This window comes from Eublepharis macularius, chromosome 5 (assembly GCF_028583425.1).
Source record: "Eublepharis macularius isolate TG4126 chromosome 5, MPM_Emac_v1.0, whole genome shotgun sequence".
NCBI lineage: Eukaryota > Metazoa > Chordata > Lepidosauria > Squamata > Eublepharidae > Eublepharis > Eublepharis macularius.
The window spans coordinates 94,320,326-94,464,504 of record NC_072794.1 but is presented as its reverse complement, the minus strand read 5'-3'; the positions used below and the strand labels follow the sequence as shown (position 1 = coordinate 94,464,504).

General features: G+C 43.4%; 2 protein-coding genes across 2 annotated transcripts; one reads left to right on the top strand and one right to left on the bottom strand.

Moving 5' to 3' along the window:
- Window positions 1-46,480: 46,480 nt before the first annotated feature.
- Window positions 46,481-90,268, top strand: LOC129330367 (cytochrome P450 4B1-like). Its single transcript, XM_054980397.1, has 9 exons — window positions 46,481-46,719; window positions 64,195-64,346; window positions 70,486-70,592; window positions 75,044-75,234; window positions 76,624-76,757; window positions 82,138-82,202; window positions 83,227-83,309; window positions 86,708-86,857; window positions 90,112-90,268. The coding sequence occupies exons 1-9, from the start codon at window positions 46,481-46,483 to the stop codon at window positions 90,260-90,262; spliced, it is 1,272 nt and encodes a 423-aa protein (XP_054836372.1). The 3' UTR covers window positions 90,263-90,268.
- Window positions 90,269-95,844: 5,576 nt separating this feature from the next.
- Window positions 95,845-124,343, bottom strand: LOC129329760 (cytochrome P450 4A4-like). Its single transcript, XM_054979358.1, has 12 exons — window positions 124,030-124,343; window positions 121,137-121,278; window positions 118,109-118,153; window positions 113,455-113,582; window positions 112,689-112,819; window positions 112,439-112,593; window positions 107,010-107,116; window positions 106,382-106,572; window positions 105,579-105,712; window positions 102,685-102,749; window positions 101,858-101,940; window positions 95,845-96,153 (listed from the first exon to the last, which is right to left on the bottom strand). The coding sequence occupies exons 1-12, from the start codon at window positions 124,213-124,215 to the stop codon at window positions 95,982-95,984; spliced, it is 1,539 nt and encodes a 512-aa protein (XP_054835333.1). The 5' UTR covers window positions 124,216-124,343; the 3' UTR covers window positions 95,845-95,981.
- Window positions 124,344-144,179: the final 19,836 nt, after the last annotated feature.

The window sequence follows — 144,179 nt, the reverse complement described above, 5'->3', positions numbered from 1 at the left end:
TTCCCGCAAAGGCAAGAAGGTGGCCGATGTCAGCTGCTGCTGCTGCTGTCTCGTTTCCGTCTCCCCCTCTCAGGAACCACTCTGACCCATCCAACCAATGTCTCCTGTCTTGTCCATCCCCTACTTTCTACAATGGCAGGACAGTGGATCAGGTCAGCCCCTGCTTCACAAGGGACTATCCTGTTACTGCTCCCTCCTTGGTTACACAGGTAAGTTGCAATCGCGCAGCCAATTGTATTGTATAGGGATACAGTCGGTTGAAAACGTGGCAGCTCCCCTGTCAATGGGACTGACGGGACCCCTTTCAGCTGGGTGGGAATGTGTCCCGCAACTCCCGTCCTTTCCATCAAGGCAGGAAGGTGGGTTCTGTTGGCTGCCACCGTATTACTCCTCAGTGGGACCCTCAGGTGAGGACCCACTGCGCCTGCTGGGGGATCATCCCCCTCCCCTCGTCATGATGACATGTCCTCTCCCACCCACTCTGCGAATACCAGCGTGCTCCTCTTTGGCTTGGAGGTTGGGGGGGGGATCTTCCCACTTACCCCCTACATGACAGGTCCTCTCCCTCCCATCCTTTCCAGCAAGGCAGGAAGGTGTGTACTGTTGGCTGCCGCTACTGCACTGTTCCTCAGTGGAACCCTCGGGAATACTAGTGTGCTCCTCTTTGGCCTGGAGGTTGGGGGGGGGATCTTCCCACTTACCCCCTACATGACAGGTCCTCTCCCATCCTTTCCAGCAAGGCAGGAAGGCGTGTACTGTTGGCTGCCGTCACCGCCGCACTGTTCCTCAATGGGACCCTTGGGTGAGGACCCGTGGATGTTGGGGGATCTTCCCACTCCCCTCCTCATGATGACATGTCCTCTCCCACCCACTCTGGGAATACTAGCATGCTCCTCTTTGGCCTGGAGGTTGGGGGGGATCTTCCCACTTACCCCCCACATGACAGGTCCTCTCCCTCCCATTCTTTCTGGCAAGGCAGGAAGGTATGTACTGTTGGCTGCCGCTACCGCACTGTTCCTCAGTGGAACCCTCGTGTGAGGACCTGCAGATGCTGAGGGATCTTCCCCCTCCCCCTCCTCATAATGATATGTCCTCTCCCACCCACTCTGGGAATACTAGCGTGCTCCTCTTTGGCCTGGAGGTTGGGGGGGATCTTCCCACTTACCCCCTACATGACAGGTCCTCTCCCTCCCATCCTTTCCAGCAAGGCAGGAAGGCGTGTACTGTTGGCTGCCGCCACCGCCGCACTGTTCCTCAATGGGACCCTTGGGTGAGGACCTGCGGATGCTGAGGGATCTTCCCCCTCCCCCTCCTCATGATGACATGTTCTCTCCCACCCACTCTGGGAATATTAGCATGCTCCTCTTTGGCCTGGAGATTGGGGGGGGATCTTCCCACTTACCCCCCACATGACAGGTCCTCTCCCTCCCATTCTTTCTGGCAAGACAGGAAGGTGTGTACTGTTGGCTGCTGCCACCACACTGTTCCTCAGTGGGACCCTTGGGTGAGGACCCGCAGTTGCAGAGGGATCTTCCCCTTCCCCCTCCTCATGATGACATGTCCTCTCCCTCCCATCCTTTCTGGCAAGGCAGGAAGGTGTGTACTGTTGGCTGTCGCCACTGCACTGTTCCTCAGTGGGACCCCGAGGTGAGGACCCACAGTTGCTGTGGGATCAGGCCCCTGTACGAATGTCATGTCCTCTCCCACCCACGCCGGGAATACCAGCACGCTCCTTTTTGGCCTGGTGGGTGGGCACATGGGGGGTGCCGCTGGTGAGCATGCAGACCCCCTGCCCCCTGAAGGGCGGCAGCTCACCACTGTCTCCCCGTGCCCGCCAGGCCCAGTGGCCGCCGTCAACACCCACCTTCTGTACACTGGGCCAACGTCAACTGTTGGCTCTAATTGTGTCGAGTGGGAGTTTCCTGGGGGCCTTGGATTGGAGAGAGTATAACTCCAAGATCCCTTTTGCAATCTTGTCCAAACTTGGGTGATGGCTGTAGGAGAGCCTGCAAAAGACTCCCCGATAATATGGGCTCTGCAAGTGCCACGGGGGCCGTTCTGCACCCAATGAACTGCGAACCGGTTTGGTAACAGGAAATGTTTGTTGCGGTTCACGATCTCGTGATCGTCGGTGGCACTGAAGCACAAATCACTGGATCATTAAAGTTTTTTGGTTCGCACCCATGTCTACTCACTACGTCTTCTAGATCAGTATTCTTCATGGTCAGAGATTTTTCTTTATGCTTGTCTTCTGGTGATTTCTCTTTTTTCCTTTTCATTCAAATCTGGGTTAGGGTTAAGGCTTTAGGCTTTAGGGTTAACACCAGCAACCTGTCCAGTCTCCCACTTTTTCTAGTAAAAAAGGGAGGAGAAAGAGAACCATCCTTCCTCTACCTCCCTTCTTGTGAAAGAAAAACCAACCTCTAGCCCTCCTTTTCTGAGTACTTTTATGCGCAGTGCAAGGACAGGCTGGTGGTCAGCGGAGTCCTGGGTTGCTGCAAAGCAGATTAGGGTAAAGAGGATTCGCCCACCCCTCATTGTGGAAATGAAACTACAGGGCACAGAGAAACATGGCATAACAGCAGGACTCAAAAGATAATAATTTATTGGTTTTGTACCTATCGTAAAGAGGCACTTTTTTTTTTTACTTCACTCCACTGCACTGTGCTGGTTGGCAATGGAACACTTTCCTGCTTGTGCTCCTTGTTGGTGTGCCATGACAGCACTGCTTTGTTAGTAAGTTTCCTGCCATTTTGTGGGCCTGCCAACACTCACCTACTTTGGGAGTCCATTGTTGTGTGAGTTTTCATGTGCTTGAGTAGAAACTCATTGGATCAAAGGGTTTTTGGATAATGTGGGTTTTGGTTAAGTGCAAATAGAGTATCGTTTCCCTAGCTCCCCACCTTGGAATGAACTGAGTGTACATGCATGTGTAGCTCAGCACTGGCCTTGACACATGCCTTCCCCAAGCATTCTTCAGGGTTAATAAACACAGAATCTCACTCTCAAATTTTGTGGGCCAAGGGTTTAGAGATAAGACTGCATTCTGTGTGATTTTGGTACCATTGTATGCCAAAACAGCTGCCCCAGAACCTCGTTTCCCCACCCCTCTTAAAAAAACAGAGTGCGTTTGCACATGCTCAGTCAACAAGCATGCAATGGGCCAAAAGTAATGAAACTGAAAAAAACTAAATGGATCAGTTTTGAGTTGGCACCTGCCAACCCAGAACAAACCAGTAATGAAATGGAATTATTCCAGAAACTGAAATGGAAACTTTCTTGGTGCACAGTGAAGTACAATAGCATAGTGTAACAACAATGGAGGAAAACATCTCAACAACCAAATATAAGAAAAACAGAGGGGAAAATAGAAGATCTGAATGTTGAACAGTTTTAAATTTTGTTTTCAGAATCCAGCTTGGGGAGAAACTTTAAAGAAAGCATATTTTGTCACTTGTGAACTTTAAGACAATGTATTAAATTGTCAAGTCTGGAATATGTACATGTCAAAACTCTATTTCAAATTACTCTACAGGTGAGATAAACTATGCATATCTTATGCATATGGAGGTGTTTTCCCACTAATACTGATACACACCCAGTCTTTAAGTAGATGATTAACTTTTCTGTTCTCCCCCATAAATGGTATTAAGCTAATGGTATTATTGGCAGATACACACTAAGTATCTGCCAATAATGCTCTAGGAATCTGTGGGTGGAGGATGGCAATGAGTGAAACCAAAGCATGCTTATTCATATCAAGTAGGAGGAAAATCCTAGTGTCTCTATGTTTATTAAAAGAAACAGTAGTTCTGTGCGGTTGTTTCAGTTTGGGAAACTCTGCTGCAGCTTGCATTTTCATTATCCCTTAATCCTGCTCTGAGTTGTGCTTCACCACCCTGGACATGGAACAGGTAGCATCACCCAAGTTTGGGGGACAAGGAGTAATAGATAAACTACAATATGTCAGAGTCAGTAGTACTTGAGTGAATGTGCAATCAGTATGTACGTATGAATAAGAATTGGCTTTCCATGCATGCACCTACAGTCCAAAGGTTGCCCCTTTAGTAGATAACAATAGATACCAAACATAGCATTTTTTTTTAAAGTTCAGAAGCTGACAGTCAAACAGTGATGAAATATGAACATTTTTCATATTAATTTTTCATTGTCAGATACTCTTCTAATACCAAAGTTCTGTGTACAGATCTACAGCTATCCTTTTTGAGACTATTGTGATGCCTCTTCTACAGTACATTTTGTGTATACTATTGCAAATATTCAAACACTGTTTGAATCTCTGACCTACATTTAACAAAAACAAACTCTTCAATAAGAGTTACCCAAGTCCATCTTGTGACAAGTAAAAAGGGGAGGATCCTGTACCTGGGGAGTGACTCTGTACAAAGATTATTATGCCTGTTTAACTTTGATCTGGCACTTTAAAAGGCATGTTGAGCAATCCCTGAGAAGAGGGAGAGATTTCAGTGCATATTCTGAACACTGGAGCAATTAAGCATGCAGGGGATGATGTGGAACCTAAATCCCTTGTGGTCTTGGTTACCTGGAAATTCCTGTCAGCTATTTCATCTGACTTGTGCCTTTCTTCTCATATATGTGGCTCTAAAAGCCATCCGGCTATATAAGACAAGACAAAAACTGATCAAGGCAGTAAGGAATTTCTCTGGACCTCCCACTCATTGGCTGTATGGCCATGCCAAGATGGTAAGGAATCTGCCTTTCTGAACAAAGTCTTTATTTTTCTTTGCAGAAGTATAGTATTGTATTGACTAAGTGAGGGAGCAAACCTAAGCTAATCTACTTAGAAGTCAGTCCCATTTTACGGGACAATTATAATAAAACCGGGCAACTTTAAGAGTAATGAGTAGGGGTGTGCAAGCCAAAAATTTTCGGCTATAGCCGAAAGTAGAAAGCCGAAAGAAGATTCTCTATCGTTAAAGCCGAAAGCCGAAACAAGAATCTCTTTCGGCTTTCAGCTTTCGGGATTCTTTCGGCATTATTTCGGCATTCTTTCGGCTTTTTTCTATGGGAAAATGCCTCCGTCTTCCAGGACGCCTGGAGGAGGCATTTTCCCACCGAATAAGCCCAAAATTGGTGGGGACCTTCCTCTAACCCTTCTCTAACAACCACCCAAGTTTCAGACAGATTGAACTTTGGGGGGCCATGTTATGGCCCCCCAAAGCAGGTTCCCCCATCCTCCCATAAGAAAGCGAAGGAGCAGCATATTGTTAGCATGCTGCTGCTCATCTTTCTTCATTATTTCCTATGGGGAAAAAATGAAGAGGCAGGCTTCCTTTGCCAGGGGTGGCATTTTGCATGCAAAATGCCCCCTTACCCTCAGGGGCCCTTCTTCCACCCCTCCTCCCACCCCCCACCAAGGCTCAGCCTGCTCCCACTTGGGGGGGCCATTTCATGGCCTCCCCAAGTAGGTGCTCTAATCTCTACCACTGACAGCTGGGGGAGGCTTGTGTTGCCAGGGGTGGCATTTTGCATGCAAAATGCCCCCCAACCCTCTGGGGCCCTTCTCCCACCCCTCCTCCCACCCCCCACCAAGGCTCAGCCTGCTCCCACTTGGGGGGGGGGCATTTCATGGCCTCCCCAAGTAGGTGCTCTGCTCTCATCTCTACCACTGACAGCTGGGGGAGACTTGTCTTGCCAGGGGTGGCATTTTGCATGCAAAATGCCCCCCAGCCCTCTGGGGCCCTTCTCCCACCCTTCCTCCCACCCCCCACCAAGGCTCAGACTGCTCCCACTTGGGGGGGCATTTCATGGCCTCCCCAAGTAGGTCCTCTCAGCCACTAAAGTCCACCCCTTACAGCCCCACACAAACCCAATTCCCCCCCAGCTGCCACACACAGACCCAAATCCCCACATTAGCCCCTCACAGACCCAAATCCACCCCCACCTGCCCCACACCCATAACCCCAGGAACAGGCTGGCAAAGGCCAGCCCTCTCCCTTTGTTCCCTATGCTGGGAACTTCTAAACTCTCTTTCCCTGGGCAATTCTGCACAGCCCAGGGGTGCCACAATGGTGGGCACACTTCTGAGTGCCAGCTGGTCCCTGTGAAAGAGCACCTGAACCACAGACACCCTCCCTCAAATTCCCCCACCACCTACAGAGATGGCTGGCCAGCCAGCCCCATTGTTCCCTATGATGGGAACCAACTGCACAACAAAGAATAAAACAAGAACAACACAAAATAAAGTTTTAAATTTTTTTTTCTCCCTTCCAAAGTACAAGTAGGCAAAGCATTATGACACATTACACCAGCAGTCCCCCACACAGAAAAATTAAAACAAAACTCACTTAACATCAGAGAATCACAAAGCATGATTCCTGTCAAAAACACTTTATTTCTTGAACAGCTTTAGGTTACACAGCAGGGGGGAACACCAAAGGGCATGGCAGCACTATCTTACACAAAAATAACACAACTCACTTAACATCAGAGAATCACAAAAGCACAATTCCTGTCAAAAACACTTTATTTCTTGAACAGCTTTAGGCTACACAGCAGGGGGGGAACACCAAAGGGCATGGAAGCAGTATCTTACACAAAAATAACACAACTCACTTCACATTAAAGAATCACCCCAAAAAATTGCTGTCAAAAGCACTTTATTTCTGTAACTGCTTTAGGTTACACAGTAGGAAGGCACCACAGAGCAGGAAAGCAGTGTACTACACAAAAATAACACAACTCCACATCAGAGAATCACACAAACACAATTGCTGTCAAAAACGGTGAAGTGGGTTGTATTATTTTTTGTAGTACATTGCTATCATGCCCTGTTGTGCCCTCCTACTGTGTAACCTAAAGCTGTTCAAGAAATAAAGTGTTTTTGCCAGGAATTGTGTTTTTGTGATTCTCTGATGTTAAGTGAGTTGTGTTATTTTTGCGTAAGATAGTGCTGCCATGCCCTTTGGTGTTCCCCCCTGCTGTGTAACCTAAAGCTGTTCAAGAAATAAAGTGTTCTTGACAGGAATTGTGCTTTGTGATTCTCTGATGTTAAGTGAGTTGTGTTATTTTTGTGTAAGATAGTGCTGCCATGCCCTTTGGTGTTCCCCCCTGCTGTGTAACCTAAAGCTGTTCAAGAAATAAAGTGTTTTTGACAGGAATCATGCTTTGTGATTCTCTGATGTTATGTGAGTTGTGTTATTTTTCTGTGTGGGGGACTGCTGGTGTAATGTGTCATAATGCTTTGCCTACTTGTACTTTGGAAGGGAGAAAAAAAAATTTAAAACTTTATTTTGTGTTGTTCTTGTTTTATTCTTTGTTGTGCAGTTGGTTCCCATCATAGGGAACAATGGGGCTGGCTGGCCAGCCATCTCTGTAGGTGGTGGGGGAATTTGAGGGAGGGTGTCTGTGGTTCAGGTGCTCTTTCACAGGGACCAGCTGGCACTCAGAAGTGTGCCCACCATTGTGGCACCCCTGGGCTGTGCAGAATTGCCCAGGGAAAGAGAGTTTAGAAGTTCCCAGCATAGGGAACAAAGGGAGAGGGCTGGCCTTTGCCAGCCTGTTCCTGGGGTTATGGGTGTGGGGCAGGTGGGGGTGGATTTGGGTCTGTGAGGGGCTAATGTGGGGATTTGGGTCTGTGTGTGGCAGCTGGGGGGGAATTGGGTTTGTGTGGGGCTGTAAGGGGTGGACTTTAGGGGCTGAGAGGACCTACTTGGGGAGGCCATGAAATGCCCCCCCCAAGTGGGAGCAGTCTGAGCCTTGGTGGGGGGTAGGAGGAAGGGTGGGAGAAGGGCCCCAGAGGGCTGGGGGGCATTTTGCATGCAAAATGCCACCCCTGGCAAGACAAGCCTTCCCCAGCTGTCAGTGGTAGAGAAAAGAGCACCTACTTGGGGAGGCCATGAAATGGCCCCCCCAAGTGGGAGCAGTCTGAGCCTGGGTGGGGGGTGGGGGGAAGGGTGGGAGAAGGGCCCCTGAGGGCTTGGGGGCATTTTGCATGCAAAATGCCACCCCTGGCAACACAAGCCTCCCCCAGCTGTCAGTGGTAGAGATTAGAGCACCTACTTGGGGAGGCCATGAAATGGCCCCCCCAAGTGGGAGCAGGCTGAGCCTTGGTGGGGGGTGGGAGGAGGGGTGGGAGAAGGGCCCCTGAGGGTGAGGGGGCATTTTGCATGCAAAATGCCACCCCTGGTAAAGGAAGCCTGCCTCTTCATTTTTTCCCCATAGGAAATAATGAAGAAGATGAGCAGCAGCATGCTAACAATATGCTGCTCCTTCGCTTTCTTATGGGAGGATGGGGGGACCTGCTTTGGGGGGCCATAACATGCCCCCCCAAAGTCCAATCTGTCTGAAACTTGGGTGGTTGTTAGAGAAGGGTTAGAGGAAGGTTTCCACCAATTTTGGGCTTATTCGGTGGGAAAATGCCTCCCCCAGACGTCCGGGAAGACGGAGGCATTTTCCCATTGAAAAGCCGAAAGAAAGCCGAAAGAATCCCGAAACGTTTCGGCTTTTTTCTTTCGGCTACCCGAAACGTTTCGGCATTCCCCGAAACGTTTCAGCATTCCCCGAAAGAAGCCGAAACACTTTTGTTTCGGCATTCTTTCGGCATTCTGAATGCCGAAACGCACATCCCTAGTAATGAGTAATTTGCTCTGTAGTTTGTTAAACGGCTTTTAAAAACAAGTATCCCATGATACGTGAATAGGTTGCTTACCTATAACTGATTTATTTGAGTGATCACCTGCGTAGTTACATTGTGGGCATTGTACCTGCGCACAGCATGATTTTAGAATCATCTATAGCTAAAAATTTTAAGCAGTAGCTTTGCAATACCAAACAGAAGCTGTTAGTATACATCCTTAGCGGATGGAGCCGTGCCTTCCTGAGCAGTTCTTCACTAGAATGAGGCAGTAGTTAAGGAGAATCACGGAACACAATCCTAACTGGAAAACAAATTGCACCATGATTATCTAACTATACTGACTGAGTCCTAAGTCAGTCATATAAATGTGTAATTCAATATTTTAAATATATACCATCAGAAAATCTGCAGGTCATTATGTGATTATTAGCATTTTGCAGCTTGTATAAAATTTGGCACACTTCTGAGGAAGAATAGATGAAACACAAGAAGCAAGCTAGCTCTGTGTCAAGCAAAAGCAAAGCCAACACAAAAGAAAAGCTGACTGAAGCTGCACCACTGCGCCGGTCTCTCTGTTTCCCAGGGCGGAGGCATTGGCTGGCCCTGCAACAAAAGGACTTACGTTCAGCAAAACTTTAGCATGACTTACGTGCAGTTAGTAACTATATACTTGGAGCACTGTGCACTTTACGAAAGGTATACTGTACTAGAACACTGTGCACTTTAAGAAATATATGCTGATAACTTTAATTTTTGATGTACCATTTGTTTATATGACTGTTAAGATTCTTTGATGGTACATTTGGTACTTGCCTGCTTGATGTTTGATGCTTTTCTGATGGTATATATTTAAAATATTGAATACTATGTTTATATGACTGACTTAGGGCTCAATCAGTGTAGTTAGATAATCATGGTGTAATTTGTTTTCTTCACTAGAATGATGCAGCAGACTATAATCCCCCTGTTGGGGGATGGGCTATTTGATGCTGAGATGAGATCAGTCTGGAGAGCCAGTCTGGTGCGGTGGTTAGACTGTTGGACTAGGATCTGGAAAATCCATGTTCAAATGCCCACTCTGCCATGAAAGCTTGTTGAGTGACCTTGGTGAGTCACAAAGTCTCAGCGTAACTTACCTCACAAGTTTGTTAGGATAATAAGGAGGAGAGTAGGATGCAAGCCGTTTTGAGTCCCCTTTGAGGAGGATGCATCTGATGAAGAGAGCTGTGGCTCTCAAAAGCTTATGCTACAATAAACTTGGTTAGTCTTAAAGGTGCTGCTGGACTCTTTACTATTTCTCCTTTTTGTGCATGTGTTTTGCATGTGTACACTCCACCATGCTCTACGATGATGTCACTTCTAGTGTAACTTGGAATAGATGGCTTTGTACCAGGACCAATTCTTCAGTAATTGTCCCCAAACAGAGCATTTCCTGAAGAATTGACCCTGGTGCAATGCCATTGCTTCTGGGTTGCACCAGAAGTGACATCATCATCAGACTGCACACCTCCCGTAGACAAATTATATTACAATTTTGTTTTTTTAGCCAATGAAAAATTGTTTTTCTCTTTTGGGGTGAGTTTAGTCCATTTACATTCCACGATATTAATTTGTATTCCATTGTGTTACTATATTAATGTTCTGGAAAAATCTGCATTTTCCTCAAATTTTTTTTCCATCTGCTCTCTTTTTTTGATGATAACTCTTAAGGCTTTATAATAAAAACTCAGTCCTTTTGGTAGTTCCCATCTATACCTGATATCCTTTCCTCTTAATTTCTGGGTCAATTCTCTATATTTTTTCCTCTCCTGGAGAATACCTTTTGGCATTTCTTTCATAATCTGAATTCTGTTTCCATCCAGTGTTAAGGGCTTTTCAAAATGCCTTTTGATAATTTCTTCTTTCATTCTCTTTGTTACTAGTTGGACAATAATATCTCTTGGTATTTTCTTACGTTGTGCATAAGCTGAATTAATTCGATATGCGAGATCCATATTTATTGATATTTCTTCTGGTTCTTTATCTAAAAATTCTGCCAGTATTTCTGTCATTTGTTCTTGTGCAGATTGTGTTTCTGATTCTTGAACGCCGTGAAATCTTAATTGCCTTTCCATTGCCTTACATTCCATCAACACCATTCTTCCTTGTATCCCTTGATTTTCCTGTTTTATATCCGTCGCAAGATCCTTAGTCTTTTGCTCAACCTCCTCCACTTTTTTATTAGTTGCTTGCAGTTCCCCTTTTATTGCATCTATATTTTTTGCCAATCCCGCTACCTCTTCCTTGATAACATCTTTTACCTCTGCCTTAATAGCCTCTTTCATATCTTTTAAGTCTTTTGAAAGCATTTCCTGCATTTTTGCAACAATTCTTTGTGATTCTCTGCCACTCTTTTCTCTAATCCTTCAATCCTTTGTCTACAAGAGACTCATATTAAAGATCAAGATATTAAATACCTAAAAAATAAACAATTAGGAAAAGAATATATAACATCATCTAAGCAAAAGAAAAAAGGAGTAGTGATTTATATTAAAGAGACTATAGATTCTAAATTAATTTTTCAAGATCAGAACGGAAGATACATGGCTGTGGAAATTAATGTAAATGCAAAAAACCCATTGATAATAGGTCTTTATGCACCTAATGGTGCAAAAGACCAATTTTATAGAGAAATAATGGACAAACTGGATCAGGACTCATATGAACAGATGATAATGGTAGGAGACTTTAATGCTGTTGTGGACTTACAGATGGACAGGAAGATCAAAGGAGGCAACAAGAAATCTGGAAAGTTGCCAAAAGTATTTTTGACATGGTCCAGCAAGAACAACTTGAGGATGTATGGAGAAAAGAAAATCCTAAAGCCAAAGACTTTACATACTACTCCGCGAGGCACTTATCATTTTCAAGAATTGATATGATCTGGACATCAAAAGAGCTGGCTTTAAATACAAAAAAAGTGGAAATTCTGCCAAGGGTGAGTTCAGATCATAATCCAATATTATGGAAAGCAACAATGGGTCGGAGAAGGTTAAGATGGAGAATCAGGACAATTTGAATTATTTGAAAGTGGAAACAAAGCATTTTTTTCAAATAAACAACAGTAATGAAGTTTCAATCCAGATGGTATGGGATACATATAAGGCAGTAATAAGAGGAAATTTAATTTTTTAAAATAATAAGGACAAGAAAAGAAAGCAACAGAAATGGCAAGAAATTCAAGAGAAATTGTACCAAAAAGAACAGGAGTTAAAGAAAAAACCCGGGAAAAAATCAATAAGACAGGAAATCAAAATACTGCAAGAGCAAGTAAAAGCCATCAGCAACAAGGAATTGGAATGGAAGTTAAAGGTATTAAAACAGAAGTCATTTGAAGGTGCAAACAAACCAGGAAAGTACCTAGCCTGGCAACTGAAGAAGAAAAAAGAGCAGAAAATTATTAGCAAGATAATTGAGGAAGGAAAGGAATTGAAGGATCATCAAGCAATTAAACGGGCCTTCTATAAATATTATGCGAAACTATTCCAAAGTAAGGCAGTGAATTTGGAAGAAATAGATCGATATTTCCAAAAAATAGACCTACCAAAAATATCAGAAGAAATGAAACAGAGACTGAATGCTTCAGTAACAGAGGAAGAGATTTTACAAGCAATAGAAGTAGCAAAGATTGGAAAAGCACCAGGTCCGGACGGGAGCACAGCTAAATTCTACAAAGTAATGAAGGAAGACCTTGTACCGATATTAAAAAATATAATGAATGATACACTTCAAGGAAAAGGACTTCCAGATACATGGAATGAAGTGAGCATTGCTTTGATCCCGAAAGAATTACTAGACTTGACAGATGTGAAAAATTACAGATCAATTTCGCTTATAAATAATGACTATAAAATAATGGCAAGAATACTAGCAGACAGACTTAAAATATGGTTAATGGACTTTATAGGAGAGGACCAGGCTGGATTCCTACCAAACAGACAACTAAAAGACAACCTGAGAGTGGTTATAAATGCCATTGAATATTTTGACAAGCAACCAGACAAAGAAGTTGGCCTTTTCTTTGCAGATTCAGAGAAGGCCTTTGACAACTTGAACTGGGACTTTATGTTCGCATTAATGGAAAAGATGGACCTAGGTAAAGAATTTATAGAAGCAGTAAAAGCAATATATAAGGAACAAAGAGCGACAATCTGTGTCAAAGACAACCTGACAGAGAAGTTTGAAATAAGAAAAGGTACAAGACAAGGATGTCCACTATCACCGTTGTTATTTGTGATGGTCCTAGAAATATTACTAAGGCAGATCAGAGAAGATGATAATATAAAAGGAATAAAAATAAAGGGATCTTCTTATAAGTTAAGAGCATTTGCAGATGATGTGATGTTTATAGCAGAAGATCCACTACAAACTTTGCCAAGATTACTTGATAAAATTAAGGAATTTGGAGATTTGGCAGGCTTTTATATAAACAAAAAGAAGTCAAAAATAATAACCAAGAATATGACCAAGAAGAAGCAACAGGAACTGAGTGAATTAACAAACTGTGAAGTGGTACACAAGACTAAATATTTGGAAATAGAGCTGACAGCTAAAAATATTGATTTATTTAAGAACAATTATGAAAAGCTCTGGATACAAATGGAGAGATATGATAAAATGGAATATATTAAACTTATCGTGGTTTGGTCGGATTGCCACAGTCAAAATGAATGTGTTGCCTAGAATTATGTTCCTAATGCAAACAATTCCAATTATAAAAGACAAAAAACAAATTGAAAAATGGCAGAAGAAGATATCGGGATTTGTGTGGGCAGGAAAGAAACCAAGAGTAAAGATGAAAGTACTTTGTGATGCTAAGGAAAGAGGTGGAATGCAGTTACCTGATCTTCGACTTTACCATGAAGTGATATGTCTAGTCTGGTTAAAAGAATGGGTGTCGTTATCCAATCATAAATTACTAACTTTGGAAGGTTATAATAAACTATTTGGATGGCATGCATATATGTGGTACGATAAGTATAAAATGGATGCAATGTTTCAGCACCACTATTTGAGAAGAAATTTACTGTTGACTTGGCTAAAGTACAAAAAATTTATAGATCAGAAGACACCACTGTAGATTATACCAGCTGAGGTGATCAACCCAAATTTAGAATACAAAGGAAGAGAATGGCTTACCCTCAAGGACCTAACAGAAGTAGCAGATAAGGAGGTGAAATTCAAACCAAATGAGGAGTTGCCATTCAAATATGGTTGGTTACAATATAGACAAATTAAAGACTTATTTGACTCAGACCAAAGAAAGACAGGTTTTAGAACCAAGAATTCAGAATATGAAGAACTATTGTTGGGAGATAATAGTAAAGCAATTTCTAAAATGTACAAATTGTTATTGAAGTGGCTTACAGAAGATGAAACAGTCAAGGTGCAAATGGTAAAGTGGGCTATAAATTGTAATAATGAAATAACGATGGAAGCATGGGAACAACTATGGAAAAATACCTAAAAATTTCAACATGTACCAGTATTAGAGAGAATGGCTATAAAATGTTATATAGATGGTATTTAACACCAAAAAAATTAGCCATGGTCAATAAACAGCTATCTAATAAGTGTTGGAAATGTAAGGAGCATGAAGGTTCTCTATTTCATATGTGGTGGACTTGTCATAAGGCTAGAGACTTTGTGCTGAGATGTCTTTGATACTTCGCTATAATCTTGCTAGAAATCCAGAAATGTTGTTACTTTGCATTTGGAAGATGTTAACAGAAATGATAAGGTATTGTTATATCACATGATAACAGCAGCTAGAATAATACATGCTCAGTACTGGAAGAGGGAAGAGATACCTGAAATTGAAGAATGGACAAGGAAATTGTTGTACATGGCTGAAACTAACAAGAAACTTGAAGGATCAAGATCCAAAAGCATTTTTGGAAGATTGGAAAAAGTTGAAAAAATATATGGAAAAGAAATGGGATGTTTAGGGACAATTATGGTCTTTTGAGGGGTTTTAATGATACTAAGTAAGATAAGATATAGTTAAGATAACTAATAACAAGATAAGAACAATTTTAGTATAGAAATAATGTGTTACTAATAACGGGGGGTTGGAGTGCTGTTGGAAGTCAACATAGAAAAGGGGGGAAGGGAGGGGGTGGGGAAATATATTCATGGGAACTGAAATGGATTATATTTGTATCTTAATTTGACTATATATTGACCCATCCAATAAAAATTTATTATAAACAGACTGCACACCTCCCCATTTCCCAGGCCTGCCTCCTCCTGACAATCAGCTGGTGATTGGTGGGCAAAGGCAGGGATTATTGGGAGATTGCACACCATCAGCAGGTACCTGGTATCCCTGCTACTCCACTAAACATGCATACTAACAACTTCTACTTGAAGTGGGCAGAACTAGTTTCTAAACTCTAAGCCCTGAATTCATGGTCTGCAAAGGTTCAAAATCCATAGTGTTCTTGTACAGAAGCAACAAAGAACTAAGATAGTTATTTTTTATTATAAAATTCTACTTTATAATTCCATATTGAAAATATTAAAGACTTGATAACAAATTAGACAATGTAATTTATTCCAATATCTGACCGTTCTGTAGGAACTTTGGTTACCCTGGTGGATGACCTGCAATTCCCCTGGACCCGTCAGTGGCTTTTGATACCTCCAATCATCATTTCTTTCGGGATTGCCTTTTGGCTCTGAGACTAGGAGGCACTGTTCTGCTGTGATTCTAGTCCTACCCTGAAGATAGGTTTCATTTATGGTGCTAGGGGACTCCTGCTCTGTCCCTTGGATTCTGGCCTGTGAGCTTCTGCAGGGTTTGATCTCATCTCCCATAGTTTTCAGCATCTATGTAAAGCTGCTGGGAAAGATTTGGGATCAGTTGTGACCAACAGGCACTTGACACTCAACTCTATCTCGCACTATCAGCAGATCTCATAGAGGCTATGGAAACAGTGAACAGGCACCTGGAGGCAGTTTTGGAATCGATGGTGAAACTGAAACTTAATCCTGACAAAACAGAGAAACTGCTGGTGGGGAGAAGATTTGACTTAGGAAATCGGTTATCTCCAGTTCTGAATGGGTTGTACTCTCCCTAAAGGTGTAGGTTCATAGCTTGGTGGTGCTCCTGGGCCAGGGCTTCCTGTTGAATAAATAGGTGGCAGTATTGGCTAGAGGTGCCTTTTCACCAGCTTCAGCAGGTGAATCAGCTACAGCCCTTCCTGGGGAGAAGAGATCTTGGCACTGTGGTGCATGCTCATTTAAACTCTAGATTAGATTACTGCAATGCACTCTATGTGGGGCTGCCCTTGAAGACTGTCCAGACACTGTAGTTGGTGCAAAATGCTGAGGCCAGAGTGCTGACTAAAGTGTATCGTAGGAACCATATCACTCAAATCTTGGTCCATCTACATTGGCTCCCAATTTTTTTCCAGGCCCAATTCAAGGGCAAAATCAACAGCTGCCCGCACATGTACTTTCTCTGTGGTAGCCCCCACCTTATGGAATGGCCTGCCTGAGGAGGTCATGAAAGCTCTCTGTCTCCTGGATTTCAGTAAACAATGCAAAATTGAATTATTGAGAATGGCTTTTACCCAGATTACAGGGATGTGTTGTAAGAAGTAGCCCAGAGAGATGCATTGGAGTTAAAGAGAATGGCCGTTTCCGTAATGAAAGCTGAGCAACATAGAGGGGAAACCCCCACGGAAACCAAACAAAACACCAATCAGTATATAAACTTTGAAAGTTCTTAAAGTGCCAGTGCAATATACAGTGCAAACTTTTAACATGAAAAGTATCAAATTCATTCAAATTACATTCATATACAGAACACAAACATTCAGATAAACTCTACAGTAGTAGTTATAAACATTCAGATAAACTCTACAGTAGTAGTAATAATAGCAGCATAGACAGAAAGTGTCCAGAAGTATGCACAGACTACAGAGGTAAACCCCTCCTAATGACGATATTCTTGCTGTCCTTTATTCCATATTCTTCCAACAGGGATATATAAGAAGCTAAGACCTTTTTCCTCCACGCTCAATCTGGGGCCGGCTGCAAATCACAGATTTCGTGCCCACTTCATCAGGAGCGTGATTTCTATCGTGAAAAAGATTATATCAATCATTCCCCTCAATATATCAACCTAACCCAATTCTCACTGTTCCCAATTCATATCCATACTCACATATCCCATCCATTATTCTTATTCACAATAAAGATTGCTAATTAGTCAACCTGGAGTCTGGCTGCTGCCTGTTCTTTAACGCGTGCATAGTCCCCTCATTAGACCTTTTTGTCTCTACTCCTTGATTGGAGACTCACAACTTAAAGGTACAGGCTTACAAAATACAAGTCAACTATGATGTGCAACTTACAGGTAACAGTTCAGTAACAGCTCATTATTCAAGCCCTTTGGTTTCACACAGTCAAATTTGAATATCCAGTAAGCCTCCCGTTGGAGAAGCCACGATTGTATTCCCTCTCGTTCACCTTTGGCAGCCACTTCTAAAATTACAATCTTAAGGCTATTAGCTTGGTGCTTTTGCTCCTTAAAGTGCTGAGTCAGTGGTGCTTCTATGACATTATTCCGAATACGTGCCATGTGCTCCAGTATCCTGACCTTGACGGGTCTGAGCGTGCAGCCGATGTAAAACAAGTTGCAGGGGCATTCCAGAGCATAAACCACTCCTTTACTCTGGCAATTGGCAAAATGGCCAAAACTATGCTTAAATCCCCTGATGGAGATCTCTTTACCCTCCACAAACAGATCACAAATCTGGCAGTGCCCGCATTTGAAATTCCCCTTAGGGAGGCGGCATAAGTTGGTCTCACTGCAAACATCAGCCCTAACTAATACATCCTTAAGATTCTTAGTTTTACGGAAGCCTACCCTTGGTTTCAATTCACAGCCTTTGATGCTCTCTATAATATTCCAATGGTGAGAGATGATCTTCCTTATCTGGTTAGCCCTGGGAGTGAAGTCCAAAGCCCAGACTATCCTATCTTCCTGTGTTTTTCTTTCTGATTCAAACAGGGATCTTCTCTCTCTCACTCTTGCTCTCTGCCAAGCATGCTCCACCACTTTCTCTGGGTAATTCCTCCTCAAAAACTGCCTACAGAGGGATCTGCCATCTCTGTCAAAATCCACTGCACAGGACGAATTCCGTTTAATCCTGAGCAGCTGCCCAAAGGGGATGTTCTCCCTTAGATGCCGGGGGTGAAAGGATTGGAAATCCAAATATGAATTTTTATCTGTCTCCTTACTGTAGGTCTTAATTTTAACCAAATGGTCCCCACTCCTGTATGTAACCACATCCAAATAGTTAATTTGTTGTTCATTATGTTGCCACGTGAACTTGACATTAGGATCCTGACTATTCAGCCACTCACAAAATTCTTCCACTCCCTCCATGTTCCTATAGATGAAATAAAGGTCATCTATGAAACGGAAATATTGGACAATATGTTCTCTATATGGGTTTGAAGGATGTAGTATAAAGTGATTCTCCCAGCTGCCCATGAATAAGTTGGCTATACTGGGTGCCACAGAGCTGCCCATCGCTACCCCTCTCAATTGAAAATAGAAATCTTTCTCAAAGCGGAAATAGTTTTTCTCAAGTACCAAGTCCAACAATTGTAACAGAAAAGCCCTAGAATGCCCATGGCCCTGCTCCCTAATCAGCGCATCCTCCACCACCATTCTAGCTGATTCATGCGGGATGATTGTGTACAAGGAGCACACATCCATGGTGAGGAATCCAGCCCCTTCTTCTAGATGCGTGCCTTCTATACGTTTAATGAAATCTCTAGTGTCCTGCAGAAGGGGACGTATATTAAGCACTGCTGGACGAAGTACAGAGTCAATCAATATTGCCAATGGCTCCAAGATGGATCCACAACCTGAAATAATTGGCCGACCAGGGGGAGGGTCCACTTTTTTGTGTATTTTGGGTAGAATATAAAATAAAGGAGTCCGGGGATTCTGTCTCTCTAACAGCAGCTGTCTCTCCCTGAAAGCCAGAGCTGTTCTGTATATGAATGTAATTTGAATGAATTTGATACTTTTCATGTTAAAAGTTTGCACTGTATATTGCACTGGCACTTTAAGAACTTTCAAAGTTTATATACTGATTGGTGTTTTGTTTGGTTTCCGTGGGGGTTTCCCCTCTATGTTGCTCAGAGAGATGCATTGGCAGGGACAGTGAGAAAGGTGGAATATAAATAAATAAATAAATAAATAATCTGCTATAGCAGCAGTATAGTTAGGAGGGTGGTAGTTAGAGCACTATACTCCCTAAATGTCCAAAGACCAAGATCTAACAATTCTGTCAACACCAATTGTTACCTTCTCACTGGCCAATTGCAGAAATGGGGGAGCAGCCTGTCAATCATTCTCCCTTTAGGCAGTTTTTAACTCTTTTCCTTCCACTCTCTGGGAGCTGCACTTAGTAAACCTTATATTTAAAAGCTCATTCCATCACATCTACCTTTCTCACTGAGATCCAAGGTGTATTACATACTGCAAGTGAATACAGTATAATCAATAGCTAGAAGATTTACAGCAAAAATACAATATGATCAGCAGTTGAGACTGTGACAGACTGCACTTCGTAAAAGCCTGGAAGTGTTGTACAAACAGCTGAAGAACTGTTAAGAGTTAATCCCTCAAAGAAACAGAGAGCTTTGAGTGATAGACTACTCCAAGGAATCTGATTGGTTAGCATGAGCTGGAACAAGGAGGGTCTGTTTTCAGCCCTAGCTAGGAGGAATGGAGTGTGAAGAGTTGGGAGATGGAGTCCTAACTGAAAGCAGTTTAACATCAACAGGAGAACTGGAGAAAAGTTGGGAAGGAAGTAGATGCAGACTCCCATTTGGGCCAAAAAAAGGGGATAGATCTTCTAAGGAGAGGAGACTTTCCCTACCCAGTCAAACAGGGAGCTGGCTCTGGAGAGTAAAGGGATCCCTGTTTGGGTGGGATTGGCAACTGACTTTGGAGACCTTAAGATTCAGTTAAAACTGAAGGACAGCACTGGAGTTTGAAGGGAAGGGGGTTGGAGTACTAGAAAGTGAGTACCAACCTTCTTAAACCCCCCAAAGAGAAAGAGATTACTAAAAGAATGTGTACTAAAAAGTCTCTAAACATATGGATTTAAGTATCTGTGAAGAGCATAAGAACTACAGTCTGTGCATGTACTGATTTTACCTCAGAGATATCTATGTTGATTTACCTCAGAAATTTTCAACCCCTGATTTTACCTAACTTTCCCTCACTAAAATAAATAAAATAGTTGGTTACTTTTGAATTTTTAAAATGTCTCTGGTGCCATTTCTGTTGTTCAAGGACAGAGAAGCGGAAAAGAGGAGGAGGGATCATCATAGGGATATTCAATGAAAACAGATAGAATAGGGTATGGTAGCCACAAATTTGAAAACCAACATAAAGCTGAAAACACATAGATGAAACCTTTCTGAATTAAAGCACAAGTAATTAACATGACATCTTTAGCAATATTGAACTATCCAGCAGAAGCATATCTGTATCAGCAGACAGTACCCAATAGCTTAGTCTACAGTCTCTGTCCTTTACCAAGGGATTTCTTTGGGCTATTTCTTATGACACAGCCCTATAATCTATGTTGAAAGCCCTCCTGAATAATTCAGTCTTGCATAGTTTGTGGAAAACCAGGAGTGTGGGAGCTTTCCTGACCTCCTCAGGCAAGCTATTCCACAAGGTATGAGTTACCACTAGACATGGGCATGAACAGAAAAAAACTGAACATGGTGTTCATTGTTCATTGCCATCCATGAACAACGAACAAGGAACATTGATGAACATGATCCTGTTCACGAACATGTTCGTTGTTCGTTGTTCATGGGGGCCAGGCTCTCCTCCAGCCATCAAGATTCCTACTGTACCACTCCCCAAAACCCTACCTGAACAGGCAGCAGGAAAGGTACCAATAATAAATAATAGCTTGGCCCCAGAGCCTGGCAGCAGCCCTGGAACCTGAAGGGGCAGATCCATACCCCACCACACACAAAGAAAATTCAAGCTCCAATGCACTCACCCTGTCTCTCTAACAGCAGCTGTCTCTCCCTGAAAGCCAGAGCTGGGAGCCCCCCTCCCCCCTGGTCTTTTCCTCTTATAAGAAATTTGGAGCTCCAGTCCACACTTGGAAGGAAGACCTGCCTATCAAACTAAATTGGGGTCAGATTGGGGTTTCCAGGGCAACAGCAGGAGTTCAGACAGAGTTCAGACAATCCCTGCCCAAGTTGCCATGGAAATTGATTGCAGGTGCCAGACTGTCTGGCTTGACGAACAGCAACGAACAGCAAGGAACGAGGCTTGCAACGACCACCTGTTTGTTTAGAATGGGGCCTCATGAACTGCTTGTTCGTGAACAGCAGATTGGGCTGTTCATGTTTTTTTTAATTTCGTATTGCTATTCTTGTCCATCTCTAGTTACCACAGAGAAAGTGCATGTGTAGGCAGTTGTTGTTTGCTTTCATCCATTTGACAACACTGATCTTAATAAAACTCTAATCCTTATAAAAGACTAATTAACTAATTACTATTTTCATACCAGATTCAACCAAATAAAATGTACCATTAATTACATTTTAAATATGTAAGATGTTTTATTGGTTTTAAAGACATTGTATTTTATATTATTCTATTAATTGGAATCCGCCCTGAGCCTGCTGGTGTGGGGAGGGCGGAATACAAATAGAATAAAATAAATAAATAAATAAATAAATAAATACATAATGTATGTATTATTAACAGGGTCATGATTTCACATAGAGTTACAGGCTTTAAAATAGGTTTCTATATATACACTTTTGTCAAGTTAATTATTCCTATATTTTATAAAGACCTTACTTTTTTGAAGAGATATTTGCAATCTACAATATTTAAAAGATATGTACCTTTAAATTATAAATGCAGTTTGAACCTGGAGAAGATGTGAAAAATCTAATAAGATGGACAGAAGAATTTCCACGATGTCACCCTTTGCACTTTGGACCTTTCTTGATATTTTTGGCCATCAACCACCCTGAATATGCCAAAATAGTATTCAGCAGAAATGGTAAGAATTCTATTACATTCTATTGATCCTAATAGGTTAGTCATATATTAACTATGCACTTCACTTGGAAATGCTTGCATTGGCACATATGCCTGCAACACCAGAGTAACATCCCTGCAACACCAGCATAATGTCAAAATTAGACCTGGGCATGAGCAGCATTGCGAACAGAAAAAAAACATGAACAGCCTAACCTGCTGTTCTCAAACAAGCTGTTCGTGAGGCCTCATCCTAAACGAACAGGTGGTCATTGCCTCATTCATTGCTTTTGGCAGCTGTTCATCAAGCCAGACTGTCTGGCACCTGCAATCAATCCTCTTGGGAACTGGAGGCAGGGAAGGATTGAACTCTGTCTGAACTCCTTCTGGCTTTCCTTCTGACTTTAACCCTTCAAAGTACTTCCAGAAGCGAGTCCAGTTTTTGCCGCTGTGAAGAGAAAATGACAGCCAACGGGGAGACCCATGGATCATGCCTTTCCCGGGGTCCAATCTCTCTGAAACTTGGGGGGGGGCGGTCTTCAGAGGACAGTGAGGACTATGTCCCCTGTAAATTTGGTGGGTGTTGGACATTGGGAAGGTCACTTTTGTAACCCCTCAAACTAGCTGCCAGCAGACACTGCTGTTTTTGCCAGGACAGGGTCCTTTAAACTATCCGCTGATAGTTTAAAGGGATCTTTAAAGGGCCAGGTAAGTGGGTTTGAGGGTAGGGGGGCTAAGTGGGGGATTTGGGGTGAGGGTGGTTCTGGCCCCCACGAACAATGAACAATGAACATGTCCGGGAACAGTTCATGTTCATCCATGTTCATTGTTCGTTGTTCGTGGATGGCAACCAACGACGAACAGGGTGTTGGCGTTTTTTTCCCCATTCGTGCCATGTCTAGTTGTTATCAGTTATATTGGGCCGGTACAGCAGTTAGTGTTAGTCTTATCTGTACTCTGTGTCAACCTAGAACCAATGCTTAATCTGTTATAATGCAAGTTTCAGAACCAGTATGTTGCCACTTAAAAAGCATGCCCTGTGATGAGGATTACAGTTAAAGAAGTGTTTTGTTTCCAGTGCCTGAAGAATCTCTGTAGCCTTGTGAAAAACCACTGGAAATATTTGAGGCAGTGTGATGAAAACTTTCCATTTGTTGAGTTACTCAAGTTGTTATAGCTTTTCTGGGCAGTAATTACAACAGGAAAACCTTTTCTAGTGGTCTTTCTGTAGTGAGCACAAGGTGTTCTGCCCCTCACAACTTGTCCATAAAAGAGAGTGGATATGAATGCCTTCTCACGGTTACCATTTAAAATGTGGAGAATTTTCCTAACAGTTTTATATAGTTGTTTAATCGTCAAGTCTTTCCTCAGTGTTTGAATAGATGTTCCAAAATGTGAAATTGTTCTCCATAATTCTTTGAGAGAGAATTTTTCAAACTGAAATACAAGCTTCTTAATTTCGTTTACTGTTTTGTCACCTTTTCCTTACCAATTGCAGAAACAAATATTACAATCTGGTGCCATTCAGAAAAGATATTACATGTGAATTGTCTATTCTCTTAATGAACTTTATTTCCTCAGACTTACATTATACATGTCTTAATAGTATAATTTAAGCACAGTTACAAATAGTTACTAAGTTAGAAACTCTAAAAAAAATTTCTTTACTAAACATACATCACCTTATACTAATAAAATTTTTATCTTCTTTGTTGCGCTGCTCAGATCCTAAAAGTCTTATCAATTACAACTACTTAGTTCCATGGATTGGTATGTATGTTTCACTTTTCATTCTCAGGTTCCTGTTAATGGATTTCCATTTTAAAGATACCATATTTGTATTCTCAAATATAATTGCATCTTTGCATAGCTCTATACACATAGAATGGTAAATGGTATTACCCAAGTGTAATAAGACATTGTTAAAGTAAAGGCAGCACATGATAAAACAATTTTGATCAAGCTCTGATCCCTCGAGGGTGTGTACATGTATGCTCATGCCTAAATTCTGAAGATATATGCTAGAGGACATAGAACAATGTCTTTCTCTCCTAGCTGTACCTTGACATCTGACTAGGACTTTATGATGATGTATTCTCAGGCTTTTTCCCCCCTGGTGGCACACACCAGCATAACGGAACTTCCTTCGGTCACTGGACTTGGGCCCTCAAGGTGGCAAACATTATAAGTACCAGCACCTGCATAAATTTTGAACCACAGAAAAAGGTGTACTGTTTAATGGTCAAACATGTTCAGAACCCATTGAACTCAGGGCTTACCATCTGGCTTTTATCCCCCTGCTGTCTCTAAAAAAAAGGTTGCTGTAAAGCCAGGCAACCTCACACAAGCTGTGTGAAAATGTGTGAAAATACTTCTTTTTGAAAAAAAATTGAAAAGCACCACAAGAGACTACTAGTTCCAGCAAAGGAACAGTAGTTGGGAGGAGGTGCTTAACCCTTTCCTCTCCTGTTGTTAGGTTAGATAAAATGATCTCCTTACCATCTTCCTCTCAGCTGGAGAAAGAGAGAAAAGCATGATAAGGAAATAATTTTGTCTAGACTTAAAACAGGAGAGGAGTTACGTAGAGGTGTGCATTAAGAAATTCCTGAGCAAAAATATACACAAAAACCACTGTTTTGGGGTCATTACTGTGATTTTTCCAGAATGGTAACACATCTAGGATGATTGATAATTATGAAACCCCCCTCCCTATATTTCATAGTTTCATGCTTACTGTCAGCAATGCAGCAGGAATCTTGTTTTTCTTTGATTCTACTGATTTCCCAGGCAGTAACTCAACCAGCTCAAGATAGGTGCAGGGCCTAGCAGGGTTCTGGTTCTTGCTCACTCATTCTACTGCCCTCTCTTCTTTGTCGGATGGAGCCCCCTTTCCCTCTGCAAATAGGATGACTGAGGGCATCTGGTTGAGGGGACTGTTGAATTGGACTTTTGGTCCAATTCACTTGGGGAGGAGAATCTTTAGTAGACAGGCAGCCCTAAGTCCCCTGTAATTTGGGTGTCTATTAAAAACTAGACATGGGCACGAACAGCATTACAAACGGAAAAAAACCACGAACAGGCCGCACAGCTGCTCGCGAATGGGCTGTTCGTGATGCATCATTCCAGCCGAACAGGCAGTCGGCACAAGCCTGGTTCGTTGCGCTCGGCTGCCGTTTGGGAAGCTAGACACTCAGGCGCCTTCAATCAATTGCCTCAGCAACGGAGGGGGGGAAGTGCCTGAACTCTGTCTGCACTCCCTCTGTCACCCCGAACACCCCAATCAAAGCCCAACTTAGCTAGATGGGCAGGTCTTCCTTCCAAGCGTGGAGCTGCAAATCGTTTACAATTGGTAACGTAGGAGCAGACATCAGGGGGTTGTTCTGTGGCCATGGGAACTCCAATCTCATCCCTGCAAACCCTGTTAGGTAGTTCTGACTGCCAGCCACAGGCCTCCTGTGTTTCTCAATCAGTCCTCAGCTTATAAAAGGGCACTGCGCTCTCAATTCTGGTTTCACTTTCAGCAAGCAGTGGAGTGGGACAGACCTCTTAATAGCCTTTTCGGAGAGAGGGAGGAAGAGTGCATTGGAGCTGGGCTTTTTTCCATGTGTGGTGGGTGGGATAGGGAGCTATCCCCTCTGGTTCCAGGGCTGCTGCCAGGCCCTGTGGCCAAGCTCAGTGGGCACCTTGGCTGAGGGCTGACCCTGATTATTAGTGCCTGATCTGATCAGATCTCTGGGAGTGTTGGGCTAGGGCTCTACCCCCTCCCTCCAGGTCCAAGGCTGCTGCCAGGCCCTGGGGCTAAGCTCAGTGGGCACCTCAGCTGAGGGCTGACCCTGATTATTAGTGCCTGATCTGATCAGATCTCTGGGAGTGTTGGGCTAGGGCTCTACCCCCTCCCTCCAGTTCCAGGGCTGCTGCTAGACCCTGGGGCCAAGCTCAGTGGGCACCTTGGCTGAGGGCTCACCCTGATTATTACTGCCTGATCTGATCAGGTATCTGTGAGTGCTGGGCTAGGGCTCTACCCCCTCCCTCTGGTTCCAGGGCTGCTTCCAGGCTCTGGGACCAAACTCAGTGGGCATCTCGGCTGAGGGCTCACATTATTATCACTTCCTGATCTGGTCAGGTCTCTGGGAGTGCTGCTGGGCTAGGGCTCTACCCCCTCTCTCTGGTTCCAGGGCTGCTGCCAGGCCCTGGGGCCAAGCTCAGTGGGCATCTCGGCTGAGGGCTCACAGTGTTCTCTCCTTTTCTGTCCTCCTTAATTCTAGTTTGGTGGCACAATGAGTCTTCCTGTTGTGTTGGCCACCAAGGGTGGTCAAGGGGTGAAGTGCGAAGGCAGTCCTCCCAATTTACTTGTGGAAAGCAGTAGTGGGTGTGGCTCAGGGGCAGCAGAGAGTCCTCCTGCTCCCCCAAATTCACCTGTGGGGGCTGTGGAGGAGGCCAAAGAGGTCTTTCCGCTGGGGGGAGAGGATCTCTCTCAACATTTTAAGGAGGGGGTGGGTGACGGATCCCTGGAGAAATGGTTTGTGTTTTATGAAAGATCTCTCCTGTCCCCATTCCAAACTCTTGGTGGTGTCCCCACCTGCTGTCAGCCAATTTCAATGGCTTCCCTGTGCAGTCTGACAAAGTAGTTGGAAGTGTTGTCCAGTATTTTGGTGTCCTGGAATAAGATACTGTGCCCTGTTTGAGTTAGGCTATGTTCAGCCACGGCTGATTTTTCAGGTTGTCCAAGTCTGCAGTGTCTTTCATGTTCTTTTATTCTTGTCTGGATGCTACGCTTTGTGGTCCCGATGTAAACTTGTCCACAGCTGCAGGGTATACGGTATACTCCTGCAGAGGTGAGGGGGTTTCTACTGTCTTTTGCTGATCGTATTTTTCGGGTGGATCTGAATACTGCTTGAGGGTTATGCTTTTTCATAAGCTTTCCCATCTGATCAGTAATTCCTTTGATATATGGCAAAAACACTTTTCCTGTAGGAGACTGTTTTTCCTTGGCTGTTTGATTCATCCTGGGTTTGATTGCTCTTCGGATTTCATTTCTGGAGTAGCCATTTGCCTGAAGTGTGTGGTTTAGATGATTAATTTCCTCATTGAGAAAGTGCGGCTCACATATCCGTCTTGCACGATCCACTAATGTTTTCATTATGCCTCTTTTCTGTCGGGGGTGGTGATTGGAGTTTTTGTGTAATTCACAAGCATAAGCAAAACTTCAACAGGATTTCTGAAATTCACAAGCATAAGCAAAACTTCAACAGGAAAGAAGAAACCTTAAGAATGAACAGAGCATGGTTTCCAGTTCTGAAAAACACCAGGCTAACAAAACACTCTACACCCGACAATAGCCCTGCAGAGAAGATTAGCACATCAAGCACCAATCCATATGCAAAAGAACCTCCTCAGGATACAGTGAAGCCTCCCACCATTAGCATTCCACACCCTAGGAAACCCTTACAGGATGACTCAGTTCAACCCCACCCCTCCTGAGTAGATACAAATGACCTGCCAACATCTTTTCCACACTGTGACACTGAGAGATCTCTGTCTTTTGGTGCTACACCTCTGAAGATGCCAGCTACAGTTGCTGGCGAAACGTCAGGAACTACAATGCCAAGACCATGGCAATACAGCCCGGAAAACCCACAACAACTATCGTTCTCTGGCCGTGAAAGCCTTCGACAATACAATAATAGCATACTTTGTAAACTGCTCTGAGTGGGCGTTAAGTCATCCTGGAAGGGCATATAGCTATACCCTGGGAGCGAAGTGGACTGCAGTTTAGTGAGAGTGCTCATGGAAAATATGGGCAGTCAAGCAGTCTGCGTGGAAGTCTGTATCTATGTGAGTCAGAGTAAAGCAAGTGAAGTGCTGCAAGAAGTCTATGTGTTTTCTTTGTGAATGAAATCAGCCTCTGTAGCATGTGAACTTCTGGGAACTCAGAGAATTCCATGTTCTTCTCTTTTGTAGATATTCTTAGCCTAAGTGGCAACTATGGGGAAATTAGTTTTTGTTACTTTATCTGTGAAGAAATATTTAGAGATCTGTACCTATTTTGAAACCACCATGTTCATAAGCCATTCCGAAACCAGTACATTTATAAAATGCTCTGAAACTGTCATGAGTATATAATTTTAAATAAAATATTTATGGTTAAGTAACATTCCTGTTAAAGCCAGAATAAAGGGATCCTTTGTTTACTTCATAGCCAACTCCATGTGCAGACTGTTCTTTCATAGGACTAGCTATAAGTCAAACTGAAAGAGAACTAAGGTGGCAGTGAATATCTAATAGAACACTAAGAAAATCAGGGGGCAGCAATATATAGGTCACATAAAGGGGGCAAAATGCCACAGTCATTTACTTAGAAGCAGGAAAATGACAAGAAAGTAGACAGGGTTTTTGAAAATGCTTGTGTCTGCTCAGTGTTTTGCTGCTAGGCTACTGCTTGTCTGCCATTTCCTACTTATAGGAATTGTGCCTGCACTGAGAGGCACCTACTTTGGGGCTCTGTAAATTCAACCTCTTTATTCAATCTTCTTGAAACTTAACAGGACTTCAGATCAGGTCTTTAAACTGCGTTCTGGCAAAGTTTGTGCCATTATGTCTATAAACAGCGCCTCCAGACTCTTGTATACATTCGCCATTGAAAACAATGACCACCAGGGCTCATTTTGAGGGGGAATGTGCAGGAACACAGTTCCGGTAGTTCTCCAAAGAGGTCACATGCCAGGTGGCCCTGCGCACCTGATTTTTGGCTGTTTTGGGCCCATTTTGGCCTGGATTGGGCCCAAAATGGCCAAGATTGGGCCTAAAACAGCCAGGATTGGTCCCAAAACGGCCAAGATCGGACCTCTTATGGGTGGTGGATCACTCTCCCGCTCAGCAGTGGCCCAATTCTGACCATTTTGGGCCCCTTTTCAGCCATTTTCAGCCCCTTTTTGCCATTTTGGGCCCAATTTTGGCCCTGAATGGCCAGGATTGGGTCCAAAACAGCCAGGATAGGTGATGTCAGGGGGTGTGGCATATGCAAATCAGTTATGATAATGACACACTTCTGGCAATGGCAAAGGGGCATGGCATATGCTAATGAGTTATGCTAATGAGTTCCTGCAGCTCTTTTTCTACAAAATGACCCCTGATGACCACAAAGATTTTAATCCTGAATTGGTATTGTCCTACCTGAAAATCAGCAGTCATGGCAATAGTACCCCCACCCCACCCCACTGAATCCCAGATCCAAAATTATAATGATATTTTAATCAGAGCATAGCCCTAGAGTTAAGCATCTCTTCCCACTTACTATTTCTGTGCTGAACTGGTAATCTGTGATTGCTTTTCAATTTTTGAGCTCCCACAATGAAGGGGGAGGAAGGGAAAAGATTGCATTGCCCCTCATTTTTTCCCTCTCAATCAGTCTCCATTGCTGCTTTTCAGGGGGAAATCATTGAGAGGTTGTCTTTATGCCTCCCATAGTACTGAATTACTATGAATTACTATGCCTCCCATAGTACTGAATTACTACTACAGCCCTGAGAACTGAATATTATTGTCATGAGAGTACTTTGAAACTCATGCAGGATCATGCAAGTTATTTTGATTATATTAGGAATCAACTGTGTTTGATCTTTGAACCCACAAATTATTGTTAATATCTGAACAGCTAAATCCGTCTGACTCTGTTGTTATAGGTTCATCCTCTTAGACTGTGACATACTTGTGAATTTTTCATATGGATGTTAACTGTATATTTTTATTGACTTGTGTTTAATTTTTTTTAACTCATAGGAAAGGGACTGCTAATCCTGAATGGGCAGAAGTGGCAGCAGCACCGGAAGCTGCTGACTCCAGGGTTCCATTATGGTGTCCTGAAGCCATATGTGGCTGTAATGGCAGACTCAGTCGAAGTGATGTTGGTAGGAAGCACCAGTACTTAACAAGATTTTTTGTAATGCATTAGAAACTGGACTTGTAAACAGTTTACTATTCTAGAAAACATGGATATTATCTGCACAATTATATGGGAGCTAAAGTAGTTCAAAGGGTAGTGATGAACAGAAAAATATCAGCTAGAATCAGGATTGCCAGGTTCCCTTATCCTCTCGACAGAAGGGGGGGGGGGACCCAGTGCTTACCTTTGTCTTCTTCCCAGTGTGTTTGCACATATAGCCTATGCACCAGTGTGATCATGTCACTTCCAGGAAGTGACATTGCACAGGGTGGGGAAGGGTGTGTGTGCAGGCTGACTTTGGCTCCAAACAGGCCCAATTCAGCCCATTTGGGGCCCAAATGGCCCACAGCGAAGTATGGGAGCACTCACAGGGTGGCATAATAATGTCAGTGACATCACTGTGCTGGCCCCAAGATCACGCCTGGGAGGCCTGTTCCCCACCTTTCCCCCCCACTGGCCAGGTAAGTGGTGGTAGGGAATGGTGGGAGTGGGAGATCCCTGCCCCCCGCTGGGAAAATGGGATCCCTAGCTAGAATGGTTGAAGACAAATTTATGAGGGAAGACTAAAAGTGTTTCTCCTGCTTAGGTAGGAAAAATGTAGCATAAAGGGAATATTACAGAATAACAGACCTGGAAGAGGACATTGTCTCCAACCCTTTTTCAAAGACAAGATTTTCAACTCACCACAATTATGTAATGATTCCAGATTACATTGTGTCACAATCAGAGGTAATCTGTACCACAAGAAATATCTGTAGATCAAACAATAGACGGCATTGTTCATAGTTATATAAGGAACGAATTTTTTAGGGTAAAGGTAATTCATAATACAAGAACTAATAGCTACAAATATGCAAAAATATTGCATATGCTAACAGTGTCTTTAATCAAATCTGTGGACAACTGAGTAAGAAATTGGGTGGTAGAGTTGGCCAACCAAGGTCTTGCTGGTACATTCCTCCCCTCTCAAATGAAACATTTCTGAGTCTATTGATAAAGACTACCAAAATAAGGAATGGCTTTAAAAAATTTTCATATGAAGAGCAACTAAAACATCTTGTATAGCAGTCTGTGAGGCTTGTCCGAGTACAAACTAAGATCATGTGATCTTAGGGAAAGGCTACACTTACCAATTCCTTAGCACTGTAAAATACAGATCATAAATTCTGTTGCTAGACAAAATGACAAAATGCTGCATTTCCACCATGAATCAGCATATACATGCTAAAAGTGAATATATTTGAGATGGTGTTATTCGTATTTGTAGTGCTGCTGAGAGGAAATGAGCAGGTGGCCTGGTTCTCACTCTTTTCAGTCTACACAAAGCCTCCATGATCCATTTGGGAATTGGAGTCAGTTGCAGATCATAAGTTCCCAGCAGGAGCTGAAAAATGTTTTAGAATGGGAGTATGTGGGCTAGTCTCTTGCTTCTATTTAAGCTTCTCATTTCTGTGCTCTCCATTCCTTGTGAAGAAGAACAGGAAAGGGAAAGCAGCAAATCCACTCAATTTGGTAGTTCAGTGGGGACAAGACCAATAATTTTCATTAGAGGGAGTTCCCGTTTCCGGTTGAGTGCTGCTGGGCACCTCTGGCTGTGTTCTGCTATGGAGAAGTGCAGTTTTAAACAATTTTAATTGATTTTAACTTCAAATAATTTATATATTTTGTTTTTAACTCTTCCCCCCCCCTCTGTAGTGAGGGGGGAGGGAAATTCTTTTACTGTTTTGTGAAGTGGGGGAGCAATTCAGAGACTGAGCTCTGGTGGCAGCGTCTGTTCTCTTATCTCTCCTTTTTACTATTTTCATCTTATATTACATTATATATTATTAGAAAGGAGCTAATGATGTATTAGCGGGGGAGTGTTTTGGTTCAGAGTTTGGAACCTAGGCTCCTAATCAGGACACTCCTTAGCAGTAGGTTCCCAGGTGCCCGCCAGTAGCGGGCAAACTCCTGGGGATTTGCGCCCTCATCCGCTGATTGTCCAGCAATCGGCGAGAGGGGGCAAACTCCCAGAGCTCGCCCACCACCGGCAGGCACTTCAGGAGTGCGTGCCATGCACATGCTTCCACCTGGGGTGGTGACGTCCCTTCCGTAAATGATGTCATTGCACCAGCCATGAGAGCATCCCTGCGCTCCATTTGGGGCCAATTTTGGCCCCAAATCAGCCGAATCGCAGCCGAGCAGAGTGTTGGAGTGCTCCTGTGGCCGGCGTAATGATGTCACATACAGAAGTGATGTCACTGTGCACCCAGTGTGATGACATCACTTTCAGAAATGATGTCATCATGTTGCCACCAGAGTGCACATGCGCTGTGCTGTGAAAGCTAAGTGCCAGGTCCCAACCCTCCCATCAGGAGGATAGAGGGACCTGGCAATCCTACTTAGCTGGCAGTCAGTTATTTCATGCTTCTGTTCAGAGGCTGACAAAATTAGCTGGTAGGAAACTGCCCATCTGGCTGCTAGGCTTACCTTCCTATTTTTTTCCTCCAACATTTTCCTTCCTAACTCTAAGCTAGTTACAGCTGAAATAGCCGAATGTGTTTAATTGTGAGCTTGTTTTTATCCGTCCTCCTTCTGTGACTGAGTTTAATAGTGGCTATGCTGTGCCATGATATAATTAACACCTGGAGAGCTTAATAGCTTATCAGTAACAATTAACACCTGGAATGCTTAACAGTTTATCAATAACAAAATGGAAGAATTGCAGCAGAGCGTCTCAGTATTTGAAGTCAGGGGAAAACTTTGAAGTTAAGCTCAGAGTCTTGCATAGTTAGCTCTATTTTACTAGAATTTCATTGATATTTTTATTGTCTTCTCTGGTAGGGGAGTGAATAGAGCCAGCTGGCTTTTATATCAGTTTTAATTTTATATAATCTATTGACAATTGGTACTGGTGAGTTGCTGGCAATTGATCAATAATTTTAAATAATCTTATCTGAAGTATTTTAACTTGAAGTAAATTAGAATGGGCTGTAAAAGACCGAATAGGGAGATCCCAGCTGAGATAACAATGCCAAAGCAAAGAAGAATTGAATCTGTGTTTCCTCCTCACCCTAATAGATTTTATATATTGAATTCTGACATCTCTGTCCCAGAAATCAGCAGTGAAGCTTCTAACCAAGAAAAGTAAAGCACTGATCTACAACAAGGGAAGAAGACCTTAGATTCTTTTATTAACTATACTATTGAAAACATGATGGAGAATTCACAGTCTACCTTTAAGCTTAAAACACAGGCAACTCACTCACTTGACACATATATCAAAGCTTCCAGTAAGAAGCTCCCCTCTGAACTTCAACATAAACTCTCAAGGGACACAAGTTAGCTCATGCTCAAATACCCCAGCTCAGTTAAATGATTGCTCTGTGTCAGCTGATTACAATATGCTAGCTTCTCATACATTGTTAGTAGCAGAAACTGTTCAAAATATGTTTAGTACATTAAGAGATATAAGTAAGAATTTAAACACCTTACAACAATTATATTCAAACTTGGACATGAATCCTAGTGTTTTAACCAAAAAAACTATACCAAATATTGAAACGGGTAAACCATCAAACAACTTTCAATCTACAATGGATGTGTCTTGGAATACATATTTTCTCATATAACAACTGATATTATCCTGGAGAAATAAGTGGAGAGCTAACAACCACCTAAGCTATCTCTTAGGCTTACCAACAAGATTAATAGACCTTGCTTTAACCCATTCTTTGCCCGGCTCTCCAAAACATGAAAGGGTTATCCTTACTTTTTGTTCTACCAATCTCCCCAGGCAAATCCATGATGTGAAAGGGCTTCTTGCTAAGTATGGAGTTTTCCCCACTCACGTTTTTAAATATAAGAATAAGAGACCTCTTAATTTAATCTATCCCTATGTTACATAAACTACCCCTAAGTTACATTAACTCTCAGCAGGAAAACTCAGATCAGTGTTTTATTAAAGATAATAGCCCTAATCTTCCGGGACTATGTACAATTTTGGATTTAATTGATATGGGTGGAGACTCACAAGAATTTAATCATGTTCATCTGCAGATGGAACAATATGGTTTCCCTGATATCGAAACTAGGGTTACTTAAAACTAAATTATTACAGTTGGATCAAACAACAAGAGATGAACAACTAATATTTTCATCAATAGCTGAGACTGAAGAAAACCAAAATAACAGAGCCATTTGTCTTCAGAAGATCGAATAAAAAACCCTTCGATTAATTCCCTAAAAGTACCATTCATACTCAACTTTTAGAACCGTTAGTAGCAACCCAACTTAGTCAAAAAGGGATTCCACCCATACAAATTCAGTCTGCTCCAGTAACCCCTATGCTAGACTTTCTAATGTTGCAGTTGCAAGAGAGGATTATGATTTTTTAGAACTAATCAGTTGAAGAAACCTTTGGAATTTGGACCACTGCTGAGCTGGAATGCTGCTGGGCTTTAGAGAGCCCTTCAAGATCCAGAAATTTTGCCTTACTTTCAGAAATTTGATTGTTTGTTGATCCAGGAAATATGGGCTCTAGAAGACATCTCTCTAACAGGTTTTGTTTCCTATCCTATAAGTGCTCAGAGAATGAAAAGACACCCTAGCAGCAGCACATATGTTTCTCAGAAATTCACCCAACAGAAGTTAATCTCTACTGCTCCTGATAATATTGCCATTGCTACTTAGATAACATTTAACAAAAATCTGGTAATTTTGATTAATATCTCTCTCTCCCCTCAAGTTACACTAGGAGAAACAGATGATCAGTGGGACCTACTAGAAAGCTATATACTCAATATGCAACTAAACTATCCTGGTGCAATATTTATTCCTGCTGGAGATTTTAATGTGAGGATTGGCAACAGTAGTAGTTATCAATCTGACTTATGGACTGCTAAAGCACCTAATTTATTAGATCTCTCAATCCACTGGATCTCAAAAGATCCAATCACTCAGGGATCAAGATGTCAAATTTAGTGGCTAATTTAGCTTTCATGATCTTAAATGGTAACCCCTTTGTTGATTTGGAAGGAGAGTTTACATATCGTTCAAATAAAGGGGCAAATACAATAGATTACTTCATGATCTCCAAACATAATGTAAATCTTGTAAGGAAACTCTTGACTGGGCATTTATTTGCCAGCGACCGTTACCCACTACAGCTCTCTCTCTCTTCTCAGATATCTCTCACAGGGTTGAAAGAAATAAATCCACCACTGTTATGATCTGTAAAAAATGTAATTCACAAACAACCAGAGACTGCCAGATAATACTGGGATCCGAAGAAGCCAAAGCACTACGAACTTCAATAATCCAATCAGACAATATAGTAAGCTCTGTTGGAAACTTAGAACAACAGATTGATCTTTTCTCTTCTGCTCTAGCCAAGCCTATTAGAAAAAATAGAACATCAGCAAAAACCTTTGGTATGATTGTGATTGTCCACAACGTAAACTAGAGTTTTAAAAAGTTTATACTGCATTGAGGAAGTATGGAACTTTAGAAAGAAGGCTTTTCCTTCTTTTGAAACATTGTTATAAGAACCTAATTAAGGGAAAAAAGAGCCAACATACCAAAGCAGGTCACTCTAAATTGTTCAAACTATTTAAAGAGAAAAATGAGGGAGTCATTTGGCAAGAACTTAGATCTTTTCAGAGAGGTAACAACTTAACATCTGATATCTCACTGTCCACCTGGGAAAATTACTTTGAAGATAACTTTAAAGACACTATGAGAGGCCCCACTTCTTTCAATATTGATATCACACAGTTACCTGAGTGGTCCCCCGTGACCCCAAGAGAAGTTCTAGCCATAATTAAATAATTGAAGACTGGAATGGGTATGATTGTCTAGCTGTAATGAAACAATTGAAGACTGGAAAGGGTACAATTTTCTTCCAGTTGAACTCCTCAAGTTAGATCCAGCATGGTGGGCAGAACTATTAGCCCCCTTATTCACAAAAATTAATCAAACTGAAGTAATTCCTGAAAACCGGAAATTGGCATTAATTACTCCTATATATAAGAAGGGGACAAGATTGTATCCTTCCAATTATAGGCCAATCAGTTTACTTTCTGTATTGAACAAAATGTATGCAGCCTTCTTAGCTATTGTTAAAAGACTGGGTGGAGGAACATAATATAATTTGGCAAGAGCAGTTTGCCCCCCAGTCGACATAAAAGGCAGAGACCATGTTTGGGTATAACAAGGGCCACTTTATTAACTAAACAATAACACAACCTGTCATTGCGGCAAGGGATCTAACTGTGGTACAGGTCAAGCCCTGGGGTCCACCTGGACCTCCACCTTGACCTGTCTGGATGAGCCCCTGCTGCCCCAGGGGTGTTCCATCCACCAGATGGCTGGGATGCGGTGGCCAGGCTAGTGGTTCCCCTGGCAAGCTCCATCCCCCACAACCATGGAGCCTGGGGGTGGCCTTGCCCAGGTTCCCCACCTGGCAGTCTGCCCTTGCAGCTGGCAGCTGTACAGCCTCACCAACCACTCCTGGCAGACCCCAATTCCCACCTAATGGGAATATGCCAAGGGGGTCACCAGCCCGCTCTTTTTGATCCTATCCTCCCAGTGGCCAACTATGTACAGCACCACCACACCAATTAACAAAAAACTTCCCTTGCACACAGTGCAAGGTAGGCGAAAAACAACCCACCCACAGGGCTAATCAGGGTGAGAAGAAAAAAATCCTACCTGTCCCCACAAATGGCAACCGGCGAATCCTGCACTGCAATAGGGAGAGGTGGGTGGGCCGAGGGCAACGCAGCAACTGAGATGCCAGGGGGTGGAGTAGGCAAAAATGCCCTGTCTCTCTGCCCCCCGGCCCATCCCCGGATGCCCTGGGAGAGGAAGGGTGCTTTTCCTCTCCACAGTGGCAAACCCGGCCCCCAGCCTTAGCAGCCAAGCCTGCTGGCTGGTAGGGCCGTACTGGTTTTCAAAAAGGCTGCAATTGCATACAACACTGTGCGATTCTATCGACTCTTGTTAGTAAATGCATTAAAACCAATGGAGAATATATATATATGCAGCCTTTGTAGATCTCCAAACAGCATTTGATTTAGTACTGCACACACGTTTATAGGAAAAGTTAAACTCCACCTTTATTCCTAAGTGGCTATAGGCCCTGATTAAGAATTTATGTACTGGGAATGTTCTACAGCTGAAAATCCCCAATATGAACACATCACTGAGATTAATAAAAATCGAAAAAGGCATATAACAAGGGTGTGTTTTAGCGCCACACTTATTTAATTTATACATAAATAACTTCTCCCCAAATCTGCAAAATAATACTTACATACCAGTTTTAACAAATCAACCATTATCAATGCTTTTATAAGCCGCTGACTTAGTTCTTCTCAGTCAAACTCCAACTGGCCTGAAGAAACTTGTAAACGATTTTTGTACCTTCTGTGCCTAAAAGTAGCTGACAATAAATTTTGCCAAAACAAAGATCTTGAGATTTTCTAAGTCAAGATGCTTGAAGGAACATCCCTGGTAAAATTTTGGAGAAATTATCAAAGAAGTTATACAGTTCAAATATCTCGGTGTGATGTTTAATTATGATGACCTGGAACTCCCATATAAAATCTGTCATAGGGAAGACCCAAATGACATTAACTATTCTTAAGACATTTTTTTACACCAAAGGAGGTCAATTTATCCTGCTCATGTTAATGCTATATAAAGTTATCATTCTTCCCAAGTTGCTTTATGCCATCCCAATTTGGGTCAATGGACTGCTGGACCCACTTGATAAGCTCCTGCAAACCTTCTTTCATAAGAGTCTTTATCTTTCTCCCAGTGTACCTTCAGTTGTGGTGCGGCTAGAACTCGCACTCCCTCAAATTTCAACATTAGCATGGTACCATGCTATTAAGTTCAGATTGTCACTCCATGAATCTAAAGCTTTACCGTCTCTACTCCAACTAGTAATAGCTGATTCTTGGTTCAAAAAACTTGGGTTAGCCCAATTGACTCAAAGCTTGCTTTATTAAATCCAAGCTTGATTCATAGGGTTTCACTAAAAAAATCCTTGCAAGATGTAAGAAACTGATTATTTTGGCACATGGACCAAGGCTGCTATGACCAGAGGCACACTCCCAAATACAAGCTCCACACCAGACAGTCCAACAGAACTAAACTGATGCCCCCCCCCAAAAAACTCCAGTGCCCCCTGGGCGGGCTGACCTGCCACTCTCCATTGTTCCCAATGACGAGAATTTTCACACGTTCTTTCCCCAGGGGCACATATGCACAGGGCAAGGATTCCACAGGATGCAAACTCGTCCCTGGGGGAAACCCAGAACAACCAAACTGATGCCTACCCAAACCCCAGTAACCCCTGAGCAGTCAAATCAGCCACTCTCCATTGTTCTCTATGAGGACCCATGTTGAACCAGAGAATCACCCAAAACAAACTGAAGCAACAGAACCAATGTCATTCACAGCAGCCAGGCATTGGTTTCAGCCAGTGAGGGGACACCACAAAACAGAGCCAAGTAGTACACAGCCACAACCACTAGGCAATGGCAAACAAGTACAGTTATATAAGATGGATCCCACCTAGAAATGGGCACGAACCGCATTACGAACGTCAAAAATCCACGAAAATGGCAATCGCGCAATCCTGTGGTTTGTGATTGTCCACAGCCAACAAACCAGCATTCGGAAGAAGCCTGGTTCGGTGCATTCAGCCGTGGTTCCGGAAGCCAGACAGTTAGGCGCCAGCAATCAATTCCCCTGGAAACGGAGCCGGGGGAATGCCTGAACTCTGTATGCGCTCCTTCTGTTGCCCTGGAAACCCAAATGGAAGCCCAGCTTTCCTTGATCGGCAGTTCTTCCTTCCAACCATGGAGCTGCAAAGCGGTTACAAATTGGGAGAAGACACCCAGGGGAGGGAGGGGGAAGGGGGTGTTCTGCAGCCATGGGCACTCCAATCTCATCCCTGTAAACCCTGATAGGCAGCTCTGACGACCAAACACAGACCTCCTGCGTTGCTCAATGGGACCTCAGTTTATAAAAAGCCGTGGGCTCCCAGGCTGGGTTTCACTTTTAGCGAGCAGTGGAATGGGACACAGCTCTTGCTTGCCACTTGCTAGCCTTTGGGGAGAGAGACTGAGAGTATAATCGAGCTTGGATTTGGGGGATAGGGATCTATCTCCTCTGGTTCCAGGGCTGCTGCCAGGCCCTGGGGCCAAGCTTAGTGGGCATCTCGGCTGAAGGCTCACAGTATCACTGCCTGATCTAGTGGTGTGCTGCTGGGCTAGGGCTCTAGCCTCAGCCTCTGGATCCAGGGCTGCCAGGCCCTGGGCCCAAGCTCAGTGGGTACCTCGGTTGAGGGCTCACATTAGTGCCTAATTTGTTCAGGTCTGTGGGAGTGGAGGGCTAGGGCTCTAGTCCCTCCCTCCCTCTGGTGCCAGGGCTGCTGCCAGGCCCTAGGGCCATGCTCAGGGGGCACCTCAGCTGAGGGCTCACACAGTGTTATTAGTGCCTGATCTGGTCAGGTCTGTGGGAGTGGTGGGCTAGGGCTCTAGTCCCTCCCTCCCTCTGGTGCTAGGGCTGCTGCCTGGCTCTGGGGCCAAGCCCATTGGGCACCGTGGCGAAAGGCTCACAGTATTATTTCCAGTGCCTGATCTGGTGGTCAGGCATTTTGGTATGCTGGGCTAGGGCTCTAGCCTCAGCCTCTGTTTCCAGGGCTGCTGCCAGGGCCTGGGGCCAAGCTCAGTGGGCACTTCAGCTGAGGGTTCACATTGATTATTATTAATCAGTGCCTGATCGGGTCAGGTCTGTGGGAGTGGTGGGCTAGGGCTCTAGTCCCTCCCTCCCTCTGGTGCCAGCGCTGCTGCCAAGCCCTGGGGCCAAGCTCAGTGGGCACCTCAGTGGAGGGCACACAGAGTCATCTCCTTTCCTGTCCTCCTTAATTCTAGTTTGGTGGCACAATGAGTCTTCCTCTTGTGTTGGCCGCCAAGGGTGGTTTTGGTGTGAAGTGCAATGGCAGTCCTCCTGGTTCAGTTGTGGAAAGCAGTATTGGGTGTGGCTCGGGGGCCACAGAGAGTCCTCTTCCTCCCCCCATTTCACCTGTGTGGGCTGTGGAGGAGGCCAAAGAGGTCTTTCCGCTTGGGGGAGAGAATCTGTCGGAGACCCACCCCTGTCGGGCACTCTGCCTGCAGATGATTCCTCCTCCTCTAAGGAGGGACTGGAAGAGCCGGTACAGGGTGCACCCCCCACCCCCAAAGCCCCAGATGGCAATCACCAGCCCGGCCCCTCAGCGCAGGATAGCGGAGCTGAGGGGGCGCGTGGAGAGGAGACAGAACCAGCACCTCCGAAGACCAAGACCAGCGAGCCGGCAGCAAGGCGAAAGGCTCACGCATGCAAGGCGCTGTGGGAGCAGAGGCAGAGCATGCGACTCCAGGCACAGCGGCGGGCGGGGCTGTCTGCTGAAGACGAAGCACAGCAATCAGGCGAAGGCGAGGAACCTGGCCCTCTGACGCCACCCTGACCTTCTAAGCAACTTTGCTCATGCTCCGTGCGCCTGGCAGCTCACCTTGTGTCCTGCCTTGTTCAAAGGATTTCCTGCGTCCCGACCTCGGCTCCTTCCTCAGCTTCTTGACCTCAGCTCAGCTCATCGACTCCTCTCCCCCGCCCCCACCGTGACTCTGACGGACAGCTTTCCTGGATCCTTGACCTCGACTCGGCTTATTGACTCTTCTCCACCTGGGACTCTGACAGACAGCTTCCCTGGCTCGAGACCTTGAGAGCTCTGGACTCGTGCTCGCAGCCCAGAGCTCAGGTCAGCCCTCACCTCGCCGGGCGCCCTTGCCCTGACTGTGACATGTTGCTCCCACCCCAGCAGCTACTGGCAGCATGGACACAGCCACAGCTGCTGCACTCGTCGCTCAAAACCAGACGCTGCAGCAGACGGTAACCCAACTGAGCAACGCTGTGGCCCAGCTTCAGCAACAGCTCCAGCAGCAAGCTCAGGCAATGCCGCCCCCGGCCACACCCAAGTGCCCAGTGAGCCCGCCCGAGAAGTTTTCTGGAAATGTGGAAGAGTTTCCTGTTTTCCTAGCCCAGTGCTAGCTGTACATCAGCCTGCGCCCACGAGACTTTCCTGATGACAAGACCAAGGTGGGCTTCATCCTGAGTCTTTTGAAAGGCCAGGTGGCCAAATGGTCTACGCCCCTGCTCCTGGAACTGTTGCCGCTGCTGCAAGACTACACCAGGTCTGTGGAGCGGCTCCAGCAAGCCTTTGCCAACCCCATCAAGGGCGCATCCTTTGCCAACCGGCGCATCCGACGGCTCTGCCAGGGATGGGGGACTGTGGCAGCCTACGCGACAGAATTCCAGCTATTGGCTCAGGACCTTGCGTGGAACAAGGCGGCGCTGCAGGACCAGTTCATGGAGGGCTTGTCTGATGAGGTTGCAGACGAGCTGGCCTGAACAGAACGCCCCAGTTCCCTTCAAAACCTTGTGGTGCTGGTGGATGGCCAAGAGGAATATGAGGTAGGAATATGAGAATCTGACGCTGCCCTGACCTTATAAGCAGAACGCTTGGCAGACCCCAGCATGGGAGCAACTTTGCTCACGCTCCGTGCGCCTGGCGGCTCACCTCGTGTCCTGCCTTGTTCAAAGGATTTCCTGCGTCCTGACCTCGGCTCCTTCCTCAGCTTCTTGACCTCGGCTCGGCTCATCGACTCCTCTCCCCCGCCCCCACCACGACTCTAACGGACAGCTTTCCTGGCTCCTTGACCTTGGCTCGGCTTATTGACTCTTCTCCACCCGCGACTCTGACAGACAGTTTCCCCGGCTCAAGACCTTGAGAGCTCTGGACTCCTGCTCGCAGCCCAGAGCTCAGTTCAGCCCTCACCTTGCCAGGCGCCCTTGCCCTGACCGTGACAGAATCCCTCTCAACATTTTGAGGAGGGGTGGGTGGGCGATGGATGCCTGGAGGAATGGTATGTGTGTTATGAAAGATCCCTTCCATCCCCATCCCAAACTCTCGGTGGTGTCCCCACCTGCAGTCCACCCCTCACCCCATTGTCCATGTCCATCCCGCAGAGCAGTCTGTAACCGTTCATCCTCCTTCCCCTGGGACAGTTAGCAATTGATGTTTCAATGCCTCCGTATGAAGGCACTTCCGACCCCTTCCTGATTACCTCAGTGTGGTGCAGTGCTGTGCCTGTGATGTCCTGGTGCGCAGGGCCAAAAACCCAAAGCACCTGTCTTCAGCGGCCCTGACGCAGCACCTGAAGAAGCACCACCCGAGCTTGTCTCCCACCTCACCCAGTGAAACATCCATTGTGGGGAGAAAGGGGGCAAACAGCTGTTCTGAACAGGCATCAGTGGGAGGGTCACTTTGCACTGAGGGTGACACTGGTGGGAGCAGAGCGCTCCAGTAGGCCGCGCTCATGGAGGTGGTCCCCTTGGGGTCTGGGACAGTGCCAGTTAGAACCTCAAGGCTGATGGCTCAGGAGGCGGCTGCTGCCACACTGTTCCTCAGTGGGACCCTCGGGTGAGCACCCACAGTGGCTGGGGGATCATGCCCCCAGTCCAAATGTCATATCCTCTACCTCCCACGCCGGAAATACCAGCGTGCTCCTCTTTGGCCTGGCGGTTGCGGGGGGATGGGTACTGTCGGCTGCCACCGTATTACTCCTCAGTATTACTCCTCAGTGGGACCCTTGTGTGAGGACCCTCGGCTGCTGGGGGATCTTCCCCCTCCCCCTCCTCATGTGAGACAGAACAACCCCCCACATGACATGTCCTCTCCCTCCCATCATTTCCGGAAAGGCATGAAGGTGGGTGATGCTGATGGCAGCCTCCTTTGGGCACTTGCGCAGCAGGTCAGGAACTGTTGTACATATAGTTAAGCTGCACGGTGCCCCTATACATCACAAACACTGAGCCCTCTGAGCAGGGGGGAATGGGTCCTTCGACTCATGTCCATCCTGCAAAAGCAGGAAGGTGGCCGATGTCAGCGGCTGCTGCTGCTGTCATGTTTCCATCTCCCTCTCTCAGGAACCACTCTGACCCATCCAAGCGATGTCTCCTGTCCTGCCCATCCCCTACTTTCTGCAAAGGCAAGACGGCGGGTCATGTCATCCCCTGTTTCACGGGGGACTATCCTGTTACTGCTCCCTCCTTGGTTACACAGCTCAGTTGCGATCGTACAGCTGATTGTATTGTATAGGGATACAGTCGGTTGACAACGTAGCGTCTTCCCTGTCAACGGGACTGATGGGACCCCTTTCAGCTTGGTGGGAATGTGTCCTGAAAATCCCAAACTTTCTGTCAAGGCAGGAAGGTGGGTACTGTCGGCTGCCACCATATTACTCCTCAGTGGGACCCTTGGGTGAGGACCTGAGGCTGCTGGGGGATCTTCCCCCTCTCCCTCCTCATGTCAGACAGAACAAGACAGAGAGACAGATAGAAAGATGTATTGAAAAACAAAAACAAAACCATTAGAAAAAGATGGACACACAAGCCTACAGATGGATGATGATAGAGAAAGGAATGTAGAAAACAATATAGTTATAGAAAGAGAAAAAAAGACAGCTAGAGATTGGAAGAAATAATAAAGGGCAGATATATGTAGAAAGAGATAGATTCAAATAAACAGTGGTGGAATCACATAGGAAGAGAGAGAGAGAGATAGAAAGTTGCAAATAGACAGTGAGAGGGAGAAACAGAGAAACAGATAGAACGGTGCACACAGATATCAACCATTGTAGAAGTTGAAATAGATTGAGAATGCATCAAGGAGATATAAAATCAAACAGAACATGCCACATTCATGGAGAAAAGGGTTGAAAATCAAAAACAGAGAAAGAGACAAACAGTCCAGAATGTGTCAGTATAATGAAAAATACACTAGAATGTATGCACATATATTAGAGAATGTCTATTAACAGTGAGAGAATGGTATATGGTTGGAGAACTGTATGTAGAGACAGATAGAGATTGAAATAGAAAGAGAGGGGATATCATCTGCCCTCCGCGCTGGCAATACCAGCGCGCTCCTCTTTGGCCTGGCGGGATCTTCCCACTTACCCTCACATGACAGGTCCTCTTCCTCCCATCCTTTCCGGCAAGGCAGGAAGGTGGGTACTGTTGGCTGCTGCAGCTGCACTGTTCCTCAGTGGGAGCCTTGGGTGAGGACCCGCGGATGCTGGGGGATCAGGCCCCCATCCGAATGTCATGTCCTCTCCCTCCCATGCCAGGAATACCAGCGCGCTCCTCTTTGGACTGGCGGTTGCGGGGGGATCTTCCCCATCCCCCTCCTCATGATGACATGTCCTCTCCCTCCCATCCTTTCTGGCAAGGCAGGAAGGTGGGTACTGTTGGCTGCCACCGCTGCACTGTTCCTCAGTGGGACCCTCGGGTGAGGACCTGCAGTTGCTGAGGGATCTTCCCCCTCCCCCTCCTCATGATGACATGTCCTCTCCCTTCTATCCTTTCCAGGAAGGCAGGAAGGTGGGTACTGTTGGCTGCTGTCAAAATTTTCCTTAGTGGGACCCTGAGGTGAGGACCCACAGTTGCTGGGGGATCAGGCCCCCGTCAGAATGTCATGTCCTCTCCCACCCATGCCAGGAATACCAGCATGCTCCTCCTTGGCCTGGCGGGTGGGCACATGCGGGGTGCCGCCGGCAAGCAGCCAGACCCCGTGACCTGAGGGGAGGCAGCTCGTCGCCGCCTCCCCGTGCCCGCCAGGCCCGGTGGCTGCCTTCATCACCCATGTTCCTGCCCTCGCTGGGAATACCAGCGCACTCCTCTTTGGCCTGACGGGCGGGCACATGGGGACCTGGCAGGCATGGGGAGGTGGCAGCGAGCCACCTCCCCTCAGGGAGGTGGTGGTTGCCGCAGGTACCCACCTTTCTACATCGCAGGGAATACCAGCACACTCCTTTTTAGCCTGGCGGGCAGGCACATGGGGGGTGCCACCGGCAAGCAGCCAAACCCCACACCCCCTGAGGGTAGGTGGCTCACCGCCGCCTCCCTGTACCCACCAGGCCCGGCGGCCACTGCCAATACCCACCTTCCTACATCGCTGGGAATACCAGCATGCTCCTTTTTGGCCTGGTGGGTGGGCACATGGGGGGGTGCCACCGGCGAGCAGCCAGACCCCTGGCCCCCTGAGGGGAGGTGGCTTGCCGCATCCTCCCCATGCCCTCCAGTCCCTGTGGCCGCCACCACTACCCATCTTCCTACATCGCTGGGAGTACCAGCTCGCTCCTTTTTGGCATGGTGGGCGGGGACATGGGGGGTGCCGCCGGCAAGCGGCCAGACCCCCCACCCCCTGAGGGGAGGTGGCTCGTTGCCGCCTCCCCGTGCCTGCCAGGCCTGGCAGCTGCCGCCAGTACCCACCTTCCTACTTTGCTGGGAATACCAGCGCTTCTTTTTGGCCTGGCAGGCAGGCACATGGGGGTGCCACCAGCGAGCGGCCAGACTCTCACCCCCTGAGGGGAAGTGGCTTGTCGCTGCCTCCCCATGCCCACAAGGCCCAGTGGGTGCCGTCAGCACCCACCTTCTGTACACTGGGCCAACATCAACCGGTGGCTCTAATTGTACCGAGTGGGATACAAAAAGTTTAACCACCCAAAGCATCTAGCCAAAAATGAGAGTTTGTTTCAAAACATACCTATTATTCTCAAAAACCCTGTTTTTTGTGAGTCTAAACCTGGTGATGGGCATATCTCTTTTTAAAATGTCCTATTTAGTTATGTGACACTACACTAGCAAGTAGCTTAATTCTTCTTCAGAAATCAAGCTATCCCTGAGCCAGAATCTACAGGTAGGCCTATGACAAAAAAACCTACTTCTAACGTGCCTGGCCTAGCTCCAAGGGAGCCAGAGGTGAGCAGGGAAAACCTAGCTAAATGTCATCAATGGATGGCCTATTTATCTATAGAATTTGAGCAGAACCTGAACTCTTCTTAATTACTATGAAAACCTATTAAGGGGGGCCTCTGATCCCTAGAAACTACCAGTTTTGCTTTACAAGACCTACAGTTAGCCTTTCTTACAAACACTTTTTAAAAGATCACACTTCACAACCCTCACATGATACCCAAAAAGTACACCCATACACCACTCAGCAACTTAAACTAAACTGAACCAAGCACCCCAGCAAACACTACCCCCGAAGAACAATTTTGAACCAATAATAATTGACCACAAAACCAAACATATGGCAACAGAAAGCAGAACCCAGCAAAAAACATCAAGCAAAGAACTTGGAACTCTAGAGAAAGAGCATCCTAAGCCCCAGTAACAGGGGGAAATTCCTTCCCACCCCCCAAAGAACAACCAGAAAAAACAGGGGTGAATTTAATAAAATTAACTGGAACTATAACACTAAACAAGGAATCACCTACACCAGAATAACAGAACCCTCCTCCTAGAGGAACAAATGGCAAAATGCACTGTAACAAACTTCAAACCAAAGCTGTCCCCCTACTAAAGGTCAACTAAAGCACCCCCCCCTACATAGCACACCCAGTTTTTACAATGCAAAGTAATAAACAACTCCCCTCACAACCTGATCTCTCTCAGACACCAGGCCAACCCCTTCCCCCCAAAGAAAGAAAAACCCACTGAGTCTACAGCTTTCAAACCAGGCAGCAGCAGAAGTTCTCCAGGTGCAGAAGTCCTCTAGGTGTAAGTCTCAGAAGGCAGTAGCAGGAAGGAATCCACTGGGCAGCAGAATTAGGGTTGCTAGGTCCCTCACATCCCCCAGCAGGAGACTGGAATCCTGGCACCCACCCTACCTCTTTTTTCTTTTTTCAACTTCTCTCTTGCGTGCAAAGCGCACGCGTGCCTCGGCATGCGTGATGACGTCACTTACATAAGTGACATCATCACGCATATGCGTGATGACGGCACTTCTGGGACTGGCATCGCCACACACACAGGAGAAAGGGTGCTTGTGTCCCCTTTCTCCTGGCTGCCACCGCTGCAGCTTGCTTGCAGTGGCAGCAGCAGCAACTGCGAGAGCGGCTTGCTGCCGCTGCGCTGGCAAAAGCAGCCTGCAGTGGTGAGAGCAAGCAGCAGTGGCAGCGGGAGGTGTTGGTGCTGGTGATAATGAGCTGCTCTCACTGCTGCTGCTGCTGCTGCTGCCACCGCCACTTGCTCTCGCTGCTGCAAGCCATTTTTGTCAGTGCTGCGGCTCCTGCACCGTGAGAGCAAGCGGTGGCGGCGTAAGTGGGCAACACTGGCAGCAGCAGCAGCATCAAGAGTGGCCTGCTTTCGACTTCCGGTTTGGGATCCATGGAGGTCTAACGCAGCTCTAAGTGCAGAGCTGACCGGGCTGCCGTTTCAGCGGCCGGAGGGGCACAAATAGCCCCCGGCCACCTGCTCTCAGACGGAGAACAGGCAAAGAACGCTCAAAGACCTCAGGGCGCGTTGATCTCGGGCGAGGGGGGGTTCTGCGCTAAGGATTCTCTCTCGACCCTTGAGGTCCCACCCTTTGACAGGTCGGCATAGATCTCTGCGGCAGACCCGGGGCCAGTGCGGTTGGCATAAGACCTTCGTGCCCAAGCTTCAACAGGGGGAAAACAAACGGAAAGAGAACTTAAGATTGAAGCAGTGATTACAACCCAGAAAGACGTTTGAAAAGGTAAAGACCACTATCTCCTGAATTGGGATGGACTGTTAAAAGTAACGAAGTTTTAAAAGGACTTTTTAAACTGCAACAGACTTACTATAAGGAGGGGGAAACCCGGCAAGAAATAGATTCCAAAAAGGACTAAGTAAAAAGAAGTAATTTCAGAAAAGAGACATTTGTTTATCATACCTGTGGTTGAGAATCGATAGCAGGCTGTGGGAAAACTTCTACCATCGCGAGAGCTGCAGCGGAGAGTCGGGAAACAGGAAGTACGTAATAGTGATAGAGTCGCCAGAAGGAGACGGCCCCTACTGGAAGACAGGAAGAAGGGCATCGCCATTTTTGAACAGGGAAGGGCTTTGGCTTCAGCAAGGGCGGAAGTAGGAAGTAGGAAGTAGGAAGTAGGAAGTAGGAAGTAGGAAGTAGGAAGTAGGAAGTAGATTGCAAAAGGGTACAGAGAAACCATAGAGAAAAGACGCCCGACATTTTGGATTTTCGAAGCGATTTTTGTTCATTTAAAGGACCGGGACTTTTAAATTAGTTAAAAGGACTACCAATTTGGACGCCACGGAGCTAAGAAAACGTGCAGACTCGTGGGAGCGAGGTAAATCAAGCCCCACGATGTCGAAGAAAGAGTGGCAAGCAGCCATAGAGAACTTGGACAAAAAATTTTGTGAAATGCTAAAGGAGCTTAAAGAAACAAAATTGGAGTTGGTGAAAGAAGTCAAAGATGTCAAAGAGACAGTTAAAAATGAGCTGGCAGAAGTAAAAAAGGGAATGGAGACGATACAAACCGACTTGCAGGCAGCGCAGCAAAAAGTTAACGATGTGGAGAAGGCGATGGACAATCTTACAGAGACGCAGCAAACGAATATGAGAGTAATGAGGGGAAAAATGGCAGTTGCGGAGAGTAAATACATGGAGAAGCAGCTGAGGTTTCGAGGTTTGTCGGAAGTAGAAGGAAAGACAGCACAAGAACAGGTGACTGAAGTGTTAGCTGAATACCTGGAAAAGGAGGAGGAGGAGGTTGTGGCTTTCCTGGATGTGGTGTACCGAATAAATTCCAGATTTGCGACCCAGAGAAAGGTACCAAGGGATGTGATAGTGCAATTTACGACAAGGAATGTAAGGGAAATGATAGTGACTAAGCAATTTCAAGATCCATTGATAGTTGATGGCAAGACAATTATCATCATGAAGGAGTTACCCAGATCGGTGCTCTTGGACCGGAAAAAATACAAAGTGTTAGTCCAGACTTTGAAAGACATGAAAGTAAGATATAGATGGGAATTACCGGAAGGGATATCTTTTGAATTTGGAGGGGTAAGAAAGCGCATCAGATCTGAATTGGAAATGAAAAGGTTTATGATGGACAATGAAAAAGACTTACCAACAACAAGGCCTTGAATATGGGGTGCAAAGTTTTATCGTGGAATGTAAATGGACTTAACTCACCTAATAAGCGAAAAAGTATTTTCCACTGGCTATTAAAACAGAAATGTGATATAGTTTGCTTACAAGAGACTCATATTAGAAATCAGGATGTAAAATACCTTAAAGTAAGTAAATTGGGCATTGAATTTGTAGCGGCCTCAAAAAAGAAAAAAAGGGGAGTGGTATTATATATAAAAGAAGAGCTGCAACCAAAGGTGATAATTAGAGACGGGGAAGCCAGATTTATAGCAGTGGAATGTATTTGGAACTTAAAGAAAGTGTTGGTGATTGGAATATATGCGCCTAATGGAGCTAAAGAGTGCTTTTTTGAGGATTTAAAGAAGCAACTAGATGAACTTTCATATGATCAGATAATACTTGCAGGAGACTTCAATGGAGTTACGAATTTGGAACAGGACAAGAAATCAGCCACTACACAAAAGAAAAGAGGACTATTACCAAAGACTTTTTTTGGATTAATGCAACAGGAAGCGTTGGAAGATGTGTGGAGAACGCAGAATCCCACAAGCAGACAGTATACCTTTTTCTCTGCAAGACATTCTACCTTATCGCGTATTGATATGATCTGGGCCTCAAAGGACTTAGTACTTTGGACTAAGGAAGTAGAAATAATGCCCATGGTAGGCTCAGATCATAACCCAATTATGTGGAAATTTGGAAAAAGAACTAAGAGAAAAGGATGGAGAATAAATGAGGATTTGTTGCAAGAGGGAGAAAATATGGAAATGTTGAGAAGGGAGACTAAATTCTTCATACAGTACAACATGAATCAAGAAGTACCAACCAACAAGGTATGGGACACGTACAAAGCAGTAATCAGAGGTGTATTAATGGACTTAAATGGAAGACTTCGAAGGAAAAAAGAGGAGAAGAGACAGGAGATTATGGAAAAAATAAAAGCCAAAGAAATCCAGCTGAAGAAAAGACCAGGGAAAAAGAAAATATATCAGGATATTAAAATCCTTCAGGAGCAGTTGATGGCCATGAATAATAAAGAACTGGAATGGAATCTTAAAAGACTGAATCAAAAGTCGTTTGAAGGGGCGAATAAACCTGGGAAATTTTTGGCATGGCAATTGAAGAAAAGAAAGGAGAAAAAGATAATAAATAAAATATGTGATGACACTTGGAACAGGTCGCTATTAGCAGAGCCTTTTATAAATTTTACGCTAAATTGTATGATAAGAAAGAAGTGAATAAAGATGCGATAGCTGCATATCTGGAGAAAATGAAGCTTCCAGTAATGTCCGAGGAGTGGAGAGTTAAACTAAACAGCGAAGTAACAGAAGAAGAGATAAGGAAGGCAATACAGTCAACAAACTTGGGAAAAGCGCCAGGGCCTGATGGACTTACAGCTAAGTTTTACAAGGCAATGGCCAATGAACTGGTACCGTTTTTAAAAGAGGTGATCAATGGTGTTTTGAGGGACCAAAGGATCCCAGATACCTGGAGTGAAGCAAATATATCATTGATCCCCAAAGAAGGACAGGACTTGACCAATGTCAAAAACTACAGACCTATCTCTTTACTCAATAATGACTACAAGATTTTTGCAAAGATCTTGGCGGAGAGAATAAAGGGATGGCTAGCCGAAGTTATTGGAGAAGAACAAGCAGGCTTTTTACCAAATAGACAAATTAGAGACAACCTAAGGACAGTTATAAACGCTATAGAATACTATGACAGGCGATGTGATAAGGAGGTTGGTTTCTTCTTTGTAGACGCTGAAAAAGCATTTGACAATTTGAACTGGGACTTTATGTTTGCCACCATGGAACAGCTACAAATGGGGGAAAGGTTCATAAGAGCAGTGAAAGGTTCATAAGAGCAGTGAGAGACCAGAGTGCAGCAATTGTGGTGAATGACGAGCTGACTAAAAAATTGATTATTGGAAAGGGTACAAGACAAGGTTGCCCGCTATCCCCATTGTTGTTTATTTTGGTTCTTGAAATTTTGATGATGCAGATTCGAGAAGATAATGCAATCCGTGGTATAAAGATAAAAGACTTTTTTTCAGTGGGAACACGGTGGAACGGAGTTCCGGCACCTTTTGAAAATGGTCACATGCCCAGTGGCCCTGCCCGCTGATCTCCAGAGAGAGGGGAGTTTAGATTGCCCTCTGTGCCAGTGGTGCGGAGGGCAATCTAAACTCCCCTCTGTCTGGGACTTCCGGCTTGGGATCCATGAGGACTTCCAGCTTGGGATTCATGAAGGTCTAATGCAGTTCAGGGAGCTGAGCTGTCCGTGCCGCTGTTTGTAGGGGCTGGAGGGGTGCAAATTGCCCATAGCCCCCTGTTCTCAGGTGGAGAACAAGCAAGTATGCTCAAGACCTCAAGAGTGCATTGATCTCGGGTGTGAGGGGGGGTCTATGCAACGATCCCCCACCCACCCTGTTATGCCAATATAGATTAAAATCATATGCCAATAATCAATACTGAACAATACTAGGCCTAGCTTCTATACTCTCTAGATGAACTTTTAAACTTTGCATGAACTTTCAGTGTATTTTTTCTATGTGTAAGGTAATTCAACAGGTGTGCTTTCATCCTTTGACAATTAATTAAAATAGTGGACTCTACCGAGATTGATGTTCCTCTATCAGAGATTCAACCAATGGTGATCGCCCAACTTAACTTTTCTTGACACTTGTTAGAGATTTATAGTTTTCTTTTGCAGTTCTGACTATGACATAATTTTTTAACTAATTGGAAGGCTGTACTATGAAATTATGAATATTCAGTGAAGTGTCAAACCAATCAATATTTGTTTGTGCTATCATGTGAATAGACCCTAAATATTTGCATATGATTAGGTATATAATTGCAAACACAGAAAGAATAAGCAGGGTACTGATGGAAGAGATCTCTTGGGAGAATCTAGGTGAGAACCTATTTCTACCTACGTATTTCATAGAAACTTTGAGCAATGTTAAACTTAGGATTTATTGAAAAATGTTAGTGAACTTATTTCTTATTGCCTTTCTATGTTCTGTTGTTATAGGATTCATATTAATAGCCATTTATATTTTGATTGCTTGCTTCATTAAAAAACTAGGGTGTATTTTCAATAAAGTGAAATAAACTCTAGATTGGTGTCTGTGTGTTTGATGGGGAGTTGCAAAGCAATATTGAACCCTATATAAATAAATGTACTGATAAACAGCTGGTTCAAAGAACTTATCTGTTTGACAGGTCTAAAGACTAACTGCTTTCGGCTTCCCCGGAGAGAGATCCATCTTTCTCCTGGCAAGTTGAAACTTGGTTTCAGACACAGGCAACTGTCCCGTTACAACCCTTGAGGTCCCATTCGAAGACAGGCAGCCAAGATCTCTGCAGCAGCTTTGGAGTCATTTTCTGACATAAGACCCTCATGCCCAAGCTTCAGCAAAACAAAGAAGTACTTTGAATCGATTGGATAATTGAAGCAGTTATTACAACCCAAGAGAAACGTCTAAGAAGGTAAAGATTGCTATCTCTCAGTACGGGACAGATTACAATAAAAAATAAAGTGATAAAGAGAATTAGAAAGCTGCTGGAGACTTAATAAATAATTGCTAAGAAGTGACTTTTTAAAGAGAAGTTAGAGCGGAAAAATGAATATTGTTTACATACCTGTGGCTTGGAGGAGATAGTGGACTGTGAGAAAGTTTCAGTATCGCGAGAGCTGCTGTGCAACGGAGAGGAACAGGAAGTGTGTCACAACCATAAAGAGACGGGCAAGAAGCGGCTTGTAACCAATGGAAGTGGAATATCGCCATTTTGAAGAAGGGCAGAGTTTTGACTTCAAGGAAAAAGGAAGTAGGACATCTTGGACAAGGGTAAGGGCAGCTGCCTCAAATAAGATCAGAGAAAAGACGCCCGGCATTTTGGATTTAGTAAACACTAACTTTTGGAAAAACAATTTAAATTTGGACTTTTAAAAAATAAAAGAAGAGAACAAATTTGCGCCACGGAGTTAAGGAAAAGAGCGGACTCGTGGGAGCGAAGTAAAGCTGGCCCCACGATGTCGAAAAAGGACTGGCAGACGGCACTGGAGAATTTAGATAGAAAAGTTACAGAGGGAAATAAAGAGATGGAGAAAAAAGTCATGGAAGGAAATAAAGAGCTTAAAGATATGATGCAAGAGATGGCAAAAAATTTGAAGGACTTTAAAGAGGCATTTAAATCGGAGTTGGCAGAGCTATCTAAAAATATGGACCAAGTCCAAAAAGACCTACAAGTCACACAGCAGAGAGTTAATGCAGTAGAAAACGCGGCTGACACTTTGGCAGATGTGCACAGAATGGAGATGAGAGGAGTGAAGAGAAGAATGGCCATAGCTGAATGTAAACAAATGGAAAAACAACTCAGATTTCATGGAATCCCGGAAGTTTTGGAAAAATCAACCCAAGAGCATATTACAGAATTTTGGGCAGGTTACCTGGACAAAGAGGAAGTGGAAATAGCAGCTCTTCTGGATGTGGCATACAGGATTAATTCAAAATTTGCGGCTCAAAAGAACCTACCAAGAGATATGATTGTGCAATTTACAACTAGAAGCATCAGAGAGTCAATCGTGAGTAAACAATTTCAAGATCCATTAGAAGTCAACGGGAAAGCGGTGAGAATTATGAAAGAGCTGCCCAGATCAGTGTTGCTGGAGAGGAAAAAGTACAGAGAGCTGGTCCAGATGTTAAAAGACTTGAAAATTAGATATAGATGGAAAATACCTGAAGGGCTGGCTTTCGAATTTGGTGGAACTAGGAGGAATATCAGATCTGGTCAGGAGATGGAAACGTTTATTAAAGACAATGAAAAAGACTTACCAAAGAGTGCTAAAATTTGATCATGGAGTGTAAAATTATATCTTGGAATGTAAATGGATTAAATACACCTTCTAAACGCAAGACTATATTCCACTGGCTTTTAAAACAAAAATGTAATATAGTGTGTTTGCAAGAGACACATATTAAAAAGCAGGATGTAAAATATTTAAAACTTGCAAAACTTGGAAACGAATTTGCAGTAGCTTCCAAAAAGAAGAAGAGGGGAGTTGTATTGTATATAAATGAAGAGTTGCAGCCTAAATTAGTTTTATGTGATACAGAAGCCAGGTATATAGCAGTGGAAATAATGTGGAATTTAAAGAAGACCTTGGTGATTGGAATTCATGCGCCTAACGGTGCAAAAAATTTTTTTTTCAAGGATTTACAGAAACAGACGAACCGACCTATGATCAAATAATTCTGGCAGGTGACTTCAATGGAGTTACAAACTTGGAAGAAGAAATCTAAAAGTGCACATAAAAAAGAGGACTTTTGCCAAAATCTTTTTTTGCGATTAAAGAACAAGAAAGTCTGGAGGATGTATGGAGGAGACAAAATCCCAAAAGTAGACAATATACACTTTATTCAGTAAGACACTTTACATTATCAAAAATTGACATGATCTGGGCCTCCAAGGAACTGGCGTTATGGACTAAGGATGTGGAGATAATGCCCAAGGTAGGCTCAGATCACAATCCAGTTATGTGGAAATTTGGGAAAAATACTAAAAGAAGAGGATGGAGGATAAATGAGGATTTGCTGCAGATAGAAGATAATATGGTGTTGCTACGAAGAGAGACCAAGTTCTTTATACAATATAACATGAATAAGGATGTGCCAACTTACAAGGTATGGGACACATACAAAGCTGTGACAAGAGGAATATTAATGGACTTAAATGCAAGAGACAGAAGGAGAAAGGAAGAAAAGAGACATGCAATTATGGAAAAAATTAAAGCCAAAGAAATACAACTTAAGAAAAGACCAGGGATGAAGAAAATATACCAGGATATAAAAATTCTGCAAGAACAACTGACGGCAATGAATAATAAAGAATTGGAGTGGAATTTGAAAAAAATGAATCAAAAACTAATTGAGGGTGCAAACAAACCTGGGAAATATCTAGCTTGGCAATTAAAAAAGAAAAAAGAGAAAAAAACTATAATTAAAATCCGAGAAGAGGATAAAATACTGTTGGATCAATCAGCTATTAGTAAAGCTTTTTAAAAATTCTATGCAAAATTGTACCAAAAAAAGGAGGTGAACAGAGATTCAATAGCGGAATATTTGGAGAAAACGAAGCTTCCAATGATGTCAGAGGAATGGAAAGAAAAGTGACAGAGAAGTGACAGAGGAAGAAATAAAAGAAGCTATACAATCAACTAAATTAGGGAAAGCACCAGGTCCGGATGGAATAACGGCAAAGTTCTATAAAATGATGGCTAATGAACTGGCACCTTTTTTAAGAGAGGTAATGAATGAAATCCTGCAAGGCCAAAGGATTCCTGACTCATGGAACGAAGCCAACATAACGTTGATTCCAAAAGATGGACAAGATCTGACTAATGTTAAAAATTATCGGCCAATTTCGTTGTTGAATAATGACTACAAAATATTCGCAAAAATTTTGTCGAAGAGGTTAAAGGGATGGCTGTTGGAATTTATTGCAGAAGAACAGGCTGGATTTTTACCCAATAGACAAATTAAGGATAATCTAAGGACAGTAATAAACGCTATTGAATACTATGACAAGCATTGTGATAGGGAAGTTGGTTTCTTCTTCGTGGACGCGGAAAAAGCATTTGACAATCTGAATTGGGACTTTATGTTTGCCACTATGGAAAAGCTGCAAATGGGAGAAAACTTCATACAAGCAGTTAAAGGAATTTATAAAGACCAGTGTGCAGCGATTGTAGTGAATGATGATTTGACCAAAAAACTGAAAATAAGCAAAGGTACAAGACAGGGCTGCCCTTTGTCTCCATTGTTGTTTATTCTGATTTTGGAAATATTGTTGATTCAAATACGAGAGGACGATACAATTCGAGGCATAAAAATAAAGGAATTTTCCTACAAAGTCAGAGCATTTGCGGATGATGTAATGGTAATAGTAGAAGATCCAATAGACAACATGCCAAAAATAATAGATAAAATAAAGGAATTTGGAGACTTGGCTGGATTTTATGTGAATAAAAAGAAGTCGAAGATATTGTGTAAGAATATGACAAAGTAAAAACAGCAAGAACTAATGGAGATAACGGATTGTGAGGTAACCAATAAAGTGAAGTATCTAGGTATTGAGCTGACCACGAAAAATATAGATTTATTTTAAAATAATTATAAGAAACTATGGCTACAAATAGAAAGAGATTTGATAAAATGGAATAAATTAAACTTGTCATGGTTGGGAAGAATAGCAGCAATCAAGATGAATGTGTTACCACATGTGATGTTTTTGTTGCAAACAATCCCAATTATCCGAGACTTCAAACAATTTGACAAATGGCAAAGGAAAATCTCAGACTTTGTGTGGGCAGGCAAGAAACCCCGTGTGAAAATGAAAGTATTACAAGATTCAAAAGAAAGAGGTGGACTGCAACTGCCAAATATAAGATTATACTACGAAGCAATATGTTTGGTATGGTTAAAAGATTGGATAATGCTAAAAGACCGTAAATTGCTAGCTTTGGAGGGACATAAAAAACTGTTTGGATGGCATGCATATCTGTGGTTTGACAAAGTAAAAGCGGACTCTATGTTTTTGCATCATTATATTAGAAGAAGCCTTTTCACAATCTGGAAGAAATACTATACGGAAGATGGTATCCCCTCATGGGTGGTACCATACAAAGTAATAGATCCGAGAGCTGTTTATAATGAACAACAATGTTTAACCTATAAAGAGATAACAATAATGGAACATAAAAGGTTAAAAATAAAAACGCAAGAAGAGGTATCTCCTCATTATGGATGGTTTCAATATAGGCAAATCAGAGATCTTTACAACTCGGACTGTTCAAAAGGAGGAATAAGATTGGAAAAGTCGGAATTAGAAGAAGTGATTTTACAAGAAGGTAAAAAAGAAATCTCAAAAATTTATAAAATACTTCTAAAATGGCACACGGAAGATGAAACAGTTAAAGTCCAGATGGTGAAACGGGCAATAAATTTTCATAAAGAAATAACAATGGAAGCTTGGGAGCATTTGTGGAAAAATACACTGAAGATTTCAACTTGTACAAATATTAAAGAGAATGTATATAAAATGATGTACAGGTGGTATCTAACACCAAAGAAAATTGCGTGAGGAAATACTAATATGTCAGACAGATGCTGGAAATGTAAAAAGCATGAAGGATCATTATATCATATGTGGTGGACGTGTGAGGTAGCTAAGCAATACTGGGGAGATATAATTGAAGTAATTAATGAGGTTTTGCAAACCCAAATAAATAAGAACCCAGAATTGCTGCTACTGAACTTGGGAATGGAAGATGTTCCAATGCAGTACAGAACATTGTTATTTTATATGACTACAGCAGCAAGACTTTTATATGCACAGAAATGGAAAGTACAAGAAATACCAACTACAGAAGATTGGATTTACAAATTGCTGTACATGGCTGAGATGGATAAAATGACAAGAAAACTCAAAGACCTTGATCCAGGAGAATATATTGCAGATTGGGGGAAATTGAAACAATATCTAGAAAAAAATGGGATGTGAAAGGAGGACTGTGGCAGTTTGAGAACTATTAATTTGTGATTTCTTAAATAGAAGAGAGAAGTAACTTTACCATTAATGGGAAAATTTAGCTATTAACTAACCTAAGCTAGTATTACCATTAAGAGACTTTATCAAAAATATACAGTTTAAACAGTGTTGTAGAGAATGGATATATTAGTGGACTGGATAGAGTATATATAAGAGAATTTGAATATGCTTAGAGTAAGAGATATAATACATATATGATTTAGAAGAATTTAATGGAAAATAAGTTAAGTAACAAGATAGGTTAAGGGTTGGAAAGCTGTTGGAAGTCTACAAGGAGGGGGGAGGGAAAGGGTGGGAGTTGAAATAAATTAGGTATGATGGGGAGTTGTATGTAATAACTATGTACTCACTAGGGGTGTGCAGTTCGGGTTTTGGAAAACCCGAAAAAACCCGAATCAACCCGAATCAACCCGAATCAACCCGAATCGATTTGGGTTTTCCGAATCGCCATAACCCGAATCGATTCGGGTTGATTCGGGTTAGCTTTTTCAATGGGAGAAAGCCTCCCCCAGGCTTCTCTGAAGCCTGGGGGAGGCATTTTCCCACTGAATCAACCCAAAATTGGTGGGGGCCTTCCTCTAACTCCCCTCTAACAACCCCCAAGGTTCAGAATGATTGGACTTTGGGGGGCCATGTTATGGCCCCCCAAACCAGGTCCCCCTATCCTCGCCTTAAAAAGGGCATAGCAAGTGGGAGCAGGCTGAGCCTTGGTGGGGTGTGGGAGGAAAGGTGGGAGAAGGGCCCCTGAGGGTTGGGGGGCATTTTGCATGCGAAATGCCACCCCTGGCAAAGGAAGCCTGCCTCTTCATTTTTTCATGAGCAGCAGCAACCTAAAGCTATGTCCTTTTTTAAGGCGAGGATAGGGGGACCAGGTTTGGGGGGCCATAACATGGCCCCCCAAAGTCCAATCGTTCTGAACCTTGGGGGGTTGTTAGAGGGGAGTTAGAGGAAGGCCCCCACCAATTTTGGGTTGATTCAGTGGGAAAATGCCCCTGGGGAGGCTTTTTCCCATTGAAAAAGCTAACCCGAATCAACCCGAATCAACCTGAGTCAACCCGAATTGGAAAACCCGAATCGGCTGGGCGATTCGGGTTTCTGCTAAACCCGAATCGGCTTCTCGATTCGGGTTTACCAGATTCGGAAAACACAAACCAGGGTGCCTTTGCACACCCCTAGTACTCACCAATAATTTTTTTAAATAAATAAATAAATAAACTCCCCTCTGTCTGGAGATCAGGGGGCGGGGTCATCAGCCATGTGACCATTTTCTCCAAGGGTGATTTAAACTTTAAAAACCTCCCCCCTTGTTCCAGCTGACCCAAAGTGACGTCATTGTGTGGTTCTGAGTTCCACCGCTGAGTTCCACCACCTCTTTTGCCAGAAAAAAAGCCCTGCTCATACCTATATCTCACATTAGAAGAATGAATAACCTCAAACAATATCCTTGGGTGGGAACAAATTAGCTTCAGGAATGGCTTTGCACCTTAAGATCATTGTTTGATCTTAGCCCATTTAGTTGAAAAATATACTTCCCCCCTAAGAGGTAGACTGTATGCCAGATTTATAGATCTTAAGAGAGCTTTTGATACTATATTCAGGAGAAGATGGTAGGGAAAACTGGAATGTACTTCAATTGATAAAAGATTGCTTTGGCTAATAAAAAAAACCTCTACTCCTCTTGTATGGCTCAAGGCCGCTGTGGAGAAAAGGGAGAACTTATGGAGTGTTTTTGCCTTGATAAAGAAGTGAAGCAAGGCTGCCTCTTAGCACCTCTACTTTTTAATTTGTATTTGAATGGCCTAGCAACTGCCCTTTCTTCTGCAGAATTCCACTCTCCAGATTTATCTTCAAAGGCATTATTTCTACTCCTTTATGCAGATGATGCTGTCCTCATGTCCCACACTCAGGTTGGACTGACAAGACTCCTAAATCACTTTTCAAATGACTGTAAACATGAAGAACTTATGATTAACTATTCAAAATCAAAGGTTAGGGTCTTCTCTAAAGCCAAGAAAATTACCACCTTGGTCTGTAGAATTGGCAGTGTCCAATTAGAACAAGTCTCCAAATTCCCATACCTGGGTGTGGTTATTGTGAGGGGGGAGATATATATACATGTGAATATCTCTGTGAATCCTCAGTATGGGGCATATCCCATCACTCACTTGGTGAAGAATATACCACCTTTCCACACATATGACTGTGTGTAGAAGAGTACACAGTGAAGTCCAGTGAGAAGAAATATAATTTAAGTTTGTTTAGTTAAAGAAGAACTTCATTTAAAAACTATTTACAATAATATAAACAACAAACTGAGAGAAACGTTCATCTGTCTTGTACAGGAGAGAGAGAGAGTTCCTGTGTATAACTGACGCAGAACGGAATCTTCACTCACAGCAGGGAGAGGCTAGCTCAGGAGCTACAGATAAACAAACTATACAAAGTATCAAGCCCTTCACTCTGCCAGCACCCTGTACATTCAAATTAGGCCACAGCGTTTTATTCCTACAGTTATCGATCCCCATCTTAACTGGCAATCCCATTTTAAATTTGCAATAAATAAAATCAAACCTTCTGTGTCAGCAATTGAACTCTTCTCTAAGAGAGGCAAATATATCCCAGGAGGCTTGCATGCATTCAATATATAAATCATTCCACAACTCTTTTATGGAGCTTCAATATGGATTCTTCAAGAAAATGAAAATCTAGATCAACCACTTGCCACTTTCTGCGACATATTAGAGAAACCCCAAACTGTATAGCTGGGATGCTTTAAGATTAGAATTGAGCCAGAGCTCTATTGAAACCAAAGTTTGGCTGCATGCCTTCAAACATAGGCTAAATGTCTTTTTCTCCACAAAGGACAGTCTGCTTTATGAGCTAAATCAAGATCAATTCTACTCCCATTGGATGCAAGAAATATATAAGAAACTATACAGTCTTGGCCTAGAAAAGGATGATATACTAATACTAGGGAAAAGGGAATCTTTATTAGTGATCAAGAAATGCATAAAAGTCCTAGATTACTCTAGCTCAGTTATACAAGCTTGGAGAGTATGTTTCACCCAGTTCTTTGGTATCTTTCCACCTCCAACCATTCCAGCCTACATTAAATACCTAACAGTTCCTTGGTACTGTAGAGCATTCATGCTTGCAAGCCTAAACGGTTATCCCTTAGCAGTCACATATGGGAGATACTGTAATTTGCCTTATTCAGATAGACCCTGCCAATGTGATTTGAAAAAGGTTGACTCCCTGTCCCATAGGATACTGGAATTCCCCTCAGTATAACTTTTATCACGAATTATGAATTGTCCCTATTTTAATTAAATTACCTTCTACAGTTTTAAAAAATAATATAGTTCCCTACTACACTGGCTGTGGCCAAGTATCTCTCCACCATATTTTCCTTAAATCTGTTTCACATACAAAATTAGTTAAAGAAAGTCTGGTATAATATTCTTACAGGGACCACATCATAGAAAATAATGAACTTATGTTAATGCATTGGGAGGACTATGTGTCTCTTACAGAGCTAAACATTCAAGTGTATGGCTATAAGAGCAAATTTTGAAACTGAAAGTATAGTTATTGACATAGATGAAATATATGTTCTTTAGCCAAATGTAGGAATAATGGGGAACTATATAAATATCATAAATATAAGAACAATATCATATATCTAATGCTGAACCTACACCTCAGGGCCAGGTACAGACTGAGGAGTTATTTGTAAAAATCTGGGTCTAGGTATACCAGGTGCCTCAGGGGCCTGGGGGGCAGAGGCAGTGGGAAACACCTCCCAAGTGAGCATGAAGCATGAGCGCCTACACTCCCCCATCATGCTGGAAAATGATGAGGGAGCTACATGTCACACTGAAGCCAAATTAATTAAAAATCGGCCATTTGATATTGTTTTTAATGACTAGGGTTTCAGCACGACCTGCAGCTCCTCCATCACACTGGAAAATGATGTTATTTTCTAGCACAACAGGGGAGTGCAGGTATGTGTGTCTGTGCTCTTCTTCCCCTTGTGCCTTTCCCCCCACTGGCCAGGTGAATGGGGCTGGGGGGAGCAGGGGAAAACTTACCTGGGTCAGCCCCTAGGTTGACACAGAAATCCCCCAAAGGAATTTTTTTTTAATCTTCAAAACTCTAAAAATGTTTATTTACTGAGGAAAAAACTGAGCTCTCACAATGCTATAAGATTTCAGGTTCAATTTTAACAGTTGTTAGTAACCTAACAAGAAGCAGGCTTGCCTTGACCTACAATCATATTCAAAGTATAGTCCTGCTTGACATGAGTTAAAATGTATCATGGATATGATTCTTAATTCTGATTGAGCTCATTTCTTGAGACCTGTCCAGACTTGTTATCTGCTCCAGATGCAAGTCTGAAACCATTATGGTGGGAGGATGGGACAGCAAAGGCTAAAGCATTCTGTCCAGTTAGCTTAACTGAACCCAATTTCATTTCTCAGGAGGGAGCTGATACATTGGTCTTTCGGTATGATACAGCTGAAGAATATCACCCTCTTATGTCATTGCCAAGCTCTGGTTAGTCAGCCAAATCACCCCCGTATTGCTGGGGAATATGGAATAAAAATTGGCAAGTTTAGTTATGCCTCTGTCCTGAGTTCGGAGTCCAGCCTGGATTGCTGGGCTTTGCCATCTAGATTTACAACTATGTCCTGCATTGTACAGGCTGGCCAGGTCTGGGCTCCACTGGAATAAGGCTGCAGCCTTGGTTGGCGAGACTTGGGAGCTTAGGGCCAAGCTACAAGTGACAAATGACACTTGAAAGGCAAGTGGATCAATTGGAGTGCAAGTGGAGGGCAAGTGAACAGGGAGAAATACACTTGCCATTCAAGTGTCATTTATCACTTGTAGTTTGGCCCTTAGACTTGAGACTGGGGCTGAAAGTCAGGAGCCTGGGGCACACAGCTTGTGCCTAGTGGACAGTTGATCCAGTTATGCAGCCTTCTCAAGCCTCAGCCTAAATAGGCTGAGAGTTAATCTGACTCGGCTGCATTTGCTGACAGGTGTTGAGGCTGCTGAGAATGAGCTATACCGTGGATAGGATCCTGCAAAGCAGTGCTACTCTGAGATCTAGTCTGGATCCAGGCTGAGATTGCATGCTGCCAATCTAACAATTTTCTTTGTGTAGCCGCTGCCTGGACATTCTGCAGATGCAATTCTTGTGGACTGGGAGCAGGACTTGAGGGACTGTGAGTCTTGGTTTGCATCCTGCCTGGCAGATTCCTAGTGGTTATCTCAGAGGCAGGTGGCAAGGGCTCACTTGCAGGTTCTGGCAGGGTGGCCCCTGGTGCTGCTGGAGCATGGGCAGCAGGTGCCGTTGCAGCATCAGGCCCTCCCTGATCCCACTGGTCCTCCTGGTTCCCTGGTTGTGGCTCCTCAGTAGAGTTGCCAGGTCCCCTGGGGATGAGGAGATCATTGGGGGTAAAAGTGGGGGAACTCATCGTACACAAGCTTGACAACACTCTGGAGCCTTCATTGACATACCAAGTCATCCCCAGCACAACAATGAAGGCTCTGGAGCTTGCAGGAATGTGCTCTGGAGCTTCCATTTCCATTCCCCGCACATTTTCCCCACACACACCAGTCAGGTAAGAGTGGCAGAGGCTGGGAGTGGGGGGATCTTGTCCTCTGACCGGGAGACCTGGAGACCCTACTCCTCAGGCTCTTCCTCTGAACCCTCTGAGTTGGTAGCAGCTATTTACTTCAGGTATAGAGTGGCCCATTGTGAAGGTCCTCTTGCCCTGTGATTGCTTTGAGTTCTTGACAATAAACAATTAACTCAGCTGGAATCGCTGGAAGATGCTAGTATCCAGGTGGTACAAGTGATAGGGAAAGGGAGGAAGTAGTGGGTGGGTAGAAGAGCCTCTTTTTTGTTTTCAATCCCCTCCCTTTATTGTTTTATAGCTTAATGTTTTCCTACAAACCTGTGCATTCCCTCTAGTTTGTAGAAAGATATCCCTCCTCTGTTCATGGCTCCAGTCTTTGGATTTAACAATCCATATCTAGGATCATGTCCAAAACTAGAAATAATGATTAAACCTTTAAAAAAAGGTTTGTGAAAGACCCCATTATATTGGGGAAAGACATGAATAAAATTTTAATTTCTAATGTTGATAGATACAATGGAAGTCATGGGAAAATATTTTACCTAACAATTTAAGGAAAGGTATAAGGATTTTGGAATAAGTAGATTTCTGAGAAATTAATAATTGCATCAAGCATGACTGCAACTTTTATTCTGTTCCTAATCACTTATGCTTCAGATCTGACTTGTTACTGATTTCTCAAGGTTTGACAAAAATATAATGGAAATGAGAACAGAATCTGCTGTAATGCCAACCATAGTCCAATTACATTGATCGTGAAATATGGGGAATATAAAATAGAAATTGAGTTAGTTTATGTTGGAGGATGGGTCTTTTCTGTGTGGAGCATACTTAGTAGAAAGGAACCATTGGATCTAATTCACTGATTGCAGAATCACTTATTAGTCTATATATTGCCATTACTTTTAGACATTTAATTGTCCCTGTAGATATTCAAAGGCTAGTGTATTTCCATATCAGACATTACTTTAAAATTATTAATTGTGGCTGACATATAACAATTTCCTAAGTGGTTTGAAATGACCAGATTTGCATCCAATTGTTCTTTTTCATTTGCAGAGCCTTTTTATTTACACAAAGGCACTAGAACAAGATCCTTAAAATGATGAGGAACATGCCTCATTTCACAAATTCCTCAGTGGCTAGGCTGTTTCATTGCATTTCATACCACAAAAATGTTGTGGTATGAAACTTTCAAGCTTTCATGGCAAAAACGAGCTGAGCTTCCTAATCTATCCATCTTTATTTTTTAAAGGGATAATCCTTATATTAAAACCGTCTATGATCTCAGCTTCCTCAGTGTTGAGAGACTGAAGATACCTCTATACCAGAATGATTTCTTTTACCAGCTAAGTTCTCAAGGACATCAGTTCCATAAAGCCTGTAGATTAGCTCATCTCCACACAGGTATGTTCCATCGGTCTTTCCCTATATCACATTGATTAAGAATTTTGCCAGACTATTGGTCTAGGAATCTTGAACATATTTAATTTATTACAAAACACTCAGTATGCATACTGGGTCGTTGTTCAAAATGTGTTGGGTTAGCTGTTTAACAACAAGAAACTCTGAACTTTATCTTTGGCAAGCACTTTTTTAGCCATTTAAATTATTATTTTTTAAAAAAAAACTGATGGCGCAATATGTGAAGCTGGGTAAATCTGGACTATTTTCCAACCAATATATCCAGTTCTCAATATAGCAAAATGGTGGATACTTAAATACAGAGATTAGAGTAATGATCAGACAAGACAGATCTTTCTACAAAACCCGACGTTTGCAGAAAAATCTTAAGTAAAAACCCCTTGGGGTGCTTAATCCACCCCCAAATAATAGAATCAGTGCTTGTAGCATTAAGAAATGAATGCCTTCAGTGGCCTTTGCTAGGCAACCACAACAGTATTACCAGCATTCAAGCATTGGTTTCTGTAAGTAAAAGGCAGGGCCCTTTCCAGGGGGATGAGATAGGGCCCTTTCTAGGGCTGTTTTGTCCACTAAGGGAAGATGCATCAGGACCAAGCCTACCAGCAACCACCAGGTGACTTGCTATCATGTGACTTCCATGACTCACCCAGGCCAGGCTGCTTGCTACTGTTAAGCAGAAGCCACCCCACAAAAGAGGAAACCTGGACATGACATCAGATCTCTCTAGGAATCTCTGGAAACTCTAAATGCCATCATTGATGGTGCCCTCATGTTCCTGCCTCCCCTGTCTCCCATGCTTGGCAACCCTATGTAGTGATGAGAGTTTCAGACTAGGATCTGGGAGACCCAGCTTCAAATTCTCACTCTGCCATGGAAATGCATGTGGTGACCTTGGGCCTAACACATACTTTCAGCCTAACCTACCTCACAGATTTGTGAGGATTGTTATTGGAGGAGAGGAAAAATATGTGAGCTGCTTTGAATCCCCATTGTGGAGAAAGGCAGGGTACAAATGAAGTGATTAAATAATAAATATTGCTGAAAATAGGAGACAATAAAAGGTACCAACCTTTAAGTGTTGGGAAACGAAAAGGAAGCAGGGAAAGGTGAGGCTAAGGGAGCTTCCACAAGGAGGAAAATTGTGTAGATAAGATAGCATAAATATCTAGACCAATATTGAATAAATATAAGTATACATAAAGTCACAGTCACAAGGGGTCTTCAAAACTAACTGGTAAGTATTTTTTTATATAAATTTTTATTTTTTACTACAAGATAAAGGGTACAGAATATAGGGGATGGGGAAAAGAAGTCCCCCCCCCAAAAAAAAACTAACTGGTAAGTATTCATCTACAATCCTTATCACTGTTCCTTTAAGAAGTGAAGATGGAGAGAAGGTAAGTAAATTTAACATCTGGAAGGCAAATATCTGCAAAAATAGAAAATAGAGGGGGAAAACCATCAATAAACCTTCTTGGACGTATGTATTTATTGTATTGCATTATACAGGATACAGGACTGTATTTATAGTATTGCATAGCATAAATTATATGATTGGCACTTTAAGCACAATTGCACTTTGATGTTACATTAGATTTAAATTAGTTTGTGTGTATGTTACATTCTTCATATCCCCAGGCAGTTTGCTCCTCTTTTCCAGAAGTCCTTTACTAGAGCTATGGATAAAGTGGATATCAGTTCTCAAACTCTTAAGCATGGTAGTCAACCATATTGGGTTTCTTCAGAGATGCATTTGAAGCCTAATCTCTGGGCTCAATTTTTTTTCGAAGTACAAAAGGCTTTCTTGTCATAAAATCATCACACTTCCTGAGTCTAAATTACTTTTATGCCTCTTCTGAATAGCTAAGCTCTTATGAGCCACAATACTCTCTTTTCCTTTATCATGGTGAGAGTTCATGTTCCATTAGAAAGGTGGGACACTAAAAAAACGAGCCAGCCTTCCACAAAAAAGGGGGGGCAACAATCCATTAGTGAAGCATAGCCCCTTTCTCACTTTGTTGGATTGCCCAGAAGAACTTTCTGGGCCAATGGAGTTCCATGTGATTTAAATGTGATGAAGTCCAGTTCTTGTCATCCGGTCCATAATTTTTATTCATCTCTTATTCCAAGTGCCCCCATGACTGGCCTGAGGATGACCTGTTAATGCATTGTTTCCGCAGGCTATTCCCCATTCTCTCACTTTAAGCATTCATAGTTTCTGCAACCCCAAAACTGACCATCAAGTGAATTGCCTCCTCTAATTTTGAGGTATAGTGCCTCACCTAGTTCAGCCCTATAGAGTCAATACTTGAATAAAATGTTCTAACTCAGTATTCTCCAACAGGGAGAATAACAGGGAGTCATCCAGAATCAGGCCTGACCAGAGTCATCCAGATTCTGGATGATTCTGGTCAGGCCTGATTTAGATAAAGGAATGCACTTAAGAAGCCCTGAGTGTCTAGTTAGTTTTGCCATATCAAATAATTTAACTCCTGGCCAGAGCTACACTGCAGACAACGTTTTAGGATCGTTACTGGGGGTAGTGCACAAGTAATACAATTATGGAATCAGTGCTTCCTTTTTAAGCCTTTATTATTACAGTATACCTACTTAATATTCTTAATAACAACTCAACCAACAGAAAATCATTACCATCCATTATAACAAATACAAAGACTATTAAGGAGAACAATTACTTGAGTCCAAAAAGTATCTTGCCCAAAGATAAGAAGGTCACAGACAAGGAGCTCCCTCTAAGAAGAAGCTCTCTATCAGTTTAGCTTGTCATATTTATAGAGTTTCAAAATTTTCTCTTAACAATAGCTGCTTCAAAGAATCAAATTCTTGGCTAACATTATCTTGTGGTTTCTCATAATCCAAAGCCCCTATCTACTTCAGTGACTGATACATTACCTTGTTGTACACACACAAAATGGGCCTAATATTAAAATTCACTAGAGACAGAGCCATGGAGCTACTGCTGTCACCCTTGCACATGTCATCTTTGTATGTTGGAAGAAACTTTGCCCCAAAGGGGTTTCTGTCCCTGCCACCAGAGGCATTGGCTGAGATGTCACAAAACTCAGTAGCATTTCTATTTTGAACTTTGCATCCCTGGTAAGCCAGTAAAAGAAATCAATCAGGGAGCTAGCAAAACTGTGGCAAATCCATAGTATGGAAAGTGATGCTAACAATACAACTATTGGTTTCCCTCATAGGATTGCCCTTTCAATGCCTTTTAAGGTTTGGGGGTGGGAGGTTTACATAACCCTGGTGAATTGCTCAAATTCTCTACACCTATATGGGATTCTGCCACTTGGAGCAGGGTATTCACCCTTTAAATGGGCTCAAAGAGTACAGCCCTACTCTCAGGCCAAAGCCTGATGGGTTCCTGAGGCTCCCTCCATTATTATACAGATGTAGAAAAGAGGGCCTACCTAATCACTGGCAATCTGTAAGAAAGCTTTCTGGCCTCCTAACAGAACTCTCACAAGTTCCTTCTCAGTGCTTCCTTCATATTGAGCTTCCAAAGGGCATTACCCAGCCAGGATCCCTCTGTTGAGCCTCATCTCTTTGACTCAACACTCTTGTGGACATACATGGCATTTACTCATGTATGAACTGTATGTTCATAGTAGGGTTGCCAGTCCTTTAAGTCTCCTGGTGGGAGACTGGGATGCTGGCACTTACCCTGCGCTGGCTTCTGTGTTCTCTTTTGCATGCATGCTGCATGTGTGTACGTGCTCCCAGGCATGTGTGATGATGTCACTTCCGAGAACTGATGTCATCACACGGGTCAAAGGGCGACCCAGGAGCGCAAGCGCTGTCTCCAGAGGGCTGAATCACTCCCCCTCCATGGGCCTGATTCGGCCCTAAATGGGCCATTGTGGGGTGCCAGAGTGCACCATGGCAGGGTGTGGGGGCACACTGCACTGCCTGGGGGTGCGCCGGTGCCACCGTGGGGCACAGTGGGGGTGCGCCCCCACTGGCCAGGTAAGTGGGGGTGGGGAGGAGGAGGTGGAAACAGGGGATCCCCCGTCCTTAGCAGGGGAATGGCAAGCCTAGTTCATAGGGTCTCTGAGTGTCAGGGTCAGGTGGGGTCACGTGCACCGGCTGGGTTGGGGTGGCCGTCCTGGCCTCCTCCAAGCGGGTCCGCCTCCTTCCCTGCCATCAGCCGCCTGGTTGGCTGCACTACCCGGGCCTGTGGCAGGCGAGGGCTCCTCCCCAAGAGGCCTCAGAATTAGGATAGGCACTGGGCCTGGCCACCCTGGCCACCCTGGGACAGCTGTCTCTTCACCACAGATACAGGCTATTCCCCTCGTCACAACACTCCTCTTCGGACTGGGTTCTGGAGCCCTCTTTTATACCTCCCCCTATTCCCAGTTCCACCCCCGCTCCCAGGACCCTGCCCCAATGGCCAGGCCCACCACCTGGAGCAAGTGGGGCCAAAGGCCAGGGCTCCACCCCACCCTATGCTGCAGTCCCTGGCTGTGCTTCCCTCCACCTGGCTGCCTCCCTCTCTCCTGTGCGCTCGTCCGTGCTGCCCTCCCCCTGGCCCAATCGCCGCCTGCCTCCAGCGCAGTGGGGGCAGGCCTGGACATGGGCTCGGCGCGTGGCTAGCACGGCCTCGGACGGTGTCGGCTGGGCCTGCCACATCTCGGGGTGCCCGGAGGCCATGCCGCACTGCTGCACCTGCTCCGCTGCGCTGCAGCCCGTCTGGGAGCCGCTGCCACAGCTCTGGCAGCCGGGCGTGCCGGGCAGAGCCCACCCTGACCCCAGGCCCTGTCGCCGCCATGGCCGTCTCCGCCGCCTCTGCCGCCGCCACAGCTGTCTCCACCGCCGCAGCCACTGCGGCCGCCACCGCAGCCTCTGCGGCCGCCACCGTCTCCTCGGCTGCCCTTGGCCTGGCCTTGCTGAGGTGAGGAGGGCCAGGGGGAGGCCCTAGGTGGCTGCTTGTCTGGGGGCCACGGGCAGGTGCTGGACACTGAGCAATTAAGAATCCTGCAAAAGGCAGGGCCCTTTGTGATACATACAGAGTGTACAATTTGTATGTGCTCTTTCTACACCATGATGAATACACATGGGATTTGTAGAAAAGGCCATCACATAGCCTGTACACAGTTTGAAATGTCTGTTCCCTTTGGAATTCTAATGTTATACCTTCTTGGTCCTGGCCTTCTTGGTCCTGGCCACAGCCTGGTGGAACTCTCTGTCTAACGAGACCAGGGCCCGGCAGGATCTGTTATCCTTTCTTTGGGCCTACAAGACAGAGCTGTTCCGCCAGGCATATGGGCGGTGCTAGGCAGAGCCCCCTGGCCAGTAGATTGCAGAATATGCCCTCCCTACTAGCAATACCTCCATCTAGCAAACAGTCCCCAGTATGATGCTCTAGAGATGGGTGAAGGTCGGTCAGTTGGTTGCTGTGCCATTATGATTATGTATATATATATGTATTTTTAACTGTGTAGCTTTGACTGTTTTATGGTTTTAACTGGTATCAATTATTTAATGTGTTTTAATTGTATATGGTTGTAATCTGCCTGGAGCCTGCTGGTGTGGGGAGGGTGAAATATAAATCGAATAAATAAATAAATACCTAGAAGCCCTTCCAATGTGTGGGATCTGTTTTTCACATCTCCTATTCTTTTTATCTCTACATTTAACTTTCCAAAAGTATTGCATTGAATTCTGGCTCCTCCCAGACTCCCTTATGTTTTTTCCCCTTTATAACTTGAAACTTTGTTATTAATAAGTACTAATGCCAGTTATTTTCATTCTACTTGATAGTAGTTCCTTCTCCTCTCTATTTTGTTCTTATTTTACATGGATCTCAGGGCCAAGCTACAAGTGACAAATGACACTTGAACAGCAAGTGGATTGAGTGGGGGGCAAGGGAACAGGGAGAAATACACTTGCTGTTCAAGTGTCATTCGTCACTTGTAGCTTGGCCCTCAGTTAGGATTGTGTCAAAGGTTTTAAAGCAGGAATGATGGATATTCCAAAGATATATTCCATGCTTAAACTGACTAAAAGAATTATGTCCTCTGCCCTCAAAGTTAGCAAAAAGAATACATTTCTGCATGTTTCTTATGCCCTTTTCTCCTTCCTACCTAAAATATAGATAGTGTCATTAGAGAGAGAAAGGAGTTCCTCAAGAATGAGCAAGAACTTGAGAAGATCCTGAAGAAGAGGCGCCTGGACTTTTTAGACATCCTTCTTTGTGCCAAGGTCAGTGTTGCTAAAATCATTTCACAGTAGAACTTGGTCCTGTGTATAGGCATGCATGTAAGTGCATAACTGAGCTGACCTTGCATGATTCCCATCACCAATGCAATCCTAAGCAGCATTATACCCGTCTAAGGCCACTGAAGTTGCACACTGCAACTTCTTTGGATACCAGTATATTTTGGTATTGATCTTAAATGGCTTAGGACAAGGGTATTTGTGAGATGGCATCTGCTCATGTAAGCCAGCCCATGATCTTCCATTAGGTATTGGTGCCATTCTCTGTGTCCCCAGGCATGGGACTGGTGAGCAAAAAGGACAAGATTTTGTCAGCTGTGGTCCTCACTCTTTGACTTATAGAGATCCACCATTTGAAAGTGGTTGGCTGATATGGCTGATGGTCCTGGAGAGCTGAACTCGAAACCCTCTGTCAGAGTTATCCAACCCAGTTCTTATTTCCTTCAATCAGGCAGCAGCACTCTCAAGCACCAGAGGGGCCTAATTTGTATTAGAATCATGGCATTCATGGAAGTTCCATTTTCCTAACTGAAACAGCTCCTTGGGGGCATTATTTGCCCCATTGGGGACTTCATGTGCAGCCTATCAGACTTAACTCATTATGTCTACTTAAGTGTGTCTACTCAGGCCCTTAGAGACAGCAATAGAAAGTAGTTGCTTGCTATTTTTCCACAACACATGCGTGCACGCGCACATGCGTGCGTGCCAAAGGCTTCATCTGTCTGTCTTCTATTTTATTCCAAAAATAACCCTGTGAGGTAGGCTAAACTAAGAGATAGTGATTCGCTTAAGATCACATAAGCATTATGGTTCAAAGGGTCTTTAGATCTTTCATTCTACATACGACATTATAACATACTAGGAACACAGCACAGCCAACAGTAGATCTCCTGCCTTAGCAGTAGCCCTCTAGCACTAGCTCAGCCTTCTTCTTCTAGGACTTGATATTGAAAGTGAACCTGGGCTAACTGTTCAGCTAACTGTCTCTTCTCCAATTCAACTTGGCTTTACCAGTTTGGATTTCAGTACAGGTTCTTTAAATATTGGTGGATTTTTTTTAAATGGAGCAATGTCAAGCATTTAATTTTAATGTTTTTTTACTGATGAATTTTACATCCCAGCTCCTCTTACTGCAGGATATGCATGTACCACCTGCACCCCTGTAATTTGCAGCTCTGGCCATTACAGTCTCTAAAGAGTATATTACAAATTTCATTTGATATTGTATAAAAACTTGGTATGGTATAAACATTCAGTTCTGTATAAAAAAACAAACTGACCTAGTTCTTTGAACAAGCTGAAATGGATCCAAAGGAGGGCAATAAAGATGGTGAGGGGTCTGGAAATCAAGTCTTATGAGGAAAGACCAGTATGTTCAGCTGGAGACGAGATGACTGAGAGGTGATACATTAGTCATTTTCAAGTATTTTAAGGCCTGTTACATAGAGGATGGAGCAGAGTTGTTTTCTGTTGCTCCAGACAATTGGACCAGAAACAATGAGTTAAAATTAAAGCAAAAGAACATTCAGCTAAACATTAGGAAGAACTTCCTGACAGTTGGAGTGGTTTCTCAGTGGAAAAGGCTCCCCCAGGAGGTAGCGGGCTTTACTTCTTTGGAGGTATTTAAGAAGAGACAGCTGACAGCTATGATGATTATGACTCAATATGAATGTTCACAGATTGGGAGATGGAAGGCATGAAGGGATGAGTCAGTGCGAGGCTCTTATGGCCCCTTCTTACATGCCCAGGTAATGCCAATCACCATTTTGGGGTCAGGAAGGAATTTTCCTCCAGGCTATATTGGCCAGGTATCCTGGAGATTTTTTGCCTTCCTCTGGGTATAGAGCAGGAGTTACTGGGGGAGGTGAGGGGGAAGTGTGTGTTATATGCCATCAAGTCACCTCCAACCTATGGCGACCCTATGAAGGAAAGAACTGCAAAACATCCTATCATTAACAGACATGCTCAGATCCTGCAAACTGGAGGATGTGGCTTCTTTCATTGAGTCAAGCCATCTCATTTTAGGTCTTCCTCTTTTCCTACTGCCTTCCACTTTTCCTAGCATTATTGCCTTTTCCAGAGAATCTTGTCTTCTCATGATGTGACCAAAGTACGATAGGCTTAGTTTTGTCATTTTAGCTTCTAGGGAAGATTCAGGCTTGATTTAATCTAGTACCCACTTATTTGTCTTTTTGGCTGTCTATGGTATCCACAAAACTCTCCTTCAGCACTACATTTCAAATGGATCAATTTTCTTCCTGTCAGCTTTCTTCACTGTCCAACTTTCACATCCATGCATAGTAATAGGGAATACCATAGTTCGGATTATCTTGATCTTGGTTTCCAGAGAGCCATCTTTATCTTTAAGGATCTTATCTAGCTCCCTCAAAGCTGCTCTTCCAAGTCTCAATCTTCCTCAGTCTTCTTCATTGCAGTCTCCCTTTTGGTTGATGATTGAGCCAAGGAATAGAAAATCTTGAACAATTGAAATTTCCTCATTGTCATCCTTAAAATTGTGTAATTCCTCAGTAGTCATTACTTTTGTCTTCTTGATGTTCAGCTGTAATCCTGCTTTGGTGCTTTCTCTTTTAACCTTCATCAGTAGTCATTTCAAGTTTTCACAATTTCCTGCCAATAATATGGTATAATCTGCATATCTCAAATTGTTAATGTTCCTCCCACCGATTTTCACTCCATTTTCTTTTAGATCTAATCCAGTTTTCCTTATGATATACTCTGCATAGGGTGATAATATGCATCCTTGTCTGACAGCTTTGCCAACTGGAAACCATTCTGTTTCTCCATATTCTGTTCTGACAGTAGCCTCTTGTCCAGAGTACAGGTTCTGCATCAAAACAATCAGATATTGTGGCACCCCCATTTCTTTAAGACTCTCCATAGCTTTTTATGATCCACAGAGTCATATGCTTTGCAGTAATCTATAATACACAGGCTGATTGTCTTCTGAAATTCCCTGGTATGTTTCATTAGCCGTCGTAAATTTGCAATGTGTTCTCTGGTGCCTCTTCCTTTTCTGAATCCAGCTTGAACATCTGGCATTTCTCATTCCATATATAGTAAGAGTCTTTGCTGTAGAATTTTCAGCATCACTTTGCTTGCATGGGAAATTAATGTGATAGTCCGATAGTTAGGGGTGTGCAAAAAAAAATTACGGGTTTCCCACTTCAGAAATTCCAAAGTGGGAAAAAGTTCAAAAGCAAGCCGCTTCAGAAATCGCTTATTGAGCTGCTTCAGTATGCTCTGTGAAGATTCCGAGCACACTGACAAACTTCCCACCCTGCCGCTTATTTCACTCGATGGGAGGGGGAGGACGATAACCCCTCCTCCCTCCCCCATCGGGTGAAATAAGCAGCAGGGCAGGAAGTTTACTCCGTGCTGCTTGCTTCAGCTGATGGGCAGGGGAACTTCCCCCCTGGCCAGCCAGCTGAAGCAAGTCGCACCACATTGCAAAGCACCTCATTTTGTGCTACTTGCAAGCTGCGCAGAAAGGGGCACTTTAACATTTAACCCCCCTCGGCTTGCTCCTCCGCAGGTCAGCCAGAGCAAGCCAAGGGGGGTTGCAAAACATTCCTTTCTGTGCAGCTTGAAAGCCATGTGGAAAGGGGCACTTTAACTTTTAATCCCCCTCAGCTTGCTCTAGCTGACTGGTGGGGACACCTCCACTGGTCAGCTGGTGCAAGCCGGGTGGAAAGGGGTGCTTTCAAACTTTCCACCCGTAGCTTTTTTTCTCCCATAGGACGGGGAGGAGGGAATCCTCCTCCCCCTCCCATCGGAGGGAAAAAAGTGGCGGGGTGGGAAGTTTGAAAGCAAGCACTTTTCTGGCTGTTTGCAATGCAAACAGCCAGAAAAGTGCTGTGGAGTAGCTAATGCCACTTTGTCCAAAGCTTCCCGAAGTGATACAAATCACTTTGGGAAGCTTTGCTTCGGGATTCCTGAATCAGCTCAGTAATGCTGGGGTCGATTCGGGAATCCCGAATCTTTACAGATCGGCTCAATTCGGGTTAAAACCCTGAATCGGAAACCCAAAGTGCACATCCCTACCGATAGTTGCTGCACTCTTTGCCACCCCCTTTTTTGGAATTGGAAAGTAGACTGAGTGTTACCAGTCCGTGGATCATTTTATTGTTTTCCATATTTGTTGACAGATTCTTGTTAATGTTCTGATGGACTCCATTTCTGTAGCTTGAAATATCTCTATTGGTATTCAATCTATTTCTGGTGCTTTGTTTCTCCCAATTGCATTGAATCCAGCTTTTACTTCACTTTCTAGGATTTCTGGTTCTTCATCAAAGGATTCTTTGACAAATATATATGTCATCCTTCCATCTCTTTTGTATAGTTCTTTGGATTGGATTAGATGACCCTTGGGCTCCCTTCCAGCTCTCTGTTTCTGTGTTTCTTTTTTGTGTTATTAGGATGAAAAGGGAAATCTGATGTCTGATGAAGACCTACGTGCTGAGGTGGACACTTTCATGTTTGAGGGTCACGATACTACTGCCAGTGGGATCTCCTGGCTGTTCTACTGCATGGCTCAAAACCCTAAACATCAACAAAGATGCAGGGAGGAGATAAAGGAGCGCCTTGGACAGGGAAAGACTATCCAATGGTGCATTTTAATTTTCAGTGATTAACTATAATTTTGTGCTTTCTTGCATACTGAGATATGCTACTCTAAATTATATTGGATACAAGTGGGGGACCTGTGGGGGGGATCTCATTTTGTCCTCCCCCACCATGTCCTCTTTTCCTTCCCTGACTGCCCCCATAGCCTCTTTCATTTTCCTGCTTCCCTCTCTCCTTCCCACTTCCCCTTTGTTTGCCCTTACCCTGTCTTCAGCTATTCCATCCCCCCGCCAGCCCTATGGCTCAGTTGCATGGTGGGGAACCTACACAGACTTGTGGGGAAGGGTACTTCACTTTCCCCTATATCCCCTTGCCTGCATTATTTCTTTTCCCCCTCCTCCTGGCAGCCCCCATATTCTCACCTTTCCCTTCTTCCTTCTCTTTTTCAAACCCACTAAATAACTTACCTTTTATCTGCTTCCCATCTTCACCTGTATTTATTAATTTGCTTTATTTATATACTGTCTTTCTTCACAATGGGAAGCTGAGAGTGTGTGACTGACTCAAAGTCATCCAGTGAGCTTCCACAGTATAGTGGTGATTTGAACCTGGGTCTTCCAGACCCTACTATGAAACTATAACCACTATACTACACTGGCTTTTTTGGAGGGCTTGCTGCTGACCACTAGCAAGCAGCTGAGCCTGGGTGAGTCATGAAAGTCATATGTTATCAAGTCACCTGGGTGGTTGTTGCTGGCCCTGCTCCTGATGAGTCCTCCCCCAAAGGCTAAAACAGCCCTGGAAAGGGCCCTGTCCCCATCCTCCCCAGTCTTTTATTGACAGAAATCAAGCCAGAAATACTGGATAAATTGCTAGTGAGGACAACTGATTAAAGCTACAGCTGCTCCTTTTATCATTTTTTTAAAAACAGTTTTTATTTTTTATTTTTAGATTTCAGATTTTTCGCAAACCTGGGGGATTTTTCAGACGTGTAGGAAGATCTGTTTTGTCCGTTCATGGCTCCAGTCTCTGGATTTAAGTATCCACAGATCAGGCCCACTTGGCTACTAGTATATAAGATGATTATGATGACAATGATGACAACAATAATGATGGTGGCAATACAATTCAGAGATTTCTAGGCAAAAAAGATGACCCAAATGCATGCAGACTGTATGTTAGTCCTATATATTGTTGCTAAAATAATGGAAGACACAGTAATTGGATGAAATTTCTTTTGGCATCCTCACTTAAATATTTGGAAGCTTTCCAATTTTATAAAGTAACTGATAAATTCTTCACTGAATTCAGATAGTTGGGTTCATTTTCGACCTCAAATTTTCTTGGTCAGTCTTCTGAATTTCAGCTGTTTGGGAACTTGTGAAACAATCAGCTTGATTGTTGACATTTCTTTTCTCCAATGACTGTGCAGGGATGACCTGGGGAAGATGACATACACTACCATGTGTATTAAAGAGAGTCTTCGGCTATACCCTCCAGTTCCTTTAATATCTCGAATATTGAACTCACCAATAACATTTGATGATGGACGCACCTTACCATCAGGTCTTTCCCTCCTCTCTTTCTTTATTTTAATTCTCCCATTTTGAATAATGCACATAAAGGGGATGTTTGCTAGGGTTAGCAACCTCATGGTGGGACTAGGAATTCTACCAAAAATTTAACTGATCCCCATACTGCAGAAATCAATTCATTTGGAGGAAATGGCAGCTTCAGACTTAGTTATCCCTACTAAATTCCCTCTCCTCCTCAAACTATGCCCTCTTTAGGTGCCACCCTAAATCTCTGGGAATTTTCCAAGTCAGAGTTGGCAACCAGAATATTTCTGCAAGCATTGCACAGGTAGCAACATAAATTAGGGGGAATCTTTCAAAATATGTGGAGGGGAGGAAGCTGTGGGGTCTAAGATACATCAGCAAGTTAGTTTCCTTGATTTGTTTATTATTTTCCAAAAGGAGCAGGGGGAAAGAGACATGCACTCATATGCATAATTATATAGCATGATCAAATCACAAAAGATGTATCAGAAATGCATAACATTAAAGTCTAAACAAAGATCAGTTAATGAAAAAGGACAATTCAGAAACGTCCAATTTGTTAAGCAAAATTACTGGTTTAGTTCACCCAAATCACTTCGTTTTTTGTCCCATAAAATAAAGGGAAAAAAATTATTAAATCATATCACAAAAATAATTGACACTGAAGGTATAAAACATTCCACAATGAAAGGAATATTAAAAACTTTTGAAAATTATTACACACAACTTTATTCACTCAAATCTCCGAATCAGGAAAGTATACATAAATGTTTACAATCATGCAAAAATTTTAAAAAATTAAACAACAACCATAAACATTTATTAGATAATCCAATCACACAACAAGAAGTATTGGAGACGATTAAATCATTACAAAATAATAAAACACCAGGCCCTGACGGATACCCTGCTGAGTACTACAAAACATTTGCAAAACAATTAAGCAAACCTTTGACAGACGTATGTAATATAATTTTAGAACAGGGCATAATGCCACCAACTTGATCAAACGCAATTATAACAGTAATTCCGAAACAAAATAAAGATAACACCAAGACAAATTCATATAGACCCATATCGCTTTTGAATCAGGACTATAAGATTTTTACCACAATCATCTCTAAGAGAATCAACTCCTTTATTTCACAATACATGCACCCTGACCAGTCAGGCTTCATTCCAAATAGGGATCTGATGAATAACATATACAAAACTCTAAATCTGATTTCTTATTGTCAAACAAACAAACTGAAGTCGGGCTTTTTATCCCTTGACATAGAAAAGGCCTTTGACTCAATTGGAATTCAATACCTTAAATCAACATTACAACAGATGAATTTTGGCCCCAAATTTTTAAGACTAATTGATGCTATATATTCCTACCCATCAGCCTATGTTAAAATTAATGATGCTGTTTCTAAACAAATTCCTATCCAAAGAGGTACGAGGCAAGGATGCCCATTGTCCCCAATTTTATTTGCCATCTCCATTGAGCCATTAGCATAAAAAATTAGAGAGACTAGTGAGATCAGAGGTATAGCAACAACTCTAAACAATTTTAAACTAAGCCTATTTGCTGATGACTTATTTATTTAGTAGATCCTATTAAATCATTAAACCCCCTTCAAAAATTTTTAGAAGACTTTAGCCAAATTTCAGGACTAACGGTCAACTATTCCAAATCAAAGTTTCTACCTGTTTTCATGCAACCTAATACAGCTAATTGGATTTAAAAGAATTGCTACTACCAATGGGCATCAGACCAGATAACTTATTTGGGCATTAGCATTCCCACTAATCGAAAAAACTTGCTGAAGTTTAATCATAACATTGCTTTTGATAAAATCAAAATAAATTTAGATAAATGGAATAAACTGAACCTTACTTGGTTCGAAAGATATAATATAATTAAAACTTTTGTACTACCTAAATTGCTAGGGGTTTTGTGTGCAATTCCTTTATTGATTCCTCAAAAAGTAATAAAAAATTGGCAGAGCTTATTAAATAAATTTCTATGGAATGGGAAAAAATCCAGAATAGCATTTCAGACTCTTAGATTAAAACACTCAAACGGGGGATTTAATTATCCAGATCTGAACATCTATCAAATCTCAATTAGACTACTGAACATCTTACAAATTTTGAAATTCACAATTTCTTCAGATTGAACTAGATCTATACACCCCGACAAAGGCTTATCATTAATTCAAAGCTTAATTTGGAATGGTAAAGAAAACAATTTGACAGGAAGTATAAATAACCCATTTTTTACTGACATGCTGACAAACTGGAATCATCACAAGAAAAAGATTCTACCTAACATACCGAGATATTCATCTTTCTTGGGCCAAAATTGGTGTCTGCCAGGTCAATCTATAATCTTTGCAAAAATGTGGCAACAAAAAGACATAACCCGGCTTATAGATATCCCTTCAAACAAAGGCATACTAAGCAAGTCAGAAATAGAGCATAAACTGCAGCATAAAGTACAATGGTTTACATACTTTCAATTAGCCCATATGATGAACCACATTAAGGTTTCACAAATAATTAACACACCTTTGATGGACTTTGAAGCTATCTTAAAACAAGAAAACATGAGTCAGAAAGGACTAATATCTAAACTGTACAATGTGCTTTTAAATACATTTGAACTCAAACTGTTAAAATATCAACAGAATTGGCAATTAGACTGTATTTCAGAAATATCCACAGCTCAATGGAAAGCAATCTGGACTTCCAATTTATTACAATCTAACATTATTTCTTTCAAAATCCAATCTTATAAAATTCTCCACCGCTGTTATTTAACCCCCCCAAAACTCTCCTAATTTCTCCAAAGCGTTCCGAACTCTGCTGGAAAGGCTGTGGTGAAGTGGGTTCTTTTGCACACTGTTGGTGGGCTTGCCCATATATTGAGAAATTCTGGAAGGAAATCCTAAAGAATATTCAAGAAATTACTGGATACTCTATCCCTTTCGACCCAAAACTAATTTTTTTGAACCAATGGGAAATTGTAAATATCCCAAATATAAGGAAGGAGATAATCTGTAATCTTTTAATGGCAGCTAAATCATTATTGGCATCCAGCTGGAAATCTCCTAAAGTCCCCTCTATTGAAAATTGGCTAATTAAGCTATGGGATTTTTATATTCAAGATAAGGTCTCAGAAATTATTCATCAATCACAGCTCTGTCCGAAAGAAACTAATTTCGCAGCTAAATGGTTTCCATTTTTTGAATTTTTAATTGTTAATGATATACACCCTCCTAAACATCTATCATTTCTTCGATTACCCTAAACTAATGTTAAGTTTTTCTAGTTTTAAAGGTTATATAACTTTTCGTTAACACTTATAATATGTCAAAACTCTGATATTTATGAGAGGCATTTTGTATATATACTTGTTAATTTGTTCTATGTTGTTACAGTGTTATAGTATTATTGTTGTTCAGTTAATTAAATTAAATAAAAAATTTAAAAAAGAAAAAAAGGACAGATCAAACACCCACCCCCTCGCCCATCCAGCCCCTATTTCCAATGAGGACCAGGCTGGTGGCCGCAGCTTGGTGCACCTGCAAATCCCTGCCGCTACAGTGGGAAACAGGTTCCCCCTCCCTGAAAAGTGGGACCAGAAAGCCTGCAGCACTTGTGAGCAGCCCCCAGGATTTGGAGGGGCAGGTGGGGGGGGGGCGAGTTCTACAATGAGTGACAGGAATGCCCATTGGAAACCACATGAGAGGCCAGAAGAGAATGCAGAGCGCCCACAGACTTGTGGCGGTGCCATTTGAACCATCTCTGCATCACAGTGCTGAACTTGTAATAACAGTCAATGAGGGGAGGGGGGGGCAGGATTTCTCTCCAGAAAATGGCACATAAGGAATGAGTTAAGCTCCCTTTCTCAGCCCTGATTCATATTGGACCTCCCAACCCTCTATCCTGTGGTTACATTTTGAATCTTCACAGTCATGTGTGTCTTGGCCCTAAACTTTTTAAATTCTGATTTTTAAAAATCAGAAACCTCTAATTTTGTTCTGTATTTTTAGTCCAGAAATGTCTTTTAAGTAAGAGAAATTTCTTTCAGTCTTCTAGAAACAAAGATGAAATTGGCTCCTAGCTATCAATAACACTCCTGTAGTTAAAGTGGTTGTATTTATTGTCGTATACACTATCACTCCACTCTGAAAAGCATGAAGCCAGAGGAAGAGGCATTTCTGTTGAAGGAATTTGGAACTCTTCTTAGGGCAGAAGAAGGCTTCAAACTTGATCAAACAGGGTGGTAGGATGCAAGTATCTGTACGACATTATAGAACTTTAATTCCTTTTTTCTTTTCCCCTCCCATCATAATTTACAACTAATTAACTAAGGCCAACATAATCTAAACACATTTTAAATAGTAGTATCAAATAATTTTGTCTGGTTCAGTTTTGACTGTGGACATTGCAGGTATGTTTTTTAAAAAAACTGGAACTAATTTCATATTCTCCCAGTCATTAGTGAGATGTTGATGTTGAGGTACCATGTAACTAATGGCTACATGATGGTGTCAGTGAGAGCAAGGAATGCATGTTGTCTTTACTCAAAATGGAAGAAGGGAAAACTCAGTCCCATTGCCAAGGCAACCAGGTCAATTTTCCATGTTGTGCTTGCACTTTCCTTGCTAGGAATCCCATTCCCCTGGTTGGGGCGAGGGATCCCCCGCTCCCACCTTTCACCCCTTGCCACCACTTACCTGGCCGGCAGGAGGGAAAGGTGGGGAACAGGCCTCCAGGGCATGCTCCCAGGGCTGGCACGATGAAGTCACTGATGTCACTGCACTGCCCCGAGAGCATGCACGTGCTTCACAGTGGACTGACTTGGGCCTCAAACTGACTGAATTGGGACCTGAATCAGCCCATGCAACACGCACATGTGCTCCCCACCTTTGCGCAATAACATCACTTCCAGGAAGTGACATCATCATGCTGGCATGAGAATACATGCAGCATGCCCCTCCCTCCCACTAGGAGAGTAAGAGGACCTGGCAACACTATTCCTTGCCCATCAACACTTTGCAGAAAGACCTTCACCCTGATTCTCCTCAAGTTATACATATTTGTACATGATTTATTGAGGTAGAAATGGAATAGATACTATCCAAATGGTCATTCCCATATATTTTTTTTTAAATTCTTGTTCCCCTTCCCCAAACCACTGTGATGACTAAGCTATGGCAGACTCATGTAAACTTGCTGGTAAAAAGACATGGTTGCTGAAAGATGTATTTATTCATTCTACTTCCTAGAAATCCTAATTATACAGCATTCTCAAGATGTGTAATAAAACTATGGCATTCTACCTATTTATACATATTTATGATAATAAATATTGTTCCTTTTTTATTCAGGTTCCCTAGTTGGATTGAATATACCTGGCCTCCACAGAAACCCTGAAGCATGGAACCATCCTGATGTAATAATTCATATAAAATAAATAGGTTCATGAAAGAAATGGAAATTTAAAATGGAACTGCCAAGACTGAGGATACTGGAGAACATTGGCAACACTTTTAAGAATTATAGATATCATAGAGTATATTACAGATTCAGTAACAGAATATTTAGGTTAACTATTAAAAAGAATTGCTCATATACTAGAGATTAAATTCACACTAAAAAAATAATCAATTAGAGCTAACCTAGTTATTTCACACACACATATGTAACTTTCTCTTAAGCAGACTGCAAACTTGAATGAAACCAAAGAAGGAAGAGTGGTCTTAAAACAGTCACTCTCTCTCTCAGCCTAACCTAATTCAGAAGATAAATAGTTCTAAGGAGAAATGTGTACCACCATAAGTTCCTTGGAAGAAGTGTGGGATAAAAACGTAATATAAATTAGTGTTTTTTTCTCAACCTCTCATGCTGTGTTTCTAGTCTACTGTCTGAAGGAATATTTTATTTATTCTTTAGTGTATATCATCCTTTAGATGAATTTTCAAGCCAATAATTCTATACCATATGAAAGGCTGTGGGTAAAATATAGGTCTTTGAAACATCTTATAATGGGAATTCCAACTTGCTTCATTAAATTTCATATAAAGCTTACATTTCTAAGGAAGCAACAAAAGTTGGATATCATGACTTTGACAAGGGGTAAATAAAACTGATGTTGTGACCCAAAGGCCTCTTCATACAACTTTTGGATTGCTGCAGAAAAACACAGAAAATATTGCTGGGCCTAGTCCGTAGACCAGCATCTATATCACATTCAGGATCCAGCATTCAGTATTAGCAGCCTGTGCTTGCAAGTGTAGCATTTGGGTTGGAGGAAAAAGTAGAGTGCAAAAGTTGAAATTTGGATGTGGTGATGGACACATATGATGAGTTGACCACAGTCTGTGAACTGACACATGCAGGGTTTTCCAATGACTACCATGCTCCTAGGAGTCACATGATGGCCATGTCATTGCAGATGTTCACATTTTCTCTTTCAGGTCTTTGAACCCCTGAGGTTTTCCCCAGAAAACTCATCTGGTCGCCATCCATTTGCTTTCCTGCCTTTTTCTGCTGGTCCAAGGTGATAATATTTGTTTACACATGAACCTGTTTTTTTACTCCTTAGATTATTTACAAGGTCACAATTTTTTTGCCATAGACTGGCAATTGTGGATCACATCCAAATTGTCACATTCTCACACCTCTCTCCAGCCATGGTTGTTTCAAATGTGTTTTACACAAAAATACTTTGTGTGAATAACAACATTCCAATTATCTGCCACTGAATTAATATAGGAAGTCATTGTGGATAATCAGGGACTTTCCCCCATGCTTTGATTTTCACCATAGCATGAAGAAGTAATGTAAACAATATAAAGTTGATAAATATGCAGAGTTGAGTTGAATTTTCAATTCAACTAATCACTCCTAAAGGATGTGCCTATGGATCAGTTCACACAGGAGAATGACCTTCATTCAAGCACTCTTAATTGCTCCTAAGTACAGGGGATATTATGGTGGAAAGTATTATACGAACAGGCATTCCAGCTGAGAATTCTATGATTACAATGGTTCAAAAAGATGCCACTAGAATTAATGGATGTTGCAGAGAGGTATGTTCATGGAATTGTTTCATTCAATGAAGTTCTTACACACTATCTCTATACTTGAGGAAAAGAGGTGTGCCATGGTTGTAAGTGAACCAGTCTTAACAAATTAAATTCACTTTCACTTTAGATAGCCCTGAGGTCAAGTGGTTGACAGATTGTAATGTTCCTAAATTGTCATCCTTGTTATCCTTGTGTACAGTCGTGTGCTTTGCTTCTGTTGCAGTAAGAAAGCATTCCTCCTCTGAAGAGAAATTAAAAAATGTTAATCTGTCCTTTTCCTGTCAAAAAGCTATAGTGGCTACAGATATCTTTCAAGAGTTTAAAAGAACAGATGTACCCAAATGAACTCATGAAGGGATGTTACAGCTAGAGATGGGCACGATCCGCATTACGAACATAAAAAACCCATGAAAATGGCGAGCGCGCGATAGTGACCCGGCGGATCATGATTAGACGATCATGGATACGATCTGAATTACGATTTTTAAAAAAACCCGATTTTGGCATTTGCGCCATCATGACTTAGCTAATCGGTTCCGTCTATGGCAACCGATCCAGCAGTTGGGGGTTTGCTTGTTCGGGACTTGATCGGATATATCGGTTTCTGTTCGGAATTGCAGACACTCTGGTGCCAGTAATTTATTCCCGGGGCAACGGAGCCAGGGGGATGAGCTGTGTTTGCTCTCCTTCCGTCGCCCTCAAAACATGAATGGAAGCCCAGCTTTCCTTGATTAGCAGGCTTCCTTCCAACCACGGAGCAGCAACCCAGGGGAGGGAGGGGGAAGGGGGTGTTCTGAAGCCATGGGCACAAAGGAAAGGCAAAAGGCAGTGCAGGAGGCTGGGAAGCCGCCCGCGCCATTTGTCTTTCCCCAGGACAAGGGGCGTGTGGGCAAGCCAGCCGCCCGTTGTCCTCGGGAAAGGCAAAAGGCAGTGCGGGTGGCTGGGAGGCTGCCTGCGCCTTTTGCCTTTCCCCAGGACAAGGGGCGCGCGGGCAAGCCGGCCGCCCCTTGTCTTGCAGGGCAGGTGAATGGTGAGGGCAGCCGCCGAGCCACTCACACTGCCGCCAGCTCCACAACACACTGGGACTGCCGGCTTGCTGCGTGGGCAGGGGGGGCACCCAGGAGCGCACGCGTACGCGCAAGAGCCTGACAACGGTTGCCCTGGGCACTGGCAACCGTAGATCCGGCCCTGGGAATGTCCCCTCCCTGTGGGGAGGCGGCTCGTTGCCAGGTTAAAACCTTCCCACCCCTCTACTCTAAGTGTGTGTGTGTGTGTGTGTGTGTGAATGTCCCTTCCCTCCCTGAAGGGAGGCGGCTCATCGCCTCCTCCCCCTGCCCGCTGGGACTGGTGGCCACTGCCACCAACTACCATTCCTATATCACTGGAAACAGCGGGGTGCCCTCCCGCTTTGGCCTTCCTGATTCTGGATCGGAAATGGGACTTGACCGGTTAGAATCGGTGGCCTGGGTTCGGCAGCAGCCCGGATCCACGAACGGCTTAATCGGTATTTTTTTCTGGGATCGTGCCCATCTCTAATCATGATCATCCACGGCCAATGATCCAGCGGTCGGGAGAGGCCTGGATCATGGCGTTCGGGCTCGATTTGGGGATCCAGACACTCAGGCGCCAGCAATCTATTCCCCTGGCAACGGAGCCAGGGGAATGCCTGAGCTCTGTTTGCCCTCCTTCTGTCGTCCTGGAAACCCGAATGGAAGCCCAGCTTTCCTTGATCAGCAGGGCTTCCTTCCAACCACGGAGCAGCAAAGCAGTCACCAGTTGGGAGAAGACACCCAGGGGAGGGAGGGGGAAGGGAGTGTTCTGTAGCCATGGGCACTCCAATCTCATCCCTGCAAACCCTGATAGGCAGCTCTGATGGCCAAACATAGACCTCCTGTGTTGCTGAATGGGACCCATGCTTATAAATAGCCATGGGCTCCCAGGCTGGGTTTCACGATCCACAATCCACGATCCACGATCCGGGTTCAGGAACAGGACATGTTCATTGCTGTTCGGGAATTCGGGATCGTGGTCTGCACTGAACCACGATCCTCTGGTTCTGTAATTTTTTTTGGTTCGTGCCCATGTCTAGTTACAGCCCTACCACCCCTGGCTTATGTTTCAGAAGCACACATAGAAACGAATGGGGGGGGATTGGGGTCATTACTAAATGTAGTAATATATTACATTGGCATGGATCATATGCCTTCTTTCCTTCTGTGCTCTCCTTCATCTGTTCTGGAAGTGATCCTCTGCTATAGTACATGGAACAGATGGAGACGAGCATAAGAAAATGTGTGTGTGTCTCCTATATCAGCTGTTACCTAGGCTTTTGTGGATCCAAACTGTTCTGTGACTTCTCAGTATCTGTGTTTCTAGAGACATTCACCTCCCCTACTCCACATTTCACTTCATCAGAAAGTTAAAACCGTTTTAATTTCAGAACGGCTTTTCATCTGTAAGATAAATCTTACTGTGTGAATTTTAAATCATTGGCTAATGATTTTTAATGGTGTCTTCAGCTGTTTTAATTTTCTTTTACTTCTGTCATATTTTGCTGTGTTTTCTTTGGTTTAAAACTTGTTTCGTTAGTGCTGATAAGCTTTCTTGAGGCTTTTGATATCATATTTAATCTTTTATGTCACCTTAAATACATTATAGAAAGGAAACCCACAATTTCAGAAAGCCAGTTACCTTGAATATGCTTAAGGATCAGAATCAAGGCAGATTAGAAGGCCTTTCTCTATACTAAAAAATGGAAGTCTCTCGTAATGCTTGGGTTTACAGAGTCGTACACTGCCATATAGGTTCTTTCTACCAATGCATCCTGTCCTTAAAAATGTAATGCTGTTCCTTCACTCTTTTTGTCCAGGAACTGCATTGGACAACAGTTTGCTATGATGGAGATGAAAGTAGCTCTGGCCTTGACTTTGCTCCAGTTTGAACTCCTACCAGACCCAGCAAATCCTCCAGTTCCTGTTGTTCAGCTTGTTATGCGCTCCAAGAATGGGATACACCTCAGGTTGAAAAAAATCTGTTCTTCATAAGATGCAAAGAAATCTAGCATGGTAATAACAGTGTATTGGGCATCGGGACCTTTCCCACAAATTGCAAAAGAACAAAATCTGCACTATCTGTGCTCCTATGTACTACCTGTTGCTTTAAGCATGACCCTACTGGGTAGTTCTATGTTGTCAGTCCTAGAATTGCTTATGCTCTGTTTCAGCATTTCTTCAACTATATATTGGATTGGTTCTAATGTTACGTTTTTTGTAAACTTCCATTTATTTACCCTATGTCATTGTTTATTGAAACGTCCTTGGTACTGACCGTACTAATCTCACACTATGTAATCCACCCTGAGTCTTAGAGAGAAATGACATTAATAACAACAACAATAATAACAATAACAATAATAGAAAAGAGTCCAGTGGCACCTTTAAGACTAACCAACTTTACTGTAGCATAAGCTTTTGAGAATCACAGTTCTCTTTGTCAAATGCAATTGTATTTGTGCCAGTTTCTTCATGAGGTTGATGGATTTCCTCTCCATTTAGCTGAATGCAGTGCTTTCCATGGTCATAGATCCAGAGGAGTTAGCCGTGTTAGTCTGTAGTAGCAAAATAGAAAAGAGTTTCTTACCCTCCATGCATCTGACGAAGAGAACTGTGATTCTTGAAGGCTTATGTTACAGTAAAGTTAGTTAGTCTTAAAGGTGCTACTGGACTCTTCTATCTTGCTACTACAGACTAACAACGGCTAACTCCTCTGGATCAATAACAATACTGAAATCGCAACTATCTAGAAATAATAAAAGAAGAAATACAGGTTCATTGATCATAGATCCAGAGGAGTTAGCCGTGTTAGTCTGTAGTAGCAAAATCAAAAAGAGTCCAGTAGCACCTTTAAGACTAACCAATTTTATTTTAGCATAAGCTTTCGAGAATCAAGTTCTCTTCATCAGATGCCTGATCCGAACTGGTCAAATACAGAAGAGGAGGGGAGGGGAAAGAACAGGACATATATCACAAGAAGACAGAATGCAATTAGTGTGAAGGCAATCAAAACATTCCTTTGCTTGTAAATGTAAACATCTCCTTTTGGTGTGGAGTCAGTTTGCCGCAGTGAAGGTATACAATTCCTATGTAGTATAAGCCCTCGATAACCACAGCTCTCCCTGCCAGCTGCATCTGACAAAGAGAACTGTGGTCCCCGAAAGCCCACAGGCACTCAGGCTGAGATAATTGACAAACAAAGCCCACACCAGGCGTCTCTGGGCTCCCCCAGACCACGCCTCTGTAAAGGAAATCTGTTACCTGTGATAATGTGATAACCATTCATAGTCTCTATTCAGTCCCAGCTTGACAGAGTCAAATTTGCATATGAATTCCAATTCAGCAGCCTCCCGTTGGATTTTGTTTTTGAAGGGTTTCTGTTGAACCACAGCGACTTTTAAGTCTTTGGTGGAATGTCCTGGTAGATTGAAGTGTTCTCCCACCGGTTTTTGGACGTTTCCATTTCTAATGTCAGATTTGTGTCCATTTATTCTTTTGCGTAGAGGTTGGCTGGTTTGTCCAATGTACAGAGCAGAAGGACATTGTTGGCACATGAGGGCATATATCAGATTGGAGGATGAGCAGCTGTAAGAGCCAGAGACAGTGTAGTTGATGCCATTGGGTCCTGTAATTGTATTCCCTGGGTAGATATAGGGGCAGAGCTGGCATCTGGGTCTGTTGCAGGGCCTGGTACCTGTGCTGGTGGCCCTGCTGGCCGATTCATGATTGTAAGTGAGAAGTCGTTTAAGATTGGGGGGCTGTCTGTAGGCAAGGAAAGGTCTTCCACCCAGGACTTCTGAGAGAGAGGTATCATTTTCCAGGATGGGTTGTAGCTCCCTGATGATACGTTGGATGGGTTTGAGCTGGGAGCTATAGGTGACAACCAGTGGTGTTCTGTTGTTAGTTCCTTTAGGTATGTCCTGGAGCAGACTGTTTCTGGGTACTAGTCTGGCCCTGTTGATTTGTTTCTTCACTTCATTTGGTGGGTACTGTAGTCTCAAAAATGCTTGTTGTAAATCTCTTAAGTGTGAGTCTCGGTCGAGAGCATCAGAGCAGATACGGTTGTAACGTAAGGCTTGGCTGTAGACAATAGACCGAGTGGTATGTTTAGGGTGGAAGCTGGAGGCATGTAGATATGAGTATCGGTCTGTTGGTTTCCAGTATAAGGTGGTATTTATTCGTCCATTATGTAGTTGTACAGTGGTGTCCAGGAAGTGTACCTGTTGTGTAGAGTGGTCCAGGCTTAGGTTGATAGTAGGGTGAAAGTTATTGAAGTCCTGATGAAATCTCTCAAGGGCTTCCTTCCCATGGGTCCAAATGATGAAGATGTCATCCAGGAATCTTAAGTATAGTAGTGGTTCCAGTGGATGGGAGCTGAGGAAGCGTTGCTCCAAGTCCGCCATGAATATGTTAGCATATTGTGGTGCCATGCGTGTGCCCATGGCTGTGCCATTCACCTGTAGATATAAGTTGTCACCAAATTCGAAGTAATTGTGAGTGAGTACGAAGTGACAAAGTTCAGTGGCGAGGTGTGCTGTGGTTTTGTCCGTGATAATATTCCGTATGGCTTGCAGTCCATCTGCATGTGGGATATTGGTGTACAGGGCCTCCACATCCATGGTTGCTAGGATGGTGTCATCTGGCAGGTTGTCAATGGACTGTATTTTCCTGAGGAAGTCAGTGGTGTCCCGTAAGTAGCTGCGTGTGCTTGTGGCATAGGGCCTGAGGATAGAGTCCATGTATCCCGAGACTCCTACTGTGATGGTGCATTTTCCTGAAACAATTGGGCGTCCTGGGTTACCTGGTTTGTGGATTTTGGGTAGTAGGTAGAATCTTCCTGGTCGTGGTTCCTGGGGTGTGTCCATATGGATGCATTCTTGTATGTCCGTGGGGAGTGTTTTTAATATTTTATTGAGTTCCCTTTTGTATTGCTCCGTGGGGTCAGAAGGTAGTATTTTATAGAATGTTGTGTTGGAGAGTTGTCTTTCTGCTTCTTGTATATAATTTTGTTTGTCCATGATGACAACTGCTCCGCCTTTGTCAGCTTCCTTGATTACGATGCCAGAATTATTTTGGAGGCTGTTTATGGCCTCTCTTTCTCCACGGCTGAGATTCTGCTTTAGGTGTTGTTCATTGATAGGACTGGAAGAATATTTTAGTCTTAGATGTGTGAATCAAAGAAGCTTACTGCTCTAACTATTGGAACTATATCCATTTACAGCTTTCGAGGCCATTGCCCCCAAACTCAGTTGATGAACAATGGCACAGAAGGACTACAACAGGCCTGTCAGAGTTGGTGTCATGAGTTCCAGCTTTTCTCGAATTTTCTGGAGGCCCATTGCCCTGGATATGTTACAAATATTATGACATAGCCCACTGTCTTCTCAATCTCATCCCATACATATAATCTCAGCAGATATAAAAGGAAAAAATCTATTTTGTTTCTAAAATGTTATAAATAGATCATGTCACGGTATCAGGCTTTTAGTCCAGCCTCTGGATTTTCCCCTTGGGATCCGCAAGCCCCTATAAAATATACTGATTTCTTTCCCACCCATGCTTGCGCTCTGTGTAGGTAGTGGCTGTCCAGCTGTGTGGGTGGGAAAACATGGCCAAACATGCTTCATCATGTAAAGAACTGGAAGTGGGAGGCAGGACTAAATCTAGTGGACTAAATAGCAAGAGCACAATATTAGAGACAAAAGAAGAGTACTCTCTCTGTCATGGAATTATGTGCAATTATGATGGCTGGGTCCACTATTATGGTAATGGACAGTATTTGGTAATTGACAGTATTTGAGTGTGCTACATTGTTATATATGTGTTTATTCTTAACTGTTTGTATCTCACTTAGTTTGTGCGATAATGAAGAAGCGGATCTATGCATTTGTAAGTATAGTGTGTATGTATTTGTTGCCAATGGCAATATGGTCATTGTATTGGTTTACAAACCCCCTTGCAAATAAAAGTTTGGCAAAATTTATAAAAATTGCATAAATAAATGTTGGCATTGAAAGCAGATGGAGGCATATGTGCCTCCATATGTGTTGGAACTGTTCCAGGGTGTTGAATACTAGCAGTACATAGCTCTGTTCAACATAGTTGAACAGCTCTTAATTTGAACATCACAGTATTCTCTGATATATTCTTATTAAATAACCTTACAACGGGGGGCGTGGCTTCGGTTCCAAGGGAGAAGGAAGCTTGGAAAGTTAGCTCCATCCCTCCTCACCCTAAAGCCTCAAAATAAAATGTCATAACAGAATTCAAAAGTGAATAAAGAAAGAAATATGAGCAAACAAAACCTTGAGAAGGAAAAAATGAAGGCAAACACTTCAAAAAAGCTTCAGGGATTCTTCCCAGCCTTGCAGCAAGCAGCAGAGAAGAAAAGTGCAACATCCAAAATGGCTGCTGAAAACAGCAAGGATAAGAATAAACTACCCAACTTATCTAGCTCAGCAGACCCAATACTAACCAGAATGCTTGCTCAATTGGAGCAAAAAATTATGAGTAAAGTCTCAACTATTCTTCAACTCTTTGAGGAACAACTTGCTGAAATAAAATCGGCTATAGACAAAGTAGCACAAAAGGCTAATCGTGCCCTTATATTAAGCAATTCACTGCGATCTGAAATAGCCATTTTACAACAAGAAACTAAACAGCTACAAGAAAGACTATTACAATTGGAAATCCAGACAAAACTATCTAACCTTAAATTCAGAAATTTTGATGAGAAGATATCTGATAATGCAGATCTACCCTCCTTTTTAGAATCATGGCTGTCACAGCATTTACAACTTGAAAAGGGAGCAACTCCTATAATCACCAAGGCTTTTCACCTGGGGTCACAAAATAATCCAAAGTATAACAAACCAAGAGATATATTAGCCACAATCCCAGACTGGAAGACAAGGAACAAAATACTAGAAATAGCAAGAAATAAAGGATCAATCCCCTACAAAAGGACAAATATTCAAATCCTTACAGACTTGCCATCCACAATATTAAAGAAAAGAAAAGAACTCAAATCTACAACAGAAGCATTGAGAAAAGCCCAAATAAAATATAAATGGACTAATTATACACATCTTCAAGTCAAAATACAAGATACAATCTACCAAGTTTTAGATCAGGAAGCTGGAAAGACATTACTGCAAGATCTTGGCATTGAGACTTTTTCAATCAGAGACAGAACATCACAGAAAAGAAAAATGCTCAGTGCGTTAACACCCTTTAAGGAAAACAAGACCCAAGCAAGACACATTTAACAAGAAAGAAAAAACAGACTGAAATGTTAAAATCCAAGTTGATAGCAAACTAAAATATCCTGTAAAATGTTATGACTGTAAAATGCATATATGTAATATCAGATTAGAGGTATGGTGGGGAGGGAATGGAGCTCACAGACTGGGCCCCCAGTTATTTACAGTGCTTCAAGTTGGTAGTAGTAGGCCAAATAGTCTATGGGGGTTACTCTTGGGCTATAGAGAACTGTTATTAAGCAACTTAATTAATCCAATTTAAATAGCACTATTTAGTAAAGTAAGAGGGGACAGAGGGAGAGGGGAGGGGAAATGGGGTTAATTTAGCAAGGTTTATAAGGGTTACAATAATGAGCATATATTATCATTGTTGGTTCTTCTATTGATATCTGTAAACGATGGGTAAAAGGTTTGACTTCATAATAATACTTATTTAATCATTATTATATATATAGAAAATATCTTCCTTAAACAGTATTTTTATTAATAATCTAATCATTATCAATGTAGTTCAATCATCTATGTTTATGATATAAATCCTCTATAATAAGGTTAAGATTTGTTATCATTTAGTATATCAACCTTTAATGGAAATCCAAGATGAAATACTCATTTGTAAGAAAATTCATGGTTACAAGGGCATGTAAAGTATTATTAATATGTAACAGAAGATCTCTTAGTTATCAGTGTTTAATGACTTTCTCTCGATATTGTAACTATTAATGTGCATAATTAAATAAAAACTTAAATAACCTTACAACCATCCCAAGGAAATATCATGGCATTCTTCTATATTCTGTAATGACAGCAAGCATAAACTTTATGCGATCCTGGAAGAAGATCTCTCCACCCAGTATTTATTTATGATTGGAAAAGATTAAAGAAATTTATACCACAATAAAATTAACTTATTTACTGAGAGGGGGAAAAAAATCAAAATTTGAATTGTTATTGTTACTTATTATTTATTATCTGCATTGAAAACAGTTTGGTGTAGTGGTTAAGAGTGTGGGACTCTAATCTGGAGAACCAGGTTTGATTCCCCACTCCTCCACTTGAAGCCAGCTGGGTAACCTTGGGTGAGTCACAGTTCTCTGGAGCTCTCTCAGCCCTCACAGGGTGTTTTGTTGTGGGGATTATAATAACATACTTTGTAAACTGCTTTGAGTGGGCATTAAGTTGTCCTGAAGGGCGGTATATAAATTGAATGTTGTTGTTGTTGTTAAATAGCTAAATATATGTTGAAACTATGGTTTAATAATAGTTTGGTGGCTTTGCATTTGTATCTATATAAGTCAGGGTTTGATGGTTGCTTGTACAACTATTTTGTATTTAGATTTTTCCCCCTTGGTTTCCTTTTTTCTCAATTTTACTGAACATAGATACAAAAACGGTTTTTTAAAAAGATCATGTGATGCTCCTGCTCACTCCGTCCTGAGCAGGAGAATGTGGATTTTTCAGATGTCTCTATGGAAATAGAAACTAGCTCTTAATAAAAATGAGAATACAGACCAACTGAGTAGGCTTTTTGCTTATGAGTTGTGTGATATATTGTACTAGTACACTTATGCAAATAAATGCTTTGAATGGCACAAATGCAGTGAATTATTCTAGTTGCTTTCTAAATGGTTTATTCAGACAGAAAGCAGTTATTATTAGCCATTCATCATGATCTTTTAACAACTTAAATCTGAAAAAAGATTCAATTGCCTATCCAAGAAGCAAAGTTCCTTTGCCTCCCATAACAAATAGCCTGTTTCCATAGGCAGCTTAGCCAAGCATTTCTTTTCAAACTGAGATTCTCAGCTTTTAACAGCCTTAAGTTTTTTGTCAGTGATTAGGGGAAAAAAATTGAATGAGGTTTGCTGTCTATGCCTGCTTTTCCAGCTCAGAAACTTGTATATAGGGGCCATCTTTGTCTGTCCCCTGGTCTTCACTGTGCCCCCCCCCCCGCAGCCTCTCCCCTATGACCCAGTTGCGTGGTGCTAGTTTTGCCAGAGCCAGTCACATGGTGGGGAAACTGCAAGGACTTGCAAAGGGTACTTCACTTTCCCCTGTATCTCCTCTCCTACACTATTTCCTCTTTCTTTCCTTCTGGTAGCCTCCAAATACCTTTCTTTCTGCTCCTCATCTTCATCTATAGTTACTAATTTACTTCATATATACCCAGCCTTTCTCCAAAAGCAACTTACATCATTCATCATATTATCTTCACAACCACTCTGAGAGGTAGGTTTAGCTGAGACTGTGTGAGCTTCCACAGCAGAGTGGTGATTTGATCTTCCAGATCCTACTCTGAAACTCTAACCACTACACTACACTGTCTTGGGCGTGTCCTTCTGTTGAAAAATAGCAAGTAGCCAGGCCTGGATGAGTCATGCAGGTCCAGTATTTGCTTCTGGCCCTGGCCCTGATGAGACCTCCCTCAAAGGCCAAAACAGTTCCAGAGAGGACCCTGCTCCCTCCTCCCACCTTTTATTTACAGAAACAAAGCCTGGATTACTGGCTAAACTGTGGAACAGTAATCAGAACAGCCACTGAGGACATCCGGTTAAAGCTACAGATGCTCCTTTTATCTTTTTTTTAAACCCCACCCTATGTTGTTTTTTTTTAGATTTCATATTTTTTCTGCAACCCATTTGGGCATTTTAAAGCTGCGTAGTAAGATCTGTCTTTTCTGTTCATGGCTCCAAACTCTGGATTTAAGTGTCCACAGATCAGAGCCACTTGGCTATTACTATATAAGACACAGTAGTGGTTAAACAGAAAATGTCAGCAGTTCAGCTTTCTCATTCATGCAAAACTACTACACTTGCACAATTGGTGGTGCTCATCAGTCAGTAGCATTCATCATACTAGTGCATGTTCAGAATGGACTGGATTGAACTACAGTTTCAGGAGGCAATACGAGAATGGATAACCCCAGTTAATATCTATGAATTCAAAAAACACACACAGCTTTGTCAGACAGGGAGGCAAAGTGGGCAAAGCTGGCAGATTAGGGAAACAAATGCAGATTTCTTCAATCAAGGAAAACACTTCTTTGGTAAATTGATATTTTTGTCTCTTTTTGTATTTTACTGTTGGATATGTTGCATGAGCAGATGGAGGAAGAGAAGGGGCATTGCCATGACATAGTATTTGCTGTCCAGATCATGGAAACATCAAATTAGAAAGGCAACATTTTAGGCTACCATTAATTAAATTCCATTTATCCCCCACTTATCTCCCTAATTGGGGACACAAACAAAGTATCTTACAACAGTCTTTCCTTCTCCATTGTATCCTCACAACAAACTTGTGAGGTAATTTAGGCTGAGGGTGCATGACTGGCCCAAGGTCTCCCAGTGTGCTTCCATGGCAGAGTGAGGATTTGAACCTGGGTCCCCCAAAACCTGGGTCTCCCAGTTTCTAGTCTGAATCTCTGACCACTATACCACACTGGCTTTTGTGGGGTGGCTGCTGTTGAACAGTGATGCAAGTCACCCAGTGATTGCTTTCAGACCTGGCCCCTTCAAATGCCAAAGTGGATTAATAAATATTTTTTAATTATTGAATTAATTTTATTGCTAAAGTTTTATGACGTATTGTTTTTATCTTTTGTCTTGTTAGTTACCTCAAGCAAGATTTTGGATAGGTGGCATAAAAATGTACTAAAAAGAAAATACATAAACAGGAGATTTAAACATTCATGGTTTCTTAATTTTTTTATTTAAAACATTTGCTCTGTGTCTTCCACAGAAATTAAAGGGAGTGATCACACTATCTGCAGTAATGAAGGAAAGACATTGATGTCACTCTGAAAGCAAAATTTCTGTTCTGTTCTTTATTATCCATTGAGTTTCTTTAGCAATATATGTATCCCATTATCAGACCTCAAGATAACCTGGGGAACAGGAAGAGGAAGCTTTTCTGGATCAGGCAAGATTTCAAACTGGAGCAGGGTTTGGGCAACAGCCACTTTAATTTCATTCATGGCAAACTGCTGTCCAATGCAGTTCCTGAGGGAGGAAAGAAAAAAATACAGAAGAATTATGAATGATTTTATTTACTTATTTATTTTATTATAGCCTGCCTTTCTTTCTGAGACTCAAGGTAGATTGCAACATATAAAAACAATGTAATCAAGCAGCATAAAACAATGTGGACTAGGATTACAAAATTAAACAACAATTTAAACAAAAAGTATAAGATATGACACACCATAAACAGTATAGAGAATGAAAAGCCCCTGTCTTTCTGAGTATGGCCTGGCTATAGCTTGACTCCATGTCAGGGCAAGTTATTTTGGAGTACTGGCTTGTTTTAGAATTTTTAACCACTTCACTTTTTAATTTTTAAGAGGTTTGTGCTTGCGGGGGGGGGGGGATTTTTCATGTTGTTGCTGTTTTTAAAAAGTTGATATTTTGACATACTTCTGGTACTAGTTTTACAGTTGTTCTTTTTAAAAACATCTCTCTGTGTTGTGTTTTTTGGGGGAGTAGTTTTGTACAGTGTTGGGATATTCTTGTTGGCTTTGAAAAATGAAGGAAATTCTGGTTAGGTTAGGGTTTAATAACAGTTAGGGTTTAGTATTGTGAAAAAAAATTGGCTTTTGTTAAACTTCCAAAGTATTAAGAAATCAGGTGGTTTAAAAATAACAATTGGAGCGCCGGTGTTTTTTTTTTTTAAACAAACTTATTAAGCTGAACTAGGCTTTGAAACAATTGAAGACAGATTTTCAGAATGACTAGGGATTAGCTTAATTGGGAGGGTAGGGCTGAGCTTGTAGGCATGAAAAAATAAATAAAATAAACTGAGGGTTTTTTAAAAAAAAATCCATACTCCATCACAGGTTGTAGTTTAAAAATTTAGTCAGCTTTCAAGCCTATCTGCACACACACACACACACACACACATTCATACACATACAATTGCAAGTTATTATTGAAGAAGATAAAGACAAGGGCAGCAGGTCAATTAGTCTGGTTCAAGAGTAGGTTAGTTAGTGCTCAGACCTAGAGGTTCAGTGTAGCATCTAGCTTATTTTGGTAGTCCAGGGGAACAGAATGAGTGATAGGAGTAGGGTTGCCAGGTCCCCTTACCCTTCTGGTGGTATTGGGGGGGGGGATCTGGCACTCAGCTTTGGGATGTCCTCTCACACAAAACAAGAGTGATGTCAATTTGCACAGGCCATGCAAATTGACCCCTTGAGTGCTCCCTTGCTTCATGTGAGGACATCCCAAAAGTGAGTGCCAAGTTCTTCCTGGGAGTGGTGTTGTGCTGCACTGGGAGTGCTCCCCAACCCAACCCACCAGCCAGTTGAGTAGCAGCAGGGGGGAGAGGGTGGGACCAGGGGATTTTCCACCCCCACCAGGCGACTGGCACCGGGGGATCTAGGAGAAGTATAGCAGGGCCCTGGGGGGAAGGTTAAGCAGAATAGTAGTTGCATGGAAAGGAGCAGGAGAGATGTGGCTCCCTTCCCTTTGTGTGGAGGCCTGCCCCACAGCAGCCTTCCACCATCCCCTAATTTGACTGGGGTGGCGCAATGAAACGGCCTCTCAAGATCCTCTTCATTGAGGCTGCTACTGGCGTGCAGTCTGCAGAAGTTCTTGAGGTAGGTGTCGGCACTTAGCAGAGGTCTGCAGCTGCCCCTCCTCCAGCTGTTGTTGTGACTGAGCAGCTGAAGGAGCAATCTGAGGCACCTTTGGGGCTGAACTTGGGCGTTTTTAAAAAAAAATTATAATAGATGTGATAAAAAATTGTACGAAAACTGAGTGGTGGGGAAGGCAGCCGATCACTGAATTTTTACTTTCTCTTGTAGAGTAAATCATGAAGAAGGATAACAAATGAATTTAAAGGATTTAACAGTAAGCCTGTTCCTCCCATAGAGTATTGTATGTCTGTACTGAAGAATTCAAAGTCTCTGAGTTGAAATCACAGTAACAGCCACTACTTAAAACACACACACACACACACACACACACACACAAAGTCCTAGCATGGGCCGAATCCACACTTCCCTACCTTCCGCTTTTCATATGCAATAATCATGCTGGATTCTATCCCACATTGTCCCAGTCTGTGTTCACATCCCCTCTCTTACTGCGGCAGCATTGCACTCTACGTTGTCCACATCCCTTGGAGAATCGCGCATTATGGGGTGGTTTTAGATCCGCTGTAGCTGATGACGACATCGCGGTTTTGAAAAAAAAATTATACTAGATTTCTGCTATCGTGATTTTTTGCTAAATTGTTATGGCGAGGCCACATACCCCTTTCAGTGATAAACCACACAATGAAGCATCGCACACTCAGGCCAAGAGAAGCAGTGTTTTCTGATAGTCATAGAACCCCAGTAGAGAACAATGGGTCACTGGGAAAGATTGCGGGAGGTTGGTGCTGTCCACTTAGCACAGACTACTTATTTAACGCTAAAATGTTATTGTAGAATAGCGGATTTTCGCTATAACGGTAATATCAATATTTCTTTTTTTAAAAAAAAGGAGAGTCAAGTTTGGCAGCCACAGATATTACCTAAGCAGTCCTTTGGCAGTAAAAAATGACACAAATGAAAATGACACCCCCCTCCCCCATTGTCTCCACGGGCATTTTTGATCGCCCCACTTCAGGGTGATATTGATGGGCGGGATTGTGCAATAGTGCTAGGAATGCTCACTTTAAAAAAAAAGGAACGGGGGGGGGCAGGCATGCCACGGACAGAGTTAGAAACCATAATAATTGCACAGCAAAGAGGGATGGTATTCCGGAAAAGCTATAAACAAGGAAGTAGGGGTGGATAAAAGGGGGAGGTCTCTTTGTGAACCGCTTCTATTTGTTCACATCCATGGTGAGAACTGCGCAAGAGAAGCATTAGAAAGTGCGCCAAACTCATCTGAGGCACGGCACAACACAACAGATGTGAAAGAATAGTGGGATTGAGGTAAAAGTATGTGAACAGCCCTCTGAGAAGTGCATAAATGGCCGGGGGAAAGCAGCAAACTTGAGACGTGTGGATTCGGCCATGGACTGTCCTATTCCAGCACAAGGGAGGAAATTTGAGTTCAATGAAGCCAGTTCAGTGGGACGGGGAGCATGAATGCACATTTCTCCCCACCGTGCCTCTCCCCTCCATCGGCCAGGTGAGTGGGACTGGGGGGGGGCAGCAGATGGGGGCAGGGTTTCCCCCACACCCATTCTTTAGGCTTGCAGATAGCAAGCCTAAAGAACTCTCTCCTAGCAGTAGCAATCGTAATGCTGAAGATTCTGTTTCATATTTTATGTTAGACCCAGGATACTAGAATCTCTAGCAGTTTCAGTCGAAGTTTTACTCTGTCTATGTAAACTGGCCGAAGGACTGCTAGGGAAGTCCTGAGCTAGGCCTTGTGTTCTTTTCTTCATTTCTGCTGAATAAAGTTACTCTGAAGAGACTCTCTGCACATTCCTAAATGACTACTGAATCGTACAGCAATGAAATTAAGAACAATTCCCTGGTAGGAAAGAGGGAGTGTGTGGGCATATATGGGAACAGACGGGGGGGGGGGAACAGTCTTCAAAAAGCATTGGGCTTAAAGGTGCAGATTTAATAGAAGCAGCTGAGGAGTCTTAATCATTATATGCATGGTTCTGAGGCAACCATATTACTGTGTTAGCTCTATTAACTCTTGCTTTCAGGGACTGCACCTGGGAACCAAGGACAGCCTTGGAGGAGGAGGGATTCCTTGAATCAGACAGGCCCATTTACAAAGGCCTTGGGTAAAAGCCTCTCAGATCCCAGGGCTCTGTTAAGTTATTTATTTATTCATTTATTTTATTTTATTTGACTTATATCCTGCCCTCCCCACGAATGGGCTCTGGGTGGCTCACATCATCATTAAAACACAATAAATTAATAGTCAACTTTAAAAACAGATTTTAAAACTTATATTAAAATACTCTGGCGCCATTATACATAGGCTACTTTGGATACTAATAAAAGACCTGCATAAGTCATAGCTGTGGGTAAAATGCATAGCCAAGGGCAGTCATAGAAGAGGTAGCGATCTTAGATAGGATAAGGGGGGACACTCGCTGGTCCTCAACCAAAGGCCTAGCGGAACATCTCCATTTTACAGGCCCTGCAGAACTGTAATAGGTCCCGCAGGGCCCAGATCTCCAGCAGGAGAGTGTTCCACCAGGCTGGGGCCAGGGCAGAAAAAGCCCTGGCCCAGGTGGAGGCCAGCCAGATGTCCCTCGGGTTGGGGACCACCAGGAGTTGTTTATCTGGAAGTTATACTTCCAGGTGTCTCACCTCAGAGCCGATACAGCCAAGGGAGTGGAAAGACCCTTATTCAGGCTGGCAGATAGAAAAAAACTTTAGAAAAAAAGGTCTCCCAGCATCAGAACCGATGGCTCTTTTAAGCTACACTTCCAGGTCTCTCTCCTCAGAGCTGACATTCCCCCTCAGATTGTTTAAGAATCAGCCTGGCGTGAAACCTGGGGATACTCTCGGGTCCTGTGCAGTGACATCACTCATGTCAGCAGTGTGCCCCAGAAGGCCTTTTCCTGTGCTTTTCCCCCTGCCTGCCAGGTAGGTGGTGGAGGGAGGCAGAGGCTGAGACCAGGGAATTCCTCGCCCCTACCAGGGGACCAGCAACCCTAGCCACACCTCTGGATATAGTCCTTGGTAATCAAGTGTGCCAGGGAGGGAGCAAGTGCCTTTAATCAGGCTGGCATTTTCCAGCATCATGAAGAGGCCTCTCTTGAGCCAGTTTGGTGTAGTGGTTAAGAGTGGCAGGACTCTAATCTGGAGAATTGGGTTTGATTCCCAACTCCTCTGCTTGAAGCCAGCTGGGTAACCTTGGGTCAGTCACAGCTGTTTCAGAGCTCTCTCAACCCCACCTACCTCACAGGGTGATTGTTGTGGGGATAATAATGACATACTTTGTAAACTGCTCTGAGTGTGGCGTTAAGTTGTCCTGAAGAGCAGTATATAAATTGAAAGTTGTTGTTGTTGTTATAACAATGAAAGGAAAGACAGAAACTTTTCTTCTTTTAATGTAGTATTATTCTTCACTAGAATGACTATTAATAGTTAAAAACTTTTAAAAGAAATAATTCTCCTCAGCCTCATGGATAAGGTGAGGGAAACTCAGAGAATATCAGTGGAGATCCTCTCTTTGCAGCGGCAAAAAGAAAGCTCAAGGAATAGTGCCTCTCCTCCTGGTCATGTGAATATTTTGACAGGAAAGAGCCAAAGGGAGGAGCAGTGTTCCCAGTCTTCTACAAAGCTCTGGAAATCTTTGTGGCTGGCCTGTGTGTGTGCCGTTCCAATGTGTGCCCACATGGAAGCCATGAAGATGAACAGAAATATTTCATTATTGTGCTCATTTAGATTTTCTGTTACCGTACCCTATTGTATCTCTTACACTGAATTTCCTAACTATTGTTCATGATTCTACTGTGCTCGGTGATTGTCCTAGCTGTTGATTGTATTGTTTTTACTTGCACTGTGTAATCCACTTTGGATCTTAGTGAGAAAGGCGTAATAGTAACAGTAATAGTGGAATCTCCTATCAAATTATCTTTTCTTCTAGACTTGGCCTTGATAATGCATTTGTTCTATATACTGATTCAGGCATTTTTACTATGGAAGGCCAGTGCCAGTTTTAGTATGGCAGGCCAGTGTCTCTTGCTTTCTGCATGCCAAGAGAGACTGTGATCAGAATAAAATGGAAGTATGCTCACCTTGGTCCAGCTGCAAAGGGCACAAAAGCATGAGAATGTTGCTGGGAAGAGTTCTCTAATGAGAACCTTGTGGGATCAAATACCTGGAGAAAGTGAAGGCAAAGGGTTTTTTTGTTACACACTCTTGATACCTTACTTTACTTAAATTTAAAAAAAACCAGCTTGATGCACTCGTAGTTCACATAAAACATCTAGGTGACATCTGCATAGGATACTTTATAGGTTCTAGTTAGAACCTTGAAATTCCCATGATCTCTCATGGTTGCAAAGCTATATTTGAAAAAAAATTGAAGAGATAAACAAAACAAAAACAAAAAAATGTACTGGCTCCAAACTATGCACAGTGACATGCAGGTGTCTGTGCCGTCACCTCTTTCCCCAAGATAGTGGGTTTTATAACATTAAACCTGTGTTGAGTGCCAAGCATTCTTCTGATCCAGTGACTGGAGCCACATATACAGCCGTTGTTGCTGGATTCTGAGTTCCATCCATGCATAGGACTTATGCAGAGTGAACCCTTTCATTGCACCAGGACAAATATGTTTGTTGGCTTGCTTTAAATGACTCCTAAACCCATTTAAAGATATTTTTGAGAAATTTAAGAAACAAGACTTTATATCCTGATTTAATATAAACAATTTCAGAATAAAAATATCACAGACTATGTGCAGTATGTCCAGTAGCTGTAACTTTATGCATTCTTCATTGAGGAATATCTTCATCCTTAATTAAAATATTCAAATGATCTATAATCCCTGGCTATGTTTTCATAATCTGAGATTAGTTATGAAACTGTTACTTCATCTTATTACAAGGAAACAGATTACCTCTGGGTCTTGCCATATGCTTGGGTTTCGGTGAATATTATAAATGCTAATTGCCACTCGGGAACCTACAAAATAAAGTGTTAACCAAATTAACATCAATACCCAAGGACTCTAGCAATCTAAGAACTATCCTGTAGCTATGTGCCCACAACCATGTGTGCATGGGGCTGCAGCTCCAGTTTCAAATCAGGTATCTTACAGATACAGTTCTTAAATAAAGTACTTAAGCAATGAATATTAGAACTTTATTAAGTGTAAAGATTTAGAAATATACCATGTCTCAAAATATTCAGATGCAGAAATAGGGGGTGGGGGAATCTGTCGTGTAATTTTCTTCTATGGGGTGTAAGGAGATGGCTTTTCATGCTCCCTTTTGCTGTTGTTACAGATCTCCTTGGGACCAAGAGATAAATAACAATAAGACTCAAATAAGCTATTGGGGTAGCAGGGTGGAAGTTAAATAACGATGATAATTATGTTCAGTGTAAGAGATAACTTCCCTCCTTAAGGTAGCTGATAACTCTTTGTTGTCCTAGCAAAAATGAAATAGAGATTGCTTGTACTAAACCCTGTGACAATGTACTGTCAGAAATGATGACATTAAGCTAATAATCAGTGACACTTCCCTGCTTGGTCATAGGTAAATGTCAAAGAGTTTCTCCAAAATTTTCCCAGCAGCACCACATTTCTGGTACCGAGAGGCAAGGATACAATGGGAAAATGTGCTGCAGCAGTAAAAAAAACCCAATTCTATGATGGGGATTATTAGGAAAGGAATTGAAAATAAAATAGCCAATATTGCCCTGGATAGATCTATGCTGAAGCCTCATTTGGAATACTATATGCAGTTCTGATTACTGTATCTCAAAAAGGACATTGCAAAGCTGGAAAAGGAACAGACAAAGGTGACCAAGACACTTAAGGTGCATCATTCTTATGAGGAAAGACTGAGGGCCAAGCTACACATGACGAATGACACTTGAACGGCAAGTGGATTAAGTGGAGGGCAAGTAAACAGGGAGAAATACACTTGCCGTTCAAGTGTCATTCGTCATGTGTAACTTGGCCCTCAGTGTTCACTAAGGGGAGACATGATACAGGTTTACACAATTATGCATGGGAGTACTGAGAATGGACAGAGGACTTTTTTCTTCCTCTACCAAAATACGTCAACTTGGTGGTATCCAATGAATCTGATGGACTGGGGATTCAGAATGAACAAAAGGAAATACTTATTTACTTAATGAGTGATTAAAATATAGAATTTGCTGTCAGATGAGGTAGTGATGACCACAAGCACAGACAACTTAAAAAGGGCATTAGACAGAGTAATGGAGGACAGGTCTATCAGTGGCTACTAGCCATGGTAACTAAAGGGAACCATGGAGTTCAGAGGCAGTGAACATCTGAATACCACTGCCAAGAGGCAGCATCAGGGGAAGGCCTCAGCCTGTATGCCCTGATGTTGGCCCTCCAGAGTAACCAATTGGCTACTGTGTGAAACAGGATGCTGGATTAGACGAACTACTGGTCTGATCCAGCAGGGCACTTCTTATGTTCTTAGGTCTTATGTTCACTGTCAAGATACACAATGCATATGAAGATAGCAAAAGGTAACAGCTATAGTGGATTTGTTTAGCTAGAGCAGCTGCTGTCCTCACTGTAATGGGTACTAGGTCATGGCTCAGTAGCAGATCATGTGCTTTGGGTACAAAAAATTGTGGGATACAGAAGGATGCGGATGGAACTTCTGGTAGCACAGGTTAGAAAATCTCAGGTAAAAGGTGTTAGGAAGACCTCTCTCTTTCTAAGATGTTGGATAATCAAAAGAACTAATACTGACATAAGAAACTGCCTAGGTCTGCCATCCCACTTCTGGGATTGGGAGACCCCTGCCCCCATTCAGCTGGCCAGTGGGGGAGGGAAGGCAACTGGGGGGAGGCACATGTGCAAAGTGTGTGCATTGTTCCAGACAATGACGTAGTTTTCCAGCGCAGCATGGAAACTGCCTGCCTCTCAGTTTGGTCCCTGGGAGTCTTGGCACTCCTAAAGCTGCCTCAGTTCTGTATATTCAAGGGAACACTTCAAATAATCACTTTGGAACAGAAACAGACAGCATTAAGATTTTGCAATATAAAAAAAATAAGGTTTACATTTGCATAATATACTGCATCAAATTGGAACTTACATTTTTAAAAGGCAAGGTCCAGTTACAGTTAATATTTTTAAGCTCAATTTCTTTCTTTAAAAATCTGTATCCCACTTCCTTGGAAGCAGCTAACAACATTATTTATTGCTTGGTTGCTGATTTTCACTGATCCCCCTTTCTTAATGCAGTCCACTGTTCCCTCCCAACAAACTGTACCTAGAGACCAACACACCCAAATAACAGCTCAGTAGGGAGTTGAAGCTAGTGGGGGAATCAACAGATATCACTGCTCCCTCTTCAGAATGTTGTTGGAAACAGGTCAATATATTAATTTCATTTATTTCAACTGGATAATTAAGTACATACTTAACATTCTTCCACTGAAATTAACAAAACTGAAAAGTATAACTTCAAATGCTTCATTCTCCAAATACTTTATTTGCTCTAAACAAGAACCAAGTGAAAAAAAAATAGAACTCAGAGCAGAACCACAAGTGACAAAAGGCACAGATTGGACACTAGTCAGCTTCCCTCAAGTTTTGATGGGAAATGTAGGCATCCTAGTCTTGAAGCTTGGCTCTCTGACTGCTGTCCAATGGACTTTTCAACTGTCACTTGTCAACATTCCGCCAAGCTGCCTACATTTCCCATCAAAACTTGAGGGAAGCTGACTAGTGTCCAATCTGTGCCTTTTGTCACTTGTGGTTCTGCTCTCAGTCTCCAGAAAGGACCCATCTAAACTAACCTTTAGGCAACGTGCGTCCATCACAAAAAGTTATGGGTTTATTAAGTTGTCGGGACACAGCAGGGACTGGAGGGTAAAGACGGAGGCTCTCCTTAATGCACATGGTGGTATAAGTCATCTTCCCCAAGTCTTCCCTGAGAATCAAATGCAAGAGTTTCAATGAAGCAACTCCTTTGCTCACAATCCTAACAGCAGCTACTAATCACTGAGCAACATATGGGCATAAAACAAGCTATTTATGGATCTAAAATATGTTACTGGCTGTTGGGAACTTTGGTTCTCTTTTCTTCCTATGAGGCCAGTTGTATGATAGCAATTCCAGCACATAATCTCAAGGTTTTATTAAAATCTAAAGTATATGACTTATTGTTTTTGACCAACAAGAAAACATTTATTTATAAATTAAAGCTTGGTAACACACGAACAGATTTTTTCTATAAGTAAAACAATGTTTAGGCTTGCTGTGGTTGGAATAGGGAACACAGGTTAATTGAAAAACAATAGGATCCCAGAGAGGTACAAACTTTGGTAATATTGAAAGTAGGGATAGTAGGGAAAACTCAATAATGGCCAAAGTCTGTTTATTTGAAAATAAACACATTTAGGATTATAACCAAATTGTATTAGAAATTCTGTCAGGGATTACTGCTTGTATATGGAAGAATCAAATTAGCATAAAGGAAATGATGAGATGGTCTTTGAACGTCTAAGTTTAGAACTATAAATTACCCATGCTTTCCCTTTAAAATAGTTCTATTAAATGCAAAACAAACGCTGTAGAAGCATCAGGTTAGAGCTCTTACCACTGAACTGTGTCTCGTTCTCCCACAGTGTCTTTTAGCTCCTCCCTACATCTTTGCTGGTGTTCTGGATTCTGGGCCATTGCATATAAGATCCAGGAAATACCACTGGCTGTGGTATCATGGCCTTCAAACATGAAGGTGTCTACCTCAGCACGCAGATCTTCATCAGATAATCCAACTTCATTTTCATCCTGATGAAGCAAGAAGATTTGCTATTAGATTAATCTAATTGAAAGATGATTACATCTTCTAGATTAAAAGGCGTGAGGGAAAATAAAATGTGACCACCTCCTTCTTAAACTCAAGATAGATCAAACCTACCAGCAGAGGCAACTTAACATGTTGTTGGCTGAGGAAGCAATAGCTATTGGGAATTACACAGTGGCTAAATATTTCAAGTCTATCACAAAATAAATATTTATATTTCATAAATGAGATGGCAGCTATTCTACCTAGTCAAACTGAAAGAGGAAAGTGTGTGTGGAGGGGAAGGTCTGATTTAAAAACTAATAGGTACAGAGGTAAGGACTGCTGCATTCACCAATTGTGAGATACCTAGCTTTAATGGCTATTTATGTCACTAGTACTGACAGCCCATAGCAAAAGGCATCTGATTAAAGTTTCTTACCTTGGCAGAAAGAAGAATATCTAGAAAATCCAAATGTCGTTTCTTCTGGATCTTTTTGAGCTCCCCCTCCTCCTTAAAGGATTTCCTTCTGTCTTCTATGACTTTTTCTATAGTACATATTAGGGGAGAAGATATTGTCACAGTGACTTTAGACTTCTATAAGGGCAATTCTGTACCAACAATCATTGGTACCAACATTGGATTGGATCTTACCAATTTTTCTGCTGGCATAAGAGGAGGTGGAGCAATCTCATCAAGTTCTCTTTAGAGTCCTGCCTCATATGGCATTTTTGGCTACATGGGCCCCACAGTCTTCCGTATGGTCTTTGAGGAGGGGGTTAAAGGAGGCATCTCATCTATCTTGTACCAGCAAGAAAACTGGAAGGAACAAAGCCACTGTCCAGTGCAAATCTGGAATGTTTGATATTTATATCCCACACTCCAAATGCAATGAATTCATAGGCAGTTTAGTAATACCAAGAGTAAAACAACAATAAATACCTATAACAAACCTTTGCCCAATTTGGTTGCTAAAATCAGGTAAGGATCACATCAATGAACTTTTGGTGTCCATCATAAATCAACCACAAACTCAGTGTACCTTCTTTGGTTGCTCTAAGAGGCCACTATCCACCCACTACTTAATAAACCATCTCTATAGAAAAATGATGTGGTCAATGATGGCCCAGTCTCTAATCCACCCTTTCTGGGCAAACTGATTGAGAGAGCAGTAGCTGACCATCTCAAGGCTTCTTGGATAACCTATCTGTGAGCAGTTAACCCTGGCTTCCACCATTTTAAGAGCTGCTTGTGATATAAAAATCACAAGCCCCTTGAATTAATGCGTCTTAATTTGCATTAATGAATCAACCAGCTGAGCAAAGTGTTGCCAAATTCCACCTGGGAGTGTGAGTCATGCCTGGAATGTAAATGTAAATGTCAAGGACTGGGCATGATTCACTCCAGCCCCTCCAAGCTGCGGAATGTGTAATCATGACAATAGAGGTACTCAATAGAGGTGCTCTTCTGGTTGAGAACACTGGCTATTTGAAGCCCTCTTCCTTTGTCGACTTCTTTTCGTGGATAGGTAATTATCACCCCAAATCCCTCAAATCTATTCCACTTTCACCACTGCTTTTCCTAGGAATCTTGTGTTCTTGTGAGATATTTCTTGTGTATGAGTTTTCCCCTTTAAATAGAAATCACTCTTCAAAGTACACTCATCTCGTTAGTCTCCTTGGGGAGGGAACCCCCTAAAAACTGGTGGAGTATCCTGCTTTTTTACCCTCTTGCATAGCCTTCTCCTTGCCACTAATTTCCCCTCTACACCAAGGAAACACATCTGCTCTGGACCCTTTTCAGCATGGCTTCAGGCTGGGCTGTGGGATGCAGACAACCCTGTTGGCTTTGATTGATGACCTCCATCTGAACATAAAGCAAAGGCCATGCTTCTTTGTTGCTCCTATTGGGCTAATCTGCAGCCTTTGATATAGTGGATAATGTCATTCTCTTGAGGCATTGGGAGACAAACGTAGGTATCAAGGGACATGCTCTGGACTGATTCAAATTGTTCATCACAGACCAGACTCAAAATATTGCTGTCAGAGACAAGTCACCAGTGCTTTTTTTCTAAAAAAATGTTTAGGGGTACTCTCAGTACACGGAAATTCCAACATTTAATTTTTTTTTACTTTCTCCCATTAGATTCACAAAATGGTTAGGGGTATGTGTACCCCTGTGTACCCCCAGGAAAAAAGAACTGCCCATCACCATCAGTATGTGACCTGTACTTTGGGGTTCCTTAGAGAGCAGTCCTATCCCCCCATTCTATTCAACTGCTATGTAAAGCCCTTAGGACAAATCATTCATAGCTTTGGGGTTGGGTGTCATCAATATATTGATGACACCCAACTCTATATCTCCATATCCAAATCCTGAATCTCTGCCTGTATATTGTAGTTAATGGCTAAAAGTGAACGACTTTAAATGAAATCCTGACAAGATGGAGATAATGCTGGTTGGGATGGCAGACATCTTGAAGGACATTGTGCCTCCCATATTCCCATATTCAATGGGATTCAGCTGACTTGATCACACTAGATCCAACATTACTGCTGCAGAAGCAAACTAATGCAGCTTCAAAAATTGCTTGTTTCTACCAACTTAGTTTAGTCCAGCAGATGGCTTCCTAACTTGACTCAGCTGATCTGGCCACCTGGATCCATGCCATGGTAACACTGAGACTGAACTATTGCAATGCACTTTACACAGGTCTCCCCTTGAAGTCAGTTTGGAGACTCCAGATGATATAAAATGTCATGGTTCGGTTATCATCAGGAGCATGCATATCACTGTCATTCTGCAGTCCCTACATCAGTTACTGGGCTGCATTCAACATATTGACAATCACATACCAAGTCCTGCATGACTTTGGTCCCTCATAACTGTGAGATTGCCTCTCCCCCCTAAGATCCACCATGACAGCTTTGCTCATCACAGCAGGGTCTTCTGCAAGTGCTGCCCTGCAAAAGGGCAAAATCAACAACTGTCCATACATATACATACTCTTGTGACCCCAACCTTATGGGAAGGCCTGTCTGATGAGGGCCAGATCTGTTTCATAGCCAAGCAATATCTGAAGTCAGACCACTGATCTTGAAGCCTATTGTCATGTCTCAAAGGCCCATTTCACACTCAAGTTTAAAATCGCTGGATTTGAGTAGTCGCCCCTATCGCCATGGCTGTGGCTTTGCATCTCCCTGTTTTACACTCTCAGCTCCCAATTCAATTTTGCATTCTTTTCTGCATTTTATACTAGATATCAGGCATTGAATTTGCCTCGGGCTATGTGGGCTTCTCAACACACGTCACAGGTTTTTTTTATTTTAAGTTTGAGCATGTGTTGTAACGTTGTGATGATGTGAGGTAGCAGCAGAGGGCAGCAGAGGGCAGTGGAGCAGAGAAGCACCCGGCGCAGCTCAGCCGGGGCTCGCTGTGCTGCCCACCATGGCTCCTGTTATGTATTGGGTTAAAATAAGGCTTAGAAATGCCTCTGAAAGTATTGAGTGTTATGCACTGTGTTGAGCTTCAGGTTGAGTCAAGGTTCCTAATGTTCTTACTCTTATTGGCTACATTCTGTAGGCAGCAGCCAATCGGTCCTCTCTAATAAAGACCAATCACTGGCCTGCCAATCTAATACACTGTATATAGTTCATGCAAATGATAGGATTGTAGAGTGCATGTCTATTGGTTACTGGTTATTATCAGGGTGGGGGTTGTATGTATATATTGGCTCACATTGAGCTTCTCAGTCTGTCTGCTGTCATCTGTCTGTTCTGGTTTGCAATAAAGCATGTTGTGTTGAGCTGAAACTACTCTGGGCTGAAATAATTCTGAGCACCAAGCTCAGTACTTAATCGCTCCACTCACACAGGAAAGAAGTGGAGCAGGGAAGCGCCTGGTGCAGCTCAGCTGGGATTCGCTGTGCTGCCCACTCCGGCTCCACTCACCCAGGAGGGCAGCAGAACAGGAAAGCGCTGGGGAGGAAGGAAGCCAACACAGAAGCAGCCTTATGATCCTTTGCTTGCCTAACTAAAAAAATATATTTCCAAAATATATTTCCAATATATTTCCAAAATATAGTTTGAGAAGTTGTTCTTGGGAAAAAAAGAAAAATGTACCAGCATGAATGCTTTGAGTCACAAAACTAGAAACATTGAAATTAAATTCTAGAAAGAGGACATTTTAAAGAAATTACAACTTCTTTTGCAACCTAATATTTATGTCCTGAGAGAGAGAGAGAGTGAGTGTGAGAGTGTGTGAGAGTGTGTGTCCCGGATTTCTGAAATCCAGGTCAGATTCTCTGATCAAAATTAGAGAATCCTGAATTTAACCAGCCATTATTCCCTACAGGGAATAATGTCCAGGGGCCTGGGGGCGACTGCCTGTGGCAGCAGCAAGATACATCTTAATGGGCTCTTTTGGAGCTCCGGCAGGCCTCCTCCGCTGCCTCATGTAGCTCTCCTGCAGCAGTGAGCAGAGTTTGGTGGCTCCATGCCTGCCTTCTTACCATTCAGGGAGTTTAATAGACTGTTTTGGAACTTGCACAGGCCTCCTCCTCTGCCCCGCAGCCTTACGCTACTCTCCTGCAGCAGCATGTGGAGCTTGGAGGCTCTATGCCTGCCCTCTCATTGCCACTGCGAATGCCTGTGGCAGCTGCCTGTAGGCAGCAGAGTTCAGCCCCAGATCTGATCCGGGGGTTGACCTTGGGAAACAGCAAAACTGGATTATGCCAAATTGGCATAAAACCAGCTTTAAAAGCTGGTTCCCAAAGCTGGATTGCATACCCCTATTGCTGGCAGGTGTTGCAGCTCCAGAGGCTTCCTGTGCTCTTGCCAGAATCCTGCAAGCAAGCCCCACTCTCAGCCCTGGATCTACAGAAATGTGGCACATAACCAGTCTGGCTGTTCGCCTTCTTGGTGCTACCTCAGCCTAGGTCTTCTGATGCTACTGTCCCTGCAGAGTGGGACTACACTCCAAGGGGGGCTACAGGCCTGGGTGTGTGTCCTGCTTGGTACAGGCCTAATGGTTATTTCAGGGGCAAGGGCTCACTTGCACACTCTGGCACGGTGGCCTCTTGTGCAGCTGGAGCATGGTCCACTAATGCCAATATAGTGTCAGGTCCTCCCTGATCTCATGCATCCTCCTTGTTCCCTGGCCTGGGCTCTTCAGGCTCTTCTTTTGACCACTCTGAGTCACAGAACAAGTTTCGACACAGGCATTCACTAGTGTTAATATGCTTTCTGAAGTCACCCATGTCAGATGAAGGGATCAGCTTCTTTTAAAAAAGAGATTGCAAGTTCAAACAATCTCAGAACAGCACCCCAAGGAGAGAGAGTGCTTTTGCCTTCCCACAGCATGTGAGGGAGAGTTATGTTGATGATTGCTGCTCCACATGGAGAATCTGTGCAGCAAAATCAGTGAAATAACTTCCCCACACATTCATGTTAGAAAACAGCAAAAGGAAGAGGGTAGGAGGCTTTCCTCCTGCTATGGTGCCATTCTGAGCTTGTTTGAATTCTCTTTTTTAAAAAAGAAGCAGTCACCCTCAGCTGACACGTGATCGCAGGGTGCACATTAAAACCTGTCATCAGACAAATTTTAATAAACTGTCATTGAATATATGGTATTCTGGATACCTGGGTCTGAATAATACCCGTTTTTAGTGCACAGCCCTAGTTCAAATCCATTGCAAATCTTTTGTCCTCATACTATGGCACTCTTTGTCTTTTCCTACTCTACAGGCTAACACAATGACTTCTGTAGAATTTTCTCCCTAAAGAGGGGGAAAAACTGATAATATTTCTGTCTAGTAGTTATTTAATAATGGATAAAAAGGGAAATGTAGTGAATGGAGCGTGGAGTGGTACCTGTATGTTGATGGGCCCGTTTGCAGGCTTCCCGGAAATGTCGCCCATCTGAGCTGCACCAATAGAAGAGATCATTTCGATGAAAGAGTGTGCGGGTTCTCTGAGCCACCAGATAGGTCAGGTCATAGACTGCTTTGACGTAATAATCCAACTCTCTGAAGGAAAAAGCAAGCGCTTTTTAAAAAATCCTTTAAATAAGAATGGTCACAGCTCAAAGAAACATTTTTTGTCAAGTTTAGACAATATAAACCTGTGAGTCTGGCAATTGCTCTGGTAACTGAATGCACATTTCATGATGCTGTCTAGAGTCATCAAACTAACATGTTCGAACACTTCTAGTGACTTCATGGCATCCTTGGCAACCAGTTTCTCCCATTTATCCTGGAATATAAAACAAAGATAAGGGGAGTTAGCTTTCCAGACATGATGGCATGGTTGAATGGAATGGCTGTCATGGATCTGTAACAGTCTTACCCTTTGAATATATCTTTTGACATGGACAGATTTTATATCTGCTACCTCAATGAACTATGTGAATTTGCACACTAAATATTTCATGCCCATTGAACATAGAAATTGTCAGTTGATTAATTATGTTGAAATCTATTTTTATTATTTTATTTATTACATTTATAGCCCACTGTCCCCACAAGCAGGCTCAGAGCAAATAATATCATATATAATAAAAACACAATAAAATCACATTAAAACATTAAATTCAGCAGACATAAACCTCAGACAGCAGCCTATATTGCTTAACCCCACCCAAGTTATCCTACATAATGGGAGCTGGTAGGAAATATTAAATGAGTCAGTGGAAAACTGGGGTGGGGAATCAATGCCTCTTCAACAAGAGACCAGCAAGGGAGCCCACCCACACCCCAGTCTGAGTTCAGGTGCACTTTAGTATCAGAGAAATGTAATATTTTACACCAGTCCCTTATTCCCCTTCATTCAATTTTTTCAACTTTCAAAGATAAAAGGATTAAAACAGCAACCTCAGCATCAATGCCTACCAACATCACTTTGGTTGAATCTACAATCAGTGGTACATAATGTTTCAAAATGTCATAATGGAACCCTGGAGTCAACAATCGACGATGTTGAAACCACTTTGGTCCATGTAGGATCAGTAGCCCTTTGCCTGTGGGCACAAAATAACAAGAGAACTTTCAGAACACTGCAGAGCATAAACAAACTGAGTGTTTGTAGTCAAGGGATGTTTGGGATTTTAGGGGAGAGGCCATTCCTGATTTGGGTATTTTCTTGTAGATAATTTACAGTGCAATCCTAAGAAGAGTTAATCAATGGGCTTAGATGGAATAACTCTTCTTACGATTGCACTGTTAATGTAGGATTAGTGTCTGGGGCAGAGATAGAAAAGAATAGTTCAAAGGCGGGGTCCCATTGGTGCAAAGGAACCAACACCTTTCCTGGTGCCCAACAGGTGTTTTAGAAAGTGTGCAGAGCCAGGTGGGCTGTTGCCCAGCAGGGCTTCTGATTGACTGTTAGAGATCAGATTGGCTGTGCAGATTTTTTTAAAAGTTGCTTTGGTAGCAGCTGCCACCACAGAACAAGGATCTTCGCTGCATGACTGAAGGCAAGCTGTGTGTATGCATAAAAATATTTTTAAACAATACATTCATTTTAAAAGGTAGCCAGTTAAACAGAGTTTCTGTCTGAAATGTTGAAGAGTTACTATAAGTTATGCATGACCCTGGCATTTTGTGGCTGGATCTGTGTCTTGCAGCAGCCATTTTGTGGGTGGTGCCACCTCTTATGGCAGCCATTTTTGATTGCTCCCACCACCCTGTTTTAGAATTCCAAAGTGTCACATGTAATGTATTGGCTTAGCTTCTGTCTAAGCTTAGGCTCCAGTCCTAAAGTCTTCATTGCTATTGGCTGTTTCCTGCTGGCAGCAGCCAATCCGTGCGGTATAATAAAGGCCAGTCACTGTACTGTAAATAAGTTACTTTGTATATAGTTAATGCAAACTAAGGATTCTATTTATGTGTGCCTATTGGTTGTTAGCTGACTAAGGGGTGTGGCTTGTGTGTATATAGTTGGCTCCTGTTGAGCCTGTCTGTGTCTGTCTGCTTCCAGTCTTCAATAAAGCTGTTACCTTGAGCTGAAATCTCGATTACTATGAGCTGAAATCTCAATACATAATATCACAGTCTCAAAAAAGTTGGTGACCTCTGTTCTAGGGAACAATGTGGAGGATATAACATGCATAGGTAAATTACAACATGGAGAATCTAATATCTTCTGTGGTTTTATAGTCAAAATGAACCACTTTGCGAACAAAGTGAGCAATCAGTGGTATGTATTCAGAATAGAGAACATATATACCTATGAGTTCTTTAGGCATGTCCAGTTTGCAAGCTTAATTGAAAATGAGCCTGATCTTGCAATTTCTGCAGAATTTGAGGTGTTGTGGCTGGGAGGGAGACATAAGGAGGTTGCAGAGGAAACAGTACAGCTTTATACACTGAACGGAAAGTTATGTATGTAGTGGACAGAATGATAGGGCTGTGTATATTTCTTTTTGCTTTGATTCATTTAAGTCATATTCTTACTTTTTTCATTACTACATATATTTATTTTTAAAATATTCACTATTTGTTTATTGAAACATATGTGAAACACATTTCTGGCTGTTATCTATCAATCTAACTGGGATACAATTTTCAGGGATTATACCCATCTCCCAAGGGATCATCCCTGCCAAATTTCAGGCAGTTAGATGAAAGCGTCCCCATTTTATAAACAATTAAAATTCTTACATGCATAACAGACAGAGGCAGACATTTAGCATTTCAGGGAGCATCAATAATATGTAACACAGAAATCCTACTTATTCTTTGGATTGAAAAATCCTGATGACATCAGGATAAAGGGTTCTGAACGGAACTGTAGGTGTTTGGAACTGCAGAATATGAACAACAATGTGAAAAAATGACTAGATGAGTAATACACATTTAGGTACAGTAAAAGAAACATTATACCATTTAACTAAGTGTCTGTAAAACTTCACTAATATGGGAAAATGGAAGAGTTATTTGTTGTGAGACTTTTTAGAGGTCACAGAATGAATTGAGGTAACCACAATTTCTGTATGATAAGGGTTCTGATAAGGGGCTCCAAGCATATCATTACCCTCCTGACCCTTCCTATGGTGCAGAGCCAAAAAGGTGCAAGGGGTAGGGATGTTGTTTAGTAGATCCCCTGCACCCAGTGGGGACTGGTAACTCTATCTTGGAGACATACAAATTGCTTTAACTGCTTCTAAGAAATAGTATCTACTAAGAAAGAGAACTGCTATGATTTTTGTCTCCTTTCTCCTTTTTTCCCTTTTTCTGTTTGCTGTTTGTATTTTAATAAAAATCAGGATAGTTTAGGTGGTAGCCATGTCGGTCTGCTATTCTAAGTTTAGGTGGTAGCCATGTCAGTTTGCTGTAGAACTAGACATGGGCACGATCTGAATTACGATTTCAAAAAAGTCCCCAATTTTGGCGTTTGCTCCATCATGACTCAGCTAATCGGTTCTGTCCACGGCAACCGATCCAGCAGTCAGGAGTTTGCTTGTTCGGGACTTGATCGGATATATCAGTTTCTGTTCGGAATTGCAGACACTCAGGCACCAGTAATTAATTCCCGGGGCAATGGAGTCAGGGGGAGAATGAGCTGTCTTTGCCCTCCTTCTGTCACCGTTGAAACACGAATGGAAGCCCAGCTTTCCTTGATTAGCAGGCTTCCTTCCAACCACGGAGCAGCAACCCAGGGAGGGAGGGGGAAGGGCGTGGGCACAAAGGAAAGGCAAAAGGCAGCGCGGGAGGCTGGGAGGCCGCCTGCGCCGGTCGCCTTTCCCCAGGACAAGGGGCGTGTGGGCAAGCCAGCCGCCCCTTGTCTGGGGGAAAGGCAAAAGGCAGCGTGGGAGGCCACCCACGCCATTAGTCTTTCCCCAGGACAAGGGGGGGGGGATGTACTAAAATGAATGATAGGATTGCCCATTGGAAATAATGGGAGAGGCTTGAATGCCCGTTGGAAATAATGGGAACCTGGAATGCCTATTGACTTGCATGGGCTCCATTGAAACACATTAGAGCAAAAAAAAAGGTGCAAAGAAAACATGGAATGGATTTTGAAGGAAACTCTCTGGGCCCAGATAGACTGTTCTAGGACTGGATTGACAGGCCCCTGAGTGCAATGACGGCCCCTGGGTGTGACAAAAGGGGTCTGGGACTGGAATGACAGGCCCCACGCTGGAATGACGGCCCCTGGGTCTGTCAGAAGGGCTCTGAGACTGGAATGATGGTCCCTGGGTGACAGTCAGGGGCCTGTCATTCCAGTACCAGAGCCCTTCTGGCAGACCCAAGGGCTGTCATTCCAGGTAGGGGCCAGTCATTCCAGTCCCAGACCCCTTCTGTCACACTTAGTGGTCGTCATTCCTGTCAGGGGCCTGTCATTCCAGTCCCAGAGCCCTTCTGGCAGACCCAGGGGCCGTCATTCCAGTCAGGGGCCTGTCATTCCAGTCCCAGAGCCCATCTGAGACACCCAAGGGCCCTCATTCCAGGTAGGGGCCTGTCATTCCAGTCCCAGAGCCCTTCTGAGACACCCAGGGGCCGTCATTGCACTCAGGGGCCTGTCAATCCAGTCCCAGAACACTCTATCTGGGCCCAGAGAGTTTCCTTCAAAATCCATTCCATGTTTTCTTTGCACCTTTTTTTTTGCTCTAATGTGTTTCAATGGAGCCCATGCAAGTCTATGGGCATTCCAGGTTCTCATTATTTCCAATGGGCATTCAAGCCTCTCCCATTATTTTCAATTGTCAATTCTGTCATTCATTTTAGTACATCGCACAAGGGGCGCGTGGGCAAGCCAGCTGCCCCTTGTCCTGGGGAAAGGCAAAAGGCAGCGCGGGAGGCTGGGAGGCTGCCTGCGCTGTTCGCCTTTCCCCAGGACAAGGGGCACGTGGGGAAGCCGGCTGCCCCTTGTCTTGCGGGGCAGGTGAACAGCGCGGGCAGCCTCCGAGCCACTCGCGCTGCTGCTAGCTTCGCAGTGCACTGGGACAGCCGGCTTGCTGCATGGGCGGGAGTGATTCAGGAACGCGCGCACGAGCACAACTGCCTGACTACAGTTGTTCTGGGCACTGGCCTCCCTGATTTCCGATTTTGGATCCGATTTTGGACCGGAAACGAGACTTGATCGGTTGGAATCAGGTACTTGCATTTGGCGCCGCCGCAGAATCACGATCAGCTAAATCAGGATTATTTTTTGGATCGTGCTCATGTCTATGTAGAACAGCCGAATTTGAGTCCAGTGGTACCTCAGAGACCAACAAGATTTTCAGAGTGCAAGCTTTCAAGAAGAAGGGAGTTAAGACTCAAAAGATTACCTACTCTGAAAATCTTGTTTTGTCTCTAAGGTGCCATGGGACTCAAATCCTGCTGTAACAAAAATCAGCTCTCTTTACTTCACTCTTGGATAATAAAAAATATTGCACCAAGCACAGACTTCTGTAAACACAGACTTAAATGTTCCCTAAATCAGGGCTGACGAGTGTTAGATGTTGGGCATCTATACTTGTCACCTCTGTTCCCTGGGTAACCAGACTACTCTTAAGGTCTCACATATATTTTTAAAAGGATGAGTCATAGTTCTACCTACCAATCCAAGGAAGGAAGAACCTGTAGGTTACCATACTCTTAGGGTCTGAAAAATATAACAGAGAAGATTTTTTTAAAAAAAGCAATAAAGTACAATGCCGAGTGAAAGGTAAATCTGCCTGAAGTGAACACTCCAAGTTTTATTTTAAATTTGAACTTGACTGATATCATTGAGGCCATGCCAAAATAAAGAGCAACACAGCCAATAAACTTGTAAAAGTTTATGAAACTGCTTTAGCCAAATGACACCCTCATTGCTCTTGAACCAACAATTAGTAATCCTTATATTGGTCCGCTGCAAAACCTCACCAGCACTTTGAAGTTACTGCCATTAATAAATCTCTACTTTGATCTCAGGAGACAGGATCAAAAGTAAATGCCAAGGAGCAATTCCACGGAATCCTTTTCAGATGGAATCAACAGAGACAAAGTAATCATTCCTGCCGCCAGGGGTGAGGTGTTCCCAGCCTTATGCATGGAGTAGGTCACATTGAAATTTATTGAATAATGTTTTATCCCACCTTTCTGTTAGAAAGTTTCTATCAAGATAGCTGGCAAAATGATACAAAGACCATGTATCAATAAAATAAGTAAGACCCCCCCCCCACTATCATCAACAGCAGCCAAAAAAATCTGCCAATAACTAACAAACAAAATTTTACAGTGCTTTGAAAAGCAAGAAGAGGTTGGGTCTACCTTAGGAGAATATTCAGTAGTCTGAGCACTGCAAATGGAAAGCCCTGTCCCAAAAATCCACCCACTATACCTTACAGAGCATGGAAAGGATTGCTGATTTGATCTAAGAGTTTGGGTTGGTTCATCTGAAGGTGGTTCTTAAGATATTTTGGCCCTAGGTTATTTTGGGTTTTAAAGGGCAAAACCAGCAAGTAATGTTTTGCATGTAAATAAGTTTGTATGTTTTATTTCTGAGTATTGGTAGGGGTTTTGAATATATGTTTACTGTTGTTAGAAGTGCAGGCCTCTGATGTGACAAGGGGAGGCTGGATGGGTGAATGGGGTGTGCTGGGATTGGACAGTAGGTATACTCTACAATCAGAGTGAACTGCAGTTTTACTCAGAATGCTGAGAGAAAGTGTTCATTCTGTCTAAGGGCCAAGCTACACATGACGAATGACACTTGAACGGCAAGTGGATTGAGTGGAGGGCAAGTGAACAGGGAGAAATACACTTGCCATTCAAGTGTCATTCGTCATGTGTAGCTTGGCCCTAAGTCAGGCAAACTGTGTGGAAGCCTGAATCAGTCTGTGTGTATCTCAGAGAACAGTTATTCTGTCTAGTTCCATGATTTTGTATAGGTCACGCAATCTGTGTGGAGCTTGAGTTGAGAGAGTCTGTGCGTATGTGTATGAGATAATTATTTTGTGAGTAAAGAACTGTGTGGATAATCAGTCTTTATGACTGGATTTGTGAATATGACCTTAAAAATATATACCTATTTTTGAAACCACCAAGCTTATGAACCTATTCTGAAACCAATACATATCAATTTGCTGCAACCATCAGACATATGTACTTATAAATAAATTCTGCTTCTGGTTACGTAAAAGGCCCAATTCATCTGCAATATAGGATCTTTTTTTAACCTTGCAGCCATCTCCATGCTCTGACTATTCTGTCATACTATCTATTAGGGGTGTACATAACAGAATTCAGAGCCAAAAATGTACATAAAAACCACTGTTTCGAATCATTACCATGACTTTCTGTAATGGTAACACAAATCCATGATGCTTTGGAATAACAAAACATCCTCCCTGACAATATCAGTCTTTCCCCCCAAATGTCTATGCTTATCAAATGTGCAAGCAGCTGAGAGGACTACTCATCAAACTGTATTAAGCTTGGTTTTAGGAAACAAGACAAAAGTGGGAGAAGCTGAAAGAATGTTTACTCTCCCCATACTGCCACAAGCATTGAAGATATTTTCCCCCTCAACCTCTTTTTGTTTACTAGGTAGTTAGTGTGGCAGAATTAACTCACTTGGGTTGCCTTGTGAACACTACGTTTCTCCTTTCGTAAAGGTAATTAGAAGCAATTCTAAGTAGGCCTTCTCAGATGTAAGTACCATTTTAACCAAACGGGCTTACTCCCAGGAAAGGGCTCATAGGACTGTGGCCATAATGCCGCCACAATTTTTACAACATTTATAAAGCAGAACTGCCAAAATAAAAGATGGGAAGGTTTCATGTAGGAAACTAATGGGCAACTTGTTTCCATATGAAATTTTATGTTATCTAAGATTTTCAGTGGCCTTATTCTGTGCTAGGAGGTAGGAAAAAATGAGAAAGATGAAGCATGTTTCTAAGGATATGGCCTTTTCTTTGGTGATGGCTCACATGTGGAACCCTCCACAGCTGTTCTGCTGGAGTTTAAGATGCCTCCTTTTATTCATTCACGTTTTTAATTCCCTTTTATAGTTTTTCTTGAGTACAGTGTGTGTCAGTGGAAGTAGGAATTGTTTGGGGTTGAACCCTATGGTGTGCACTGTGCACAAGGATGCAATTCTTCCCCCCTTCTCCTTCTCCAGAAGCCTCCTAATACTTCCCAAATGCTGGTTCTTGAGGTTGTAGGACTCATGTGAACAAAAAGCGAAACTGAGGAAAGGTTACCACTCTAGCATCACTTATGTGCCAACATAATACTCATTGATGGAAAAGGAAGGGGAAGTAGGAAAGAAACGTGTACTTATCCACACACTCCATAAGATCCACATGTGTGTGTAGTCCCCCTCCCCCATGAGTTATATATTGCCAGCTGAGGTTATTAGCCTCATTAAAGACAGGAGATTACTGATACTTGTTGCTATTGTTGTTTAGCTGCTGCTACTGATTATTGTGGCTTTTATTGATTATTTTAACCTTTTATGTACGCTGTCTCAGAACCCACCTGGCTGTAAGCTCTTTTAAATGAAGGATATAATTATTTTACATAAACAAATAGCTTTGTAGAAGTAGCTATTCAGCTACTAAAGGCAGGTTACTTTTAAATGATATAAAATGTTTTTTTACCTTGACGAGCAAACACAGCTCGAGCATAATCAGGGTGGTTGATTACTAAACTAGCTGCAAAACTACCAAACCATCTAGGAAAGGCATAGGGGTACTTTTCTGCCCATTCCAACAACTTGTTGAATTCTTGTCCTCGTTGGATCTGCAGAGACAGAAAATATGAAAACATGTAATAAAGCACCTCATTTATTAAAGGTGTGAAATAGATTTTTTTCATAAATACTTCAATCACTGACTTTTTCTAAGAAGACAGTTTTGCAAGAGTCCCTGTATAATGTCTTAAAACATAGCCTACAAGTACCAATTATTGTATGGTCCATTATAAAAAACATTTGATATTATGACTCTTACAACTGTGTCACATTCTCCATTTCCCAAGAGACACCAAGATGGAGATAAATTTACCCATGATTGTAAAGGCGCAGTAGCTGTTTCCTTTTGGAAGAAACTATCTGGAAACAGACTTTTGAAATGTCAGTGCAATTGATCTATTTACATATGGCTGGTAGGTCTTCCCACAGAGGAGAAGATCTTATCAACCCCACCAGTTTCTTCATGCTTATGACTCCAGTGCTTCTCATGCAATGCAAAAATGAAGAGAGAGAGAGAGAGAAAACAAAAGAAAACACGGGAATCTCTCACTACACAATCAGGAACAAGATTAGCAGAAATGGCTTTGTTTTTAGTCCAACCTATAACTGTCTGCAGTCACCACTATAATTATGGTTGCAACATTTATATATAAAAGGCATAGTTACATTAATTTTAAGGCTGCAGGTGATAGAGGAATTAAGTATCACAGAAAGGATGGTTCAAGAATAGAGGGGAGAGTGGGTTTGTACACAGCCTAGTTGAAACATTTCACTTTGTATAATCCTTCTAGTTCAGCTGAAGTAGTGGAGAAGGAACCATTGCAACCTGACCTGGAATTTGCTAATCACAGCTGAGGTATTTATAGCTTCATATTGGTTTAAACAGAAAGGTTATAGAAGGTTTGGAAAATTACTAAAATGGCAGCGTTAAATTAGTATGTACAGAAATCACACCAAACAATTTGATAAATCATGCCCCCCCCCCTTAAATTCTGTCAAACAATCACAGGGGTGTACATCAGTATAACAATGTCTTGATTATATAACAACAACAACAACATTCGATTTATATACCGCCTTTCAGGACAACTTAATGCCCTCTCAGAGCAGTTTACAAAGTATGTCATTATTATCCCCACAACAAACACCTTGTGAGGTGGGTGGGAACTGAGAGAGCTCCAGAGAGCTGTGACTAGCCCAAGGTCACCCAGCTGGCTTCAAGTGGAGGAGTGGGGAATCAAGCCCAGCTCTCCAGATTAGAGTCACGCGTTCTTAACCACTATACCAAACAATGGTAACAGGTGGCATTTTGAAAAGTTTTATCTATTATCAACTCGATTTAAAAATTATGGCTGTACTTTAAATTGATATAAATACAACTGAAACAAATTTGGAGGGGAGAGACAGAGACTGGAAGAAAGGACATGGGGGAAAAGGAGTAAAGAAAATTTGGGTAGACAATGTATGGAGTTAGCAAAAGACGTAAGTCAATATTAAACAGGGCTGGGGTAAGGTTACAGTGACCTGGGGACAGGAAAATTGTGTGCTGTTGAGGAAGCACTTTGGGACAATAATGCAAGTAAAGCACTAATGCTTTCATTAACTAAGCTCCTAAGAAAAAGTTGTAACCCTGTTATATTAAAATATTTTTTATCTCAAAAGTTTCTGTTCAGGCAAGAAAATATTTTTAAAGATGTTGCCATTTACCATAGATTCAGACTTTGTGGAAATCTGGAGGTAAACTGAAGAAAATTAGAGAGGCTATTGAATTGCCCAGCTTCATTATTTTGGCTGGAACAAACTCCTGATTTGCTTTTATGTCTCCTTTGGGTTAATGGAAACTGAGAGTGTTTATTTTTCTGTTATTTCCTATTTTCTCATGTTTATTTTTTCCCATCAAAAGTAACTTAATTTCAACATTATTTTGCTGGTAAAATTATGTAATATGTATACATGGTAAAAAGACTTAAATAAAACAAAATAACAATGATGTAAAAAGAAACAGACTAATTGGAAATATGAGCAATGAAATGGGAAAAATAAAAAGGCTGATACCAACAACATTTTAAAAAAATATATATGAAAAGGGGCATATCTGTATATTGCTAAGAAAAAAAAATCATTTTTCCAACACAAATATCTACTGAGAAATTAAAATCTCATGCGATCACAGGACAAGATGAGAATAATCATGCATGCAACTTCTGCAGATTTCATTGAAAATATCTCATTCCGCTGTAAATCTGGCAAGACAAAGAACTTCACTGTGGGCACATCTCATCTCATCATCTCATTTAAACTGGGCTACAACCAACTATGCATATTTAGCATGCCAGCACAATACTCACAGGAACTACAGAGCTCTTCCATGCAAACTCAGCATACATAGCTACTTTGCAATGGTTGCAGCCAAGTTAAATGAGATGCTAAATCTGTACAAAGATCCAATGGGAAGCTCCCATTTGCTATTTGTACCTGCCAGCTTTTAACAAAGGAAGGTCCATTGTACAAATGAACTCAAAAAAATGCATCATGGCAGTGATACACTGCAATTGGTTGGCTGCTTCCATGGATTCTGACAGCACCACAGATTCTGTCATTGAAATAAAATGCACATTTTCCTAAAACCCAGGAGGAATGCTTTAATATATTGTGCTCAGAATTCTGTTTTATTTTCATTGCAGTCCCCAAGTCCTAAACTTGACCAATATTTAGAATTTAGCACACAACTGGTAAATATGAAAGATTCTCAGCTGCCAGTTAGCCTCCCTCATTTCTCTGCCCCAAAGCCACCTCCTTACCTCCTTGTTGTGGCCATAAAACCAATGGCTGGGAGGACCAGGAAACATCTTGAATGTTTTCAGTAGCTCCCTTCTCTTCCAATATAGTTGAGAGGCTTTCAAAAGCACAAAGATGAAGATGAACCCAATCAGTAGATACAGAACATGAGGTGAGGTGGTCATTATTCTCTCCAGCATGAAAGCCATGGTTCAGTAAGCTCTGGTCTTTTTCTAACAGCTTTTAAAATGCTTTTTTTCTGTGTATAGAGACAGCAATCAACATGCTTCTCACCTCCCCCTTCTCAAGTTTGCAGTCTGTGCTGGAATGTTTTCAACAGCTTGCTTTGTTGTAGAAGAGAAAGAGAACAGAAGGACAAAGGTTATAATGGTTAATCCTTCCAGAGCGAAAGAAGTTCCCTGTTTTTCAGCATTTGAAGGTGTTTCAGTTGTTTTGCAGCCAATATTGTCACTGCTGTCCTAAATTATTGCTGTTATTGTTGTTCCTATTTAGATCTTAGGTCAGCTATAGGTTTGGGGCTTACATTGATCAATTAGGAGGCTGGTAACTTCCCAGAACACTGATCTAAATACTCTTACTTCCCCCTCCCAACACTAAAATCAGGCTGTATCACTCTCTAGTTGAAATGGCCATGAGTTGTTAATTGGAAAGAACATCTTTTACCCAGGAGCGCTGACTAAGGGCCAAGCTACACATGACGAATGACACTTGAACAGCAAGTGTATTTCTCCCTGTTCACTTGCCCTCCACTCAATCTACTTGCCGTTCAAGTGTCATTCATCATGTGTAGCTTGGCCCTTAGCAGAACTGAGTTCTTAGCTGTTTCGTTAACTTATGATGTGCCAGGACTCTGTTGCATCACTGAAGGAAATGGCGGCGTTAGCAGTGTAGAGGAGATGAGAAAAGTAGTTTCCTCATAACAGAGAGATCACCTTGTCTAGTATTAACTGGTATAGCCAGTGCTAGTGATGTGGGAAGATGAAATGAGAATGGAAATGAGATAAAATGGTGGTATAGATGAGATGTTATGCTTCAGGTTGGCCTGGATTATTTCTCAGATGAGCATAGAGGGCCAAGCTACACATGACGAATGACACTTGAATGGCAAGTGTATTTCTCCCTGTTCACTTGCCCTCCACTCAATCCACTTGCCGTTCAAGTGTCATTCGTCATGTGTAGCTTGGCCCAGAGAGAAGCTAAAATGAGTACTTATCACCAAGTAGTGTACTATATGAAGAGTTCAGTCTGTTTCTGGGAGGCCATTTAGATTGGACCAGGGTTCTGCAAAGGGGGAGATTAGGGGTACAAAGTTTAGGAGGTTTGGATTGTTAGAATATGAGAACATCTTGTGCACAAAGAAGAGAAGAAGATCCTGCAGGAGTCAGTAACAGGACTATAGGGGAAGCGACTTCTTTCTAATAAGGGGTTTTCTCTTTGTCTGCAGAAGGCTACTCTCAGAACTCTCTAGAACACTCTCAACTAGGAAGGCAGCTAGCTTTATTTCTTCTCTTTCCTATCCAATTTGTTAGTTCCTAGGCACCTTAGCAGCATGGGAAGATAAGGGGAGGGGAAAGCTTACACTCAGAAAATCTTGTTTGTCTCTAAGGTGCCACTGGACTCAAATTCTGCTGTTCTGTTGTAGACAAGCACAGCTACTCACCTACAACTTTCTTTGGTTGCCACTTGTCTAGCCTCAGATTGGGCGGGGGTACCTGAAGCAGGCCTAAAAATATGACTTGAGTGAATGGGTAGATTCATATGGGAGAAAGCATTTCTTAAGGTATGCTGGCCCTAAGCCATATAGGGCTTTAAAGCACCTATATGACCAACACCTTGAATTGAGCCTGGAAGCAAATTGGAAGCCAGTGTAGAGGGAGAGATATGGTCCCTACAACCCACTCCAGTTAATTCACTATCCAAATCACCACAGGACGTAATAGAAATCTTGGATTGCTGCCTGACAGCTGTGGTAAAATGGCTGAAAACAAACATATTGAAATTGAACCCAGACAAGACTGAAGTGATGCTCATTGAGAAGGCAGAGTTCTTGAAGGACATTGCACTCCCCACTTTTGATGGAGTTTGTCTGATCACTGCAGACTCAGTTAAGCGTCTAGGGGTTATACTGGATCCAGTGCTACTGCTAGAAAAGAAAGTTAAGACAGCTGCAAAAAATGCTTTCTTCAACGTCACTCTAGCCTGGAAGATAGTTTCTTACCTCTACACAGCTGATCTGGCCACTTGGATCCATGCTATGGTAACATCAAGACTTGACTATTGTAGTGCAGTATACATAGGAGACTCTTCAATATTGACTGTACTAATCTCACACTGTGTAATCTGCCTTAAGTCTTAATGAGAATGGTGGTCTATAAATGACATAAACAAACAAACACTGCAGCCTCAGTATTGTGCACCAACTATAACTTCTGGGCAGTCTTCAAGGGCAACCCCCATATAGACCACATTTCAGTATCTAATCTAGATGTTCTCTGTGTCAGGTTCAATGTGTATATGAGCTGTACTGACTCCATTTTCTAATGCTTCTAGTGTTTAAGTGCTTTCTCCACAGGTGCACATGTTCCCAGGCAGGCTTCTCACCGAAAGGGGATGTTATGTCTATCAACGTTCCACCCCAGATTGGCCTTGGAAATGTCCAGCTTCCCAAGTCTGAAAGCGGTTGTTTTGAGAACTGTGGGGGGAGGCTGGTTCAGCTGGGAACTGTTACTTTGTACCTCATGCTTTTCTCTTCATTGGTAACAATGCTCTTGTACCAACCTGAATCTTCTATTCAGGCCAGTGGACTATAATGAACTATTTCTGCAGTAAAGTTTCCTTATTCAAACAATGGACTCTTGTTTGCTTGTAAAGGAGAATCTGTAGGAAGGACATTATCTAGCCACAGTCTGACATTTTGTTACCAATCATGTCTCAGCCGGGCTCATCGGAATCCAAAGCAGTCCTGGACAGGGACCCTTTGTTTGATCCGTATGCTTCTCCCGGCGATCAACAGTTGCAACCTCAAGGCCCTGCACTGGAGGGGACCGGAGCTTCAACTACCACCCCTCTTCTCATCGATCTCGGCAGTGAGGGTGAAAAGCCGAAGGCCATCACCATCCCACTGTTTTCAGCGCCTACACCCTCGGAGTGGGGACCCAGGCCGCGGGAAACGAGAGAACGCAGGGCCAGCGGGATGTTCCATCCGATACCTTTGGATGGGCGCCGAAGTCTAGAGACAGTCCCTGAGCAGGACAGCAGCCAACCATGGCTATTTTGGAATAGGATGACCGAACAGATGGAATGGGAAACGTCCCGTCGCGGCATCCTAAGCTGGGACTATTTGGAAGTCACCCCGTGGTCGGGACAACCAGAGATTTCCGAACAACGTTGGGTACAAATGCAAAGTCGTACCCTGGCTGTGGATTCCGGCATTTCCGCAGTTACGGGATTGGCCAAAGGAATTCTAGCAGCGAGGTCGCAAGACGACCAAGGAGACCCTCCACCATGGAGACCGAGTACCCCGGTGACCACCACCGCAGGAGACTCAACGACACTAAGTGAAAGACCGACGGACCAACAGGGTCCAAGTAGAGTTCAGTTATTAGAAGCTAGGTTAGCCGATATGGAAGAAAGCCTAGCCCATGCCATACATTTACTCTCAGTAATGGTAGCGGGGAATGGGGAGAGGCCATCGCCCGAAGAAATGGCTCTACAAATAGCTACCCTCCAAAGCGTGATCTCCCACCCGCGGGAGTCTGCCCCATCTCAGTCGGCCACCAAGGATGAACCAGGGACAGGAGGTGAAGGGGATTCCTGCTCCGATAACCAGTGCCCAGACGATCCTGAGGGGTCTACATCTGACTCGGAGGAAGAGGAAGATTCCTGCCCTGGAGATACTCCGACAGAAGTCCCTAAAGATGCCAGCCCTGGAGATACTCCGACAGAGGTCCCGGGAGCGGGCGGAGATGAACCAGTGCGCCCGACGGGATCAACTACTCCGGTAATACCCCCCCCCCGGCTTCTCCAGTAATCCTTCCACCGGATCAGCAAGAAGAACTTCCAGCTCCTCCGAGGGGGGGGACACCACACCAAACGCCAACAACAACCCCCTTGCAACATCCTCCGGGAGGGGATCAACCTATGCAGACCATACCCCGAGGACTTCTTCCAAGTCCGAGATTGACGACGCCGGGAGGGGCAAGCCCGCGTGGTCCGGCACCTATCAGGCCCTCACCGCAGCGGCCCCTTCCGCTCCGACCTCAACAAATACCACCATCGCAGCCTATAAGGCCACCTCCAGCTCAACCGCTGTTACCACCTCCCGATCAACCGGTAAGGCCTCCCCCACTTCAACCGTTCCGACCCGCACCCCAGCGACCACTTCCGGCCCAACCTGTTCGGCCACCCCCAACCCAACCGGTACGGCCACCGCCAATTCAGCCGGTGAGACCGCCACCAATTCCATCGATCCCGCATCTACAGCCGCAGCCGGGGGGGCCCGGGCAACCATTGCCGCAGCCACAACCCTGGCCCCAACCGCTTCCCCAGCAACCTCCTATCACACCACAGACGCAGCTATCCATCCCGATGGACTACTACCCCACCACCACCACAGTCCCACGGCAAGATCTCCCGATGGGCTGGGTGAAACTGGAAGCCACTTTTGACGGGGATCCTTCCAAGTTGGGATTTTTTCTGGTACAAGTGGTGCAGTTCTTCAATCGTTGGGGACATCTCTTCGGGAGCGAGGCTAGCCAAATCGAACATCTCGGATCCCGACTTCAGGGGAAAGCGGCGGACTGGTATGTAGGACTGTATAATGTTGGGGCCCCCGAACTTAATACCTTACAAGGGTTGGTGGATGCTATAAGGGCGCAGTACGAAGACCCATTGGAGGAAACTAGAGCCCGAATGGAACTTCAAGCAATTAAACAGGGCAGCATGTCGGCCAGAGACTATGTTACAAAATTCCGACAACTAGCTGCCAAATGCCCCCGGTGTGAGGAATCCACTAAGATAATATTGTTCAAACAAGGGCTAAACCCCAAACTTTTGGACAGAGCACTCATGCAAGATAATCCTCCTACGCTGCTGGGATGGATTCAATTAACTTGTGAGGTTGAAAATCGTATATTAGAAGTCCGATTAGTTGAACAGCAACAACAATCGGCACAAAGACGACCTCTAACTTTGCAAAAGGGAGGACGGGGCACTGGATATGCTACTCGGGGAGCGAGAGATGCTAGATGGCAACAAGGCTTGTGCTTGCAATGCGGACAAGGTGGTCACTTTGCAGCGCAATGTCCATACCGGCCTGTGCAAAGACCTCCGCTCCAATTACGGCGTCCAACCCCTGCTCCGTTTCCACCATCTCAACACCCAACACCCGCTCCCAGATCGGGCAGGGGTCGTGGCACTTCTCAACGAAATGTCCCCGACAGAGGGTTAGAGGTAGAGGAACTCATGGAGTACGACCCTACTGCCTTGAACGGAGAGGAGAATCCAGAGAGTCCCCAGTTGGGAAACGAAATGGATCTGTCGTAAAGGGACCCAAACGGCAGATCCACTCTCGGTCCGCCCCAACGAGGGACCGGCCACAAGGGTCCATACTGTTTATACCAGTGACTTTGTTAAACCCTGAGAGAAAGATGCATATCCGCGTACAAGCCCTCATTGACTCAGGCTGCTCTAGAGACATCATTGCCCCCGCTCTGGTTAACGGACTGGTATTGCCAGTGCGGGAATTGAAAAACCCGGTCATCTTCGAGCAAATGGATGGCACCAACATGAACCCTGTCACCACTGAAACTATCCCTGTGGTGACGGGCATGGGCCAACACTGGGAAAGAAGATCTTTTGTTATTAGTACCACTGCCAAATACCCGTTGATCCTGGGCAGTAAGTGGCTATGCGATCACAACCCCTACATAAATTGGGCTGAAGGAAGCATCACCTTCAGTCATACCAATTGCGAAAACCATCGGTGGGATCAAAATTGGGGTACCAATCCGACCCACACCGAAAAGGCCCTCCTTACACAAGAAGAAATAAACCAGATACCTGAACATTATTGGGCTTACCTACCGGCCTTCTCCGAAGAAGAAGCCGACACCCTACCCCTGCACAGACGAACCGATTGTGCGGTAGAGATCTTACCCGGAGCCTCGCTGCCAAAAGGCCGACTCTACCCCATGAGTCTCAAGGAAAGAGAGGAACTCAGAAAGTTCATTGACACCAATCTCCAAAGAGGATTCATCCGTCCAGCCAATAGTCCCCACGCAGCACCAGTTCTTTTCGTAAAGAAGAAAGACGGAGGACTCCGACTATGCACGGACTTTAGAGGACTTAATGCTGTTTCAACCAACAACGCCTATCCCATCCCGCTCATCCGGGATCTTCTCAACGTCGTGGCCCAAGGTAAGATCTTTACAAAATTAGATTTGAAAGATGCTTACTTCCACGTTCGTATCAAAGCCGGGGACGAGTGGAAAACCGCTTTTAACACATCCCTTGGACAGTATGAATACTTAGTTATGCCTTTTGGATTAACAGGAGCACCATCTGTATTCATGTCCATGATAAATGAAGTACTACATGAATTTCTGTATAAAGGAGTGGTGGTGTATCTAGATGATGTGTTAATTTATTCAGATTCGGAGGAAGACCATATACAATTGGTCAAAAAGGTCCTGGCCACCCTAATGAGTAACAAACTGCCTATTAAACTGTCTAAATGCGAATTCCATAAGACTGAACTCACTTACCTTGGTTACTGTATATCCCAAGATGGCTTGAAAATGGATCCAGCCAAAATACAGGCGATCCAAGAATGGCAAACTCCCACTACCCGTAAGGAACTGCAATCTTTCTTGGGATTTGCCAATTTTTACCGGGAATTCATTGCGAATTTTGCGCAGTTAGCACTTCCCCTGACGGAACTATTAAAAACCAAAGACAAAGGGGATCAAGCTAAAAAGCCCAGCTCCAAATTATTGTGGACACCCGATTGCCAGATAGCCTTTGAACGCCTGAAGATGCAGTTCATAACAGAACCCATTCTCTGTCACCCTAATGAAAACTACCCCTTCATAGTGCAGGTCGACGCCAGCGATACTGCAATTGGAGGTGTATTACTGCAGAAAGGGGAGGACGGGAAGCTTCGACCTTGTGCATTCCTATCGAGAAAGTTTTCGGAGGCTGAAAGGAATTGGAATGTGTGGGAGAAGGAAGCCTTTGCAGTAAAGGCAGCCCTCACAAATTGGCGGCATTGGCTAGAGGGGGCACGCCACCCATTCGAGGTTTGGACAGACCATAAAAATTTGGAAGCCCTCCGAAGTCCCCGCCGGTTAAATGCCAAACAATTACGGTGGGCCGAATTTTTCTCCAAATTTAATTTCACTTTGAACTACCTGCCGGGCAAAACCAATTTTCTTGCAGACGCCCTATCGCGCATGCCCCAACACAAAAGCAAATGGGAGGAGACTATAGATACAGTCTTCTCACCGACGCAATTAGGAGGCATGGTAACTACACGCAGCCGCACACGTCAGCACCTTCAGCACAGCCCCCAAGAGTGGAAATCGAAACTTAAGGCTGAGGTGGAGAAGGAGGGGGAGAAGGCACCCAAATCCAAATTGCATCAATCCCCGCAGGGGGAGTGGTTATCGGGGAATCGCTTGTATGTACCCGACAGTATGTGGAAGGAGGTTTTACAGCGGTGTCATGATGCCCCCACCGCAGGACACTATGGCTACCTAAAAACGCTACATTTAATACAACGGCAGTTCTGGTGGCCGGGCATGCGCAAAGACATTTCCCAATACGTAGCCTCCTGCCCCATTTGCCTCAGCGCCAAAACCCGGAAAGGAAAGCCGCCGGGTCTGTTGCAACCCCTGGAAACGCCCAGTAGACCCTGGAAAACAATATCGATGGATTTTATCACTGATTTACCAGTATCCAAGGGACACAACTGCATTTTAGTGGTAGTGGATCTGTTTTCCAAGCAAGCTCATTTCATCCCATGTACCACTATACCCACCGCTCGAAAACTGGCAGACCTATTTCTAAAGCACATTGTAAAATTACATTCTTTTCCGTCCAAGGTGATTTCGGATCGCGGCGGACAGTTCATTGCCAACTTCTGGCGGGAGCTTTTACAGATGTTGAATATTGAACAGGGAATCAGTTCAAGCCAGCACCCACAAACCGACGGGCAGTCGGAAAAAACTAATCAGATTCTAGAACAATTCCTTCGTTGTTACATCAATTTCCAACAAGACAACTGGGTGGACCTCCTCCCTCTAGCAGAGTTTTCATACAACAACAGTGTGCACGCGTCCACAGGAGAAGCCCCATTTAAAGTTGTGTACGGGGCCCATTTTAATCCTTTTCCACTAGACGCCCCCCCCCCTCCTCCGCGCCGGCTTTGCCAGATGTATCTTCATGGTGGAAGGGGGCAGCCCAGCAATGGACTCTCATTAAGAAACACCTAGAGAAAGCCAAACAGGATTACAAAAAGTACGCAGATCGCCATCGTGCGGCCGAATGGGAATTACAACCAGGAGATCATGTTTATATATCCACCAAAAATCTAAAACTAGCCCAACTCAGCCGCAAGCTGGCATTGAAATTCCTCGGACCTTTTCCAGTATGCAAAGTAATTAACAAAGTGACTGTTGCTGTAAATTTACCCAAAAATCTTCGCCATGTCCACGACACCTTCCATGTCAGCCTGCTGAAGAAAGCTCCAACAGATGATAAATGGCACGTCAAGGCTCCACCTATCCCTACTTTGATAGATGACCAAATACACTATGAGGTACAACAGATTTTGGACTCTAAAATCAAACGCAATCAGCTGTTTTACCTCATCAGATGGAAGGACTTTGACTCTGGGTTCGATGAGTGGGTGAATTCTGTACATGTTCATGCACCTAGATTAACCAAAGCTTTTCATGCTCGCTATCCATATAAACCTGGGGGGGATCTATTTTAAAGGGGGCAGAATGTCAGGTTCAATGTGTATATGAGCTGTACTGACTCCATTTTCTAATGCTTCTAGTGTTTAAGTGCTTTCTCCACAGGTGCACATGTTCCCAGGCAGGCTTCTCACCGAAAGGGGATGTTATGTCTATCAACGTTCCACCCCAGATTGGCCTTGGAAATGTCCAGCTTCCCAAGTCTGAAAGCGGTTGTTTTGAGAACTGTGGGGGGAGGCTGGTTCAGCTGGGAACTGTTACTTTGTACCTCATGCTTTTCTCTTCATTGGTAACAATGCTCTTGTACCAACCTGAATCTTCTATTCAGGCCAGTGGACTATAATGAACTATTTCTGCAGTAAAGTTTCCTTATTCAAACAATGGACTCTTGTTTGCTTGTAAAGGAGAATCTGTAGGAAGGACATTATCTAGCCACAGTCTGACACTCTGGGCATGCACCACAATGGGCTTGGGTCGCAGCTGGCTCACAAAATGGCATTGGAGAAAAGCAGCCCTGGTCACACCTAGACATGGGCACAAACGGGGAAAAAAACCCCAAACACCCTATTCGTCGTTCAGTGCCATCCACGAACAATGAACAATGAACAATGAACAATGAACAATGAACAATGAACAATGAACAATGAACAATGAACAATGAACATGAACTGTTCCTGGACATGTTCATAGTTCATTGTTCGTGGGGGCCAGAACCACCCCACCCCCAAAACCTCTCCACTTAGCCCCCCTCCCCTCAAACGCGCTTACCTGGCCCTTTAAAGATCCCTTTAAACTATCAGGTGGCAGGGGGGGAAAGGCATGATGCATGGCTGTCCCCCTTTGTTGTCATTTTCTCTTCCCAGTGGCAAAAACAGGACTCTCTGCTGGAAGTACTTTGAAGGGTTAAAGCCAGAAGGAAAGCCAGAAGGAGTTCAGACAGAGTTCAGTCCCTCCCTCTCTGGTTGCCAAGGGGATTGATTGCAGGTGCCAGACTGTCTGGCTTGATGAACAGCTGCCAAAGGCAATGAACGAGGCAATGACCACCTGTTCGCTTAGGATGAGGCCTCACAAACAGCTTGTTTGAGAAGAGCAGATTAGGCTGTTCGTGGGTTTTTTTCTGTTCATAATGCTGTTGGTACCCATGTCTAGTCACAGCTGCCACCTGTTTATCCAATAAGTTATACTTTCACCTATCAGTCTGAAATTTGAGATGAAGAAGCTATCGGATGAAGACTACAATCCTGAGAATGTCATCCCAGCTGTGTGATGACTGGAATAATGTTATACAAATATGTTTTCTATTGAAATCAATGCAAATAATTACCAAACTGTATTGTCGAAGGCTTTCACGGCCGGAGAACGATGGTTGTTGTGGGTTTTCCGGGCTGTATTGCCGTGGTCTTGGCATTGTAGTTCCTGACGTTTCGCCAGCAGCTGTGGCTGGCATCTTCAGAGTCTTTTGGTGCTACACCTCTGAAGATGCCAGCCACAGCTGCTGGCGAAAGGTCAGGAACTACAATGCCAAGACCACGTCAATACAGCCCGGAAAACCCACAACCAATTACCAAACTGGTTAACTAATATAACTAGCACCAACATTAACTTGAGGGTTTTTTTAAACACAGAAGAACCTATACTGAACCAACTTTCTTCTTTTTGTAGATCCTTAGCAATAAATAATAATAATGTATGGAGACATAGGCTTGTATCGGCCTACCATGAACAGAAAAGAGATTGCAAAAGGGATCTTTGTCAACTTCCCCTTCTCCTGTACTCATGAAAGTCAAAGAATCCTCAGAATGCTGAGGGGACTATAGCAAGAAGGAGGCATAAGCAGAAATAACTGTCCATCTCTTGTGTAAGCTATATTAGGACAGGATTTTGCACATGGTGGGGCAATTTCGTTGAATCTCTCTTTCCTACTGCCACCCATGAGAATTCCCAGGTTTTAAGAGCAAGTTTCAAGGCAATCAGGGGTATATAGGGGAGAAAAGAGGCAATTTGAACCTCTGGTTTATGGCAGTTTTGAGAACTATTTTAAATAGATCTTCTATCAGTGTTTTACATTTTAATTGTTTCATGTTCCTAAATTAATGCATATGATGGAACCATTCTTGACCTATATATTTTTTTCTTAAGCAAGCCCTGCTTCCAGGTGTTAAGCAAGTGATTATCCTGCCACTGAGATTCTACACAAGATGGTTTAATTTCCTACAATGCTAGTTTGTTTAATTTCCTACAAGCGAGTTCCTACAATGATACAAACAGGCCTGAAGCAAAAGGTCACCTCTAATAATCCCTAGAACTGCAGGCATATTTCTATTCAAGTCTTTTTCAGGAAAGGCTTCTCTCTTCCTATATGTTTCATGCATAAGGCATCTTGAATATTTTTTGCACATGTAGTGCTCTGTTCTCTTTCTTTAGGCAGCAGTTTGCCATGAATGAGATGAAAGTGGCCCTTGCTTTGACTCTCTCTAGTTTGAAATTTTAGCAGACCTATGAAATCCTCCAATTCCTATGGCTTGGCTTATTCTCCACTCTATGAATGTGATACACATCAGGCTGAAAAAAATTATCTAATAACAAGAATAGCTTATATGCTGTTCTTTTAGGCAGAATAGTCTCCCACTCAGAGTGGTGAACAAAGTCAACTTATTATCCCTGCAACAGAGTTGCAGAGCTGGGGCTGAGAGGACTGGCTTTCTCAAGGTCACTTGCAGAGCTCATGATAGTAATGGGATTTGAACCAGCAGAGTGTAGATTTGCCGGCCAACCACTTACCCACTATGCTACAGCAAAATTTGCTACAATGAATGTGTGTTGTACCTATTCTTTTTCTAGCTAAGCCCAGGCCTTGTGTCATACACCCCATCCTCCAGTTTTCCCTGCTCCCTGCTGTCTTATTTTGGTATATACTGCACTCAGGTTCATAACAGAGCCACAAAGAATAACAATCCCCGCTCCATGTTCTCTTGTTTTGAAGAACAGTACATACATTCAGCAAATATTCTCTGAATATTATGTCCTCAGCTTCAGTATTTAGAATCATAATCTAGAAGAAGCGGCATTCTCTGCTAGAGCTGCCACATGTACCAACATCACAACAATTCAGCATCTAATACGATTATCTGAAAACCTGAATATGGAATCAGCTAGATCAGTAGTTCTCAGTCTTTTGAGATCTGAAACCCATCATCTTTTCCTGTTCTTTAGATTATTGATTCCAAACTACTGTTTTATAGCAGAAACAGATATGCTGCAAATGATGTATATCCTTCATTCAGTGAAAAGTAAACTGTATGTGCACACCCATGATTAGGATTGGGGCCACCATGAAGAGGAGCAGTTTCAGTAATCCAAACCAAACTCTCCACATTATTAGAATTTTAGAATGGGGTTAGACTCAACCAGCTTTACTGCTGCTCGAAAAAGGAGGAATCCTCTTTAGCCACCAAAACATGCTAGCTATGCTGATCATCATAGGACTTGCACCTACAAAAGATATATGGGACAGAGGTTAACCAAGCAAGGAACTGAGCTAGCTGGATCCTGTCCGATGTGTGAAGAGGCTCAAGTTTCCATTTCGCTCTGCAGTTTTAAAGTTTCCATTTACCAGGTGTGGAGGTGAGAGGTTGGAGAGGAGATATTTTATCTTATTCAGGAGATGTTTGCCTCACAGGCACAAGGCCTGCTCCATGATGCAGAAACCTGCTGTGCTACTTGGGCGAACAGGCAAAAAGCCAGAAACTAGTTTGACTGTGCTCACTTTTCTTTGCAAAACAGAAGCTAAGGCTGCCACCCTCTGTCCTATGATATGCAGAAGTTCAAATTATGTATGCATGTATGTAATTATTTAGATAATTTACCTAATTAATTTATTTGCATTATTTATAGTCTGTCTTCTCATTGAGACTCTGGGCAGATGACCAAGTGAGAATCAATATGATCGATGTTTCAAACATACAATGGCAATGCAATAAGGCAGGGTTCCCCAGCGTGGTGCCTGTAGGCACCATTACACCCGTCAACACCTTTCCTGGTGCATGCCAAGTGTTTTTAGAAAATGGGAGGGGACAGGTGTGACTTTTGCCAAGCATGGCTTCTGTTTGGCCACTGGAGATTTGATTGGCTTTGCAGATTTTTAAAAACATTGTTTTGGAAGAAGCTGCTTCCATAGCACAAGAATCTTCACTATGTGACTGAAGGTAAGCTATAGCAGCCATTTTATGGCTGGCTTCACTTCCTGCAGCAGCCATTTTGTGGCAAGCCATTTTGTGGCTGTGCCCACCACACTATGTCAGGATTCCAGATGTGCCCACAGGCTCAAAAAAGTTGGGGACCACTGCAATAAGGTATGGACTTCAGAAATTTGAATACAGCCAGAAATCTGATAGACAGCAGATACTTGTGGAACCAATTTCTCATGTTTATTGTAATGAAGCAATAGAGCAGAATGAAAAAATGCACATTTCGAACTAGCCATAAAGATCAAAACATATATTCTGGAATTTACCGATCCAAAGAAGTCCATAAATTACTTGGTTGTAATTGTGAAATTATTTTGAAGTAGATTGAAAGGATAGAATGTGGGCGCAGGGCTGTGATTGTATTACTTGAAATGGATTTCCTACCAGCATTACTTTGACTGATGCTTTCATTACGGTTATGTAAGGCTTCAGCACACCATAATGAAATTCTGGAGTTAGCAACTTCCTGTGCTTGAACCATGTTGGCCCATGTGACATTAGTAACCCATTTCCCAAAGATGGTATAAGCCACAAGTGATAGAAAAAAATTATATGCACATCACTTATTATCACTTAAACTTTGCACTGTAGATGCAATCAGCTGCCTAGAAATGTGGTGGTTTACCCTCATTGGCAGTCTTCAAGGAGTGGCTGGACAAATACTTGTTAGGGATGCTTTAGGCTGTTCCTGCATTGTGGGTGGAGTAGATGGTTTATAAGACCCCTTCCAACTTGATGATTCTATGAATACTTATTTCCCAGGGAGAGGCCAATGCATAACTAGAAAGGACTGGCAGTCTGGAAAATCTGATTGTGTCTAAGGTGGATTGGACCTAAGCTCAGACACTAACTATCTTCCTTGCTCCTTACACATCCTTATAACCTTGCCCCATAAGGTCCTAATTGTAAAACTGTTTCTGAGCCTGGATATCCATATGGACATAGACTGTGTTCTCTTCTTTTGTCTACCAAAGAGCAGGCATTAGTTGTGAGGTAGGTTTTGTGGTGCTATGACACTTCACCCCTGGTGAACTTGCCATTTTACAAGGTGAATGTTGAATATGCACTTTGTGAATGCTCAGAAGCTAACACAAAACTGCCTTCGGTTGAAGAACCAGTATTTTTCTTCCAGATTCCACCCTGCAAAGGTAACAGGATAGCAATTCATATGATAATATAGGTAGCCCAGAAAATACAGAGCCCAGGGCTTCAACAAGTTAAACATATACAGTGGAGATTGCTTTTGCTGGTAATTTTCCACTATTAATGATGCCTATGAGGTGAAAATGGAAGGTATCAGCTCCTTCATCTGCATGTGGTCAAGGAATGGAAACCTGTGTTTGGTCAGAAGAAGAGAGCGAAGTATGAGGATAACATCCAGGGCTCAGCCAGTTGAGAAGAACTGGCATTTCCAGGAGTGGCAAGCACCACAGAGGATTGGGAAAGACACATGTTTCAGGCAGCAAGTGATGAAGTAAGCCTCTTTCCCACTCTACAATTTGAAACTAGAAATCTGTAATTTTCAAAAAAAAATTAGGATCTGTGTAATTCCTAACAAACTGAAAAATAGTGACCAAATAATAATTCAAAGTAAATAAGAAAAAATATTCTAATCTTACTGGAAGCCTCTTGTACTTTACAGGAACTTTCTGACATCTGATATAAGTAGACTGTAGACGCAGCTGTCATTTTTTAAAATTGAAATGTATTTGTTCATGGCTGCAAATTCCTTTCCTCTTCCTCTTATGGTAAAATCAGAATATATGCTAGCAAATCTGTGAATGGATCTTCTCAGCATTTTTACAAGATAAATTTCAGTTGTGCAGGCCCCCAATTCATATTGGGCTGTGCAAAGATGGGATATGTTTCCCCTCTCACTCAATTTCACCTACTGAAATTGCTCCTATTCTCATCCTCCTATTAGCTAACAGATCAACAAAAGATGTCTGTCTGTCTTTTTTCCCTTCAAGGTTTTTGGAGAGCAGGAGGGGAGCAGTCACAATAGGTATGTCATAATAGGTTTGTCCTAGGATAAATTCATTAGCTCCGTCTCATCTAGCTAAATTTCAGGTTGGAGGGTCTTTATTTGGATTGGGGCCACATGGATAGGTTTGAAATTATTTAAGAGTTTGTGAATTCTGGTTTGTCTAGTTTGACTCTTAATCATCTTCATTCCTAATGGAAAGATGGTCAAGGTGGATAGAAAGAGCTGGGGAGACAAATTAAGTAACCTCTCCTAGGCAGAAGACATTTCAATAATGTTTCAATAATCTCTGTTTTCTCTGAGGTTAGTCTTAAACCCCACTGCATAAAGCCCTTACTGTTCAAAAATAGACATGGGTATGAACGGGGAGGGGGGGGACCGAACACGCTGTTCATAGTTCGTTGCCATCAATGAACACGAACAGACGAACAGTAATGAACATGTCCGGTTAACGAACATGTTTGGTGTTCATTGTTCATGGGGGCCAGAATGCCACCCATTGGACATAGAGAGCCCATATTCACAGGGAGTGATCAGCAGGCTCTCCTCCAGCCATCACGCAAGTTTGGTCAAGATTGCAATACGGATCTTGGACTTATACATTCTCAAATCCGACGCCCCCAGGAAACTCCCATTTGATATAATTGGAGCCAGTTGACTTTGGCCCCATGTACAAGTGGTGGATTCGAAGGCAGGCTGCCTCCCCTCTAGGGAGCGAGTGGTGTTGCCGCTTGCCAGCAGCACCCCCCATGTGCTTTCCGCCTCGGTATAAAGATATGGTACAGACAGGTTTTTCAATAGACAAGTGCATAGCTGTATGGGATAGATGTATAGGATAGAGAGATGCATGGATACATTGAATACCTGTATTGGATTGAAAAGAGAGACAGATACCATGTACAGGGATATTGGGAGACAGGTGGATTGCATAAATATCTGCATTATTCCATCATTAGAAAGTTGGAAGAAAAGAACCAAGGGTGGGAGGTGGGGCCTGCCCCCAACATGTAGAAGCGGAGGCTCACGTGCTGGCCATCAAGGCGGTGGAGGATGCCTTCCCCCCCGTCATGGGGGAGGCATCGGTTCCCCTAGGAAAGGAGATTGTGGGCAGACAGGTGGGTGCCCTCGTGGGGAGCTGTGGGCTGCCCCCTGCATAACCCACCGATCTGCTTTCACTGACAAGCAGTCTATTCAGCATCAGCACCCTACGGAAGACAGCAGTTCCACAGAATCCACACCACTCAGAGACACCTCGCCTGTGCAGGCAGTAAGTAGTGTAGGCTGCTGCCAACATTATCCTCCTTCCTGCCTTTGCGGAAAGGATGGGATGGACAGGACAGGAGAGGTTGCAGGGTGGGGTCAGGGTGGTTCCAGAGAGGGAGATGTCGAAAGAGGAACTGGGTACTTGTATGAGAGAGGACAACAGAGAGAGGACCGGGAGGACCCCAACATTTGTGAGCCATGAGCCAAGAAACCCACTGAGCTTCTCTTCAGCGGCAGCGAACATTACCCACCTTCCTGCCTTCATCAAAAGGACAGGATGGACAGGGCAGGAGATGTCACAGGGCAGGGTCGGGGAGGTTCCAGAGAAGGAGAGGTCAAAAGAGGGACTGGGTACTTGTATGAGAGAGAAGGACAGAGGCTTCCTGGCCACATTGCGCAGCAGGACTTGGAGGACCCCAACATTTGCGAGCTGTGAGCCGAGAAACCCACTGAGCTTCTCTTTGGTGGCAGCAAACATCACCCACCTTTCTGCCTCCATGGAAAGGACGGGATGGACAGGACAGGAGAGGTCACAGGGTGGGGTAGGTGTGGTTCCAGAGAGCGAGAGGTCGATAGAGGGACCAGGTACTTGTATGGGAGAAGAGGACAGAGGCTTCCTGGCTGCATTGTGCAGCAGGACCGGGAGGACCCCAACATCCACCGTGTTGGATTGCGCAGACAGATCCGGGAGAGGCTTGTCCACCCCTCCTGTGTGGAGGGGTGGAGGCTGTTGCCAGCATCACTCACCTCCTGCCTTCATGGAAAGGATGGGATGGACAGGACAGGAGAGGTTGTTGGGAGGGGTCAGAGTGTTCCAGAAAGGGAGATGTCAAAAGATGGGCTGGGTACTTGTCTGGGAGAGGAGGACAGAGGCTTCCTGGCCACAGTTTGCAGCAGGTCCAGGATGAATGACCCCAACGTCCACCTTGAAGGAGTGCACAGACTGCTGCTGGAGAGGCTTGTTCACCCCTCCTGTGTCTAACTGGAGGCTGCCGCCAACATCACTCACCTTCCTGTCATCGCGGAAAGGAAGTGAGTCATGGGACCCATTCCCCTCATGCACAGGGGGAACAGCAGGTGCCCATGAATAGGGGTGCACCATGCAGCACAATCGTATCAGCAAAAGCTTTTGAGGTGCCCCTCGTGCCCAAAAGCAGTGGTAGCTGACAGCACCCACTTTCTGCCTTCATGGAAAGGATGGGATGGGCAGGACAGGAGAGGTTGTTGGAAAGGGTAGTACTGATTCCATCAAGAGGGGGGGAGGTTGAAAGAGGAACCGGGAACTTGTCTGGGAGAGGACGCAATGGGCAGGACAAATTGTGGGGAAGGGTCATATTGGTGCCATCCAGAGAGGGAGAGGTTGAAAGTGGGAAGGGGAACCTGTCTGAGAGAGGAGGGCAAAGAGTTACCCTACTGAAGACAGCATTTCCACAGAATCTGCACCACTCCAAGACAGCTTACCTGTCCAGGCAGTACAGGCAGGCTGCCGCCAGGATCACCCACCTTCCTGCCTTCACAAAAAGGACAGGTGTTGCAGCCGGGACCCATTCTCCCCTGCTCAGAGGGGACACCAGGTGCCCATGGATAGGGGGGCCCATGCTGTACAAACATATGCGCAACAGCTCTTGAGTTGCCCCTCGTGCCCAAAAGCAGCAGCAGCGGACTGCACCTACCTTCCTGCCTTCATGAAAAGGGTGGAAGGGACCCATTTCCCCCTGCTCAGAGGGGACAGCAGGTGCCATGGAAAGGGGGGCACCATGCAGTACAACCGTATCAGCAATAGCAGCAGAGCTGTCTCTTGTAGCCAAAAGCGGCAGCAGCCAACATCACCCACCTTCCTGCCTTCACAGAAAGGATGGAATGGGCAGGACAGGAGAGGTCATTGGGAGGGGTCATACTGGTTCCATCCAGAGGGGGAGAGGTTGAAAGAGGAACCGGGAACTTGTCTGGGAGAGGACGCAATGGGCAGGACAAATTGTGGGGAAGGGTCATATTGGTGCCATCCAGAGAGGGAGAGGTTGAAAGTGGGAAGGGGAACCTGTCTGAGAGAGGAGGGCAAAGAGTTACCCTACTGAAGACAGCATTTCCACAGAATCTGCACCACTCCAAGACAGCTTACCTGTCCAGGCAGTACAGGCAGGCTGCCGCCAGGATCACCCACCTTCCTGCCTTCACAAAAAGGACAGGTGTTGCAGCCGGGACCCATTCTCCCCTGCTCAGAGGGGACACCAGGTGCCCATGGATAGGGGGGCCCATGCTGTACAAACATATGCGCAACAGCTCTTGAGTTGCCCCTCATGCCCAAAAGCAGCAGCAGCGGACTGCACCTACCTTCCTGCCTTCATGAAAAGGGTGGAAGGGACCCATTTCCCCCTGCTCAGAGGGGACAGCAGGTGCCATGGAAAGGGGGGCACCATGCAGTACAACCGTATCAGCAATAGCAGCAGAGCTGTCTCTTGTAGCCAAAAGCGGCAGCAGCCAACATCACCCACCTTCCTGCCTTCACAGAAAGGATGGAATGGGCAGGACAGGAGAGGTCATTGGGAGGGGTCATACTGGTTCCATCCAGAGGGGGAGAGGTTGAAAGAAGGAATGTCCAGGACCTTGTCAGGGAGAGGAGGACAACATATCAGAAGATAGTGATCTTTACCTTCCCATTCACTTTCCGTGGGTTGTAATCACTGTTTCAATCTTCGTTTCTCCTCTGCTCCTCTTTCCCCTGTTGAAGCTTGGGTACGTAGGTCTTATGCCAACCGCATTGGCCCCGAAACTGCCGCAGAGATCATAGCCGACCTGTCACAGGGTGGGACCTCAAGGGTCGTGAGGGGGCCCGTCGCGTAGAGCCCCCCCTCGCCCGAGATCAACGCGCCCTGAGGTCTTGGGCGTTCTTTGCCTGCTCTCCGCCTGAGAGCAGTCGGCCGCGGGCTATTTTGCCCCCGCCGGCCGCTTAAAACGGCAGTCCGGTCAGCTCCGCAGTTGGAGCTGCGTCAGACCTCCATGAATCCCAAACCGGAAGTCACAAAGGGTTGTTTGTCACAGCCGCATTGCGGAGCCGGACCAGGAAGGCCCAAAGGCGGCAGCAGTGCCATGGTAGTCCCCTGTGTCCAAGGGTGGCAACAGCTGACATGACCCACCTTCCTGCCTTTGCGGAAAGGTTGGGACGGACAGGACAGGAGAAGTCATTGGGAGGGGTCTGAGAGGTTCCAGAGAGGGAGAGGTTGAAAGAGGGACCATTAAGGAACTTGTCAGGGAGACGAGGACAAAAGCTTCCTGTCGGCATTTTGTCACAGGACCAGGAAGCCCGCAACAATTGCGAGCCATGAGCTGAGCAACCCACTGATCTTGTCAGCAGCTGCAGCGAACATCACGCACCTTCCTGCCTTCACTGAAAGGACGTGACTGGTCACGGCGGGACCCATTCCCCCCTTCCCAGAGGGGACAGCTGGTGCCATTAACAGGGGCCACAGTACCACACAATTGCATGTGCAACAGAGGCTGAGCAGTTCCTCGCGCCTGGAAGCCACCACAGCTGACATCACCCACCTTCCTGCCTTCACAGAAAGGATGGGATGGACAGGAGAGACCATTGGGAGGGGTCTGAGTGGTTCCAGAGAGGGGAGCTGTATCAGCAACAGCAGCAGAGCTGTCCCTCATGGCCAAAAGTGGTGGCAGCCGACATC

Excerpts from the sequence above, each read along its gene's own strand:
- LOC129330367 (XM_054980397.1), top strand. The coding sequence starts at position 46,481 with ATGCGTGATGACGTCACTTACATAAGTGACATCATCACGCATATGCGT. Across the intron at positions 46,720-64,194 it reads AGCAGCAGTGGCAGCGGGAG|GGATAATCCTTATATTAAAA; the intron begins GTGTTGGTGCTG and ends TATTTTTTAAAG. Across the intron at positions 83,310-86,707 it reads CCTTTTTCTGCTGGTCCAAG|GAACTGCATTGGACAACAGT; the intron begins GTGATAATATTT and ends CTTTTTGTCCAG.
- LOC129329760 (XM_054979358.1), bottom strand. The coding sequence starts at position 124,215 with ATGGCTTTCATGCTGGAGAGAATAATGACCACCTCACCTCATGTTCTG. Across the intron at positions 112,594-112,688 it reads AGCAATTGCCAGACTCACAG|AGAGTTGGATTATTACGTCA; the intron begins GTTTATATTGTC and ends TTTTTCCTTCAG. Across the intron at positions 107,117-112,438 it reads ACGGGCCCATCAACATACAG|AAAAAGTCATAGAAGACAGA; the intron begins GTACCACTCCAC and ends TATGTACTATAG.